The following is a 144,179-nucleotide window of genomic DNA, read 5'->3' on the forward strand; positions in this document are numbered from 1 at the left end:
TTCTTGTTAATTTCCCTCATTCAACGTTTGATAAAATACTCAAAGGAATACTCCAGTTCCTTGCGAGTCACCCTTACACCGCCAGTGCTTTACATCCGAATGTACACTAATGGAATCTACGACTAAAAATAATGGACATTTTCTTTTACCTGACTTCGATCCGACGTTTCGTTCTTGAGTTATGGCTGTTTTTACATTTTCCCGACAAATTTTCGGGTGATCAAGGCGCCAAAAGGAGTCATTTTTACACCCTGGTTGGCAGGGACGTAAATAAGGGCCCCACAGACCCCGCATTGCGGGGGCCCTCAAGCCATCAGGGGCCCCAAATCGTGAAGTGGAACGTAGAGAAGGGGCCCTGCTCCACGCTGTCTGCGGGGAGGCCACCAAGCCTTTAGTTACGCCACTGCTGGTGTATACTTTTCGTTTTATCTCGGTGTCAGAAATCACCTCCCCACCAAATTTGTTTAGTAACGTAAATAGCTAAACTGTGTAATCGTCTTTACTAGAGATATACTCTTTAGTTCTTGTAATATTTTTTCAAACAAAATCAAGCTAAATATATACCATTAAATTTATATATATATATATATATATATATATATATATATATATATATATATATAAATACAATAGGTACTGATTATTCGAATACTGCTCTAACACACACCGGAACAATCTAATTTGTAAATAAAGAGCTTAAATACTTGAATTATTTAAACTGCGCTTATATTCTGAAATTTTTTTGGCAATAAATGAGTAGCAACACGAAAAATTCCTATATTATCTTACCAAATAGACCTACATGTTAATTGCTTTACTGACTTTAAATATACAGAGCGTTCAAAAAGTCTCTGTACACCTGAATCGTGGCAAATCAAAGTCGCATTCAAAATCACTTGAAATAAAATTTTATGCGAAGGTTTGTAACACTGCTATATTATAGCCTTGCGTGAAGTTCCTTTCTTAGATTTCAGTCGGCAAAGTGACGTTGAACTGATTGTTGCATCTAGTTAGCGGTCTCTGAAATAATGGTTTTAACTTTGGAACAACGAATATTCCTGGTTGAACATGTGTTCCGTGAACAAGTTGAGTACAAACAGACAGTCAAAGATAAGTTTGCAGGTAGGTTTCCGAATACATCTGTTCCGAATCGTCACACTGTAAGGGCACTGATCGATAAATTTAGAGACATTGGAACTGTAATGGACTATGATCGAAGTGGTAGACCGTCAGTGCTCGATGAAGAAAAAATGCTACACATATCGGATGCAATGCAACGTAGCCCCCATAAACCACTTCGAAAACTTGCCCAGGAAGAAGCAATAAGTGTTGGTACGGCACAAAAGGCGGTTCGTAAGAAACTGCGTCTTATCCCGTATAAGGTGAGAGCGGTGCAGCAGTTACTTCCTCCCGACAGGGTAAAACGAGTGCAGTATTGTGAATGGTTTACACGGTTTGTTATGGACAAGTCTGACGATGTTTTGGATAATTTTTACTGATGAGGCCTGGTTCCATTTATCAGGTTACTTCAATGCCCAGAACTCACGTTTGTAGTGTGCAGAAAACCCACATGTCATACATGAAGTTCCTCTGCATGACCGGAAGGTAGGGGTGTGGATTGCAATAGCCAGAAGAAGAATAGTCGACCCATATTTTTCAGACAAACAATAGATTCAACTTGTTATTATGAAATTATTCACCAGTTCTTGGGAGAACTAACGTAAGACGAAATTCGTAATGCTTGGATACAACAAGATGGTGCTACAGCACATACAGCTCGCTAATCCATGAGATTACTGTAAGAGGTTTTTGGAGATCGAATAATTTAAAAGAGATTGTGGCCACCTCGGTCTCCTGGCTTGTCTCCTCCGAATTTTTACTTCTGAGGTTATGCAAAGAATTCTGTTTGTAGAGAGAACCCCCACACGCTACAAAAACTCGAAACAGCTATTCGAGATTTTGCTCATAGCAATCCACATGAACAACTTGTGAGAGTATTTGAAAACAAGAAGAAAGGTGTGCAAGTATGTTTGGAGGCTCATGGGGAATATTTCCAACATTTGCTGTGAAAATGTGTGTGTATATGCTACGCCCTGTACATAGTGCTTTTATGCCATAAAATATAATAAATTTTGAGTAAAATAATTTTTTCGTTGCTTTGAATATGTGACAATTCAGGTGTATAGAAACTTTTTGAACGCTCTGTGTATATATATTTTAAATAATTGTACTCTTTATCTGATTCTCTGCCAATAGCAACTGTATGAGTGTGTAATACAAAAATGGTATACAGTAGGACTAGAAAAATATTTACACTTTTCTGTTGCATTGCCAATAACAATTGTATGTAACGAAGAAAAATATATTTCGCAGGGTGCCTTTTATTAGGGCGCACTATACCTTTCACAGATTCTTTACCAACAGCCACTATATGAATTTAGTACACAGAACTGGTATACAAAAGAACAACTAAACCCACTTGTCTATAATGTGATGTTTCGCAGGACGCACTGTACCTTCACGGTTTCTTTACCAACAGTAAAAGTATGCATTTATTGTACAGAACTGTGCCATACAGAAGAATAAATAAAACCGTTTATCTTTGATGTAGTTTCGCAAGGGTACCTTACGTAAAGGGTGCACTGTATCTTTTATGGGTTCTTTACCAATAACAACTGTAAAAATTTATTATTTAAAAACTTGTATATTTATTTATAATGTGATGTTTCGGAGGGCGCACCGGGACATGTCCCGGTGGGCCAGCATAGGCCTATACACGAGGGTATTGTTTCTAATACTACTTCTTGTATAGGTAGTAAGGTGAGATAGGGCTCCTACGAAGATGATGAAATAGTTAAATATGTTATCTCTTCTTGTATAATAACATTCCGTAGTAATGATGATTATTTAGTTACATCGATAATGCCTTATTTCACAATAATATCAGGCCATGTCGAAGATGCATCCTTTTCAAATCTTGTAGCCATTGATAAAATTGGCTAACAAGACTCTCCTAAATTAATATTAGTTTTCTCATTATGATAAAAACTTTCATTCAATATTATTTTTTACCTAGTTTCTGCATGTCTAATAATATTAATGATGAAAAGCTTTCATAAAACATGTCTTTAAAAAAAATCATTCTGAAACGTGTTATGTAAGTTTCCAAAACTGTTATGCAATATGTAGTAGTATTCCCACGCAAAATTAATTTATCACGTGAACGATTTATGTATACTGTATCTTAAAATACATGTACTAATAAGTCTTAAATTGTTTCCTATATCAAAACCAATACATGTAAACGTATATTGATTATAACTTGTATTTCCGCTCCCCGCTAATCCGGTTTCTAGCGCGTGTGCCTTTGGTGTACGTGGTCCCGGGTTCGATTTCCAGCAAAAAAATCATAATCATAATTCATAAACTTCCATTAATCATCGTCTAGTTTAGTCTAAATGGCATAAACGTTGGTCGTATTTGTATAAGTCTCATCCTTTGACATTTTGTTTTCATTGAACTGTAATAATATTGTAGGATTCATATATCTTTATGCTACGGAGAACATTACATAATTTTTCAACCTTTAAAGTAACCCAAATTTTGAGTTCTGTGTTTGTAACTTCTATAATTACACACTTTCAGTAGTCAAGATAAACCTCGTTCAAGGGTATAATTTTGTACTTAAGAATGAGTATATACTCAGGAAATAAAACGCCTTAGAAATCATAAACATTGAGCTAGTTGCAAGCTGCCCAAACATTTGATTCTTACTACTAATACATTGCAAATGGTGTCCCAACAAGATAAAAATTTCAAAATTATCTAAACATTTAAACTTATTTCTTCTAAAAGTTAGAATCGAATAATTTACGATGAATGGTTTTATTTTGCAAAATTACTTATCCATTCTGTTATAAACTAGAATGAAATTCTTATGATAACATCAGTACTTTTTCTGTTTTGTTTCAGTCGGATACACCGAGAAGTACGAGATTTGTACATAGCTGCAGCACGTAGAAATCCTTCCAATACGATAGATCCCGATGTCCAGTGTGGATTGGGCGTGCTATTTAATTTGTCAAATGAATATGATAAGGCAGTTGATTGTTTTAGAGCTGCGTTGGAAGCAAGGCCTAACGTAAGTTTTGAATTCTAAATGCTGTTACAATCTTGTTCTAAGTGGTCATGGCGAGGAATCTTAAGCGAGAATATAAAAATTATTTTACTATTACGATAAGTTCTATAGTCTTCCTGTAACCTTCATAGTTCGTATAATTTGATGTTTAATACTCTAGTAAACGTGCATTTTTCTTTTTTTAAAAAAGTTACTCATTTCCTTTGTTTTGGAATGATAGTGTAATATCCTGTTAATACCAAAATATGTATTTCGTAAGTTACATCGAAAATCTGTAAATTCCACAATTTAAGAAGCACTCTGTTTAAATTACAAATTTGTTTGTTAGAAATCCATATGCGTGTATTCCCGTTTCTGTTTACATTGTTGATTAGTTGTTAATATTTCATAAATATCCAGGTCCTAATTACTTATATATACGTTCTATTTATATTGTTCATGATAACTTAGTAATAGTTGTATAAAAAGATTTACAATTAATTTAAACGTAAACAGATTAATATGTAGTTGAGCAAGCTCTCTATTGTATTAGAGTAACCGGTATATCTTTCATAAATCAAAGATGTATCAACTCCTCCCACTATGCGTCTCCCTAAGTGGCTAATAAGCGAGTCGCCATCAGATATAATGGGTAGCGGATTGACGGAACGAACCAAATCCAACACTGCTGTCTAGCGGTTTAATAGAGGGATCTACAAGAGCTAAGAAGAGTGGATCCTGACAGAAAATTCTTGGTCTTCCAGGTTGGGAATTGAGCATATGTCCAACAACTGTATCGCATTATTTACAGAAGTCTACGTTACTAATACCAGGGAAGATATAACTCGTAGGAGAAGAAATATGTAAAAAAAAAAAAAAAAAAAAAAAAAAAAAAAAAAAAAAAAAAAAAAAGTTTGTATTGCAGCAGTGTATGAGATATGGTGGCAAGGAAAAGCAAAACTGCAGAAACCGAAACATACATTATTTCATGGTGGATCAGAGGAAAATATTGGACTGTATGGATCTGAATTCTTCGTTACTAAAATATGACAGTACAATTTGAACCAAGAGACCCGAGTATATGCAAGACAAGATTAGAAGAGAAGTTTAGAAGTGTCAAATTATAGATATATCTGGATTTATAAAAATGTGTAGTATTATTTCGAAAATGTTTTATTGAAAAGAATGATAAGTGATTTAAAGTCTTACACACGTGACTAAATTTCTATGCAATCAAAAATCGATAATCATCCTGTACAGCGTGTGGTACAAAGTGTGCCAGCAAGAAACATCCGACATCTCGTACCAGCTGACTTTTGGGTCCTCTTACGCGAGGTAAACATGGTTAAACATACTTATTAACTGTATGTGATGTGGAAGGGACACCGTAGTATAGTGATTAGAGCGTTGAACTCACGTCCGCTTGGTCCCGGATTTGATTATCGGCCAGTGCTTCCAATTTTTGGGCGTCCGCTCATCATTCGTGAGGTAAACTGGAAAGTCATGTGAATAAATGATCTGACGGCCACTAGGTGTAGGAAGCTCCTTGATACGCGTTCCTGAAACAGAACGACGCAGCGCGCTGACAACGTGTTCCTCATCACGAGGTTGGATGTAATTCAACCGGTCGCTAACATATGGTGTTGGATCGGCTCAGGCCCGCTAATGCAACCTATGGACGCATAGAACATAAAAGTACGTTATACTATGCCTTATCACGCTTAACGAAACGTAATCGAAAGATTTCATGCAGATTTGGAAAGAATCTTGCGTGTGTTGTGTGGTGATTTTCATTCTTAATGACGAGAATATGTAGTGCAAGCGTTGTCAAATTATTGTTAAATGGTACCATTAGTGCTAGTTTAGGTGTTACAACAGATAAATTGCATTTAAAATTCTGACCAGAAGAATTTATCTTAACGCATTTTGCCATTTCACCCGGGGAGGAAGAAATCGATGAGAAAGATTGTAGTGATTAGAATGAATAGGAAGTTTATCACGGCAGATCTGTGAAAAAGAGACACCACACAAAAAAGGAATAAAATATTGAACACGTCATAAGAAGTGAGAATAGGGTTATTTCAGGGCGAAATCCTCCCTCCTTCCCCGTCTCTCACTCACTCTCTTTCTGTCTTCTTGTCAGTACATAGTAGTAGACGAGCGGACAAGCGCATTGGCAAGCTATGTGAAGTTTTCTGTGGTCCAAACGTATATGGAAGATGATCAGTAATAACGTTTTAGAAATAGTGAATCCACAAAACGGAAAACAACGTCATGAATTTCAGAACACCCCGGGTATGAACCTGTGGAGACCACTCCAGCAGCAAGGAAGAAGTGATTGGAACTTTTGGAAAAGCATGTAGATGAACACTAGTTTAGTAATATTACTAAAAAAGCAGGGAGCAAAGCAACCGAAACATTTCATTAAGGAAAGAAGAAAAGGAGGAGAATGATGACAAGCTGTGCAGTATCGACAGTAACGATCGAGAAGAGAACATTTATTCTAGATTCATCGACAACAGCAAAATTTGGTATCCACGCAATGAATACTTAAGAGAGATATTATTAAATGATGTTCTTCGAGAGTCGTAGACGGAACTGTTTTTCCAATCGATAGTTCGAAGATCCTTCCTTGATTTATGGTATGTGCAAGGCTGCTTATCCTAGAGTTTCCAAAACACACACACACATTATATATATACAGGGGTGTAGCCAGCAGGTTTTTGTAGGGGGGCCCGTCGTTTTTGAGGGGGGGCCAGCTACAATGTACAAAGCCAAAAAAAGTGTTGCTGCTAGTGTTTTTGAGGCCTGAAAGAAAGGAAAATTTTGGTTTTCTTCTGGAAAACTAAAAACACTATTTTAGCTTCTTCTTCTTCTTCTTCTTCTTCTTATTATTATTATTATTATTATTATTATTATTATTATTATTATTATTATTATTATTATTATTATTATCCATAAATTATATTCAAGATAGTTTTTATTATGCTTAATCAAAAACTACTGCCCGGGACCAAACGCTATACTTTTGTGCATAACTATAAAGGTAACCAAGAAAGTTCTGTCCCTTTTCGTGGAGGTCTGTGTTCAATTGGACCTCACACCGTGAGTTGAATGCGAGTGGAGATAAGGCGAACGTCAGTTGTTGCTGTGGTATTTAACATACTACCTGGTTGTGGCAATTCAGACACACCGTGAACTGCGTAAAGACAGAGGGAACATGGGACATCCACAGAGCGTCATAAGAGCATGTATTCTAAACGAGTTCAAATGGAGGTCAAACGCCGCTGTAGCGGGACAGAAGATATGCCAGGCCTTTGGTGAGAGTGTCGTGACGACGCGGACATTGCAGCGACGGTTTAACAAGTTTAAGGACGATGACGAAACACCCGAAAACACCACGTACCAGAAGACCAACACATGTACAAAGAGGAACTGGGACTACAATTCAGTGTGTGGAGAAACCATTCGGCAGCACATCCATCAACTTGTGAAGCACTACAAGTTGGGTCAATGGGTCTCACATATTTTGACTCCGGGCCAGAAGGCAACGCGGCAGTCGCCTGTGTTTATTTACTGTTTCGGAGCCATTTCTGTGATTTCGGAGTCGTTGACATGTGATAAAAAGTGTGTCCTATACGAAGCTCCACGGCGCCGTCATCATTGGTTAGCATCCCATGAACCGATTTCAAAACAGCCGAAACCAGCACTGTACCAGAATAAGGTCCTTCTGTGTGTTTGGTGCATCGTGCATCGGGAACTGCTACCAGCTGGTCAGAGTATCAATCCAACTGTGTAGTGTCAGCAGTTGAGCTGTGCTCAACAAAAAACTCAAAACTCTGGAGCCATCACTTCTGAATTGCAAATGGGTCCTTGTTTACGGGACAACGCTAAGTCCCACGTGGCTAAGATGACTCAGGACACCATTTTCCGCCTTGGATGGGAAACAATATTGCAACCACTATATTCCCCGGATATTGCACCGTCCGATTATCACCTGTTCCATTCTTTGAACAATCACCTTAGAGGACGCCAGTTCATATCCCTAGTAGAAGTCCAAAATGCACGTGATACCTTCTTCGTTTCACGGCCCACCAAGTTCTACCGCGATGGATTCCATGGCCTTCCAAAACGTTTTCAGAAGGTTGTCGATGCTGATGGGGACTATTTTTGATCTTCCAAGTTAAGAGACATATCAATGTTCGAAGGTGGTGGGTGAAAAAGCAACAAAACTTTTCTTAGTTACCTTTATATTTAAATTTAAGACCTTGTATACAGAACCTATCTACACAAGATTGATTTTCTTTGAAATTTCACTTAATTTCTTTACGGTTTCCTGACAAAAATATTTATTATTCGTGACTAAAAAAACATAATTATTTTATTACACTGAGTAGAAATAAGAGAGAGAGCGAATGAAATCCAAATTGAATAAAAACATTGTTTCTCACCAAATTTTCCATCCTCTATGTCTTTTAAAACACTTGTTAAAGCATATAAAAATATACTGTAGTTACAAATCAGTTTAATACCTTTGTTTTATGGCTGTATTTGTAGTACCTTGTTAAAACGTTTGTCTTCAAACTGTCAAATATAAATCGCAGTAAATTGTATAATATGCTGACACACACACACACAAAAAAAAAAGTATCCTATTTTTCGATCGGTATAAGGAAGAGATACTATACTATTTTTCGATCGGTATGGAAAAAAACAATATTTCTCCTTACTATTTTACCATAAATTATTAATTGTCAATAAACTTTGTTACCTTTAACTGAATGAAGCGAGATAATTTTACTATGATGTTTTAAAAGCTGGTCATTTGGGGGGGCCAGGAAACCATTTGGGGGGCACGGCCCCGATGGGCCCCCCTTGGTTACACCCCTCGGGTGCACCATTTATAATGTCCCACCTTTATAACAGATGAACCAAGAGAGAGAGAGAAGTGAAACTTTGCACAAAGAAAGTACAGGAAGGGGGACATCTATCCATATATTGGGTAACATCACCAGGTAAACAGTGTTGCGAACCCAATGTAAAGTTATGATTTTTTAAATGGAATGACCTAAATTTAATTTCATAATTCGAATCACAAATGAAAACAAAGACGAAAGAAATGACACTCGCAGATCAGTGTTGCATACTTTTTGAGAAATAACGTTAAACATGTGTCAAATTTAAACGCCTTTAACACACACAAGGAATGAAGTAGTAACTATTTGTGCACATTGAATTAAATACTGGGAAGAACTCTATAAAATGACTTCAAGTTTAGAAAGATCAGTTAAACAGTGTTGCCACAATAGAAGAGAGAAAAGTTGAATTTGGAAATAGTGCGATAACTTGGAAAAGGTCCCTAGTACAGTATGGTTTAAAATTCATAGAACAAATCAGTATGTCATAAGGAGCATTGTCAGGTTTATTTGAGATTAACAAATCAAGTACTTACCGAGACATTTGGTACTTTGTAAAAGTTGAGAATTTTGTGCTGTACAAGATGGTAACGCTATTTCAAAATTCCCTTATAGGACTGAGAATGAGAAATGACATAGTGGAACAATCGTACAAAGGGGGCGCTATAGTTGTGATGAATAAAGTATGGTATGAATAAAAACTTGGTGACCTGAAAGATGAGATATATGAGAATGTAGCGCAAAAAAGACAAGAAGAAGAGATAAAGAAAAAGATTATAAATGACTGCAAAAAGAAAGGATTCGCTGCTGCTGAGAGGGACGTTAAACTCAAAATCAACTCAACTCAACCGATTCACAAGAGAAACGATAATGGATTGAGCAAGTGACGGAGTAAGCGTCAACACATATAAAGGTTTAGTTTTCAACCAGAAGCGCTGCGCTCCTAGCGCCATTTGAAAGCCTGATTATACGTGAGAGAACAGCAGTTCTAATTCAAGACATATACTGTTTTTCCACTCATTCAGCACCATGGCTAGCTGTTTTAACGTGCGAGGGATTGCAAACTATCCTGTTCTTCATTGCAACTTGTAGGTCTATGTTTTTAGTATTACTTTTTGCAGTTATCTCCAAATGGCTGATTTTAGACTAGCACTGTTCTTCCACACACCGATTCAATTGGAATTTAACCTTCTTTGTTAATATCAAGGCTATATGAGATGTGAACTGTTGATTAAGAGAGGATCCCAAACGTTATTCAGGCTTCATGCTAGACAAGCATACACTGAGGCGTATCCTGAAAGCCTGCGCAGCTATATAGGCAAACATGTTAACAGTACAGCAGTATCTCTTACTACAAGGCGATAACGTTATAAAATACATGTGTTATATTTTATATAATGCATGTATCTGCATATATGCTGCAATAATCATGTATACTGTGTTTGCAATAATCGCTAGTTATTTTGAGTTTCGTGAGGTTCGTGTGATGGAGAGATATTACTTGTCCTCATCCTTTATTTTTAATATTGTGGAATCGTTCCACAATATTAATAACTTGTATTTAGTGCTATTTATAATAAAATATTTTTATGCTGAGTTGGCAACTGCTTCAGCTATGGCAACATTGTTTATGGTTTTCGATAGGGTATTTTGTTCTCATTATGTTGTGCAACTTTTGTTTTGATTGCTTTAAACGTTTTCAAAATATTTACTTTAAACGTACATAATTCCATGATATAATTCTTTGGATATTCAAATATTGAAGCCCCGTAGCTCCTGTCCTTCTGGTACATAGCACCTTAAATTTTGCTCATGTTCATTTTTCATGATGCTCTATCAGATGTTATGTGGCAATCAGATTTTAGCGACAACTTGTTGCACCCTGCCGTGTGAGCATAAACTTGTCACGTAAATGTGTTAACAATGCAGAGCAAATTGTTATAATATTAACGAAGTGATATATGCCAATCAAAACAGAAATTTCACGCCAACTATAAAGAACGTCTACCACAAATTGTATATTCGTAGTAGAATTCCCGGACGTGGTCGTGCTGAGATAGGGGTTAAAGTATGGTGTTATCTATTGCTTTTATTGTTATATAACAGTATTGACCAGAAAACATGTCACGTAAATGTGTTAACAAGCGGACAATTTTTGTTACGTTTGCGGCGAAGTAACATTTGCCAATCAAAGGCGAAATTTCACGCGTATCATAAAGAGAGCGTATCACTTGTACTTCGGCTGTAAAGTGGGAGATACGTATAAAAAGTGGGCACCACAATTAAGTTGTAATAATTGTTCTACAAACTTGTAGGATTGGTTGCATGGAAAAAGACCATGCATGTTTTTGTAGTTCCAATGATATCCGACAGATCATACTTCAAACTACTATTTTTGCATGGTTTCTCTGATGAAAGGTCTATCTAGAAAGAAACAGAGGACCATTACTTACCCCAATATCCCTTCAGCTATTCGTCCTGTGCCACTTTTCTGAAGAACTAAAAATTCCACAACCTCCCGTATGTTACTCCAGTGTTTCATCCAACCTAAAGCAAGAGGCAAAGAAAGTCCACCGAGGTATGTGAAATCCTGTTGCAGGTTATTCGTCATCCATCAATCCTGACTCCACAACCACCATATCATCATCTATTCGCCATATGATCACTCAACATGAATTAAATGACCTTGTAAGGGACCTGGGGTTGTTAAAAAGTGGCACACAACTACCAGCATCCAGACACAAGCAGTGGGGAACTCTTTCTGAAGAGGTTAAAGTTTCCATGTATCGGATACGTCAGAAGCCCCTGGAAGAGTATTTTTCAGTGGAAGGTGACATAGTGTGTTGTAAAATCGCAACTGATTTTATGAGTCAACTTAACATAGAACATAATCCCAATGAATGGCGGCTATACATAGACGCTTCAAAACTGTCTGAAAGCTGTCTTAGTGAACAATGGAAATGTGTTGCCATCAATCCCAATCAGTTATGCAGTGCACTGGAAGGAAACATATGCTAACGTGGAAAAACTACTGAAAGCCATAAATTGTAACGAATATAATTGGAATATTTGTGGCGACTTCAAAGTTCTTGCCATAGTTCTTGCCCTGCAGCTCGGCTACACAAAATATTGCTGTGATAAGCGTTCCCTCTAGGAAAACAAAAAATGGCCATTTCGTAAATCTTCGGAGTCAGAAACAAATAACGTTCAATACATTCCTTTGATACATTCGAGTAAAGTTTTATTTCCTCCTTTAAATATTAAAGTTGGTTTAATGAAAAACTTCGTTAAAAGTATGAACCAAACAGGTAATGCCTTCAAATATGTAAGGACGCCTTCACCATTACTGTTTTTTATTTTTGAATAAATGATTAGTCTAAAAGTGTATATAATTTTGTTACTGGTAAAGGTAAGTCTGGCCAGACATATAATTATTTAATTACATACATACGTATTATGTGTTATATATTTAAAATTTCATCTTGGTTATTGTTTACTTACTTGTATGTGTATGTCTACGTAAACTGTGTATTTCTTGCTTGGATTTCTTTCAGCTTTATTTAACGAACTGAACATTCAAGTTTCTTCTATATAGTATTTTCTTATAGTGATCGATGATATTTTCCAGAGGCTTGAGACGGTTGCTCGCATTCAAAAGACTTTTTTTCTTCGGATTTTTAAGCCAAAATAAAATTAAGTAAACTAAAAAGAGTAGGATCGTCGACCATATAAAAGGAAGCCTCTCGGAGCATAGGGTGCTGGATGACTATGGCTGTTAGAGCCGTTCTACGTTGCTGAAGGTCCTGTTTTTTTCCTATCTTGTAGGGAACGGCCTGAATAATGATCGATGACAGAGAATAAATGATTTCTCTGGAGCCTGAGTAACGGCGTTAGAATTTCTGATTTTATAAGGAAGTAACTAGGGACTGGCCTAAGTGATGACTAGAGCAAGGATGAGTGATTTCCTTGGGTCTGAGTGATGACCAAGTTTGATAACATTTAGCTAGTCAGGTGATAAGCTTGAATGATAGCTTATTGGGATAAGTGATTCCCATTATCTTCTAGTTAGAAGTGGAAGCCTGAGTGATGATCTTCTCTTTAGAGAAAGAGAACCAGTGTTCGGACTACGTGATGTCCATTGACAACAGGGTTTTTTTCACATTTGTAGACGGAAAGTTGTAGTCAGGTTTTCCTGATAGCGGTAGGCGTCAGACAAAACTGTGAGGGAGTGACGAATCGGTGGAGTCTGACTAAGTAAATTTGTAGGAGTCTGTTGGTCTGAGTGATGATCATCTGACTTAAGGGATAGGGCTCTGAAGTGAAAGAGTTGCGGATTTTTTTTTTTTTTTAAACCTTAAGGAATTTCGTCGAATCACTTCAATTTAATTATTTCCTGAATAAATATTTATTTCCCGTGACAAGACTAATTCTCATTTGAGAATAAGACAACCCATAATATTTTATGGTAATTTTAATTATTTGTTTGTAGTTTATTATGATTGGATACCCTTAGAGACCCGAAAGAGTCTGGAAGGAGTGAACCACAACAAATTTTGGGGCCTGCAGCCGGAATTTTTTCATAATTTCAAATAAGCGCATGAATAGATAGAAAATAGTAAAGTTTATGTTATTAAGATCAGGAAGGGTAAAGAAGGAAGTCATGGCAAATACAATAAGTCCAGAAGAGCTTAGAAACACTCTAGGTTTGGAGGAAAGTGAAGAAACGAATTTGTCAATTATACTAGAAGAAATTAGGAAATTGAAATTGAAAAATGCAAACAATGGTGAATGTAGAAGCGAAACACCTTGTAATCGCAGGAAGGCAGACGATATGATTGATATTAAATTATCAACACCAACTTTTTCGGGAGCTGAGAACGAATGTCCATTTGAGTTTCTAGATTCAATAGAAGATTTCGCGAAGCAGAAAAAGATCGCTGAGGATAAATTAGAGCTAGTACTTCCGAAAATATTACTTGAAGAAACAGGAAGTTGGTTCAAGTTCCGCAGACCATTCGAAAACTATGCTACATTCAAACATAGTTCCTTACAAGAGCATTTTAGTTTTGATTATAACTCAGAAATAGAGAGCATGGTTGCGGTTAAAATACAGAACACCGAAGAATCGTTGGCCAAATTTATAAGAGGTGTGACAACCCTGTTTTCGAGGCTCAGAAAACCTCCGACGGAAAAAGAACAGATTTCGAAAATTATAGGAAAATCACATCCGAAGTTTAGACAACTTTTGCATGGGAAAGAATTTGATTCTCTGAAGCAGCTCGAGCAAGAATCGTTAAAGATTCAGTCATATCTGTTAGGTGAATATAATTACGTGCAGCAATCGAGAACTGGAATTCCTAATTATTCCACTGTAGGAGCTATAAATACGAGAGAGAGAAATGAAACGACAGTTACAGCGGATATAACATTTTTTGCTTTAGATCCGGCTAAGTTCAATAGGGTTTCTAGCGAGAAAATACCACGAAAAAGTAATCAAAATGCAAAAAGGAAAAGGATCCAATGTTTCTCTTGCAAAAGAATCGATTATAAGAGCTATGAGTGCGCGAAAAAAAAAAAAAAAAAAACCGAGAGAGAATGCTTCAGCGTCAGTCCTAGATAACAACCATATTAATAAGAAAACAGTTGAGCCTTATTTGTGTGGATTCTTTTATAGAGAGAAGGAATTTATGTATTTAGACAGCGGCTCTTGTATAAGCTTATATAATACGAAAATGGTGAACAGATGGAGAAGAACGGGTGATTTCTATGAAAAGCGAAAACTTGAGATTTCTCTAGCAAGTGGTCATACGAAGAGTGCAGAAGAGTGTTGTTTAAAATCACGTAAAATTAGACATACGTTCTACGTTCTCCGTAACCCTAATATTCCTTTAATTTGTGGTGCGGACCTGATGCAGAAAATTGGTATATCATTACACCTTAAAGAAGGTGTATGGCAGTTCGAAAAAAAAAAAAATTACTTCTTTCGTTCATCCTAACGGGACAGAAAAAAATAACAACGCATGGTTGTACACAGAGGGTCAAAGTAGAAAGGCACAATAGCCCTAGGCTATGTGCTCAAGTAGACAACCTGAAAGGAGGGGTGAATTTTTTGGCTGGCGAAAATAGAGGAGAGAAACGAAGGACAGGAAAAAATTCTCGTAACAGTGTAGTCACAGTTACAAAAAAACGGGGACATTTCTCGTCTTCGACCAGGAAGGCAATGAAAAAGAGAAGGGCATTAAAAGAGCCTCTTGTAAAATGCAGTGGTTTGGGGATAGAGGATATAGTGTATTTAGATATAGGCAGTAGCTAAGAGACAGCCGAAGGGTACCATGAAGTTATTGAACACAATTACACCAAGTTTTTTTACGGACCTTAAAAAGAGGATGAAGGCAGCTCAAGATTGCGCAAATATAACGCAACAGAAGAGGCACAGGCTTCGAAGAAACTTTATGACAGGGGAAGAAAACAACACTATTTTAGAGTTTGGCAGAAGGTTTGGGTAACGGCGGTGCGATTGTCCTGTGTACCAAAGAACATTTCTGGCAGTTTATTACCAAAGTACCTTGGTCCCTATCTTCTGTTTAAACAGTTAGCAACGAATACATTTCTGGCGAGAAGTACATTTACAAAGATGAATGAAGAATGAGAGACATTGACCTAACAAGGAATGTGATTTTTTCTTTTTCTTTCTTTTTTCTTTTTATTTGTTTGTCAAGTGCTATGTAAGGACGACTGTTCGCCCTTACTGTGTGTTATTTTTTGAGTAAAGAATTAATGTAAAAGTGTATATAATTTTGTTACAGATAAAGGTAAGTTTGGCCAGACACATATATTTAATTACATATATACGTATTATGTGTTCTATATTTATAATTTCATCTTGGTTATTGCTTATTTATTTGTATGTGTATATCTGCTTCAACTTTGTGTTTCTTGCTTCAGCTTTATTTAACGAACTCAACATTCAAGTTTTTTCTTATAGTGATCGATGAGTTTCCAGAGGCTTGAGACGGTTGCTCGCATTCAAAAGACTTTCTTTTTCTTCAGATTTTTAAGCGAAAATAAAATTAAGTAAACTAAAAAGAGTAGGATCGTCGACCATATAAAAGGAAGCCTCTCGGACCATAGGGTGCTGGATGACTATGGCTGTTAGAGCCGTTCTACGTTGTTAAAGGTCATGCTTTTTTTTTTTTTTTTTTTTTGGTAACTTTCTTTTCTTGTAGGGAACGGTGTGAATGATGACTGATGACAGAGAATAGATGATTTCTCTGGAGCCATTTTATAAGGAAGTAATTACGGACTGGCCTAAGTCATGGCTAGAGCAAGGGATGAGTGATTTCCTTGGGTCTGAGTGATGATCAAGTTTGATAACATTTGGTTATCCTGGTGAAAAGCTTGAATGATAGCTTATTGGGATAAGTGATTCTCATTATCTTCTAGTTAGAAGTGGAAGCCTGGGTGATGGTCTTCTCTTTAGAGAAAGAGAACCAGTGTTAGGACTAAGTGATGTTCATTGGCTGCAGGGTCTCTTACATTTGTAGACGGAAAGTTGTAGTCAGGCTTTCCTGATAGCGGTAGGCGTCAGACAAAACTGTGAGGGACTGACGAATCGGTGGTCTGACTAAGTAAATTTGTTGGAGTCTGTTGGTCTGAGTGATGGTCATCTGACTTAAGGGATAGGGCTCTGAAGTGAAAGAGTTGCGGATTTTTTTTTTATTTTACCTTAAGGGGTTTCGTCAAATCACTTCAATTTAATTATTTCCTGAATAAATATTAATTTCCCGTGATAAAACTAATTCTCATTTGAGAATAAGACAACCCATAATATTTTATGGTAATTTTAATTACTTTTTTTTTTGGTGGTTTATTATGATTGGATATCCTTAGAGAGCCGAAAGAGTCTGGAAGGAGTGAACCATAACAAATATATTCTGCGTAAATTTGCACAAATTACTGAGACTAAAGTCAGGAAATCAGGGAGGAATATTTATTGGCCCTCAAATTCGCCAACTCCTCAATGATCCTGAATTTGATGCAACATTAAAAGATAAAAGAGATTATTGCATGGGATTCTTTCCGAAACGTGCTGACGAATTGTTTTTGGGAATTGAGCGGTCTCAGAATATAAGGATAGTGGAGCACCTAATATCTTCCTACCAAGCAATGGGGTGTAATATGTCACTAAAAATGTACATGTTACACTTCCATATAGATTTCTTCCTAGAAAATTCCGATGAGCATTGGGAACATTTTCACCAAACTATTTCTACGATGTAGAAACGATGGGGCCGATTAAATATTAACTTGCGGGATCGCAACGCATCTTTGCGATCAATTTCCGACAAACAACGTTAAATGTATTTTTTCGAAATTTGTGTAATGACGTCAGTCGTAAGATTTTGCGATCTTGAAACTAAATTTATCATATGGAGAATCTTGAAGCCGAATTTTAGAACAAGATTTCTCAATAAACAAATTACGAATAGAACAATTTCTGAATAATAATAATAATAATACAAAAGCAGATACTGGAATACATCGGAAACCATACACACTAATATCGCAAGCCTTTATTCTACCATGCTATAAATGTGTTATTCACTACTAATTCTTTATCAATTAAATGAAATAAAATGCATACTTACCTCAGAAACCTCTCATCACCATATATCTACAGCCTGTAGATATCTAATCCTTCCTATATAAAGCTTGTGCTATCAAAATTGTACAAAGTCACAAGCTTTCATTTGGTATTTGACTAACCAATGAAAGTATGTTAATTCCACGCAAAGTACAATCGCAAACACGTCGTAAACGAAGAGAAAAATTTTGCGAGGCACTGTGATTGCAAAGGTTCGGAAGAACGATATGTAATCGGTCTCGTTGTTTGTCGTAAATTGATAGCAAAAATGCGTTGCGATCATATAAGTCAATATTTAATCGGCCGCGATATCAGGGTCGCTGGAGCAAATCTGTGCTTGCTGATTATTGTTGGACAATCAGTAGAGATCAGAACCACAATACATGCGACAGGCACCGTTTGTAATATCAATATAAGTTAAATTTTACATCATATACACATACGCAGAGTACCATCTGTAAGCTTGGTTCATTCTGAAGTGAATGACATATAAAGCACGATACTCGGATGAACTATACTGAAGCAGTAGCTACTTAAGTGAAAGTCAACATAGACAATGCAAGAATCTAGAAGTGTTAATCTAGATAACACATATTTCCGTCGATTACACTTAACTCGAACCAATTCAGCATTTTTATTGTCATTTTCGTATTCAGCATCCTCATTTGTATAAGAAAATCTGCTTTTCATTTCCGAAACATGAAGAAAGTTAAAATTTGTTGTCCAGAGTTATCATTTTACCAATTATTCCATCATCATTTACTTGCCTTAATCGTTCGTCTCACTTAGCCTAACGGGCATAACCGTGGGACGTTAAAGTGAAATTTAATTTTTTCTTCTTCCTATTTCTTCAAAGGTCCATCGTTCTTGCCAGAGCTTTAACTTTTGCTCTTCTGTTGCTTCCTTACTGTTTGCTTGTATTATTATTATTTCATTCACTTTATCCAAGTCATTTTTCTTTAACCACTAGATCGCTGCCCGTTTTATGATACTTATTGATAATGGTGATGTTCCTATTCTCGTCAGTAGCTTGTCTAAAGCTCCAGTAAACCTTAGTAAAATGCCTATTTTTGTTCTGGCCACTGCTAGACCTAGTGTTATGTTTTGTCTAATCCTCTGTCCCCAGACATTGCTTGCGTATGCTTGCCAAATAATTTTGTGATAAATTTATATTCTTTTAGTGTTAATTGGGGTTTCCTCTGTTCTATAATTACGACTTTATGCATTATTATTATTATTATTATTATTATTATTATTATTATTATTATTATTATTATTATTATTATTATTATTATTAGCAGCCTTTTTTGCAAGTAATTGTGATAATGCGTAATAAAGATCCTTTTTCATTAAAGATTACTCCTAAATAGTTTTGTTTTAGTGCTCTTTTTACTGTTTATTTTCACTTTATAATAATACCTCTCTTCAAACTTCCGTGGAACAAAATGTTTTTAATTTTTTCACTAGGTATTTGTACATTATTGTTACTGCACTAGATACTATACATTTTCATAATGATATTTCCTTTTTCTTCTATTTCTTGTCTGCTATTTCCGTTGTTTGTGGTAGTCTATTTAATTCCTCTAGATATGGTTGTAACTGATGTCCAAACAGATTGGGCCAAGGACTGAGCGTTGAGGACATCCTTTCGATGTTTTATCTTAACATCTGTACATGGCAGTAATACAATTCTATTTTTACAGTATTTCGTAATTATAGACCTTTGAAAATATTTAAATCTCTTAGACTTTTAAATAATGATGGCCACCACAGGTTGTCGAACGAACCAGAAATATCCACAAACTAAGCTCCGATGTACTTAATGTTCTTTGAAATTTCCACATCAGTTATGTTCATGAATTTATTTAACGCATCCTCTGTAAATTTTATTTTTCTAAAGCCACATTGTTATTTAAGGTTGACAATTTAAGATCTCAGTTCGCTTAGCCTCTTAACTACGACCTACTCAAAAATCATACCTAGTGTATTTAGCAAGCAGATAGATTGGTAAAATTTTCGTTTTGTTGGATATTTTTTCCACCTCTTTCTGTATTAATTTTAATTTTCGTTTCTTCCATTTTGGGGGAAGTCTTTCTCAACTACACACCTGTTATACATGTTCGTGAGATATGGTTATCCAATAATCCTTTATTTTTGTACAGATTTCTGTTTTAATGTTGTCAGATCTTGGTATTTTTTTTTCTTTTTTCTTTTTTCTTAGTCCTCTTAATATATTCCTATTTAATCGCTTTTGACTGGATTCAATATATCTGTTCTAACTGGATTGTATTTGTCGTTGAGTTTTTCATTTTTCTTCTTGTTTTCTTCATTATCCGTTTCTATATCACCATCTGGTAAGTGTGTCAGATGGTGATTTAGATAAGAAGTTTATCGTTTTTATAATTGTAGTCGCCATAGCCGGATCGTTCCTTTGGAACGTTGTGATCGATCTTTGTTTCTTTGTCTTTCTACTAGATAATTTGATTGGCATGTCCCATATATTTAATCCTAGATGATTTCTACATAATTTTCCCAGCTACTTTGATTCTCTTTGCCTCTATGTATCTTTCGAACCTTATTGTTCGTAATGTTGGATCTAACGCTCTTCAGCAGCTTTTTCTGTAGGCTCTATATATTCTTTTTAGTCGGGCAAAATTTCCGTTCCAAGGGGATGCATTATGTCTGTTCTTACTCTTGTTTGTGTTTGTGTCATTGTTTCCAGTGCTTTTGTTCGCAATTGTGCCATTGTTTTCAGTGTTTATGTTCGCGATTGTGCCTAGTTAGCTCTTCAATGTCTACTTCTGGTGTGGTTTATGTTAGTAGTTTGTGAATACTTTCCATTGTATCTTCTCAGGATTGTAATTTATTTATTTATTTATTTTATTTTATTTATTATTTATTTATTTATTTATTTATTTATTTTTATTATTATTATTATTTTTTTTTTTTTGAAATTTTCCTTTATTTTTGGAAATTCATTCTTTATTTTAAGCAACATTACATTATGGTTACTAATTGTTTGATACTCTAATACTTTCCAATCATGTACAACTCTAACGAGATTTCCAACACTAGTGTAACATCTATGTTAGATTTTGCTCCAGCTCTGTTGCTAACGGTAGGGGGATTTCCTTCGATATTCAAAACGAAGGTTGTATTGATTAATACATTTTTCTAGTCCTTTCCCTTTTTTGTCTATTACTCCATAGCGAAAATTTGATATTTGAATCCAGTGTTATAAATAAGTTATCATGTTTAAAATGAGATCACAGATGTTTGCTACTTTGTTTAAATATAGTCTGATTTCATAACTAAATTAAAAGTAAAAGTTTACTAGTATAAATTTTATGAAATTATTTCTTACTTCCAGCATATTTGTCCACTCATCGGAGTGTTGCGTTATTTTTAGAATCGATAACTGTCAGTTGTTGATTATTACAGCTGCTTTTGGCGTCTGTCCGGTTATAGAAGTTGTTGTGAATACTGTGCTTGCAAGATTTCCGTTTTTTATATAGGGTTCTTATATACAACTACTGTACTCATATTACGTAAAAACTTATATAGTTCGTATGACTGTCATTTGCGGATTAACTGATAGCAGTTTGGCCATTTTATATATATATATACTAATCTCTCATGAATTTGGATACACTGTTTTTGTACATTGCTCTGTACTAAGTTGAATTCTGGGTTTCTTCTTTCGAAGAGGTCATCAGCAATTTCCAAAACCTTTTGGATTGGCTGACATCCTATGTCAATATAGCTGAATCCTGTCCACTTCTTCAGGTCTAGGATATATTTTATTCTCATTTTCACAGAGATGTCTAACCAGGTATCTAAGAGAAATTGTTAGGAATGCTGGTTTTTCTAATCTTGAGATTTGTAATTTTCTGTCAAAATTCAAATAGAAGTTCGGTGGATTTATATCTTCATAATTTTCATTCTTCTTCACTCTATTTGCTTGCATATATATTTTTTTTTTTTAACTTTTTAAATATCTTTTTGTTTTTCCTGTCTCACTTCTTTTGGAGATGAACTACTGTAATACTCAAATGTGCACTTTTCCTTGCTGCTTCATTTTTTCTTCTAAGTTTTCTTGTTAGTCTGTTCCACAGACAAGTTTTCTTTTTAGTTCCACAATTTTCTTTCGGTTCTATTTTTGTTTTAGTTTTGATATATTGTTGGTTTCTAGCCTTATTACTCTAAATTTCTGCATCGTCTCTTTGTTACGTTTTATTTGACATCGGATTTTTTTCTTCGTCTCATGTGATGTTTCGGGTTGTCATTTGGCTCATTTCCTTCGATGCGCTTAAATTTGTTGCCTTGGTGAGGTTTATTATCCATAATCAAATTTTTGATTTGATTATGGATAGTATTCTCTATCTCTGATTATTTTGTATGTTAAGCATTCACTCTCATTTTGGGGCTTCATTTTTTTTAAATTATGAATGGGATGCTTACGGGTTTCTCTTTGAGTCAAGAACATTCCTTTTTTCGATGTTCTGTATTACCACATTTCGCACATCTTTCTTCTTGGGAATAGTAGCGTGCAGTATGTCCATAGCTTCGGAATTTCATGCACTTCGGAACTCACACAAATTGTTTTATGCTATGTGACTCGTATTGGTAGTAGATTTTATTGTTCAATAATAAGTAATTTCCCAATGTTGGTGACATTTCCACTACTATGTGGGATTTCTGTATGTTCTTCGAATATACAAAGCTGTACTACCAGTTCTAAAACGGAATTTAAATTCTCGTTCCACTTTTCGTATAGGCCTTTTTCAAAATTTTGATCTTTAATAGTATCCAGTATATCCACGATTCTTATGGTCATAGGTAAGGATGGGCCGATTCCAGAATTTCTCGATTCTGATTCCGATTCTGAAATTTTACTCACGATTCTCGCTTCCGGGCTCGATACCGATTCTGGGTAAAACAAGTAATAAAAACACATTTGAATCCAAAAACATTTTATTAGCCTATTGCAAATGAATAAAAACTCTTTCAAAACAATGAAAAATTGAAACTGAAATGTTCAAAACCTGCAAATATGGAATTAGAATGAAAAGAAAAGTACCGGTATTATGTCTTGAAAAGTCTTAAAAACTAAAAGTTTGGATTGTATTTCAAATTTCTGTTAAGAAAAACAGTCATTTGAACCGTCTCTGGGTCCAATCTGTTTCTTTTTTTTTTGTCACAAATTTGCCCTGACATGGAAAACAGTCTTTCTGGAAACACTGTTGCTGGTGGAGCAGAGAGAGATTTTCTTGACAGTGTACTGAGTCGAGGAAATGCAATCCTCTCGATAATCTGTACATTTCTTAGTGTTTTCGTAACAAGCCATCATAAAAATACATGGTTTTGAGAATTTTCACTATTTTTTCGTCGGAATCGAACGAAATCGGTATCGAATTTGGTAGCGCAAAGAATCGACGATTTCTCGATACCGCCAGTATCGAAGAATCGGAATCGGCCCATCCCTGGTCATAAGAGGTTCTCTTGTTCCTGTATTCCTACCATCTGTCGTATTATATCTTTTCCCAATTCCTCAAACTCCTCTCAATAACACAATCAGATTTAGCTTTGCACTTTGAAGAGTCCAGCCAAGAGAGCTAGCAAGGAAATGCTTCAATTCAACATTGTAACTTCCATGTACTAATTAAAATGTGAAGTTGTACTACCATAATGCACAATCGACACCACAAATCCTGTTGTGCTCTTTCATTTTTTTCGTTTTCTGCACTCTATGTTCGACACTCTCAAGTTAAATTTTCTATTTTAGATGTTCATGTCCAAAAAGGTATCCAAAATAGCATCCAAACTTCATTTAGAGGCCATAAAATGTCGCAATTTCAGTATTTCCATCTTTTCATTCTTAAAATAGATATTATAAAAGACTACTAATTATAAGTAATAAACTGTGGTAAGTATAACTATTTAGTTTCGTGCTGAAAGTGTCACCTACTGACAAGTTCAAATATTTTCATTAAACAACCAGCAAAACTGCTTCCTTCCTCTCAAGGAAGGAGAAAGAAATTGAATAAAAGGCTTCGTTATTCTCACAAACCCTAGCAGTCAATATGGCACCTATTCCGAACACATGGAGTGTTGCTGGGTTTTTTAAACTTCTTTTTGCGACTCGTAGCATTGATACAAAGTGGTCGATTGCTTACTTTCCTTTGCGATAAACGGAACATACTTTAATAATTCGTTTATTCGCTAGCAGATGTTAGTATTTTCTTCTACTGAAAGGCAGAAAGAACATTTTAATTTGCACTTGAAGAGAGTGAAAATTCCCATAATAAGTTTTCTTTGTTTATTTGATGATCAATGGTAAATGCTGTAACATAATTATCATTGTTAAAGTCTACGCGCATATAAACTGCGCACGTTAGCTACTTGGCCTCAATAATATACAAAGGAGCACATTAACGTTTTCGATTAAAGAGTAAGCCATTGATGAATTGTTAACTGACCCATAATAGCAAATAAACTTATATCTGCGAAAAACTCTTAATTGCAGTAGTAAGTTTGTTGAAATAAAAGTAATGTTTTTCCTTGTTTATTCGTTTAAGGATTCCCGCCTATGGAACCGCCTTGGAGCTACTTTGGCGAATGGTAATAGATCAGAGGAAGCAGTTGATGCTTATCACCATGCATTGCAGTTGTCTCCAGGCTTTATAAGATCTCGCTATAATTTAGGCATAACATGTGTTAATTTGGGAGCGTACAGGTCAGTGTCACAATATCAACGGTGTTATGGTAAAATGTCGTATGCCTCATTTCTAGCTTTTTTCAGGAGAGCAAAAATACTACCTCTAACTTCCATTTACATCCGTGCAAGACACAAGTATAAAACATGGTTTACTTGCCTTAATAATAAACACAAGCTTACAATATTTTTCTTACCTATGGCCTGACCTATAGTGAGCTGAATAAGATAAAAATCCACATTTTCAATTTTTTGAGGGTTACGACCTTTTACCTTAACACCGTCGATATGTTTAGAATGGTAGAAGAATCCAATTTTGTTAGTAATATCATACATTTCGTTTAACTGATCCGTAATAATTACTTGTATATCAAATTTCTCTTACTTTTTCATACTTTAATAAGTCACATGCCGTAATCCATTTAATGTGAGGTAGTTCATATAGTACAAGCATATAGGGATTAAATACACTACATTTTAAAACTACTTAAATAAGTTAAATAGTGTTTCTTTAAATTTATTTATTTATTTCTTGAAGATTTCACACATACGAATATGCAAGACATGAATACAACATTGAAATCGTTCAAATCATCTTTATTTCATAACTGTCAACATGCAATTTCAAATAAATATAATGTAGCTGTCAAAATTTATTGAGAAATATTAACACTAAAGCTGTAAAATCGCAAATGGTAAACGTAGATAGTATCCGTAACCTACCCTAAAAGGAAGGAAAGTAATAGAAGAAGAAGGGGCAGAGGGCTAGCGATCTTTGGAACCAGTGTGAATGGTATTGATTACTTACCTCCATGTCCAGTCTATGGCAGTTTTTTTTTTAGAGTAGCTTTTCTTCCTCATCGTGGCATTGACGTACTTCATTCTACCTAATTAATAGATCAAGAGGACATTACATTGTACCAAGCATGGCAGAAGTCATGTCGTCAACATAGTCAACAGCCGTTCTCGAATTGCAGTTCTATTAGGAGAAAGGTAAAATACAAGAGATGGAGGCATATTCTCAGATCCTAAGAGTTTTTGCCCAAAAGGGTCCTTAGAGTATTACTGTTTGGCGAGGAAAATTTTGACGTCGAAACAAGTAGTTTCATTTCTATGACGTCATAATTTTTGATATACCAATACTTTCCAGTTTGTTGTTTTCTTAGTTGCGTGGGTCTTTGGTATAATAGAACCTTAAAATTTTGTATAAATATTTTCCTTGCATCCTAGGCTTCAAGTAAGACAGAAATTTTGGAAATTGCATATCCCAGGGGTGAGGAGGCTTCCATATTTTCTTTTGACATTCGCCAGATCTCCGAAACTATTAGACGTATAACCTCGAAAATTCGTATAAATGTTTCTCTTCCGTCCTAAGCTGTGGATAAGACAGGAGTTTGTAAAATACTTATTCCAAGGGAGCATGGAAATGGGAGGATTGAATAATTTTTTGGACATTCGCTAGATCTCCGAAACTATTAGGTGTAGAGCTTTGAAATTTTCTGTGAACGTTCTACTTGCACCCTAAGCTGCTGATAGGACAAGGTTTTGAGAATTGCTTATTACTGTATTGGGTTCTCTGCCATTGGGCAAAGTAAATCACTCGTCATCATCAGGAAACAGCAGCTAGAATCCCTCTTCACCTCACCTTCTTAATAATTGGCCGTGCATCAGTTTATCAAGAAAGCGCGGAGAGACTAATAAATCTAAGCGGGTCCTCGCTCCGTGATATCTTTGGGAATAAACCCAATACAATAATGCCAGGATAAGGACTTAACAACCGTAAGACAGCCTAGTGGTTAGTTAGAAGAGAACTGGTAACGCAGTTACCTATTATCTACACTTACAACACTGACCACTACCATGCATAGTTATTTCAGAACTTACTATTTACTGAGCATCATTCAAATCAAAAGTACTGTTTATTTCTACCTGATTATTGAATAAGAAAGATAGAATACCTGAATTTATGCACATGGTGTAAAAACAGGTTATTTTTACTGTAATCTTTTATAGTCTTTGATATGTTCCATTGTCTTTTCTATAGATAACGCACTCGTAAATAAACGGAGCACGATTAAAGGTTCATGATTGTAATGTTCACATTTCAGAGTATTTGTAACATATTAATATTATATAATATTTAGTGTTCAGTGCTTATAGTGTTTTGTGACAGTCACAAACTGTGCTACTCTACGATGATGCCTCATGTGTCCATTAAATAAAAAAAAAATCTTGGGATTATTTTTTTCCAGTGGGGGGATAAGGTTCCATCCCTGCACACACGGTAATCACATGTCTAGTACGAGAACATGGTTTTACACTCAAAAATAAACAATAGTGCCGTAGAAAGAACACGCCTCCAGAAAGTCACGAAAAAGGCCGATTGCCTCTATATGGACTCCCTACAAGAAGAGACCTATTAAAGGAGACCTCAAGAGGAGGGGAGCAATGTATCAATTGACAGTTGATCACTCACCTATCAACACCTTTCTCCTGGGGTTGCCAGGGGCTATGGATAAATCCTTTAAAACAATCTCCTGACGGTGCTATAAGCAAAGGAGATATCCATTAATCACATTTCTCCCAAGGCTGCTATGAGCAAGGAGACATCCATTAATCATTCACTCTTGAGGCTGGACTGAGTGAAGGAGTAATTCTCATTACCTGTCTAAGGGCATTTCGAGCCAAAAACAATTAAACCTTTTCCGAGTCCACGTTTGTGTGTCGAGGACTTGGTTAAATACTGAAAAACATTTAGAGAATTACAAAAACTTTGTAAAGACTGTTATAAAAAATTATTTTTGTAATAAAAAGTGAAGAGTTTAAATTTCGGGCTTTGTTATTTAGACTCTACCGAACAAAACATTGTAGTATATAAACACACAACATCGATGCCACAAAATAAACAAACTCGTCAGATAGGCTATAACAACCGCTATACATTAGCTGGTTTAACTCAAAGAACAAAGCGCTCTCAAATAATCGAATGAATTCATATTATTTCCAACGCTGAATGTAAAAAGTTGGTACATGTGACAATGTTCTCCCGATAATACGATAATAGTGATTTTACCCAAAACAACCTTCATCAAAATTTCAACACTTATTTGCAACAAAATTAGAATTTTGAAATCTAGGCTAATCTTTTTGAAAAGGAAAACATCAAAATTTCGCAGAGGAACACCTCACATACTACGAAAACAGAACTGTGTATCAAATCTTATTTTTTGTCAGCATTCTGCCTGATCCCTGAGCCCAATTTCTGAATGATAGCGAAAGTTCTGCGGAGCCTAACTGGTACGCATTTCACTTGTCGACTTATTTATTTACTTGATATATAGCCTCGCGGATCCAGGATATGATCAAGAGAAAGGCTAAACCACAGTTTGCCGCTTTATCCAGTGTACAGAAAGTATTATTGAAGCCCATTTTATCTAGTGTATACCTGAGCGTCAAGGGGCTGGGGGAGGGCTTTTCAACCGAGTGTCCACACCGGTAATCGAACGTGAGAATTTCAGTTGCCGAGAAGCGACTTGGAGATGTGCTCGAATATCAGTAATTTATGTGCGTTCCCGGCGTAATAATTCACCACTGATGTCATAAAAAGACAAAAGCTAGAGCAAATTGCATCTTTGACAATTTCAATTACATTTGCACATTCCAAGTTGAATTAATTGTATTTAGCAGATTATATGATAAAAGCTAGTAAGAATAGTCTTAATGGAAATAATTTTGTGAGTGTGCATGATGTTAAAATGGGTTGTGAGCCTGATGATTGAAATATTTGTAACCAGAGCAGAGTGAACATGATACCGAAATTATGTTAAAATTTGTGCATTAGAGGTCGAATGTTGATTGACGTTGCAATCACAATGTTAAGTTACTGAAATGTCGATTTGATATGAATTGTGAAATTCACTAGGCATAATGCGTAAATAATGAGATAAGCATGAGGTTAGTAGTGTTATCACGAGACGAGACTTATTAAAAGTGTCCCTCTGTAGAAATTTATTCTCTTTTCGATTCTCGAAGAATTATTTCTCATTTTCTCTCGATTAAATCTTTTCTTGTCTTGTCTCATTCTGTAAATTTATGTACAAACTTTATACTCTGATTTTTTTTTTTTTTTTCATAATTTCATCTACAAGTTACCAGGATCTTTCTGCATCACGAAAGATTCACGTTCACGAAGGATGCGATATAGTATTTAAACCATACGTATTACTGGTGTGTGTTGTGTAATGGTTGCATATCATTAAATGTTGATAGGTGCTTTTCATGATATTTATATAATCACCACGTTATCAATTTATAGTTTTATACTTTTGAATCATTTAACATTAAAACATTGATGTCTAGGACTTGGGTGAATTAGAGTTGCCTACGGAACTCATGAAATTTCTCTTTCGTCTCGATATTATGTTTCTCTCCTCGAATTTAAAAAGGTATTAATCGTCTCGAGACGAAAAATTTAGCCTCGTGGGCAATACTGATTATTAGGTAAGTGTGATGTCAGTTTATTGTGATTTGTAAATCAGGTGTTGAGTCTTAGTGAGCATTAATGTTGTGTGCATGATGTCAAGTATTTAATATCCATATGAACAGGTTATAGAGTTTAATTTATATGTGTATAGAGGGTGCTTTTTCGTAATAATTTGTAATATTAAGTATTCTGCCTGTTGGCAGGTCCTGTGACTAATTAGTTGATTTTTCTTTCTTGTTTTTGTTTCTTTTTTAGGTTCAGGCCTTGAAATGTTTCTTCCATGTTTCTCTATCTTGAGATTCTGCGTTGCACGCTCAATATTTTCTTCTATTTCTCAAATCATCGGTCAATTGTTCTTTTCTCTGCTCTTCGCTTTCCTTCCATCCTTTCCTTTATGATGGTATGATGAAGAAATTTCTTTGCAAGATGTGTCCAATTCCATTGGCCTACAGGATGCTGGGTGGCTAAAAGTGCCTCTCCTACCCTTTTAAAAACATTTTTGTTGGTACTCTCTTCGTCCATTGTATCTTCTCCGTTTTCCTTCAACACCATATTTTGAAGCACTCCAAATATATCTTCTCTGAACCATACAGTTCAATACTCCATGTATAGGACCCGACCAGCTTCTTTCTAAGTCAATATTAAGCCTGCTAGTTAATAGTGATCTTTTCTTTCTGAATGTCTCTTTGGCTCCAACACATCTTAACCTGGTCTCTTGGTGCAGTAAGCGTCTCGTCAAAATACTTCCCAGATATTTGAAATTACCGACTTCTCGAAGTTCTGTGTTCTCTACTCTGTGCCGTAAGGGCACATCTTCACGGCGTATCCTCACAACTTCCAATTTTGCGACGTTGTTTTCCATTCCATGTTGTTTCCCAGTATCAACTACAGTAAATTATTTTGTCCATTATCTCCTGTAGTCCTTCGGTTCTACCTATAATAACTGCCATCCGCATACCTGACCTTGTTAATAATGTGCCCACCAAATCTTGAAATCTCCAACTCCCTTAATGCTTCACTGTAAATGTTGAAAATTGACGTGATATACGTCTTTATCTCACTCTTCTTTCAATTTCCACACTATTGATTTATCCTTTGAGTGAATATCCAAATATTTCTTGTCTGCTTGCCCTGAGGCGGATTTATGTATAAGTAGCCACTATCTCCATAAATCACAGGTTACTGTTAATTGAACTTGAATGTCCCTTTTCAGTACCTAGACTATATGAAACTTAGATCTACACTGATTGACAATGGCTAGGAACGAAACACATTTCCATTCATAAGTTTTGAGATCACGGTTTCGTGGCTATGTAGTGGCTTAAATATATCAGTAGAGGGCACTAGTGAGCCATTGCATCCAAGAGGAGAGGCAAATGGGCTATGTGAGGTTCTTGCTCACTAACAAAAACCATACTGAGTCAGAAGGTTGCACTCAAAAGATACGGCCAAGCACAACAGCAGCTGTTACAAGTACAATACTGTAGTGGAAGCTAATTAGTCTGTTGAAAAATGGCGTAAAGCATGTTAGTGATTATGATCGTGGAAGAGCTTGTCGTTGTTTTGAGGCAGGTCGAAATGTTACAGAGGTTGCATGTGTGAGGGGAATAGCACAAAGCGTTATTTCCCAACTGAAGAAAGTTGGTGTGACCAGAGAGAGGTGTGTACGCTTGCATGGTGGAGGTCGTGGTAGAAGTAAAATTCGTGGCATAGAAAATGTTACAAAAAGTTTTAAGTCCAATTATTAACAAATTCTTGCTCCGTGTGCTTATGCATTCAGAAACACATTTCTCGATCGAAATTCTGCTCCTGGTATTCAATCCAACTCCTCCCCCTCTTCCTCTCCATGTCTAAAGCAGTCTGTGTGACGTAATATATTCTTTCCATTCAGACGGGAAAAACAGGAACAATGTTTACAAGCTTTAAAGCTCTAAAACCGTCTCTTTCATTTGTTTGTTCTGAAATACCTTTGTAGAGCCTGAATAAAAAAATGTCACAAAATTTTCCTATACCGTCGTGGACACCTTTAGTTGCATTATTTCCCTTCTTCAAAGACTACATATCACATCAAGCTAGAAAGATGCTCCTTGTGAAATCTATGGAAATTGTCAATCACGGCAGTATGTTTTGTGGTTTCCGAAGTCAGTAATGCAGGCGCAGAGCTCTAAAAACTACTGACAGAAATGAGTGTTGTTCAATGATTAATTTCATTTTGTTTCCCAGTAATTGCAAGTAAATGTTCCAGGGGCGTCATTTGGGTAGTACAAGAAGGTATAATTCCCCCTCCCTTGAGTGTGATAAACACATTGTTTGATCAAATGTATAGTAAAGCACTGATATAAAAAGTTAAACTCTTCGGCGAGAATCCCCCTCCCTCAAGCAAAATTAAAATGACGTTGCTATTAGCAACAAACATATAGTTAAGATAGCACATTACTAGAGCACTTATTTTTGGTTTCAGTACATTACTAGAGTACTTATGTTTAGTTTCAACACATTACTAGAGCACTTATATTTGGTTTCAAGAGTCGAAGGTTTGATTCCTAGCTATTTGCGTTCATAGTGGACGACATTGAGAGAGACAGAGAAAGGAGGATCACATCAGACAGTTGTCGAATTAAGGTGGAATTCTTGACAAATAGAACACACAACATTGCTGTTCTTATTATAAGTTAACTAGTACCTTGTACTTTACCAATGCATGAATCTTTCTTTTGTAACACAGCCACCAACGAGATCTGTTTCGTCATTAGTGCAAGTGGATTTTATTTTAGGGATGTCTTTTTCTTGAGTTTTAGTGCTCGTATTGACGCTGTTTTTCTTGTCACATTCAGATTCACCACTAATAATGCATGCTGCCATAGTATCATCTCCAGTAACAGCTACCTTACAAGTATTTGTACTTTCACTACTTGCACTTCGATTTTTCTCTGATGCTGGAGTGAAATATTTTTCATTTCTTCCTTGCTCTTCATAATCGCAACAGTGGAATAAAAATAAATATTTTCCTACACAGAACAGCACTCTTACAGCGATGTATTAAAAGTAGCTGTTACCTTTGTCCTTCATTTCACCTACAAATTAAGGAAGTATGTCACAACACACAAACGCACAATAATAATTCGGAAAAACATCGGAAGCACACAGTAGAATGGTACAACGTACACCAGTCTTCACTCGTTAGATGTTCACATTCGCTTCGGGCTGATCCGCAGTCAGTCGTCAACTAGTATTGCCAGATCCTATCAGTCTCATACACTAACTCACAAGCTATTAAAGTGAAGTGTGTGGTTATGAGTTAAAATTACTCAGATTTACGTTTAGCACATTGAATTAAAGAATTCGAATGATGTAAGAAATATAACTGAGGATAGGAGGGGAAAATAGCATCCTCGTGGGATCTTTTTCTGCCTTTCAGCCAGGGATAAAACCTTTCCAGAGGGGGATTTCCCCTCATCCCTGGCCGTAATACGCATCCTGGGGGATGGTATAATATATCTCGTTAATTGTCATTAGGCTAACTTTAACTTCATTGAAAGACAATCGTTGAACAGCCCCAAAGGAAATATGTGCCATATTCCTTCAAAGTCAAATTTTATTTATTTATTTTTCTGCGAAAATTATCGTGAAACAATTTTCATTTTAATATATAGAAATTTATCCTTATATTTTTGACAGACTTTAACCCCAAGTAGTGGCGTGATTGAGAAGCATCAAAGAAACCATGCATCATATTGCATCAAAACAAAATTCTTGTGTCAGTTGTCATAATTAGAAAAATTTGGTGAAAGTTGTCAAAGAATTTTTTATCATGTAATTTAAATAACGAAGCATCGAAATTTGGGGGATATTACCCACTTTTATCCACTTGTCTTTACAATGGCGATTGTAACTACAGCCGATGGGAATTATTGGAACACCAGAAAGAAATTGCATACAGTGTTTTATTAAAATCGAACTTTTCTACGCGTTTTATACCGGAAAATGATTTTGTATGTGTGCAACTTTGCAACATGGAGTGGATTTTACCCTTTTTTACCCTTATTACTGGGGACTGTAAGCTAAAAAATGGGATTATTATGAAATGTTGGAGGAAGACACCAAATTTCACTACAATTAGATAATGTTTACGGACTTAAACTGACACACATGAATGGTGTTTGAGTAAAAGATAGAAATTTGCTTAAATAAAATTATAGAATAGACTGATTTGCCCCTCTCCTATATGATCTACTTAAAATCATTTCTGTTATCCGGATATACTATATTCTTGATATTATCTGTTATTAGTCATCCGGATATATCCATTATCCGTCATCGGATATATCTCTTCTTTGTATATTATCCGTTATCCGGATATATCCATCCCTAATTCATAACTACTGACTACAATCTCATTGAGATTGATCTTGGCTGAATGTATGTAAACAATTTAACATAACCACATACCTTTAAAACTTTCTTCTTTTTACTTTTTAAAAGGAAAGTAAAAAATTGTTTCACAGAAAAAAAAATAATTCAAGCGTTTTCGAGCTTAGCGTCTCAGTATTTAGCTTTATGATTATTTTGGAAAGTGTTAATGTTAGTGTGCTGATCGAATTGTTCTGTTACAAATATATCGTAGTGTAATTGGGTCGAAGTTGGATTTCAGTTGTATTGTTTATTCCTCAGCCCGTTCATGTCTGTAGAAACAACTTGGCACCGTTCATCTCCAGGAAATTCAACTAGCTACTGGTGCGTGTACTAGCCTTTATGTAGAAGCAAACGAACCATCATTAGCATATGGTCGCGAGGGATTTCCCCTAAACTATTACAGCCCTTCTGCGTTGTATATATGACCATCTATGCACCTTTCTTTTGTATGGTGACCAGATTTACGACTGTTATGCAGCACGTTTGTGGTATATTTCGTTCGCTATCCTCATGTACAGTTGTTCTCCGATGCCAACACACACCGTGGGTGGTGGAATATGTCACCAAACATACTATGGGGGCTTATTTATGGCTGGTCGAAGAAAAGTCGGTGAGGATGACAGTTTTGTTGTTGCCAGATTTTCGTTTTCGCGTTCTTTCTAAAGGTCTTAAAAACACACACACTAAATTAAAACAAAATAGCTGTGAATTTTGTATATGAGTGAACGGTTGCAAAACGACTAATATATACAACAGTGATTGATTAGCGAGGAATAATTATAAACGTAATTTAAGTATTAAGTTTGTTCTACAGATTGTCTAAGCAGGTTTTAAATGGGTATATAAATTTACTACTGAATCTGTAATGATTTTAAGAAACAAGCAGGTGGAACTGTGCAGACCAGGAAGTGAACTTTCATAATCATGACAAAAGCACAATAACATGAATTCACACAAATGTTAATTTCTAACTTATATTTTAGCCAAATGCTACAGGAACCTTTTTTAAATTTTATATATTTTCATTAGATTTTAGAGTTATTGCTAGCGTTGCTTTACTTTTACATCTTTTCTACACGGCTAATTAAGCGTGATTTGTTTTTAGGGTGTACAGTATTAGAATAGTGTTGTCCACGAGGTGAGAAGTATCTTTACAAAATTCGAGACAAAGTGAGAAACATGGCAGTTCTCGTCTCATTTTTGAGACTAGAAATTTCACGAGTCTCGTGGGCAACAGTAGTTTGTCCTAGTCTGCCAGAAATGTATGACAGTACTTTCCGGATAGACCTTGTACAATTACGTTCAAAAATATTTTAATCACTGTGTCTCTCTTAATAGTTTGACCCTAATTTAAAAGTTCATAATAATACAGGGTGTCTATCGGTCACGAAAGTCATGAAAAAGTCAAGAAAATGGTCATAAAAGTCAAGAAAAACTCACGAAATTTAGCTTTTGGGTCACGAATTTTTTTATCTGTGGAAATATAAGTGTAGATAAGAAAATTTTGTTCTAAAAAACGTCAAAATTCAATACCAAAAATGCTTCTGGTCGGTTTTAGATGCTACCAAATCGCAAACAAACCACGCTTCTATCGCATGGATGAAAATTCGGCCCAATTCCCACCCAAATTCGCTCTTGAGAATATTACTAATGGTTTGGGAAAGAAAAGGTCACGAAATTCCGTTTTCGAATTTTAGTAGACACCCTGTATTAGTTTTTGAAGACAAACAAGAAAAATCATGTTAAATTTCTAAGACCTATAGAAGACATAGAGCTCTTTACGGCAGTGATAGTTAATTTTTATAGTTTTGCGTTTATGTATTTTATTAGTTCTATTTATTTATTTATTTATGTGACCGAACATCTGCTGAACAATTCGATATATCTTTAAAAGGAGGAGTCTTTGTTTTTGATGATGTTTTCGTCTGCGTAACATTTCGGAAATACTCAAGATAGTTTGACCTTTTTTATTGTATTTTATAGATAATGTGACGTATCAAACAAGGCCTACTGTTCTAAATAGCATAGTATGTCAGATGAGCTTGAAATTCACGTTACGAATTCACTCAAGCATGTCTACACTACTAAATAACAAAAAGAAAAGAAAATACTAGGTAGTAAATGTGTGTGTGTAGGGAATGTCATAAAATGTTTCTGCAAAGGAAATTAATTAAATATTTTGAAAGCCTCTTAAAATGTAACTTGATATCACTTACGATTCTATTTTAAAACTTGATTTTGCATTGCAGAGAAGCGGCAGAACATCTTTTAACAGCTTTAAATCAACAAGCTGCAGGACGTGGTTTCCAGGGCAAAGCATCATGGAGTGCAATGTCCGACAGCATTTGGTCTACGTTGCGGTTAGTGATGTCTTTACTAGAACGCCAGGATTTATATGAAGCTGTTGATAGAAGGTAGTGTACTAAATATATTTTTTATGCTTCTTAAATCTCTGCTTTCTAAACAAAAGGCTTCCACTATAACTAACTCTACGACCTATGGAACCCGGAGGTTCAATGCCGCGTTCACAAAAGCTCTCCACTGACTTCTATCCTTAGCCAATTGGATCCAGTTTCTACTTTGTATTCATATCTCTGCGAAATCCATCTTAATATTGTCCTCCCATCTGCGCCTAGGTCTTCCTAATGGTCGTTTTCCAAATAGTCTTCCAGTCAAGACTGAAAGCGTTTCTACTTTCTTCCATTCTAGGTACATGACCTGCCCACCTAAGCCTCTTAGACTTCATGATCCTAACAATGTTGGGTAAACCGTATAAATTATGTAGTTCCTCGTTATGAATTTTCCGCCATTCCCCATTCCCGTTCTTCTTGGGTCCGAATATTCGTCTCAGGATCTTGTTCTCAAATACTTTCAGTCTATATTCTTCCCTCAGAGTAAGAGACCATGTTTCGCAACCATACAGAATAACAGGCATGATTATCGTTTTATATATTTTAAGCTTCAAATTCCTCGACAGAATTCGCGACGACAAGAGATTTTGAACCGAATAGTAACACGAATACCCTGCTTTTAGTCGACATTTAATTTCTTCGTGAATATGATTTTCCTCTGTTAATACTGATCCTAGATATTTGAAAGTATCCACTTTATCAAAAGTATTATTTAATATTTTAATGCATCCATAATTTGCCGTATTACGGTCCCGACGAACTTCCATGTATTTAGTTTTCCCTGCATTTACTTCTAAACTCATGTCCCTGCAAGCGTTTAATAAGATATCTGCATTTCTTTCTATTGTTCTATCATCCGCTATTAAATTTACATTATCAGCATATGCCGTAACCTGGTGAATACTGTTCAACTGTAGACGCTGATTGCTTTCTTTGATTTTCCTTATAGCGTATTCCAGAACAAAGTTGAATAATAATGGCGACAACGCATCTTCTTGTTTCAGGCCATTTTCCTCGTGAAAGCTCGTGGACAAAAATTTTCCTACCCGGACTTTACTTTGGGACATTTAAACATATCTTAATTAATCTAATTAGCTTTCTCGGTATTCCAAGTTCTGTAAGAACGTTGTATAATGTTTCTCTCCTAACCGAGTCGTAAGCCTTCCTAAAATCAATAAATAGTTGATGTACCGTGGTACTGTATTCCCGCTTCTTTTCGAGTATTTGTGGAATGGTAAATATTTGGTCGATAGTTGATCGATTTCGTCTAAATCCGCACTGATAATCTCCAATAATTTCATCTGTGTATGGGCTCAATCTTTCTAATAGAATACTTGAAAGGATTTTATAGGGTGTTGACAGAAGAGCAATGCCTCGGTAAGTATTACAGTCGATAACTATTACTGTCAGTTTGTCGCCTTTCTTATGAATTGGAACAATGATTGATTCTTTCCACTCTTGTGGCAATTCTTCCTTGTTCCAGATAAGGAGGATGAGTTTGTGTATCTTGTTCCACAATTTTTTTGCCTCCAGCTAAAATTAACCCAGTCGGAATTTCGTCTACCCGCGGAGATTTATATTTCTTTAATTTCTTTATAGCGGTTTCTACTTCTATTCGGTTTAGTTCTGGAATATACGGCTCTACAGTGTGTATCTCCTTTTCTCAACGCACATTAGTTTTTGGCTGCGTGTTCAGCAAATCATCAAAGGAATCTTTCGATCTATTTAAGATGCTATCCGTATCAGTGAGAACTGTTCCGTCAGCTTTCCTTAATATATAAGCACGAGGTTGATAGCCTTTCTTAAATTCGTTGATCCCCTTATACATGTCCTGAATATTTTTATTTTTACTATTATCTTTCAAGCTCCTTAATTTTAGCTTTCAAAAAATCGCGTTTCTTTGTTCTAAAAGTTTTGAGTTTCCCGCCTGATATCTACGAAATTTTGTGTAGTTATTTCATTCGGATTATGTATTAATTTTTGCCTGTTTTCTCTTCTCTCCTAGTTTAATGCATTCCTGGTCAAACCATGGTTTGTTCCTACGTATTTCCGCGTGTCCCAATTTTTCTTTTCCTGAAATTTTACTGTTGTCTCTAATTTCAATCCAAGTATCCTCAACACTAGTGCACTCCGAATCTTCTAAAGCAAAGAATCTATGCGAAACATCAATCTGGTATTACTCTCTTTCCTGGCTCTCTTCTAATTTCTTTAAATTAAATCTCTCCGTTTTCGGACATTGAATATTTCCTTTATTCAACGACAATTTCTCTCTTATTATCGCTGCTACCAGATAGTGATCAGTGTCACAATCAGCCCCTCTAAACAATCGGACATCAATTATGCTAGATTGCCTTCTTCTATCTGCTAAAACGTAATCAATTTGATTATGTGTTTTTCCGTCTGGTGAGGTCTAAGTGTATTTATGAACGTCGCGATGTAGGAATTTTGTACTCTTCACGATTAAGTTTTTGGATGTTGCAAAGTTCACGAGTCTAACACCGTTGTCATTACTTTCCTTGTGAAGACTTTCGTTCCCTATAGTTGGTTTGAAAATATCCTCTCGTCCTACCTTCGCTTTGAAATCTCCTAATAGAATTTTCATATGGTATTGCGGGAGTTGGTCAAATATCCGTTCCACTTCTTCGTAAAAACTGTCTTTTATATCGTCATCCTTATCTTTTGTTGGGGCATGTACATTTAAAACAATAATATCACACCACCGACCCTTAAGAGTAATAAAGGAAAGTCTGTCAGTAACAAATTCAACCCTCTTAATTGCTCGTAATATTCGTTTGTGAACGAAAAATTCTGTTCCTAATTGAGGCGTTCTCCGGAAAAAGGGCCTATAGGCAAAATGATGGTTTGGAGAAAAACGGAAGTGAAAGTTTGTATTACTTCTCCCGAATAGATTTTTGAAGTAAAACATGAATTGTAAAAGGTACTGATATACTTAGCACTCGCAGAAATTATGTAGCAAATATGTTTTCGGATACCTGTATTATTTCAACAGATAAAAAGATAACTATTAAATAATACTACTTCCCAATAAACCCTTTTTCCAAAGAACACAAAGTTCCGTCCATAAAAGTCAAAGTAAACTGAAAAAGGGTAATACAAGGCAAAATATGATGTGTTCAAATGTATTATGAGTGGAAGGAAAATATATCTGTTCGGGCCAATAGTTCCTTAAGGGCGTATAGTGAAAATGATAGGTTTGAGAAAAACGCAATGAGATGTTGTGCCAGTTGTATTTAATAGAATTTTGGAGCAAGACAAAACTTCAACATCTTTTCATATAGTGAACATTGTAACAGAATACAATGTTTTGTAATAGTGCACAAAGTGCCCTGTTTCCATAAAACACAAAATAAATATTGAAAAACATTAATACTGCGCAATATGCGATGTGGACAAAACTAAAAGAATATAACGAAAGATAAAGCGCTGGCTACAAAACACATTTACGTGGAGTTTGCCTGAATTCCCTGCATAATACATTCAAACCAGTCCCTATCTGTTGGTAACAGGAAAACGAGAAGATCTACATCTGTTTTGAAAATCTTTCTATCTATAGCTGTACCTCTTTGCGACTATATAGTTTTCCATTTTGACATTTTCGTTTCTTTACCTCACGTTTGATTCTTTCTGGAATTCAGTTCACATCTATTCATTTCTTCACCACTATCCACTACCAGTAGCATAGAACTCCTATAGCAGCACAGATACACTTCCAGCAATGCTTCCAACACGCTCATGGTCCAAATATTACTGCAGTAGTGGTGATACAGGCATAACTTCGCATAGTGTTGCCAAATCAAAACGAACTTTTCAGCACTTGTTGAGCAGACAATAATTGTTCATTTAAGCCGGAGAATGCCTCAATTGGTGATTTTTATTTCCTTCTCACCTAACTTCCTGAACTCCTACTAGGTCCATCCTGTATTTCTCTTGCTCACTCGTTACGGATTTTAACACGCCTGCCGTATAAAGACTTCTAATATTCCATGTTCCAAATCTCATGTCCATTTTCTTTTGCTAAGGTCGTGCCAAGTTATCAGTCCTTGTCCGAGGCTTTTGTGAATGTTTCTGAACAAGTTTATTATTATTATTATTATTATTATTATTATTATTATTATTATTATTATTATAATACAAAATGAGGTTGTTAGCCTTACCCAAGCCCCCAAGCTGGAGGACCACTCCTAGTCGTCTGTCCGCGACTGCTTATTCAGTATATTCGCAGCTAACCTTTATATCTAGAGGCTTTCTCCTCCGCAACCTGAGGACGCGCCGTGCCGTGGTGACAGGAACCCACGTTACACGGAGGCTTCCACTGTAGAGAAATAATTATTTTATTTTATGCCATAAAGAAATAATTTATTTTTTATTACTACCACGTATTCGTAAATTGGAATTGTATTGGTGCTTAAAATTTTTCATGTTGATTAGCTAAATAGTGAAGCAATTATGTAATTACTTAATTTTACCTGAAACTTTCCCTTTGTTTTCCTGTTACTTCACTTGTTAGATGTCAATTTATCGAAACAACAGAAAATTAATATAATTTGTCATACTTTGCAATGAAGACATTTTCTTTAACACATAAACTAATCGGAAGAAACAGATATTCAAAGCTGGAACCTAGGCTGATAATTCAACAACTTGATAATATTGTTTCCATTTGAGCATATCCAGGACGTGGAAGAGAATAAAATGAATTAAAGGTTTAATTACGAGGAAGAGAATACTCCTAATTTTTACGTCTTAAAAGCTAGAACCAAAACTTTTTTATTTTTGGTTATAATTTTTTAACCCATAACCAGAAATGTACAATGCAACAAAGAAGAAAATAAAGACCAAATGAACTTAGGTAACTGCAAGGTCATCCCAAGCCCCTTCTAGTGAGTCATGACTCGCTTCCAATATCGAAGCAAACAAATACCAAGATTAAATAATATGCTGTTATCAATGCTAAATTATAGATATTAAACAAGTTTTTACTACTACAGATAACTTCGGTAGATTTCGTTGTGAGTCAGGTTACAAGAAGTGCATAGCAAAATCTTTCCGGCGAGTGGTGATTCAACTTCATCTTCGAAGATCATCGATTTTAAAATGAGGCAATTATATGCTGCGCAAAGCAAATGGAGAGTACAACATATTTTTACTACTAGAAATCTCTTCGATAAATTTTGTTGCTAGTCAGCCCACAGGATGCCCATCTCATTCTTAATGAGATATGACTCACCTCTATCTTCAAAGCACATCGATTACAAAATGAGACAATTATGTGCTACGAAAAGGAATGGAGAGTCTAACGTATTTTTTTTTTTACTAGAAATCACCTTGATAAATTTTGCTGTGAGTCAGCTCACATAAAGACCATCTGAAATACTTTTTAACGAGACATGACTCACCTCTATCTTCGAAGCGCATCGATTCCAAAATGAGGCAGTTATGTGCTACGTAAAGCAAATAGATAGTCCAACATTTTTATTACTAGAAATCTCTTCGATAAATTTTTATGTGAGTCAGCTCACATAAGGGCCATCTCACAGCCTTTTGAATAAGACATGACTCACCTCTATCTTCGACGCGCATCGATTGTAAAATGAGGAAATTATCTGCTACTTAAAGCAAATGAAGAATTCAACGTTATTTTATTACTAGAAATTTCTTCGATTAATATTCTTGTGAATCAGCCGAAAGGAAAACAATCACTGACCCTTTTTAATAAGACATGACTCGCTTCTATCTTCGAGGTGCATCGATTCCAAAATGAGTCAATTATGCGGTTAATTAAAGCAAATGATGAATTCAACATTATTTTATTAGTAGAAATCTCCTCGATAAATTTTGTTGGGAGTCAGCCGAGAAAAAGACAATCTCAAATCCTTTTTAATGAGGCATGACTCACTTCTATCTTCGAATCGCATCGATTCCAAAATGAGGCACTTACGTGCTACGTAAAGTAAATGGAGAGTCGACCATTTTTTATTACTAGAAATCTCTTCCATAAATTTTGTTGTGAGTCAGCTCACATAACGGCAAGCCTTTTAAATGAAACATTACTTACCTCTAACTTCGAAGCGAATCGATTCCAAAATGAGGCAATTATGTGCTACGTAAAGCAAATGGGAAACTCAACGTTATTGTATTACCAGAAACATCTTCGATAAATTTTGTTGTGAGTCAGCTCACATAAAAACCACCTAAAACCCTTTTTAATGAGGCATGACTCATCTCCATCTTCGAAGTTCATCGATTCCGGAATGAGGCATTTCTGTGCTACGTAAAGCAAATGAAGAATTCAAAGTTATTTAAATACTACAAATCTTCTCGATAAATTTTATTCTGAGTCAGCCCAAACGAAGACCATCACTAAACCCTTTTTAATGAGACTTGACTCACTTCTATGTTCGAAGCGCATCGATCCCAAAATAAGACAATTATGTTCTATAAAGCAAATGGGGAGTGCTTCATATTTTTATTACTAGTAATTTCTTTGATAAATTTTGTCGAGGATGAGCCCACTGTAAGATCATCCAAAACCATTTCTAATGAGACATGACTCACTTCTCTCTTCGAAGCGCATCGATTTCAAAATCAGGCAATTATGTGCTGCATAAAGCAAACGGAGAGTCAAACTTTTTTTATTACCAGAAATCTCTTCAATAAATTTTGTTGTGAATCAGCTCACATAAGGACCATCTCAGCGCATTTTCAATGAGACATGACTCACCTCTATCTTCGAAGCGCATCGATTCCAAAATAAGGCAATTATGTGATACGTAATGCGAAAGAATAATTCAAAGTTATTTTATTAGTAGATATCTCCTCGATAAATTTTGTTGTGAGTCAGCCCAAAGCAAAACCATCTCCCACCCTTTTTAATGAGACATGACTCACCTCTATCTTCGAAGCGCATCGATTCGGAAATGATGCACTTATGTTATACGTAAAACAAACGGAGAGACCAACATATTTTTATTGCTAGAAATCTCTTCGATAAATTTTGTTGTGAGTCAGCCCACTGGAAGACCATCTCAACAAGTTCTTAATGAGTAATGTTCACCTCTACCTTCAAAGCGCATCGATTCCAAAATGAGGCAAATATGTGCTATGTAAAGCAAATAAAGAATTCAACGTTATTGTATTAACAGAAACATCTTCGATAAATTTTGTTGTGAGTCAGCTCGCATAAACACCACCTACAGCACTTTTTAATGAGGCATGTCTCATCTCCATCTTCGAAATTCATCGATTCCGAAATAAGGCAATTATGTGCTACGTAAAGCAAATAAAGAATTCAAGAGTTATTTTAATACTACAAATGTGCTCGATAAATTTTGTTGTGAGTCAGCCCAAAGGAAGACAATCACTAATCCTTTTTGCATGAAACATGAGTCGCTTCTATCTTCGAAGCGCATCGATTTCAAAATGTGATAATTAATTGCTGTGTAAAGCAAATGGAGATTGCTAATATTTTTATTACTAGAAATTTCTTCGATAAATTTTGTTGTGAGTCAGCCCACTGTAAGACCATCCCAAGCCCTTTTTAATGAGACATGACTTACTTCTATGTTCGAAGCGCCTCGATTCCAAAATGAGGCAATTATGTGCTACGTAAAAAAAGATGGAGAGTCCAATATATTTTTGTTACTAGAAATCTTTACGATAAGTTTTCTTCTGAGTCAACTCACATAAAAACCATCTAAAACACTTTTAAATGAGACATGACTCACCTCTATCTTCAAAGCGCATCGATTACTTCGATAAATTTTGTTGTGAGTCAGCCCACAGAAAGACCATCACTAATGTTTTTTAATGAGACATGACTCACCTCTATCTTCGAAGCGCATGGATTTGGAAGTGAGGCAATTATGTGCTATGTAAAGCAAATGGTGAGTCCAACATACTTTTATTACTTGAAATCTCTTCAATAGAAATTGTTGAGAGTCAACCCACAATAAGACCATCTCACACCCTTTTTAATGAGATATGACTAACCTCTATCTTCGAAGAGGATGGATTCCAAAATGATGCAATTATGTGCTACGTAAACAAATGGAATGTCCAACATATTTTTATTACTAGAAAACTTTTCGATAAATTTTGGTTATTGTATCTCATACAAAGACCATCTCACACCCTTTTTAACGAGACATGGCTCATCTCTTTCTTCGAAACGCATCGTTTCCAAGTGGATGGTTTATTTGCAAGCCTGTAACTGCGTACTGCAATACAAATAATGGGATTTTACCTTATGATAACGGTCTATCCAACTTATTTCCACTATCCCACGCCTTTCCTTGCTTCTTTTTCACACAAACTTGCCTAAAATTCAAATTCGGAATTTTGGAGGGGTCCTACTGACGAACGAGCACTCACGAAAAAAGACCAAATAAAAGTTTTGTTTCTTTTAACCCCGACTGTTCGAAAATCGTGGTCATTATTATTTATATACTTCGAATGTCTTTACTTGCGTACCTAGTAAATTATTTATCCTAGTTGTTATTCTCACAGTAATGAAGAAACATAACTTACATATTACGGGACACAAAAATTTACTTAATATCATATATATATATAATATGTGTGTGTGAAAAGAGTGACTGTTATCATATATACAATATAGTATAGCTCAGTTATTAGCCTTGTATAATTCCTGAGTCCTTTCTATTTAATTTATATTCTTGTTCTCGATATAGGAATTTTCCCCATCAGTTGCAATGATTTCTACACTTGGAAAATGAAAAGTAATATTTCTACGTTGTATGTTTATAATTTTAAAAATGTTAGCTAGAGAATAATATTTGTACCCACATTCTTCACTTCATACTGACTCAGACATGTTCGCTTACTGTTCAGTGTGTTCCTTAGAGATACACTGAAAGTGCGTCGTTTCAGTTTTGTTTGTGTGTGTCTATTACCAATTGGTAGAGCCATAAAAGTATTTGAGATGATCTTTACGTGATCTGACAACAAAATTTACCTAACATATTACTAGTAATAAAATATGTTGGACTCTTCATTGGCTTAACGTAGCACATAATTGCCTCATTTTCGAATCGATGCGCTTCGAAGATAGAGAGGTGAGTAATATCTCATTAGAAACGGTTTGTGACGGTCTTCCTGTGGGCTGACTCACAACAAAATTTATCGAAGAGATTTCTAGTAATAAAAATATATTTGACTCACCATTTGCTTTAAATAGCACATTATTGTCTCCTTTTGAAATCGATGCGCATCGAAAATAGAAATAGATCATGTCTAATTAAAAAGGGTTAGTGATTTGACGTTATGTGGGCCGATACACAACAAAATTTATGGAAAAGATTTCAAGTAATAAAATAACGTTGAATTCTCCATTTGTTTCACGTAGCGCATAATTGCTTCATTTTGGAATCGATTCATTTCGAAGATAGAGGTGATTCATGTCTCATTAAAAAGGGTGTGAGCTGGTCTTTACGCGAACTGACTGACAACAAAATATATCGAAGAGATTTCTAGTAATAAAAATATGTTCGACTCTCCATTTGCTTTACGTAGCACATAATTGCCTCATTTTGGAATTGATGCGCTTCGAAGATAGAAGTCAGTCATGTCTCATTAAAAATGGTTATTGATGTTCTTCCTTTGGGCTGACTCACAACAAAATTTATCGAAGAGATTTCTAGTAATAAAAATATATTGGACTCTCCATTTCTTTATGTAGCACATAGTTATCTCATTTTCCAATCGATGCGCGTCGAAGATAGAGGTGAGTCATGTCTCACTAAAAATGGTTATTGATGTTCTTCGTTTGCGCTGACTCAGTAAAAAATAAAGTTGAATTCTCCATTTGCTTTAAGTAGCACATACCATACTAATTTTCGAAAAAATGAAATGAAATGTTCGAGTTTTACGTCCATCGGTTATGCTGGTTAGGCTAAAGGAGACGGTGAAGATGAAAAACGAATGAAAGGGTGGAATGAAGAAAGTGGGAGGAAACAGGAGAATCCCGAGAAAACCCACTAGCACGATGTTTGTTCATCACAAAGTCCACACGGCGTGAGGTGGAATCGAACCAGGGACCCGAAGCTACCACTGAGCCACTGCTGCCCCAAGCCTCATTTTCGAACCGATGCACTTCGAAGATAGATGTGAGTCATGTCTCATTAAAAAAAAAATTGGAATGGTCTTTATTTGAGCTGCCTCGCAACAATTTTTATCGATGAGATTTCTAGTAATATAAATATATTGGACACTCTATTTGTTTTAGGTAGCACATAATTGCTTCGTTTTGGAATCGATGCTCTTCGAAGATAGAGGTGAGTCATGTCTCATTAAAATGGTTTTGAGATGGTTTTTATGTGGGCTGATTCACCACTAAATTTATCGAAAAGTTTCTATTAATAATAGTATGTTGGACTCTTCATTGGCTTAACGTAGCACATAATTGCTTCATTTTGGAATCGACGCGCTTGGAAGATGAAGGTGAATCATGACACTGCGGGATGGTTTTGCTATGTACTTGTTGTGACCTGACTCACAACGAAATCTACCGAAGTTATTTGTGTCGGCAATACGCATGTCCTTATTTCATTTAACATTAACCGTAAATTAATCATTCGTTTTTATTAAAAAGAAAAGTACTGAACAAAATTATTGAAGGAATTCAACAAACTCCAAATGCTTCGATGAATGACAAAATTGTTTATTTTTATGAACGTTCAGTGATACTTCCTGTAGCGCTAAAGACTTTATAAAAATCGATTTTCGGAGTGTGGGATTATTTTAAGGAATGCTCGAGGGAATTAAGGAATACACGAGGGAAGGAATTTAGACCTGCACGAGGGAATTTCTACTTAACTTCGTTAGCATCACTGTTGTAATTTGAAAAAGAAACCTTTCCTACCTTACAGATATCTCAGCAAGCCCTCCTCAGTAAAAACAATGGATTGCAAAACAATGCTTAGGGATTGTTCTCCTTCCCTAATCTTGTGAGGAGTGTTAAAAATCTCCAGTGATTCAAAATGTTGTGAATAAAGAATGAAACATTAAAATATTGCAAATAAGATAACTCAGGACATTTCGCAGAACATTTTAAAAAAGGACATTTCTCGATTTTCTAGGAGTCTTTGCTACACGCAGGACAGCTCTTTGAAAAGCAGTACTGTACTGCGAAAATCAGTACGTCTGGTCACCCTATCATTAGCACTTTAATATTCCTCGAAGAGGAATTATTAGAGATGCAAGGGCTCGAAAAAAAAAAAACGGCTTTTTTTGGGGGAAAAATCGGTTATTTCTGCTTCGCTTTTTTGCTTGGGAAATTTTGGGCTTTTTTGAAAATTTTGCTTTAAACTGATAAAACAGACTTTATTTCGCTTCTCTACCAAAAAAAAAAAAAAAAAAAAAAACTCATTTAATTAGTGATTGATGCAGGTAATAATATGAAACCTCGAAAATAAGCTATGAATTTCAAAAAGATTTTTTAAAATTGTAAACATATTTACATTATGAATTCCAAAGGATTAACCAATATATGTAATAATATTTTAACCTCTTATATAAAATAAGTACTTTAAAAAATGATACACAAATAACTAGCAAAATTGTATGTAGTACTTTTACTTTAAAATATCACACACCCTCTTTTTGAAGCAAAATAAAGAAAAACATGAGAGAAATCTGCACATCAAGAGCTTCGTTTCGGGTGGTTCTGTACATTCTTGAAATTTTTCAGTTAAGTTTTAACTTTCATTTACATTGTATGAATATTTCGAACAAATTTTTCACTAATTGATCACATATGTAATAATCTGTAACCACCTATCAGGTGCTTCGAATCTACAAAATCGATAAAGCTCCAAATTCTGTAATGCACTAACTGTTCCTTAAGCTTGTTCAGAATCGGGAAAGTGTCGAATTTTCTGTTTATGGATGGTATACGTAATAGACGGTTCATCTGAGGGTATGGTTTCCTAGGCTGTAGAATGTATAACCACCATCACGGTTTACCCAGTGCTGAAGGTTTCTGAATTTTTAACAAGAAAATTCAACATATCGTTACGAAACTTTTTTTTAATAAAAAAGAAAAACTATGGAATTCATTTAAAAAGAGTGGAAGAATCAATCACTGTTCCAATTCACAAGAAAGATAACAAAATTGATTGTAAAAATTATCGAGGCATTTCTCTTAACATTCTATTAATGATTGACCCCATACGCAGATGAAATTATTGGAGATTATCAGTGTGGATTTAGTCGAAATTGACCAGATATTTACCATTCGACAAATACTCGAAAAGAAATGGGAATATATTACCCAGTACATCAACTGTTTATTGATTTTAGAAAGTCATTCAACTCGGTTATGAGGGAAACATTGTACAACATTCTTACAGAATTTGGAATACCGAAAAAGTTAGATTTATTAAGTGTTTAAATGAATCACAGAGTAAAGTCCGAGTAGAAAAATGCAAGCTTCCAGGTCGGGATTGGTCTGAAACAAGGATATGCGTTATCGCAGTTATTATTCAGCTTTGTTCCGGAGTACGCTATAAGAAAAATCAAAGATAGGAACCAGGGCCTAGAGTTGAATGGTAGTCACATGCTGATGATGTAAATCTGATAGAAGAACAATCGAAAGAAATGCAGAGGCCTTATTAAACGCTTGCAGGGACATGAGTAAATGCAGTGAAATCTAAATACAAGGAAGTTCACAAGGACCGTAATACGGCAAATTATGAATGCGTTAAAATATCAATTAATACTTTCGACAAAGTGGATACTTTCAAATATCTTGAATCAATATTACCACACCAAAATCATACCCACAAAGAAATTAAATGTCGACTGAAATCAGGAAATTCTTGTTATTATTCAGTTCAAAATATTTTGTCGTCGCGAATTTTGTCAAGGAATTTAAAGCTTAAAATATATAAAATGATAATCATGCCTGTTATGATTTATGGTTGTGAAACATTGTCACTTACGCTGAGGGAAGAACGCAGACTGAAATTATTTGAGAATAAAATTCTGAGACGAATATTTGGACCCAAGAGAAATGGGAATGGGGAATGGCGGAAACTTCATGAGGAACTACAAAATTAATACGGTTTACCAAACATCGTTAGAGTCATCAAGTTTAGGAGGCTCAGGTGGGCAGGTCATGTAGCCAGAATGGAAGAAAGTAGGAACGCTTTCAAAGTTTTAACTGGAAATCCCATCGGAAAACGTCCATTAGGAAAACCTAGGCCCAGATGAGGGGACAATGGATCTAGCAGAAATAGGAATGCAGAGTAGAAACTGGATTGAATTGGATAAGGACAGAAGTCAATGGAGAGCTTTTGTGGCCATAGAGGAAGAGAGAGTTAAGCACAACTGCACAACAAACATGAGTGAGTGGTTAGCTTTCGCGCTTCTATCCTGAAGTCCGGGATTTAACCCCGCATTCGACCATTTTGACAAAAGATTTTCTTAATTCCATCTGTGAATGTAGAGAGAATGTAGAGATAGTGCGTGTACTGTGAGTCCTGTCCGACTTCCTTTGTAATCGTTTTTAAATCTTTGTTATTTCTAATTACCAGCAGTGATGGATTTGCGAAGAGCGTTAGGGTGAGGATGTCTTTCGGATTGAAGCCTCTACCCAGAAATTACGGAATTTCTAAAACAAACTAAATATTAGTTTTGCCTTTACTCATAAACTTCAAGCTGTCCTCAAATAAAAATATTAGGAATTTATAGAAAAAATAAGCATTAATAAGAAAAGCCCCTCCCAAAATACTTTTCTAAATCCGCCACTGATTATCAGTATAAAATGGTCTTCAATGTTGTATCTGGAAGATTATTGCTGAATATACAAACGAAACGAAATATTTGTTATGCCTGTGCCCATAAACTTGCTCCTCTTAAATAAAAGTTAGGATTTAAAAAAAAAAAAAAAAAAATTCAGAAAAACCCCTCCCAAATTTTTTTCTAAATCCGATATTGATTATTTCGATCAAATGGTATTCAAGGTTGTGTCCGGAAGATTATTGTTAAATCATTCCACAGCTACAGTAACGGAAATGTGGAAGTACGCTCTGACAGATATATTGAAAAACGTACGCTCTGATGAATATATTGAAAAACATAAGTTTAATTATGTGCTAGAAGCTAGAGTACTAAGCTCTAAGAAATGAAACACAGATGACTAAAAAGAAATTATCTAGAGAAGAAAAAATGTCGATAATTCAGAAGTTAAAATAAAGTTAAATAGCTTCTAAAATTGCCCTCAAATACTACGTACTTTATGTTTACTTTAATTTATAAACAATGTGCTCCATCCATCATGATGGTGAATTCCACATCGACATATGGCATTTAGGTCATGGAATCTTATTTAACTTTAGAGTATACTATAAGTAAGCTTTTTAAACAGAAGAATCATGAAAATGAAAAAAGCCAAAATTTCCAAAATTCTCGTTTTTTTCCCCAAAAAAGCCGGCTTTTTATGTGCAAAAAACCATCGATTCAAAAAAGCCGGCTTTTTTGCATCTCTAGGAATTATTATGTAAGAAATAAACAAGTTTCGTTTCACAGTTCTGAAAATGCAATAAACTATCCAGATTTAATATTGAAACAGATCTGTAACTTCCGGCTGCAGTAGAGATATAATATGAGTAATGAAACTTTTATTTCTAACGATGAATTCATTCTAAAAAGTTATGTATTGCTATGTTTTTACAATTATTTCCATCTAAGAATCAATACTGAAACAGCAAGAATAAATCTGAGATGAAATCTGCTTTCGGACATTGAATCCAGATGTAAAATCGTTTCTCGCCTTCTTACTCAATGAGGATCAACATTAAAACCGTATTATTAGATTTCTATTAATTCTAGTTGCAATACAAAGGAGTACAGAAGATTGATCCGATTTTGTATGTGTCCGATTTTGATGTCTCACTTACCGTAGGGATGCGTCTTGTCAATAGCCCTGCACCGTAACTTTCATTGTAGGAGACTCCGTTGAAGTACAGGAACAAGAATCTTGAGCCATTCTTGCCATGCTTTCCAGTGGCCACGGTCAGTAGTGACAAGATGCAAGTGCCCTTTCCATTAGGCCAAACCCACAAAATTCCATGGGACTAGCATCAGGTGACTTCACTTGTGACCTGAAAGGAAATAGCCTGGATGCCAGTGTCTGCGCCATCTGTTGCAGAAATCTCTGTGTAGAATGGGATGTGTGATGAGGATTTACCCATATGCTGGTATTGTATTTCCGTATAAACGGGGACGGTTTTCTGTGTAAACTGGTGTAATGATATGTTGCTGATAAAATGTGGACTTGATTTTGAAGTATTTAGGCACCTACCGAATAGTTCGTCTAGCAGTATCACGCGACAACCAAAAATCCCTTCGATAAACTTGCTTTGCACTAATGGATGAAGACAGGACGGGTTTTTGCGTCTCGTGCGGTATACGTTACAGCTCGAATTTTGCCACAATATGATAGATAAATCCATGCTTCATTGAGTCTGGCAACAAACCTCCACTTTTCCCTGGATAAATGCCGTTCATGAAGGCGCCTACAGTGGGTCTTTCTCTCCCTCAAATGGGCCGCAGTAGGGACATGTCCTGGACTTTTAAACACGATCTGGAGCTTTAATTTGCCACGTAGGTTACAGTTCACAGTTTACTCTGCCACGTGTGCAATTGTCTTTCCCTCACACGTTGTGTAGGAGTGTTTTCCTACAGCGCCATTTGGCGCAACTTCTGTGCTATAGGTGGAGTCACCGCAGTACATGGTCGCTTTCTATTCCCTTTAGTGGGTTAAAAAATTTGCTGGTACGTCGTGGTGTTTATGTCTATTCATTGTTTTCTTCATAGTCATTGACTCCAATTCACATCCATTTTTCCTACTCTGTTTTTTTAATCTGTTTCACAAAAAACATGGCGTGCAAAAGTGCTGCGACGCAGCCTTCCGGAAACCAGTTCACTTTCGGAGCCGTGATGCGTATATGCGAACTTGGTACGATACTGATACCTTTGGCTTTCTCGTGTTTCAATCATTCGGATTGGTCATTTCTATGAACAGAGGTGAAGATTGAAAATCGGACACACAATACACGAATCAACCTTCTGTAAAATCGAAGAAGAAAACTATTCTTGCATACTGAGTCAAACCAAAAATATGCTTCTCGCTATATATATTTCACTTTTCGCTATGGTGATCAATGTTGTAACCGAAAATCATATATATATATCCACCACTTCCGGCCTCAATAGGGGGATAAGGATGGGCATAAAACATTTCTTTTACCATTATTGATTATATTTTGCCGGTTTTGCTCTATGATGATCAATACTGAAGCCGAAAGTTGTAGTAAATCTCAACTACGTGTGGTCTTTGTTAAGAGATACGGAAGAAGATAGTCTTTTCTCAAGACACTAAGTCGATGTGAAGAATGTGTTGGTACCTAGTATTATTTTATTTTTTCGTTAAATATTGGAACCGGAAATGTTTGATTTCTACCACTTCCGAGTAGATTGTTATCGAAGAAAATTGAACCTATTCTCTAGACGCTGAATCTATTCTAGAAAACTGCTTCTCGATATTTATCATTTCTATTTTGTGGAAATTAATATTGAAACCAGAAGTAGTAAATTTCTACCATTTGAGTTCGTAAATGGTAGTGTAGTAGTAGTTTGTACGAACACACAAACCAGTAGTGTGTTCGTAAAATCCTGAATCAGTTCCGTAAAACCGCTTGTCGCTATATATTAAAGTTTTGTTGTATGTTGATCGTCATGAAACTAGAAGTACTAGTAAATTTACAACTTCTGGCGTAAGTATAATGTTAATGGTGAAGATGCTATGTTTTTCTTCAGACGCTGAATCGATTTCAAAAAACCGCTTCTGTTCATTAACGTTGAAACAGCAAATGGTTGATTTGTATCACTTCCGGAGCTCTCTCATGGCTAAGCAGTTAACGTACGCGTCTTTGGCGTGGGAGATGCAGGTTGGATTCTCGACGGGATAATTCGAATCCCATGTTAAGCTGTAGATCCTGGTCTCATAGCTTCGCCACTGAAAGGGACGCTACAATTAAATCATTTCAATTCTATCACTTCCGGTTTGAATTGGGGTTAACCGAGGAGACAATCTAAGCTTGGGAAGCGGATTCCAGAAAACCGCTCCTCGATATCTCTTACTCTTTTTGTTCTATATGTATACTAAATTTCTACCACTTGCGGTTTTAGTATAATTGCTACTGGTCGTGATTGTGTATTTTTTTGAGACGTTGAATCGATTCTAAGATACAGCTTGTTGCAATCTATTATCATTTTTATTTTATTGTGATCAATGTTGAAACCGAAATCGCGAGTAAATTCTTACACGCTTGGCTTTTATAAAGTAATACGGGTGGGGTAGTATCTTTCCCTGATGCGCCGAATGGATTTAATAAAAATGAGAAGGAAACGCTTGTCCCTATGTATTTTAGGTTTTGTTCTATGGTGATCACTGTTCGGTTTCTACTGGACTAGGTGCTCCTAATGAAGTGCCGTGATAACCTGAAGCCGGTCCTTCCGCTACTTTTGGGCTATGGGTAGACAACCAAGATATTCGGTTAAGTCCAGGCTATTGTAAATTTCTCCAGTGTGATCTATTTGCCGTTCAAATCGGATACGGTTTATTCCTACCACTTCCGGATTGGATACAGGGTTAACAGAGAAAATTAAATCTGTTCTTGAGATGTTAATCGATTTTTTAAAAAAAGTCTTCAAAATAATGATGTCTCAATCAATTAAATAACAACGATATCTTTTACCTCTTTTCCTCTATGTAAAATAATATTGAGACCGGCAGCACAAGTTAATTTCAACCACTCCATTCTTAATAATGTGTTTCGCATGGAGATTGTAGGTTAACTCGAGAAGTTGAACCGATTTCAAAGAACTGTATGCTGCTATCTGTTGCCGTTTTTGTTGCAAGACAATCAACCTTGAAACCAGAAACGATTCATTTCTACCACTTCCGGTTTGAATAGAGGGTTAACGAAGGATATGGAACTGTTTCTTCGGACTGAATCGGTTCCAGGAAATCGTCCCTCGATATCTCACTGTTTTGGTTTATGGAGATCACTATTGAAGCCGAAGGTACTAGCTAGTACTTCTGTGTTAATAGAATGTTATCGGTAGAGGTGATTGTGTTTTCTTGACACATTAAATCAGTTCTGAAAAACTACTTGTCCCTATTATTACCGTGTTTCTTGCATAGCGATCAAAGTTAAAACCGAAAGTGCTGGTAAATTTTACCAGTTTCGGTTTGATAGTAATATGAGTGGACTTGATATCTTTTTTTGAAACGGTGAATCGATCGCAAAAAACCGGTTGCCACTATCTACTACCGTTTATGTTCTATGCTGATCAATGTTTTGAAACCGAAAACCGGTTGAATAGAGAGTGAATGGAGAAGAAGCTGAGATCTGGCCTTTGGAAGTCAAAGCGATATATATATATATATATATATATATATATAATATAACCAACCTTCTCGATATCTTACCGTTTTTGCTCTTTCACTTCTGATTTTAGAGTGTGTGATGGGTGGAGATAGTGTTTTCTTGAGACGCTGAAACAATATTTTTTTAAAAAATGGCTTACATCCATTACCATTTTATCCTATGGCAATCAATATTGACCCTGGAAACAGTTGGTTTCTACTACTTCAGGTTTGAATAAAGGGTTAACGAAAGAGTTATAACTTACACTTGGGACGCTGAATTGATTGCAAAAAACCGCTTCTCGATAACTCTTATCATTTTTGCTCCCCCAAACGACGGTCGGATAGATGTAGCTGTTCTATAATACTGTCGACACTTGCACATAGCATAGTTTCTAAGTTGAATAAACGTTTACCAAATTATATCTATACTAGCAGGAATGACCGCTCTAGAAGTAAATATAATAAATGTGAATTCGAAATTTTGATATTGTAGAAAAAGTTCTTCTTTACAAGCGGCGCTGAAGCATGTATCTTATTTTCATACCAAGTATCGAAAAGTAGTTGTGGTACCCTTTCTTTCACCATTCTGGTACGGCACAGATCATCCCACAATAAGGTTGTTTATCGTGCCACGTTGCAACCAGCTTGTAAACCCAATACATCCAGAGACGAATTAATTAGTCCTCGGCACTTAAAATGAAATTTATTTAGCATTTACTAGCGATATTAACAAAGAAAAGGTAATGCGGCGAAATTTACCCTGTCTGAACCTCGCCTTTCCACCTGCTAGGCGAGTGAACGTCACATAAAGAATCAGCTAGGAAATGCCTTGAGATACGTTTGGTCAACAGTATTGCATCGAACTTCCGACTGCCGATACGTTGCCAACGCAGGACAGACCAACAAGGGAAAAAGATGAACACAAAATTGTGTAAAGCATATCAGGAATGGGTGCGCAATATGTTTAGTATGAGGAAAATGAAATCAAATACCCCTGTGGAATGTTAGCCCTGCTGCATATAGGACACAAACAATTGTCGGCTCATCACATGAGTTACAGTGAATACACATACACCGGTATGATTATAATAGGATAAAATATCTACACACATATAAATATTTATCCATATTAACATCTAAGCTTCGTAATAGCCTTCATGTTCTAGATATGAATCATGCGCCAATTGAACGATGCTATTTATAAACAGGAGTAAGAAGGTAATCCACTTGCGAAATCCTCACGGATTCTGGACTATTGAGACCAATATGACATATTCATGTTCTCTCCTCTCGTACAATCACTACTATTATGACACGCTGGCAGTGCCATAAGATATATATATATATAAAACAGCAAATTCTGAACAGTTAATTATAAAAGAAAAACTTCTTCTAATGATTTTCCAGGAGGTAATGTACCTAAAATGGAAGCCACATTTCCTCGCTGTACTGCTATGCTGATACGTTGTATCAGAAAAGTAGAAGCCCGCTTGTCACCAGTAAGGTGTGCTATACGTTGGCCTACTTCTTTGATGAAATTGAGCCCTTCGAGACCCCAAATGCCGCTCGATTCAATGGCTACGGGCACGAACATGTATCTATTGAGCAGATCTTTATATTTTCTTCTTTTCTCGCATTCTCTGCGGGCTGCAATAGCTCCTTCTCGAGATGAAGAAAGAGTCAAATTAGATGACGCGAAAGCGTCAGAGCATGTGAAATCCCAGAGAAGAATCCTTCCCCTCTTCCATGGTACCAGCGTCATGCCATCTGGTCTTTTGCCATCAGATCTGTTACACCCCACAGGTTCACGGACAGAAGGAACTTCCGCCGATGTGAGTGCTCTCCAGATAATGTCATTCACGTTCGAATGCCTCACATGTCTTCCGGAGCTACTTATACAAGACAGACCATGTAGACCATTCTGCTTGACTGATGCACCACATTTAGAGCAGTTGTGTGATTCACAGATGTCTACTCCTAGGCGAAGTGCAACTGCAATACGAAAACTTTCGTTTGGAAGGTGCAGTCCTAGGGTGTGTGAAGGTAATGCCTGTAGCCAAGCACCTGAAATTGCTGATGAGGAGGCGAGAAGTCTAGCCTTATCCTCTTGACTGTCTGCTTCTTGTAATAACACTGATTGATGTAATTTGATGATTGGCTTGTCCCAAATTGATTGCGAACTTCTGCCCGTTATTTCAGGAGGGCTTAAACCAACTAGGTTAGACCAGTCAGATATGCAGTCTTGGACATCAGATTCTATGTGAGGCTCATTCACTTGGTTGAGGAGTATCTCAATGGTATGCCGGGAGCCATAGAACGACGCTAAAAATGAAGGATACGCCAAATCGACAGCCCGACGAATACCAAGACCTCCAGAATCAACTGGAAGGGAGGCCTGTATCCATGCGTTGCTATTTAGGTTACAGTTGAGTAACGATTCCAGTCCACATTTCAGAACGGTGTCAAACTTCTCTAGTAAATCGACTTCACGCCAAGAAGTAGAACAGCGTAAAAAATAGATTATTCTTGGTATGGAGAACGACGCACGAAGGAGATAAAAAGCTGAATGTGCGGAGACTAGGGCCAGACGTGATAAGAAAAAGTCTAACTTTTTAGTTTTCTCGACTAACAAACTACGTGTTGCCTCAGGTGAAAGGGCTGCATCAAGTAGAAAGGCTGACGAGGTTGTGATAAGTTGTATTCCCGGTGCTGAATTTTTAAATTGTGAATATAATACTTCTATTTGATCTTGCGAAATTCCTAAAAACCCTACTTCACACTTCATAAAATTTAAGTGTAGTCCGATGTCTGCTGCCATAGTTCGAATATTGTGTAGTTCACTTATAACTGTGTCAGGATCTCCTGCTATAGTGCCATCATCTAAGTACCAGATATTTAATTCAGTGTTAATCCTAGACACTATGGACTGAATTGTCATGGCGAACAAAGCGGGACCTAGAGGATCGCCTTGTTGTACTCCACGTTGCGAGAGTATAATCTTATCACCTAGAAATAGGTTACTTGGTTGCGCATAACATTGATATACATAGTGATAAATCGATGGAAAATTAGTTTTAACTGTGAGTAGCATAGCGTCTCGGTTCAGTTCATTAAAAGCGTTACGAAAGTCTAATTTCAGAAAAGCCTTTTGTTGTGAATGGGGAGTAGAAAAGTAAATGCGAGCTGCATGTGCTGCGGCTTCGGCTCCATTGGGAACGCATACTCCCAATTGGTGAGGGTAAAGGAAACTTACGACGGATTCTTTAATTCTGGAACATATAACTTTTGCTGATATTCTTCTCCAAATGTTCCCCACTGCAATTGGCCGAATTCCACCGCTCTTCTTATTAAGCGCAATAAGTGATGCTCCAAAAAAGATTGGTCTTATTTCCTGAGGTATATTACCTGAAAGGATTATATATAAAATACATTTTAAACAGCCCTCGTGTGACTGGGTATAATTAGAAGTTACCAGTGGTATAATTAAATCATTTCTAAAAGAAACTTCTTTCTTATCTACTCTCTTCATAGCAATATAGGTAAAGCTCTTCGCGACTTCTCCAAATGGCCCAAGATGAACAGTGCTTGAGAGAGAATTCTCCTATGAAATTAATATTTTAGAATTATGACAAACGTATGGAAGATAGCAATTAATCGTATTCCAAATTATCGGTATTTCTAAAATAGTGCAAATTGAGTAAATGTGATTTTTCTTTCTTAATGATACAATATCTCACTCTTTCCTCCTCCCATTGTGTCTTGTGCTGTTGACGGGAGACAAACAATTCAGAAGTTGAAGAGAACAAAGGAAGTAAAATGTTGGCGTCTGAAGGAACAAGATGTAGTTGATTTTCTATGCGCCTTCAAATGGCGCTTTTCTTTATACAGTCAGTTCAGTTTCCATCAAGTAATATTAGTGCAATGAAATACTCTTCGCTTGAAATATTTAGTATATGATTTGTTTGCAATGCAAAGCTATACCAACCAAAATATTTAAGTGGTAATCAAAGAAGACTAATTATAGTGCAGTGCACCCCATTGTCTCAACATGGTATGTAATAAAAAATATCTTCATTTATCGTTTCTAGAATCCAATTCAATGCATAAGTATCTCACTTGGAAAGCAACAAAAGATTAAAGCAACCCAAGAATGGCGTTATTCGGAATGTTGTTCATAGTTAACGTCTATGAAAGTCCTAGAAGTTGAATGAGAAACCGCAACGCGAGCTGGTGAATTAAGGGACTATACGTAAAAATATAGAAAAATAATAAGTATGTTAACGTGTAATTGAAGTATACATGTAAAATCATCAAGGTATCTTTTATACGTTAATGTTGTTGTGTGTGTCTATATGATTTGGTAAATTTTATACTATGATTTAATGATAACACATTTTTCCATATTTCCAGTAAATGTTTATTAATATTCATACTCAAACTTCTCTTCCTGACAAACGGTGGAATTCTATCAAATTTAATTTAAAATATTTTTTGGATCTACTTTAAAAATATAACGTTATTTTAGTTTAACGTCCAACAACTATGCACTGATTCTAAACGGGATTGCGATGTGATGGATGATAATGGTAGTGTAAAGAAAGTGGGAGGAAATAACAGAAGTTCCGGAAGGCCCATGCTCACTCTGATTGTCCACTATAAAGTCCAGTTTTCGGGATCTAGTATCAAACGAGGAACCTCACACGCTTAAGATAGAAGTAACAAGCAAATCACACACATACACACACACACACACATATATATATATATATATATATATATATATATATATATATAAATTAGGGATGGCCAATTCCGGAATTTTTACTTTCCGGAATCCGGAAAGTAAAATCGGAAAATTCCGGAATTCGGAAAAATTATTTTTTCTTTTTGTAATCCTAAGAATTTTGTTCAAATGCAAACGAACAAATTTCCTTTTTGTAATCCTAAGAATGTATGATGCAAGTTAAGCTGAAACTTACATCCTAAAGTATACACTACTCAATCTTCCCATGGTTAATGAGATGTAGTCCAAAAGTACGACGTACTCCTAATATTTAATTTTTGTTTTACTGTGATATTGTCCAGAGGTAAGACACATATCACACTGAGATAAACAACTTGACATAATGAAGATGTTATCATACGTAGTTTTTCAGAAAATCGTGAGAAACGAATTTTTATGAAGTTAAAATATGCGTCGCTTGTTGCCAGTGTGATGCAATTAATAACTTTTATTCTGGAATAGTCTTCTTCTTCTTCATATTATTATTATTATTATTATTATTATTATTATTAATCGTTTATGTGCTGTAAAAGAAAAATATGAACCGTTAAGTAGTAGATTTTATCTGTTGTTTTTTTATATCTTCTAACAGTAATAACATATTGCTTGCAAGTACGCAATGATTATCAAGGACAGTGGCATATTAATGTAAGGACTACTCTGCAGACTAGCAATAAACAATAACAGATAAACAATAGTTGCAAAACAGAAAAAAAGTAACTAATTTGGGCACGTCAGGGAACATCCACATTGCGCATTATGTATGAGAATATAGGGACGCATTGAGACTCGAGCAAAGAGCGTGGTGTTATTATTACTCAAAGGGCCGTATGATGGAGTCATTAACGTTAATGTTAATGGCACTAATGAACACTTACTTGCTCTAACGGTTAACCTCATTTTTGAAATGATTCTTAGAAGTGGGCGTGTTGGCATGCAGTTAGAAGACTTATATCTATTATTTAAAAAGCACACGTAATCTGTGGAGTACTAACGATTTGCGTCACTATCGAACACTAATGTAGCACTAGCGACGTTTAAAGTCTAAATAGGGGTCTGACATAAGTGGCTTGTCAACTTCACGGACATTATATTTTCCTTGAATGAGAGAATTTTGCGCCCGGGAAATTTGCGCCCTACCACAAAAATAGGGAAAAATGCGCTCGCAGTATATTTGCACTGGGATGTTTGCGCCCTACCTCAAAAAGAGGGGGAAATGTGCCGGCTATATATTTGCACTGGGATGTTAGCGCCCTACAATTCAACTTATTTTTGTATTGTGTAAAGTAACTTTCACTCACACTTGAACTAGGCTTGCCTCTCATCGTCTCAGTGAGTTACTCCATCCGTTATAATATTCCGAACAAATGAAAAGAATACAATTTTAGTTCACTAAAGGGCAATCCATACAAATACAATTTTTCATTATACTACAAAATTTACAATAAAAGTATAAATGACTGATATATAATTATTTATTAATATAATCAAAGAGTATAATTTAATCTACAAAAGGCTGTTTGGCTCTACCCAAATATCTCTGTTCACAATCCTTGCGAGTTGTGTCGCTTTTCAGGACACAAAATATAGAAAAGAACATGTAAAGTAAATGTAAAATCAGGTCAGTAATATTATCAAGAAAACTATGTTTACTTGCTGGAATTACACTTCAAACACACAATTGCGTTCAGTCGTTCTTTCAGAAAAAAATGTTCCGGGGGGCACACTTAGTATTCCGGAGGGGGTCACCGCTGGTACTATTCTATTTATTATTATATTATAGACGTATTATTTTGGTCTCCTCCGAGAGGACACTCTGAGAGCTCTGGGGAGGCCAGTGTTCCCCAAAATCATCTCTGGAAGAAGCAGTGATTGCGTTGATCCGTTGTGTCCTTTTGGCTTATATTGAAGGTTATTCTCCCCTTATATAGTCACAATGAAAATAAATCACAAATGGCATGGCTGTGGGGGGAAGATTGTTTATGCTGTAATGTCAGCCCCTCCGAGCAAATGCGTAAGCTCGAATAGGTTCTGTTATTTCGCAGGGCTCAAACTTCTCGGTGGAGGTACACCGCAGGCGCAATTTCCCAGGCGCAAAATTCTCGACAGCGTTCGAATGACCTCGGAAGACTATATCTTTTTCAATACTTTTTTATATTCTTTTACTCGAGATTTTTTCATAGCTTCTTATTAAAATACTTACTAACATATCCTTATTTTATTGTCCTAACCAATCAATATGGGTATGTTGTGAGTAAAATATTTAGATTGATCAAGCCCCTGGTGTGTAACCACAGTATTTCATATCATCCCCCCATTAGAAATCTTGACTAAACGAACCAATATATGTTGCCAATAAAATAGTTTAGAATGATTGAGCCCCTGGTAAATAACCACAGTATTTCGTGACAGACCCCCCTTCCTATTACCATATTCTAGCTACGTGCCTGACTCAGCTAATTCTCTACATTCTTTACCAAGCACACATTTTCTAAGCGGAAAATGCTCTCTAAATACCTAAGCTCATTATTTTCAGCAGATGCACAAATTGGGTAACATTCTATCTACATGAATGTTATATATGTCGATTACTGGAAACCGCTTCTCGCTATCTATTACCATATTTACTATATAATGATTAACGTTAAAACCGGAAATGGTTGATTTGTACCACTTCCGGTTTGAATATTACATTCATCAGGGAACTCGATTCTTAACTATTGACTCTGTACATCATGGCCAAAATTGATGGTAATCCATCAGATAGTTCTTGAGACTGTTTGTTTCACTGACGGACAGAATGAATATATGGCTATAGAGTTTTGATAAACTAAATTCGTTAATGAGTGATGATGGAACAAATATAAGAAAGGGAACCAAGAGTACCACCGGGAAAATTTTCGAACACAAAATTAGCCATCGAAAACCCACATGTCCTGGGTTAGAATACCATAGATGAAAACTCTACCACTGAGTTATCAATCACCCGCTTATTAGTTTTATTAATTATTATATTAATATAAATTAATGAATGCCTGCTTATGTTAATTATTGAACAATGACATTGTATACTTCGTGAAGTCAAAAATTATAAATTTGTATTTACTGTACATAGGTATGTTGACAATAAGCGAATGTTATTAGAATATTTGTTGAGATTTCTTTTCCTTCACTGCCTTTCGTCTGGTTAAAAAGTAGTTTGCAGTGCTTTGGAGCAGCTCCAGGTGGGAACGCGATAATGTTTGAGACATACCGGCGACTTTTTTGTGTGTGAAAATAAGACCTTCCTCATAAAGCAGTAAATAACTGCAGTAGCAATTGTCTACGTAAGTAATAAAGACATATCCAACTACAAGAAACTATTCTAAGGCCATCGTAACTTAAGCTCTGACAGATCTAACATCGTGTATGTTGACGACAGTGTTGCGAACTGTCATAGCAAGAAGAATCAAAACGACCACTTGACACAACGATGAAGGAAACGAATTACTTTATTGCTGATTGAATCAGATTATAAGTTGAAATATTTACAAACTAGATATTTAAAAAATAATCGTACTTCACTTTACTCCTCAACATTCTAGCACAACCTAGTTCCACTAGGCCTAACGGATGACATCCAGAAGTCCTAAACGGCAGAAGTCCTAAAAATATAGGCACTAGTCCTAAATTTTAGGACTTCTGCAGTTTAGGACTTCTGCTGCGATATGATTTTTAGGACTTCTGGCGTTTAGGACTTCTGCCTTTTAGGACTTGTGCCATTTAGGACTTCTGCCTTTTTCATTCACTTGCTTTAGTTCTGAAATTCGCCACCACCACACGAAATTGGGACGATGCAGCAACTAGTTGGCAATAATGTTACGAACGTAGCTAATTCCAACAGTAACAGCTATATTTGTACTACTAAAATTATTATTATCACTATATTCTGCACTTATACACGAGTTACATAATACAATCTATTTCATTCTAAGAATTAATTACATAATTAGTTAAGAAATTAGTTTCTTTCGAATGGAGATACGAGAATCCCAAGACAAATTCCTAAAACAAAAACAAATAAATAAATAAAAAATTTAAAAAATGTTTAAAAAGCATATTTTACCAGACTTCTGAAACCAAGCAAACATTTAAAATTGCAATATATACTATGCGGAGCGTATTTTATTAAGAGTAGGACAAAAATCCACCAAAGTTTACTTAATTAGGACAAAAGCTCACTAGACATTTCACGAGTGAACATTAAATACCAACTATATACATAAAGAACGCAGTAAATTTAAAATTGAACAAAGAACATTTATTATGCAATACAGTGGGTGACATTCATAAGTCCTAAACGGCACAAGTCCTAAAAATATAGGCACTAGACCTAAATTTTAGGTCCTGTGCCATTTTTGCAGAAATTACTACATAGTCATTTAGGGGTGTGGCCTGCAAATTTTTCTAGGGGAGCAGGCTTTTTATATATTAAAAGCAAATCAAAAGTTTATTTCCAGATTACGAAAGTTTCAATAAGACAATAAATTTATACATATTACACCTGTACATAAATACATAATATTATTATATTTCCAGTTAGTTCCTTTTTGAAACCTGAACCTTGACAGAGCGTAAGTTTAAAACCACAGCTTGCGGGAAATGTATGAATAAGTTAGTTATAAGAAATCGGAAACTGTTCATGGAAGTCCGTTTGTTTGACTGTATTTATTTTCTGTACTCTTATGTAAAAGAGTAAAGATGAGTGATTTTTTGGGCATACTACTACAAGTAGAGTCGTTCAATTTTAATTATAAAATATAATTTTCTTATGAAAGCAGGGCATAAAAAAGAATTTTTGGAAATAAGTATCGTAAAAAAGGGTGGGGCAAGATTTTTTTAAAGGGTAGTGTATCTCGCAAGTTTCTGAAGCTAGTAAAATGAAACTTGGCATATAAACTTTCCTGTTTAAAAAACTGAAAATTGAACACATAAAAAGGAAAGAGCAAAGGGAGCACTTTTTTAATGTTCGAATTCCCCATTACTTACTCAGAAAATATGTAAATAAATTAAGGAAGGATTGTTTAAGTTAGATGCGTGAAACTCGGTATTTGAACTTTTAACTAAAAGTAATAAAATACTATATGTTTCAGCGTCTTGAAAATTACACATATACACACATACACCGCATAAGTGCGTAAATTTGAGCAGCGACAAATATATTAAAGAATTTAACATGTGAAACTTCCGTTCGTTATTCTTAAAGACTAGCGTTCTTAAAGACAGAATACTCGTTCTTCACACGGGAAAAATAGTTTCATTTTCGGTATACGGAGCATCAAAACTGTCACCAGTGAACTTAGGGACCCCAAAACTATGAGTTTGACACTAGTATCAGTCATTTTCGCTTACTATTACATGTCATCCTCTCCCTTTAGGAGTAATAATGGGGGCTGAATTTGGATTTAAACAGCATCGGAAGTGTCACTGTTCATCTCAGCCACCCAGAAAAGTATGGATTCGACACTGATATCGACCATTTTTATATATCCACATCTTCTTCCCCCACAAGTTGTGGTGCTGAATTTGGATTTAAATGTAATCGGAAGTGTCACTGTTCATCTCAGGACCCCAAAAACCATGAATTCAACACTAGTATCGGTCATTTTGGATCATTATATATATAATATAATATATATATATATATATATATATATATATATATATATATATATATATATATATATATATATATAAATGTCCGCCTCCAAGTTGCGGGGATGCATTTGGATTTAAACTGCATCGGAAGTGTTACTGTTGATTTCAGCGACTCTAAAAACTATGAATTCGACACTATTATCGGTTGTTTTCGATCATTTTTATATATCTCTCCGCCTCCAAGTTGCGGAGATGAATTTGGATTTAAACTGCATCAGAAATGTCACTGCTCATCTCAGCGACCCCGAAAACTATTGATTTGACACTAATATCGGCCATTTCCAGCCATTTTTATATCTCTCTTCCTACCCAACTTGCGGGCCTGAATTTGGATGTAAACGGCATCGGAAATGTTACTGTTCATCAAAGCAACTCCAAAAACGATGTATTCGACTATAATATCGGTCATATACATACATACATACATACATACATACATACATATATATATATATATATATATATATATATATATATATATATATATATATCCCCTCTCCTCTGTCCCCAGGTCACGGCGCTGAATTTGGGTTTAAACGGCATTAGAAGCGTCACTGCTCATCTCAGCAACCCCAAAAAAATCACTAATACCAGTCACTTTCGATCATTTTTTATATATCACCCCCTTCCCCCTCCCTAAAGTTTCGGCGTTGAATTTGGATTTAAACTGCATCGGAAATGTTACTGTTCATCTCAGTGGCCCTGAAAACTATGGATTCGCACTGATATATATTATTTTGCATCATTTTAATATACCTCCGCCTCCCTCAATTTGCGGGGATAAATTTAATTTTTTTAAACGGCATCGAAAGTGTCACTGTTCACATTAGCGACCTCAAAAACTATGGATCCACACTAATATCGATTATTTTTCATCATTTGTATATACCTCCCTCAATTTGAGGGAGTAAATTTGAATTTAAACGGCATCGAAAGTGTAACTGTTCACCTCAGCGACCGCAAAAACTATGGATTCGGCACTTATAGCGGTTATTTTCGATCATTTTATACATTTTCCTCTCCTTCCCCCAAGTTGCAGTGCTGAATTAGAATTTAAGCTTGATAAGAAATATCAGTGTTCATCTCAGCAACCCCGAAAACTATGGGTTCGACACTAAGATCGATAATTTTTAGTATATATCCGCACTTCCTTCCTCCAAGTTGCACCTTCAAAGTGAAATGATAAAACTATTTCAGGCCCGAACCTCATCTATGTTGAAAGTTTTTGTCGAGATCAGTCTAGTGGTTTAAGTGTTGTTAAGTTACAAATATAGTACTTTCATTTATATATATATATAGTTACATTCTTTTATTTCTAGTCTAGTTATTTACATTCTAGTATATTTTCATTTATATATATATTTATAAAAAACTCAGCTATTGCTTCTGGACTATTTCAATGGTTCGTTCTTTAATACATTATTATTAATAATGATAACGAGTAAGAGTAGTTAATTACGAGTATGACAAATATTTGCTACAGAAGGACTTCTGTACAAGAAATATGTATGTAAAAATAATTTACTTCAAAACAACACAACGAAAACAAAATTTATGACGTACATAACTAATACACAATATTATGTTACTAATATGAGGTCAATGGTGTGGAAATAGAGAAAAACAGACATTATGAAAGATCTGGGAATCACATTTGGTAGGAAGTTAAAATTTTGTCAACATAGAAATATATCATGGAAAGACCAAGAAAGGACAATAGGCTTCATTTATTTATTTATTTATTTATTTATTTATTTATTATTTCAGAACGATAGAATGTATTTATACAAATAACTTGTAAGAACTAAGGTTCTGTAATTTGTAACAGTATATCTAAAACTTTGACTAGCAGATTGACAGTATTCTTCTTACGGACGCGATGGTAGCGCCACAAGAGATTTTTAGGACTTCTGCAGTTCAGGACTTCTGCCGTTTAGGACTTGTGCCGCGAAATGATTTTTAGGACTTCTGCCGTTTAGGACTTCTGTAGCGTCCTCGGCCTAACGTTATTACCACAATAATGATTTTTTTTTCCACTTATTGACATAACTCTGTCCTTTTGACAAGTTTGCAAGGTAAATAGAAGTGGGGTTACATGGAACAACAACTGGTTCACCTCCCTGTCGCCGCAGGGAGTAGGTTTTCGTGGAATTGAAAGCGAAGAGGGTAGCGAGTCTGTATGGCTCTTCTAAAGTTCAAGGGCAATGAACCGTGATTTGGAATGTCAGGCTGAAATTAGTAGAATTGCTAATGGAATTTGTAGGAAATTTGTTGACATCGAAAAAAATGTACATAGTATATATATTACAGAGACCGTTATAATGAGCTTTTCATAAGGACTGATTTACACTGCTCCACAAAACTTAAGCAACTCGAGAGAACGTGGTATAAGCGACGTGTGGGGCCCATTCAGCACTGGTTAGTGGCATGCACATACACAGAGACGCGTCAGAGACACACAGGCAAGGCGAGCACACGTTCTATCGCATAAGCAGCACCGTTGCAAGCGCGGTGAACAAATTATGCCGTGAGGCGCACACCACAGCCCAGTAGTGTCCGAGGCTCCAAGCATTGTGTTAGTGGTTCTTGTGTGGGGTACACACCTTGCAATGACTGATAGACGATATTTGAGTGACTTTGACCGCAGGCGAATAATTGGGCGGTTGGAATTGGGTCGATCACAAGTGGAAGTGGCGCAGGAATTCAACGTGAACAAAAGCGTTGTGTCAAGGTTGTGGAATCGCTTCCAAAATGGAGATGAAGTCAGTAGACGTCATGGAGGAGGCCGTCCGAAGAAGACGTCGGCCGTCGATGACGAATTTCTCACAATTTCTGCCAAACGTAACCGTCAAGAGTCACGCTCTCAACTGACCAATGAGTTGTTTCAGGCTACAGAACAACGCGTGAGTCTGAAACTGTTCGTCGTCGGCTCAACAGAGCAGGACTGTATGCAGGAAGGCCTGTGCTATGTGCGCCATTGAAAGTGGAGCTCAAACGTGCGCGTTACACATGGTGTCAGGAACATTTGCATAGGGGAACGCCAGTGGGCGCGTGTCATGTTCTCCGATGAGTCGAGATTCAGTTTGTCGTCTGATTCTGGTCGGACTTTAGTGTGGAGGGAGCCAGAAACACGCTATCATCCAAACTTCATTGCTGAACGGCCGTCTATGGCGGTGGTTCCATTATGGTGTGGGGTGGAATTATGCTGAATGGGAAAATGGACCTCCATATTGTGCAGCATGGCACTTTGACAGCACAACGGTACCGGAATGAAATTCTGAATACACATGTGCGCAATTTCCGTGGAGCGTTTGGCCCAGACTTCCTGTTCATGGATGACAATGCCCGCCCACACCGTGCACATCTTGTTTCCGACTATCTGGAGAGCGAAGACATTACGCGTATTGCATAACCTGCATATTCGCTGGACTTGAATCCCATCGAGCATGTGTGGGATGCTCTTGGACGGCGAATAGCAGCACAGTCCACCACCACGCACTCTCCCTGACCTGGGAACAGCTCTCCTCGAGGTGTGGCAACATCTGCCGCAAGATTTGATCAACACTCTGATTTGCAGCATGGAGGCCAGATGTCGTGCCTGTATAGCTGTTCGTGGTGGTCACACGCCATATTGACTGCCTATGCCCTCGCACAATCCAGCTTCACCTGTTGAGGTATTGTTGTGCTGAACTTTTTGGTCACTCTGTACATTCTAACTGTATTGTTCGTCTTCACTTGTGTTGCATTGTGCATCTGGACCGTCGGTTTGTTCATTATACTTGGTGCAGTGATAGTGTCGTTTTATATTCTGCCACTTTCTTCGAGTTGCTTAAGTTTTGTGGAGAAGTGTAGAAACTGAGTAGTTGGAAAGTAACGAACATGATCCAGCTCTGTTTGTCTTTTCGTAGAAGACATTTTTTTCATCAATATGTGAAGGGGAGGATAGGTTTAGGCCCACAGAAATACATTTGGAAACACTAGGTTGTTTCCATGGTAACAGAACAGTGTTGTCGCATTTATACCTACTCATTACTGTGAAAGTTTTTGTGTTGTCAGATTGTTTTGATTTTTTGTGCTATCATCTCAGTGCATTGGTGTGAATATTGTGGTGTAATTGTGGTATTTTCATTCATCAGTGGAACATTCACATAGACCTAAAATATAAATTTAGTATGTGTATGTGTGTGTGTGTTTGTGTTTATGTTTATGAACACAGTGCCTCAAATGCGGAAAGTGCACGGGAATCTGTGTTTAATCTTAGGGAATATTTGCAAAAAGAACGTAACGACGGTCCTTTATTGCCATTGAATAAAGTGATTGAAAGAGTAGATTCAGCTTTATACATTAGCCCTACAACTGTGAAAAGAATCACAAAAGAGAAGTGCCCGAAAGACCTCACTGAACCTACGGAAACTTTATCCACCCTAGGAAAAAAAGCGTAGGATTTCTACAGTAAACGAAATTAAATTGTCTACAATTGAAAGCCATTCTCTAACGTAATTAGTTTTCATTAAAAAAAAAATAAATAAAAAAAAAAAGATATAACATTATGGGTCTTACGCAGAGTCGTTCTGACGCGTGTTTAGTGTCATACTAAAGAGTTGAGTTGATTTTGAATTTAACGTCTTTTACAGCACCGAGGCTATATGAGACGTGGACCTACTGATTAACGTGGAATCACATAAACTCCCGTCGGGAATCGAACCAGGGTCTCCCATGTCAAAGGCGTACGCTAACCGCTTAGCCACGAAGAAGCTCGCTGCCATACTAAAGAGTTCGACTAACATATGTTTCCATGCAGTAGTCAGGCATTTAGTGTGACGCTAATCGTACTTCAAAACGATTCTGCATAAGGCCCTATGTGTTTAGAAGTAACGGTTGTCTTAACGCAAACTAATTTGTTTGTTTCGTTTGACTAATACTTTCGTCAGGCATAATGTTAAATAATATTTTTGTTGTAATACATAGGTGATTCTTTTCCCACAAAATGTGCTCCTTGTTATGTTGTATTGTTACGGAAGATAAACGTGGCAACCGCGCTTGATCGCACGTGAGAGTTGTCAGAGCTCTTCTTAGCGCGGCCTTACTCTAATACAGTATATATATTCATTATTGTGTTTTTCTTTAAACAGCTACTAGCTAGGGATGGCCAATTCCAGAATTTTTACTTTCCGGAATCCGGAAAGTAAAATCGGAAAAATTCCGGATTTTTTCTGAATTCCGGAATTTTTCCAAAAAACGGAATTTTTCCAAAATCCGGATTTTTTTCTGAATTCCGGAATTTTTCCGAATTCTGGAATTTTTCCGAATTCCGGAATTTATCTGATTTCCGGAAATTTTCCGATTTCGGAAAACAAAATTTCCGGATTCCGGAAAATTTTGGCCATCCCTAACATAAATATATATATATAAAGGTGCATTCCTATCGTGTTTATATATTCATGTTAAATACGAGTTACAAAGTTACTTGCTGAAGAAATTTTACAGAAAATTCAAGGAAACTTGACCAGTCCTAAAGAAATTTGTAACTATCTGGGGCCATTAATTTTTATTTTTTTATTTTTATTTATTTATTTATTTTCTTTTTGTTTAGTCTTTGGAAGGCAGTCTCCGTTTTTGTGAAAAGAAGTGTACTAATCTGTCGCCAGGTGGAAACCTGTGTTTACAAAACCACAAATAACATTGGGACACAAATGTCCCACCGCCATCTGCAACAAGCCCCTCACTACACGTTTAGAAGCATGTTGCATTCTCCGACAAAAGTCGATTTGCCAGTTCTTGGACTGCGATCGGTACTGGGTGTGAAAGTGATCGACAAACTGCGATTCACCAAAATTTCACCATTTATCGATGATCACTCCAATACTACAAACCACAGAGGTGGACCACAGATGGAGTGATACTGTTGTTTGAAACAGATCAGCTTTAAATGCAGTACATAGCTGCTCCTACAACCCAGTGGATTAACCCATCTGGAGGCCCGGGGCTAGAAAAAATATGTAGACCTGCGACTTCACCTAACACATTTCTGTGAAAGTATAGTAGGAAAGTTAAGGGATGTGTTTCATATTTTTGGTCATATTTTATTTACAACGATGGTTATATCTTTATGATTCTTTTTAGATATTCAGTTGAGATTTTGATCCGAGTGAAGGCCCCTGTCAACCTGGAGGCTCGGGGCTATAACCCCCTAAGTCCCCCTTAATCCGGCCCTGCTGCTTCATATCTTAAAACAAATTAACTACCAGCCAAAAGAGGTAAAATGGGCTTCTGACTCTACCGTGACGTGGCAACTACAGTACACGGATTGTGTAGAAAATATTTGGCATGTCTCACAACTTAAATTACACAAATGGTCACATAGACCCATAAGTTACTTGAGACTACTGTAGCATATGGTACTATCCGTCGTAGGATGTCATGTCACGTGCTTCCAAACACCAGAAATGGTTTCTTTTGTGCATTGGTACAAACTAATGACCATAGGTTAATTTTCGGGGGTCAATTTACTTATGTCAGGGTAGTGTAGTTAACGTAAGAGAGATATAATCAACTTCTCGTGTATTAGAAATAATATTGATCTATGTGATATGGTTATGTATGAATACCATCTTCTGTATATATGCTGCAGCAAGAATTAATGATACTAATCCTTTTCCATTTTCCTTTCTTTCAGAGATCTAGGGAAACTGGATCAAGAATTTGGCGTAGAATAACTAAACAGAACATAAATTTTGGTACAAGTCTTTTCTGGTTACTGATTGCATAAGAAGTCTTGCCAGGATTTCGACAGAATAGCATATATTGACCAGTAAACCGTTGTCACATCACGAAAACCCGTTTTATTACAAATATAATGGCGTCACTATGTACGACCATTTTTTTTATTGGTACATTGTTAATTATTTTTAAAAAATATTTTCTGGTATTTTACTATTGTAAGTACTGAAGATTTTCCTTCTGTCAAAAGAAAACAATGCACCTGTCCTTCTATGTACGGAGGTGTACTTCGTATAATTTTTCTTAATTTTGTGATATACACGGGAATGTAGAATTTGCTTTTGTTGATTTAAATGATTGCTGCATATTACCATCATATGATAAATTTGTTTTAATAAATTTTTTCTTCATGTGATTTAATGGCAGTAGGTAACGTACTGGTTAATACGCAGGCTAGATAGCTCATCATCTAGCCACGAGTCCTTTACATATAATGTAGCTTTCGGTATAAGCCAAGCCTTATTGGCATACGCGAGGTAAGATGAGGGGAAAATCAAAGAGAAAAAAAGCCCTCCGATAAAGGAAGCGGGAAAGAAAGAAAATGCAATTAAAATAGTTTTGAAACAATTGACTGAAGACAACACAACTAGTCAAATTTGCTTCAAAAATACCGAGCTGTTTCTAACTCAAATGGCAAGAATTGATTTGCCTTGCAGCTGCGTCATTGGTTAGAATTCTCAGCGTCTTGAAACTTGGCATCCAAGAAATATATTTTTATTGTGCACCTTCAAACCAGAGAATCCATTGACAGAGAGTCAATGTGTTCAATATGCTGGAATCTCAGTGATATTCGTAACCTGCCAAGCTTAAATTCAAAATTTCCTAAATAAGTTTTTTTTTTTTCCCTCAAGAATATGATTTAGAAAGAGGAACGTTTAATATACGTAGAGGTAAATAAAAACTTGAAGATACTTGCACTTTTCTAGTAGAAATATTGTTAAATATCGGATTTACTAAGTCAATGAGCAATGATTGCTTGTTACTTCGAATGGAGCCAATTACTTGGAGAAAGAAACCACGAAATAAGGCTATGATACGAATAATTATGTTGCTGCCAATTTTCTTTTCCCAGCAACATGAATTAAAAGAATTCAACCTTTTGTTTGTAGTGCTGATAACATTTACACAGGCAATGAAAATAGAGTTTTTCTATATTATATCATAACAATTTATGAAATTGCTAAAATTCAGGTGGTATTAATTTACTAGGCTCCATTTCAGCTATTAGTTATTTTATATTAAACGAGTAAATCAGACGGTTGTGTAATTGTATATGGTTGACAGAAAAGAAAATGGTAAGTAGATTATGTCTTTGTATTTGTGCTACTGTTGCTCAAATACTACGAACAGGAGAAAATATGTGTATTAAAGGTTTGAATAGAAGGTCGGGTGCAATTATTCACTCCATTAATTATTAGCAACTGAAGCTGGTACTTGGCTAAAGTTAATGTAACGGTTTGTAATACGAAATGAAGAATATGCGCAAATGAAATAAAAAGATATGATTCTATGAAGAAATGAGGATCAATTAATTAGTCGAATTTATATATAAATATCATCATCATTTCTAGCATAAAGCTTAAAATTGAAACTGGACTAAACGGTTATTTTCCACATTTTGTATTTTTATTTAATATTGTTGATGAATATATTAACAAAATAATATTCTTGACATTAATTATCCTGTTCTGAAGATGTATCCTTAAATCCTTTGTTTCTGTGTAAATGATTCAACTTCTGAGAAGCTCTAGAAATATTTGTTACTACTTTTTATCCATAACTAGGTATGTGGCACATTTTGTTATTTTCATTAAATGATGAGGAAATACAGTTAGGTATATTTAGGAAATTCTATTTTTTTAATAAATTGTTGTTTTAGGATACCATGATTTAAAATTCAGTATATTTAATCCATAGTGTAGCATAAAGTTACTTATTTGAAATAAATTTAATGAAATATTTGTTTTCAGAGATAAGGAAACGTATGATTGGTTAATTTTTGTACTTTGAAAATACGTCTTCTGATTGTGTAAATGTGAAATCATTTTTAAAAATACGAATTTATTTTAACAATATGACTCCTTTCATAATAAGTTCTCATTGCTATTCCATACATTTATCCTCATTCTGTATATGTTAATTTGTTTGTAATGACACTGCTATAGGCTATCTTTAAATGCATTTAAAGAATGATAGCCGTTACTTTATTAATATACATATTGATTCTATTACGTTAAAAACATTGCTGTTATGAAAAGAGGAAGGAAGTAAAATGTATTATTGCAATACATCTTTCTGAATGCATGCAGACGTTTTATTTGAGAAAATTACTCTTACATGTCTTATACAAACCTTTTTTTTAAAAAATGTATTGTATAGTTATTCACACCTTAAAATAATATTTTGTTGTGAAGTTCGTTATGATTGTAAACTTCTTGGAAACATACTAGTGGTAAAAATATAGCAAACAATTGATTTTTCTCAGATACGGGAAAAGGGTGGTTGTCGTTACAGAAATCTTTTGGATGAATGGGGAAGGCTTCCAAAATTCACGGCATTAATGTATTGATATATTGATTTCAGTATTTTAAGGCTTTCTCTTTCTCGGCCTATAGTATTGCTTAATTAATTGTTTCATCGTAATTGTTGGGCTCAGAAAGTGTTTACCAATTACGTCCGTTCTTCTCTCTTCCCTTTTCTCCTCGAGTGCTCCACAACGCTTCAGAAAACACCTGGACGGAAAGATGTGTGTGTCTATCCTAACTGACAGAAAAGGGATTATTCTTGCAATCAAAGCCACTGTGGTCTTCCATGTGAGTTTACGAACACTAAACAATCGATTGTTGGAACTTGGTTTATGTTCCCACTTTGTCGTCTCACGATTACTTTTGATATCTGCCGACCACGACAATGTCTTCGGTGGTGTAGGAGAGAGTGAAGTAAGCAAATAAGGGCGATGATATTTAATGATGAGAGTCGTTTCTGGTTTGGACACACTGACAGCTGTGTTTATGTCCGTAGACGTGCAGGTCAGAATGGAAATTCATCTTGTAGTTGCACTCGTTGTAAACAACCCACATGATATTCTGCTATGAAGCTATAAGCTACAGATCTTGCTCACCCCCTGATCATCATATATTGGAGCAGTTCATCGTATATTCTCGATGCTACCAATAGCCATTTCCAAATAGTCATCCGTTTTCATCTGGATACTTCATTAGACACTATCTTCCACCCTATCGCTAAGACAGCCCAGTGTGCTTCACTCATTAAGCACTTTCTACTTTGGCATAATAGGCCGGATTTAAGCATCCTGTCGAGCACATATTGAACGTGGTACAGCGACTGACCGCCATTCGAGATGCGAAAACGACCATCATCGAACTACGCTAAGACTGCAGTAAGTGTCTGATATCCTCCGAGATAGACATGAATCATCCGTACAACGTTACCCGCTAGAGCACCCATTAATGGAACAAGGTTCCCACTCGTCCTGGAAACATCCTGGAAATGTCCTTGAAAATGCATTCCTGTCCTTGAAATTCGAATGCCAAATTTTTCATAATTAGAATGAAGATTTTAATTGATTGCTATTTTTGTTTGCTATTCCTGTTTTTGCACTGAATAAAATTTCTCATGATCCTGCATGTGTGGATGGTTGGTGAGCTTTCTTTCATCCACTAGTCTGTCAACCCATTCTTGGATGCTGTCTTCACTAGCACTATCCTCCAGAAACTGTGCTTTGTACCAGTATCAATCCTTCATAATCAGTCTATTTTCACAACAGTACTTACTCTTCAGTAAAATTTCATGTGAATGCTATTTGTGACAAGATCATATCTGGGTGAAACAATTCTGTGGCATGTGAATCAATCGACTGGGACCTGAGATCAGTGTTAACATCCCTGTGGCGACTGTTTAAAGACTCTCCGGCAAAACGTGAGCATTTTTTGTTACTGGCGGCGAAAAGTTTCCATTGAAGTTTTGGGGGATGCGGCACAGGATCGACACTTCACAGGATCGACACGGCATACTACCGACAATTCAGCTCAGAAACCTGTTTCGGTCCTGTGCCGTTTCGGTCCTATGCCGTGTCGATCCTATGCCGTTTCGGTCCTGTACCGTTTTGCTCTTACGCCGCTGCTCTGAAATAATTTTACTTTTATTCATGTGCCTAAAAAAATAATATTTTTATTATCTGTTTAATCTTTGCTGTTACAAATTATAAACTCCTCTTGATCCTATGCCTGTGCAAGTTATATGCATAGAATACGTACGATCGAAACGGCATAGAGCCGACACGGCATAGGACCGAAACGGCACAGGATCGACACGGCGCAGGACCGAAACGGCATACGATCGAAACGACGCACGATCATCGCCACTGCGTAGGATCTATAAAACCAAAGATTTATTTCTGAAGAAAGCAATCAGAGCCCTGTCAATTGATTTTAAAATATAAGAATTATAAGACATTTACTATATGAATATTAATAATTGTGAGTGACAAAATAAAGATAGTGCTAAGTAGACAAAATGTAATTTCTTGTGTACTTGATCAAAAGCATTTCTATATGTATGGAATACTTATATTTATTATTATTATTATTATTATTGTTGTTGTTGATGATGATGATGATGATGATGATGATGATGATGATGATGATGATGATGATGATGATGATGATGATGATGATGATGATGATGATGATGATGATGATGATGATGATGATGATGATGATGATGATGATGATGATGATGATGATGATGATGATGATGATGATGATGATGATGATGATGATGATGATGATGATGATGATGATGATGATGATGATGATGATGATGATGATGATGATGATGATGATGATGATGATGATGATGATGATGATGATGATGATGATGATGATGATGATGATGATGATGATGATGATGATGATCATCATCATCATCATCATCTCAGTTTTAACCGGTTTCACTTTAATTATCTGACGGCCGTCTCTGACAACTGCAGGTTCAAGGGTTCTCCAAAGAATTTCCTGACCATTTGACAGGTGTCTAGTTTTTTTTAAGATTTGTTAGGAGATGTTTTGCGATTACCTCTTCAAGTTGTGTCACAACACTTTTAAGGACAGTTGCTGTAATGTCCCTATTGATATAATGATTGGTATTAACTAATTGCATTATTATTATATTTACAGTTTGCCACTGATAGGATATGTTCCCTATGAATTCTGGATGTTACAAGCGTATACTTGCGTTGCTATTTCCTGAATATATAGAAAAATTCCTACAATATGTTTAATACATCATTATAGAGCATGTTACTGCCTCCTGTATAAGCAATTTGGTCAACGTCTATGATGTTTTTTTTCCTCCTTGTAACAGCAAACACACCTAAGACTAAACCGTTTTAATTGCTGCACTTTGCAAGAAATTTATCTATCATTACTCACTCCTCGTTCCATCTACGTACTCTAACGCTGGTAGTTCCTGGGCCAACAATGAAAATAATTTAACTTCTAGTCAGTTGACGCCCATGTATACAGGGTGGCCCATTTTAATATTTCCACAGAAATATCTCGAAAACGGTTGAATATAAATGAACCGAACAAAAACTCAAATAGGAAATGGCCACACCGAATGCTGTTGTTGCGGTTTCCTCCAGGGCCGCTATGGGAGCCCAGGGCCCAACTTCAAAATTTTAAACGGAAGTATGGGTCAAATGATACCTCGTTCGATAGGTCTTAAAACACTTAACAACATTGTGGCAAAAGATTTGTCATATGAGTCACCGTATTCGAAATTGCACCAAGACACAATGCCTGTATCAGATAAAACGTGCAATACCACTAATATGAAAATGGTTGGGGATAAATGAACAGAACAGAACAAGAGAATGATACAATAGAGAAAAAGATGATTAGAGTAAAAGTATTATAATGCAGAGTGAGGTGCAATTAGATGGAGCAGCACGTCACTCTGCGCAAAGAGTGGTGGAGTATTCGAATATGCGTTATAATGAAAAACGAAATGGAAGAAATGGACCAATACTATGACCCGCACAATCCCCAGATTTATCCTCACCAGATCTTTATTTCTGAAGATATTTGAAGAATGTTGTATGTAAACGCGAACCAAATACTAGGGAAGATATGATGGAGCGGATTCCAATGGCTTTACTCAAATCCTAGGTAACGTTTTATTACAAACTGTCATGCATTTTCGCCGAAGGATTAATTTATGTATACAGGAAAATGGAGATATTGAATAAACTGTGAGATAGAGTCCCCATTTTGTTGGTACGTGAGAGGCGAGGATACTCACAACATGAAGAAAAAAAACCCGGACGTAAGGGGTGAGGGGGCTCAGAAATAAAAAGCCCTGGCCATGACATGCAAGAAGACACAGAAGGAAAGGAATCGAACCAATATCACGCAGTCGACGGTTGAACAAAACCAACGTTTGTACACATTGTTCTAAGAACTGCATTGTTCAAACATTTTGTTTCGCATTTCAGTTGATTCATTTTTGCATGAAATCATTGCCTGCAATAAAAATGGAAGATACCATTTAACACGAAATGTACCTCCTTTTTCTCATTACAGAGACATCTATCTCTTATAAAAACACATTTCAGATACTTTTGTTGAGTAGATCCAATTTGGAAAACCCAAGGTCCTCATTTGAAATTTCACCGTTCCTTCCCGCTTCACCACGTACGGAGGGAGGTTGGAACGATAATTTTCTAAGAATTAGATTTCCTCCTTTACATTATGGCACTTTTACTCTAATCATCTTTTCATCTGTTACATCATTCTTAAGCCGTGGAATGATAAATACCCTCTGTGATTTCCTATTCGAATTTTTGTTCTGTTCATTTCTCATTAACCGTTTTCATTCAATGGGCACTGGACGTTTTATCTGATACAGATACCATGTCTTTTTGGTCATTTTGAAAACGGTGACCCATATGAATAATGTTTTGCCAAGTGCTCTTCAGGCCCGTGCTGGGTCACTAACGAAGGCGCTGGACAATTCTACCAAAAGGGCGCACATACAAACGTGAATATATATGGAGACTATATAGCAAGGCTATGTGATAATATGAAAAAAAAAATGTATCAACACTATCACGTAACAGTTTCAACACAGTAATTGTGTCTACATCAGACTTCCACTCTATATATATAAATATAATGTGTGTGTATATATCTTAATTAATATACTAAACGTCGGAAGGTGATTCCTGACCTGGAGATAAACGAAAAGTAATGACCAACCTGGGTGTAGAAATGCCTTCGAGCTATAACCATCCGAAAATTTTCGAGAAAATGCAACAGCAACCATACTCGAGAATAAAATGTCGGGTGTAAATCGTGCAAAAGGGAATGTCCATTATTTTTAGTCATAGATTCCATTAGTGTACAATCGGATGTAGTGCAGTGGCAATGAAAGGGTAACTTCCAAAGAAACTGGAGCATTCCTTGGAGTATTTTATCAAACGTTGAATGAGGAAATGAACAACAATCAAGTACAAGATTTAACATTCTAAAATAATAGTGCATCGTTCAAGTTAGAACACTCAGAATTCGAAAGAAAGAGAGATACATATGTGTGATTCATCTATTTTGTTTCAGTACAGAATAAAGTCTCGGAAGAAGAACTTAAATGAAACGAAGTTCTTAACGTATCACACGTATATCTTCTAGGCTAATGGTAACGGATGATAAATGAACGGCTTCCTGTCCAAGAGTGTGTGAAAAAGTAAAAAATAACTTTGATCCAGATTAGGTTTAAAACGACTGTGCATAAGAGAGTTCGGCGGCATGTAAAGAAATATAACATCGAAAAATGCAAGGATCATATGTAATGAACGAGTGTACAAGGAATTCTCCACATGACCCAGGGATTCCAAATACATATACATATTAGGGATTGCCAAAAATTTTCGGATCCGGATATCCCGGATCCAGTGAGATCCGAATCCGGATCTCGGATCTGGATCCGGATCTCGGGTCTGGTTCCGAAATTCGAATCTCAGATCTTGATTCGTATCCAAACCTACATCTGAAATTGTGATGATAAAATTGAATATCTAAAATTCGTTAAAACTTTTTTCGGATTCACTGATATAGTAGGTTGCTGTGCTTTTAAATGTTTCCATAACACGTTTGTGCTACCTTTGTTCTTTATTTTATTTTAACCTTGTAATATTTACATGTTGCACTTTCTGTCGAAGTCTCTTTAGTAAAATGTTTCCAAGTTTGATTTCTTCCCATTTCAGAGTATAGTGAACTGTCTGAAAACATGTAAATGGTAACAAATTCTTCTGTTTAGCTCCTCTTCGAAACTTAATGTTAGCTTTACATTGAAAATATTTATTTTATTCTTAGAAAATAAACTTTCTCCTTTTCTCATATACAAATGAAATATCTTTTTTATAAGGCCCTCCTAATCGCAGGAATACTAGACAAAACAAACTCTTTATTAATAGTACTTTCTGACTCACTAGAGTCCAACCATCAACAAATGTAATAATGAATATCTTTCACTTCGAAGGTATATACAACAAAAAATATAGACTGGTTGGCGTGGAACAACAGTAGATCTTTAAACATACAAACGAGAATTTCAGGAGAGCGATATGGTTGTGTTCGTTGTATGACTTTATTACCTAACTTATGGCTTGCCCTTCTGAGGTCGGGAGTTTGTTGAAGGAGTAAATATAAAAGAGATTTCTGTTATTTTTTCTTCACCCTCCAGGTTTCTTTTATCATATATTGCAGGACGTAACCAAAACATATCCATGCATCGTATCATTGAAGCGTTTTGTGTTTTGTATATTAAAGTGTTCAAAAATATTTAACATATTCGCATTTGTTCATGTGATCTCAGGTTCAATTCTTGGTGGGAACATACATGAGAAAATTGAAAGCTGAAACAATATGAAAATAGTATTTAAAAGTCAGGAAATTGATATTAAAACTTTAGCTATCTATTGGGACTGTAAGGCTGTAGTTAAATTAACCCACACGTTTCGTGAAGATATATTACGTCGTTATTGTTTATTTACTATAAGCTACCAGATAAATCCTCAGAGACCACTTTACACTGTAGTAATCAACAGATGAAAACATTGGAAAAGGAATGGAAGGAAGGTCTCCAGAGCCTTAGATCAAGGTACTGAACTAGCATTTGCCCAGTGTAACTGAGGAACAACACTGGAAAATCCTGTCAGGATGGCTGGTCTCCGAATTCGAACCCGGTATTATCCAATTGCGAAGCAAGTATCCTAACAAGTAAGTTAGCCTGAGCTCGCTCCGTATTATTATTATTATTATTATTTTTAAAATTAATGCAAATTAAACCATACTTTCTTTATTGCTGATGTTATAGTTAATAAGCCTATCTGAGACATCAGTCCCTCATCGAGAAAGAATACTAGAACTGGAATTCAGGAAGCGGGGATGAAGAGATTAATGAGGATGAGGAAACTATGTACGATGCAAAAACTGAGTAATTATGACTTCGTCACAGATATATTCACTTACATACGTCAATTAATATTTCTCTGATACAGTGCACTCACTATGCCGTGGCAGGAAAATGGCCCGCTTTTGTAAACGAACACACTAAGCACGTGCGTATAGGCGCAATGTCCGTACAAAGAAACATACGTAGGCAAAACAAGAAAAAAGAATTTGGTAAGCGAGGGGAAAATGATAAACCGCCCTTCAACTTGAAAAAAAAAAAAAAAATAAAATTAAAAATAACTAAACTTAGAGCTACGAAAGACGCGAGGCGAATTTTATTGATAAGATTGTTTTTCCTTAGTGATTAGTTGTAATATGAACATGAATTAAAAAGAAAACAAGTAGCTAGCTCTGAGTTTCGCAAACTAGTTGAAAAAAAAATATTAAATAAAATTTAATAATAAAGAAGGCATTATGATAATTAAAACAAATTAAATTCTTGGCACGACAGTCCTTTGGTTCCTACCAGCGGGCTTACGTTGGGGATGTGTAGTCAACGCATCGACACCCGAAGTCCCTAATGCCGGCTTTCTAGACTGGAGTCCGCTACCTCTTACTTAAGATAACTCCCCAATTGTCCTCATGATGCCGGGTCAACATCGAAATTGTTGAGTGCCTCTCCGAAAATTGAACTCATGACCACGGGCACCGAAGGCACGCTCTCCGTCTTCTACAGACGAAAAGCTATAGTTACCCACATTATCTAATACAGAAATAAGTTCTGATTCTCTAATAGCTGCTGATGGTGATAGTCAAGGTTCACCGAAACATGATCCCAAACCCAAACTGAGATATTGATGTCACTGGAACGCCTGAAAAGTCATTGTGGGTAAGTGAATTGCCCACTTGTCAGAATGAAGGGCGATGGTGATGTGAAGTGCGGGGCTGTCAGAGGTACTACGTATGATAATTGGATTTATAATATTCTATGTTGCCATAAACCCTCTTCAAGAGCATAACTGTTAATCTTAGCTTTGTAAATGTTACATAAGGAGTTTTATTGCTATCATTAGGTTGCATTAGGAATTATCGGATTTACTTTAACGCTTAACTTTTACATCTCTTCTGATTTACGAATATTTAAATCGCGATTATCCCCTTAAGGTCAATTGGTGATATTGTAAATAATTTCGAACCAACTTTATATATGGTTAGTATTGTTATATGGGAATAATTGAGACCAGAAGCAGTCTACAGACTAAGTCCTAAAGAATCTTGGCCGACGTCCTGATAAACCACGTCTTTCAGCAAGGTGAATTGTGGCAATCCGATACCCACATGAGGGAATATTCGGTTCAGTGTGAAAGCTTCCACAAGAACCAGCACTCTAATCAGTGAAATGTGCTTTGCTAATTTTTATTCAATGTGAAAGTACCTAACTTTATTGCTAAAAAAGAAAAGGCATTTATTTCAAACAAGTCGCCATTACAGTTTTCGTATTTGAACACAACACTTATGAAAAGTCATGTTAAAGCGCGACTTGCCCCTAAAAAAGAATATTTATCTGTATTTAGTTTCTCGTGTTCCCCAAAATACATGCGGAATTAGTGCAAGTGTTTTCCGCTCGCATTACCTAGGTACAAACGGCTACGATCTTGGTACTAACACTTGTTTCGATTTCCAGATCTCAAATATTTATCTTTCAGCCTGATTCTATGTATGAATCCGAAATTTCAAATCTAGATAAGGGGCACCAAATTCATAGTTTATTCTTGCTGCTCATATTGTAATTTACTAAATAATTATAAAATCTAATTGTAAGGTATACATTTGATATTTTGAGCAGACTGAGCAAGATAAATATATGTAAAAACTAGTTAATACTTGTCCTAGTTGTTTATGTTTTCTTAACTGTTAATAAAATAAGTGTATTGAGGAATTTTAAATATTCGAGTTTTGTATTCCGGTTTCAAATATAAATATGTGTGTATTTCATCTCGGTCCTGCAACCGGGTGGGTCTAGGTTCGACAGTCGAACTCTCATCCGGATCAAATCAGATTATTTTTTAGTAAGGCAGGCATTTGATCTTTAGTGTAGAATGCGGGAGACAAATAGACTTGTCAATATTCGTCTTAATTTTCTGTTTTCTTCTTCACTGTCAGGAGTTCGTTAAATTACTTTCGGCGAATTTTTGATATTCAAGTTTATCACAATTTGGGTGGGATGTGGGATTGGATAAGAATCAAGATCTGAGATCCGGAATTCGGATCCAGGTCCGAATTTCGAACCCAGATCCGAGATTCGAGATCCGGATCTATATCCGAGATGCGAGATCCGGATCCAGATCCGAAGTCCGAGATCCGGACCCAGATTCGAGATCCGGATCCGGTCATCCCTAATACATATGGGGCAAAAGTAAGCTGCATTAAACGGTTTCCTCCTCGTAATATGTAATTCCGTGGAATATGGTACTTCTGTGCACAGAACAACAAATTTGGACGAAACAAGGGGTGTTGTACACGTTGCATAACGATACAAAGAAGTGCGCTGGAACAGTATACTTGATTTATCCGTTAGGTGAATCTTCTCCCAGGAATACTTTCGATGGTGTTTTTCCCTTCCTTCGAGTTGGCAAACCTCAACTTTTCCCTGAGCTATGAAAAACTTGGATCAAGGTGGATCAAGGAGGATCATTTGCTATTGTGAATATACCAAAATAGTATCCTAGTATAGACCACTTACATTTTGATTTTGTCATTGCTGGAGAAATTTTCTAAAAGAAAGCTCGTTGAAATTACATTTAAAAAAGGGATAGTCTTTTTTCGACGTTCTAATGTACCTTGGAGCTGGATGGAATACCTACACGGAGGAATACCTACGGAACTATCGTCCCTTGTGTGCCAATTGCGAGTGGTTCGCAGAAGGCTGTCTTGCAGTTTTATTGTGGAATGGCATCAATTAGCGTGGCTGAGTTGTAATAGGCATCTACGCAACTTGTGAGTGATATACATAGTCAGATGCTCTATTGTTACACGTGGAATTGCTGTATAACAGGATGGAAAGTGTTGCGTTCAACGGTAGAGGGTTGTGTCCAGATATTCACGGTCGTGTAAAAGTGTAGACGTTGGTGTTTAAGTAAAATTGATTGTGTTAAACTGTACATGCTTGCGAAATGGCAGAGTACCCTGTCCACGAGCTGGCAGATATGCACCTCATTTATGGAGAAGCAAGAGGCAATAGCCCAGAGGCGAGGCGTTTATATCGTGACCGTCGCCGTCAAAAGAGAGTAACTTTCCTTGTATTTTTCCACGCCTCCATATTCGACTTCGAGAGAAGGGTCTCTTCAATTTCTCCTACGTGAAATAGGAGGAAATCGCACCATATGGACAGCTGAACTAGAAGACAGCGTACGGCGAATGATCAGAGACCGTCTTGAAACTATCATGTGTATGGCGCAAAAATCCACATGCAACTCTAGTAAACGATCAACAGCAGAAGTTTGGTGTGGTATGGTGGATAATTTTGTGGTAGGATCTTATTTATTACTGGCCTGCCTGTGTGGGAGTATGTATCTTTTATTTTTACGTAATTTTCTCCCAAAATTGATAGATGTGCCCTTGAACATAAGACAGCAGATGTGATTTCAGTATGACCGTGCACCTGCACATTTTGACAGGAATATGCAGACTTACCTAAATGAAACATTCCCAGATCGTTTGATTGGGAGAGAAAAACCTGTGTTATGACAACCTCGTTCATCCTACCTCACGCCGCTTGATTTTTTTCTCACGTATGAAACGCCTTTTGTGTGCAACTCCGGCCACGACAGTCAAAGAACTTGTAGCTCGATTTAATATAGCTGCGGGAATCATCTACGGAATTTCAGATGTGCTTGACCACACGCAGAAAAATTTGCTTCGCCGATGTCATTTTTGCAATGCGGTCAACGGTCCACAATATCAGACTGTAAACTGTTATTCTTTACAACTGTCTCGTGTACACATACTGCATTGCACAAATACTGTACAAGGTACCTCTGAGTATTTCACAGTTATCCTACCTTGTACGAAACAGAATAAATCGATAGTTTGAAATTATATTTCTTTCTTTCCTTGTGCAACACGCGCAACAGCTTGAGTATCGTCGAATTTCATTCCTTCTGTACTCGTAGTTATTATCTTCCACGGATTTACGCATTATGGGGAGGAAATCTTTTAATGCAGCTTACTTTCGCTCAAATTATATTCACATAATTTGTGGGAATCACTGTTGTTATGTGAAGAATCCCTTATACTCTAGTTCATCATACATGATCTTTTGCCCCTGACTGCCTTATGCACAGTCTTTATAAGCCTACTCTGGATCAAAGTTAGTTTTTCCAGTTTTACACACTCTTAAGTTGAACAGGAAGCCGTTCATTGATCATCCGTTACCATTAGCCTAGAAGTTATAATTGTGATACGCTAAAGACTTCGTTTCATTTAAATTCTTCTTCCGAGTCCAGGAATCACCTCCAGACGTTCACTACATTAATTAAGTTACACCCTAATGATAAAAAAGAATACCGATATTAGTGTCGATAACAGTTTTTGGGGTCACTGAGAAGAACAATAACACTTCCGATGCAGTTTAAATCCATACTCACCTTCCATTGCCCTTTATGCTCAAAATGAAACGTATTCTCCCCGTGCGAAGAACGGGTATTCTGTTAATAATTTATTATTAAACATCACACCATAAAATCCAAACTGTATCACGTAATGTACACATTATACTGTTACTTGCTTAATGTATAAATGGAGGATGAATGACTATTATTGGATCAAAAGATCCAATATATTTCAGGCAATGAATTTTTTGTAGGATTTATATCTGGAGAACAACATATAGTGTATCCAAACCTAAACTATGACTTAACTCAGTATGATGTGCTTAGTGCCTGAAAAATACAAAAACCCGATTTAGGTGCCATTCAAAAATTCTGTTGTCCTTGATCCAAAAAATCTAATATATTTAATTCAATAATAATAAAAAAAAATCTTGTACGTCTTATATCTGAAGAACTACATATAGTGTAGCCAAACCAAAACTATCACTTAACTCAGCATGATGTGCTTATACCGAAAGAAATACGAAACCTTGATTTAGGAGCCGTCCAAACGTTTGTAGCCCCTGATCCAAAAAATCCAATATATTTCATTCAATCAATAATTTTCTTGTATGCCTTATATATGGAGAACTACATATAGTGTAATCAAACCCAAGATATCACTTAACTCAGTGTGATATGCTTATTGCGTAAAAAAAAAATATGAAAACTCGATTTAGGGACCGTCCAAAAATTTTGTGGCCCGTTATAAAAAAAAAAAAATCCAAACTATTTCATTAAATCGAAATTTTTCTTATACTCCTTATACCTGGAGAACTACATATCTGGAGAAAACTCGATTTAGAGACCGTTCGAATATTTTGTGGTCCCTGATCCAAAAATTAACATTAGCCAAGATCGTAATATTTTGAACCATTTTTTTAGATCATTCCTAAAATTCTTGTTTTTATCCAATCTTTCTTTTAAACAGTATTACTCTCTTTGTTCTTAATTTGTAATTTATAAAGCAATTATAAAGCATTGCTTATTATCCAATTTGTATTCGGTGTAATGCTTCAATTTTCTGTTTCAAATAAGATAATGAAATATGATTTAATATCGAATCGGAATTCGTGTCAGGTATTATTATTACTTTTATTGGTGTTTTCCTTTCTTTCAATTGTTAAAACAAGAAACTTAATTCCACTGTCATAATATGTGCTCTTTTCCAATAGCATAATAAGTGCTCATATAGTTTTAAACTTTGAAATTAAGAATTGAAGCAGTACAAGTTGGATAACGAATGATTTATAATTGATGTTTATTGGCGTACTGAAGCAAAGGGATTTCGGACTTTGAAACCCCCCTTGAGCAAGGTATTATGCAAAAGTAAGCACGTTTACCATATTAGCACGTTTATATATATAAACACTTGATATTATATAAACTTATGTTCCTAAAGGCCCTGAACCCCCTAAACATTTGCGTAGAGTACTGATTGTGTTTCTCTTATTATTTTAACCGTTTTATGCTTTGAACGAAATTTGAAGTGCAGGGACCCTGTGAAGGTGACCACCTTTAATATCAAAATTTCTTTAATGCTTCTCAGTTTTTCTTCAAAACAATCAATAACGAACGAAAAATAAATGATTGAGTTTGATTTTGAATCGAAATTTGAAATACCAGTGAAAAGTTGGCCTACCCAACCTTATTTTGTAAATGACTCTTAATAATTTTCAAAACAAACTATTTTCTCTTCAAACCAATCAATAAGAAAGGAAAACACGTTATTAGCTTGAGTATTGAATCGATATTTAAAAGCAGGAAAAACAGTATGAAGTTGACCTCCAAATGTATCCTGCAAATATATATATATATATTACTGGTTGTTTTGAAACAAGTGATTTTTTCTTCAAAATAAGCAACCTGCCCCGAAACAAATCACCTTCATCAACATTATTTCTTAAATATATTCTTATGTTTTTCGAGTCAAATTACTTTTCTTCCAAACAAGCAACAACAAATCAAACGATTGATTGTGGTCTTGAATCGAAATTTGTAAATAAAGGAATCAGATTGAATTTTGTCACATTCTAAATTTATTTTGTAAATCTCTCTTTCTATTTTTTCGAAACAAGCGATTTGCTCTTAAAAACAACCAATAAGAAACGCTTAGCTTCGGTTTTGATTCGAGATTTAAAAGTTGAGCCAATATGAAATTGCATCACCCATTTTTCTTGAAAAGACTCTTTATGATTTTCGAAACGGACTATTCTTTCTCAAAATAATTAATAGCATACGAACGATTGATTTTGGTTTTCAATCAAAATTTTAAGTGGAGGAACAAGTGTAAATTTGGCCATATACCAACTTTATTTTGTAAACATCTCTTTATGTTTTAAGAAACATACAATTTTTACGATTTTTTTCTTCAAAAATGTCAATAACAAACGAAAAACAAACGATTGGCTTCCGATTTCAAGTCGAAATTTGAAAAAAGGCAACTTCGCATAGGTGCATTGCTTCGCTTAAAAAATTCCAAATTTCCAGACGCAAATTCTAAGCCTGCAGTTTTAAAATTGCAGTTACACGTACATACTTCAACTTAGTATACATAAAAAATTACAACATTGTAAAAAAAAAATCAGACAAATAATTTATTCGGTATTGAAAACCTCGAATCAACTATTGGAGTTATTTAGCGTCATTTTTTTAATATCACAAAATTAAAGGTGTGGGACATGGATATATTACGAACAGTATTTTTATGCAATTTGTATATATACAATTTGTTTAGAATTATTTATCCTTACAATTTTTTTATATCCCCAAATTCAAGTTGAGGGATATGCGATATTGATATATTCAGAAAGTGTTGACCTCCCTACAGCGCTGTTTCGGTCCTATGCCGTTTCGGTCCTGTGCCGTGTCGATCCTACGCCGTTTCGGCCCTGTGCCGTTTCGGTCCTATGTCGTGTCGATCCTACGCCGTTTCGTTCCTATGCCGTTTCGATCGTATGACGGTTCTCTCCTATATATCCTTAAGAAAATAATTGTTACTTAATATTGCGTAATTATAAAATAATGTATTTTTTATTATTTCGATCGTATGAAAGTTCTGCTGCCGATCCTATGCCGTTTCGGTTCTGTGCCGTGTCGATCCTATGCCGTTTTGGTCGTATGCCGTGTCGATCCTACGCCGTGTCGGCCCTACGCAGTGTCGGTCCTGTGCATGTAACCCTAGTTTTGTGCTCACAGGTGGTTGGAAGACGTAGTGGTACCTGAAAGAGCTTTAGAAATGTGGCCATCAGTGGAAACTTGCATTAAAAGCATGTCTGGCAAGAGTTCTGAACCAAAGTCAAATGCACCCATTGTTTGGAAAGTTGCTTGTGCTGATAGTCAAATGCAGTGTAAGTTCCATATTCGTGTTTGTAACTAGCCTCTTAAGACCACTCCTCCAGCGGTACCAAAGTGATGAAATTCTGGTTCCATTCCTAGCTAAAGATTTGTATGAAGTTAAAATGAAAGTGGCACGTGTAATGATTCAGAAATCTGTCCGTGGGACATTGTCTTCTGCTGCTAAACTATCATAATTCACCCCATCAAAGAGCAACATGGTGAGTGCATCAAATGTAAACTTGAGATTTGCAACTTCACAAAGTCTCCGTAGTGCATGCGAAGAGAGGAACGTTACTGAAAGGGATGAACTCCAGTTTACAGTTAAATGCCAGACATTCCTGTGCAAATTGCTGTTGTATGTCATAGAGAAGACTCCACTGAAATATAGGCTTCTGAGAGACCTTACATGTCTAGATCCAGATAGTGTGTCATCCATAAGTTTCGTGGTGTCTTTCAGTCACTGTTGGAGAAGAAATTAGCTGAACCCAAAGAATGCGATCAGCTGCTTCTTTTGTATGGAAAATTTACTGAGCAGTTTAAAGATGCACTTGCTGGGTATAAGTTGGACCGTGAGGAGCTGGATTGTTTTTACACACAACTGTTGTGTGGTTCGGAAGAATTTAAAGATTTGTTGTTAATCATAAAGAAGCTTCTGGTTTTGTCTCATGGACAGGCTGCTGTCGAACAAGGCTACAGCATAAATAAAAAATCTGCTTGTTGAAAATATGAAGGAGAAAAATCATTGGTCGGTTTCAGATTGGTGTATGATAACATTTATATTTTCCTCCCATAAAGATCTTACTTCAATCAACAGCTCGAAAAAAACGTTGCATCATGCTTGCCATGCAAAACAGCGCTATATGGCAGAACTGAAGAAAATGAGGATTATTGAAAGAGAAAGTCAGGTGCAGGGCAAGAGCAAAGAGATAAGTGAAATGTACAGAAACTGCAGAGAAAGAAAAGGAAATTGATGGAAACAAGTGAAGATTCGGAGACTGAAGCAAAGCAGCTTGCACATGAAACAGAGCTGAAGTCTTACTTTACTTTATTGACAAAGTCAAATGCTATCCGTAGAGCAGCTTCGCTAAAGAAAAAGAGATTATGTCTATAAATGAGGAAATCACACAACTTCATACTCAGTTGGAAAACTTGTAATATAATTCCTTTTTTTCCCCTAATTATATCTGTCACACTACGCAGTGAAGATGCCATGTACAAGAAATAGGTTCTTGTTGTTTATAAATTTGTTCGGTGCACAATTAAAATGTCATGTAGAAAGAATGAAAATACATGTACTGGATGTGGGTGGATCTGGTGGCTATAAGGGGAGTTGGGAGATGAAAAAAAGAAAAAAAGAACATTACGTATTTAATTATTGTGTATTTAATACGCTTTGTGTATTTAATTATTGTGTATTAACACTGTATTTGAATTAATATTCACTGCATAAGCTACTGTACTTTTCAGTGTAACTGTTGTGAGTTTTGAACCTGCAGTTGCAATCCTCTTATACTTTCCTGTGTCGAAGTCCTGGAAAATTGGTGATTTGTCCTGGAGATCTCCTGGATTTTTTTTTTGGGGGGGGGGGAGAGAGTGGGAACCCTGTGGAAGTAAGGTATTTTGTTGAATATCCCGCAATAATGTGTACTGGATATCTATATAGACATTTTTTTGTCTTGGGCAGATGTCCGTTTTATACAGAGTTGAAAATAAACAATTACAATAAAACATATATATAAATAGTTTTATAATTCATATTTGGTGTAGAATACCGAAAAGTAATCTCCCATATTCTACACATATTTATATGTAAATTATCCTGTATTTTAGGTTTCACGGCACCAACATTTAATAATCTCACAATACTGAAACATTTAATAACACGATGAAAATACTTTATACAAATTGATACATTGGAAATGGAATTCCTCGTAATCGCCTTATACATGTAATGAATCATTGCTTACAAATTGTATTGAATTGAAAATTACGTATTGAACTAACGAAAAAATTGCTATAGCAAGCTATTCCCATCTGGCTGCCCAATTGCTGTAAACCATGTACATGATCAATGCAGGACCAAAAATGAGATCTTTTGTCGTACTTTCGCCATATACCGCGTTTTCAGTACGTCTGGGTTGAAAAAGAAATTATATTCTGTATTTGTAACAACAATAATAAATAAAATATCAACCAACTACCGTCCTCAGAGGATAATAATTGGTACATTAATTTTTGTTCTTACCTCTAAATGTACTTATTAATTTTTGCGCTGAGTAAAATATACTACATATACTCTCATTACTGATTCCTAATTTTTGACTTGAACTTGAAACTTGCATTTAACTGTTGCGATGTCCAACCAGAGCGCTGATAAGAGGAAAACTGAAATGTTCTCCATTATGATGAAACCAATGGTTATATAGATACTCCTATCTTGTTCCTATGCTGCCTAATGTACTTACTGAATATAATACAAGATTTGAATAACATGTAATTTCTACAGACTTTCCACTAATGCAAACAGCACAATTCAGCGAAAAACGAAAATGCAAATGTGCACGCCCATTGATTTTTCAAATACAAAATAAAGCACTTCGTAAAATTACTACAAATCACTTTGACGCACGAACTTACAATGAAACAAAACAAAGCTTTTCGGCCCAACAAGTGCTTCGACTTAGCAATTGATGGGTGTAGCATTGTCCTTTACATAACTCCACTTTTGAAAATTATTTTATAAAACATACTTAAATACTGCAGCTAGGCACTTTTCGATAAATTTGACTAATAGTCAAACACTACTTAACATACTTCATTTAGTGAGGCAACTTCTACATTTGCCAAGCATAGTGCAATATCCCGTCCATAGATCGCTATTTTGCACTGGGCTCGCGCTCTCCTGTCTCAACTGAGCTCGCGTTCACTTATCTCAGCTGGGCTCGCGATGACTTTTCTCGACTGGGCTTGCACTCCCTCTTGCTTGCGCTCACTTGTCTCATCTGGGCTCGCGCTCGCTTCTTTCAACTAGAGCTCCTTCGTGGCTAAGCGGTTAGTGTACGCGCTTTTGGCGTGGGAGACAAGGGTTCGATTCCCGACGGGAGCTCATGTGGTTTGGATTCCACGTTAATCAGTAGGTCCCGTCTCATGTAGCATCGCTGCTGAAAATGTCGTTAAACTTAAAATCAACTCAACTCAACTTCTTTCAACTGGACTCGCGCTCACTTCTCTCAACTGGGTTCTTACTCACTCGGGCTCGGGCTTACCCGCGCTTGGACTCAGTTCCCTCAATTGGGCTCAGTATCATTTACGCCCGGGTTCACTTACATCAACTGGTTCGTGTCCTCAGTTGGGTTCGCACTGACTTAATTCATTGGGGTTCGGGCTCAATTATTGAGCTCGAGCCCGGTTGAGCGCGAGTGCCGAGCTCGCAAGCGTTGGGCTCGCGAGTTTCGATAGCTATGAAATGGGCTTATTAATGGCGTACTCCATCCTGCAATTTCCACCCCTGGTACAATTGTTAATCATCATCATCATAGGTATTCTGCCTTTATTGGCAGGTCACTTGCCGCACCTGAGAAGCTTCCATGCTCCACGGTCCTCCGCTAACTTCTTCGTCTTCGAGTATGATCTTTCTGTTTTTATATCATCCATTAATTTTAGTTTCCTTCGCCCCTTCCCTCTCTTTCCCGCCACCATACCCTCTAGGACGTCCCTCATGATACAATCTCTTCTTAGGCAATGTCCCAACCAGTTTCTCTTCCTCTTCCTAACAATATCTAAAAGTGTTCTTTTCTCACCCACCATTTCTAACACTCTCTCATTCGTTTTCCGCTCGACCCAACTAATTCTTTCCATTCTTCTCCACACCCACATTTCAAAGGCTTCCAGTCGATTTTCATCACCTTTACGTAATGTCCACGTTTCCGCCCCATACAGTACAACACTCCACACGAAGCATTTTATGAGTCTTTTTCTGAACTCTTTCTTCAAGGTCCCACAAAACAGACTTTTCTTCCTCCTAAAGGCTTCTTTCGCCATTCCTGCCTTGCTTTTATTACACGTTCGCACTTCATGTTATTACTAAGAATACTGCCCAGATATCGAAAACTATTCACTTGTTCTATTTTCTCCCCTCCTACTTTTATATTTGACAATTGTTAAAATTAATCGGAATTTTCTAACTTTTCCTATTTTGCGACAGCCCAAACTATTATCTGAATCGATTTTTCTTAGAATAATGTTAGTCACTATTGTATCGATTTTCATTCTTTCTGCTTTCAGAAGTACGTGGATAGAGCTGTCATTTAGTTAAAAATAATGTTTTTTCTTAACTCTAAATAGAAATACCTCACATGTTAACAATGAAATTTTGTTAAAACAGTTGCTTTAACAAAATGAATTTAACCAGTCCCACAAGACATAGGTTGTTTGTGAAGCTAATTGATTATTTGATTATCGTTCAGCGTTCCCTTTCATCAGTGAAGCTATATAAAACATGGACTTATAGTTTTAACGTGGAATCCGAACCACTGTCGTTCAATGCTCTCCCAATGGGAATCGATCACCAAAGGCGCGCGTGCTAGCCACTAGATTAGTGGGGAAGGCTTGTAATACTGTTTTCAATGATTTTCATTAGATATGAATTATAGGTGATTTATTGTCATTTGGTCAGCGTAACGAAGGAGATGTCCAAATCACAGTATGATATACTGATTGTGAATGTGATAGTTCAAGTATTGAACGATTGTGTGGTAAAAGAAGAAATATAAATTTGGAAAAATGAAATGTAAAAAAATCGGCTAGAAATAAACTGTAGCATATATAAACAGAGAAAGAGCCACTTCAGTAAAATGAGCAGGATTTTTTTGTGGATATGCAGTTTAATCATATTATTATAAAGAATATTATTATTTAATCATATTATTATTATTATTATTATATTATTATTATTATTATTATTATTTAATCACATCATATTATTATAAAGGTTTTACTACTAAGATAGTGAAATAGACCCCTGATCCAAGTTGGGTCGTTATTAACCCAAAAGGTTACGCTTGACCTAAAACAACTTCAAAAAATCTTTTGACCCCTACCCTCTCCCCTTACTGAATTATCGTATCATATATGCTCAAAATTGAATACTTTTTAAAAATTTTGGTGGGGTGTGTCACAAATCTCGGTATCGCGGTCAGAATGTTTCCTGTCTTTATTAGTAACAATTCTTAAAAAGGAAACTAAATGTGACCTCGAGTAATTTAACCACACCAGATCGGACAAATCCTGTAACAAAGATTATTGAAGCAATCAAGAAAATTACAACTAGGTATCATTCATACCAGCACACAGTCTTTAAATCTAAACTGAGTGAAGTGGGTGATAGGAATTACAAATTTTATTTAAAGAATATTAAAGGTTTAATTAAAATATTTAATTAAATTCAGATTCACTTAAAAACGAACTTCAACAAGAATAACTAAGTTCAAAATATCTTCCAATAAATCGTTCTATTTTTAATAAAAACTTTTAACCTTCCATTTTATTTAAATTTTTATTCGAAACCTAGACAAGATATCTAAGGAAAGGAAACTAAAACGGTATTAAATGCATTTAACAGCACTTAATTAAGTATTTAATTAGCTAACTAATGAGGTTTTCCTTAACAGCACTGTAAGATTATTAAGCTGTTTCCATACCAGGGAATAATCATTTATAATTTACTTTAGTCCTTTGGTGAAATCGGTAAATTAAATTTAAAATCTAAACCGTGTTGAAGGACGTGTTGATAGTTATTGAAGGATAAAGTAATTTAGTGAAGAAAAATTTAATTACCTTTAACCCTAATTAAGATTGGGTTTAATTAATCTGGATTTCCTTTCTTATAGGTTTAACAGTTTCTAATGTGAATATCATATGAACTAATTAAGAATATAATAACCTTTCATTATCAAATTTGTTTAATAACGAACAAAAACAAGCTAAGAAAATCCTCTTATTAGTTACTACGAGTGTATGCAATTTAAAGGTGGAATGTTAACACTTGGTTTTACTTTTTATTTTTCCCCCCTTTTACAGTTGCCCAGTTAAATTCCTCACTCGACCGTTAATGGCACAAAGAAAGCAAGAGAAGCACTAGACACGCTGACGCATTACGCGTATTCCGTCTCTCACATAACCACATTAGTAAAGTTAACTTACGAGGTGTGACACAAAAAAAAAAAAAAAACGAGACTAAGTGCATAACTTGAAAAAGGATTGGAGTTGGCAACAACTATTTTGGTGACGTAATGCCACACCCCTCCTCTATCCATGCTGGCAGTTTCGACTCAGCCGGTGGTGACAGTTGGGAGTATTGCATCAGTGAGTGAACACGTGCAACTGCATTCTGCCGGAAAGATGTCTAGTGTAAAAACTGAACAGCGAATCAACATCAAGTTTCTTGTGAAACTTAAGAAATCAGCCACAAAAACATTTCAAATGTTAACTGAGGCTTTTGGAGATGAAACTTTGTCTCGAGCACGTGTGTTTGAATGGCATAAACGGTTTTCGGAGGGAAGGGACAATGTTGAAGATGATGAACGTTCTGGGCGCCCAAGGTCAACGATTACAGACCAAAACATTGCCAAAGTTCGTGAGGTGATCCGGGGTGACCGAAGATTAAGTGTTCATTCAGTGGCGGAGTTGGTTAACTTGAATAGGGAAGCTGTTCGACGCTCAGGACAATGCACCCGCTCACAAGGCCCTATCTGTCAAGCAGTTTCTGAGCATCAAAAATATTACTGTAATGGAGCATCCACCTTATTCACCAAATTTGGCTCCCTGCGACTTTTTTTTTTATTTCCCAAAATTAAATCTTGCATAAAGGGAACCCATTTTACCACAGTTAAAGATGTTCAGGAGAAAACGGAGAATCTCCTGAAGGGCCTTCCAGAAACCTCGTTCCAGGAATGTTACAAGCAATGGCAGCACCGAATGCAGAAGTGCGTGAATGCTGAAGGGGACTACTTTGAAGGTGATAACATCACAGAGAACTAATTCTGTAAGTACACTGACTTAGTGGAACAGTCTCGTTTTTTTTGTCACACCTCGTATTTCTCAGGTTTTAAAAGGTTTTAATACGGAATTCTTTTGGAAAAAAGTAGACCTTTTTAATTTCATATTCACTATCAAGATACGTCTTCTTTGACACCAACTTCACGGCACTTGGCACAAGGAAAACACAAGTAACCTTGACACTTTTTAAACTGATTCAACGTTAATGTAATTAGACCCATCAGTTAAATTAAGCCTTTTAAAACTGCGTAATTTAGCACTAAATTTAGAAACACAATTATAATAAGGCACTCTTTCACAATATAATACGAAGCACTTCTACATCAAACACTTCGACCACGTTTTTTCACTTTTTCTAAAACGAACAACTTTCGGCCCGAAGTAATGTAAGTCAATTACTAGAGTCCAATCTGTGTTGGCTCAATAAACTACGAAACCGTTATGAGGCGCATCGGATCAGAATGGCATATATAAGGGTAAGGCTCTCGCTACTGCGCAGAGCCTATCTCATTAGATACGTCATTCGGGAAGACTGCGTTAAACTGAAGTGGTTGCGAATGTTAAAAAAAGAAAAAAAGTTTGATTCTCTGCCGTATTACAAGTGTTACTACGATAAGATATAGACATATATATATCATTTCAAAGCTTTTTTAACGAACTTTACAATGAACCTAGTCTCAAATCAAAATAACAAGGTACAACAAAATATTTCAAAAACAATTTTTTAACCTTTCTTAGTTTTTAAAAAGAAAAGAAGTGTACTTTTCAAAACTGTAACGATTTTGCAATCGTTAGAAACACCACTTCCTTGTTGAATATAATTTTTTAAGGCAGAACAATTTTATATACAATATACAATTTTCATTTCAGTTGTCCATTACTGTTGTATTTTATATTAATCTTTTAACAAAATTTCTCAAAAGTCCTTTTAAATTTTTATTACTTCATATATTTTCTATTTTGATTTTGGAATTCTTGTCTCTCTTCTGTAGATTTCCCATTCCAGAGTTGGAAGCAACATCCCACTCGGATACAGACCAATTCTCCCAAATCTGGGTTTCAGAACAGCCAGCCTAATATAAGATTTCCAAAAGTGACAGCTCTGGTTCAATTCGAGACCATAAACCATTTTACAGGAGGCGTTAACCATCTTCAGATATCTCCATAGACAATAGAACATCGATACAAGGAAATACAAAAGTCAATCCGGGCAGTGAAGGCAAACTAAAAATATAAACAGAAACGTGAATTCAAAACAATTACAAGATGTTAATCCTGTAAAGCAACACAGTTTAATTTCAGAATGAAAACAAGATCTCTAGTTTTTTTACTTTCACATGTAATTCATTCAGATGTAACACATTTCATCTACCAATTACACTTCAAATCATCTAAACCTAAACTAATGCATGATTTACAAATGAAATGCTTATGAACATGAAACGACTATAATCACATCTTAGTTCTACATAACATCATAAAATCCTACATTAAACAAATTCTAAAACTAAGTTAAATCTAAATATCCTTAACCTAATCTTATATAACTAATTGATGTTTAAGTTTCCAAGTTCTACTCTACATGTGTAGGATTCTCATTTTCATTTGTTCACTTGATGTTTGCTCCATTTCTTCTTACCAAGTACCTCTTAAGATCACTTACATGAGCCCTCTTAGTATTATTCTTATTTTTTACATCTAATAATACGAATTATAAGTTAAGAATTTCACAATTTTCAATGAACCAATCCAATCATACGTTAAACTTTTGGTTACTTTATCTTTGAGATGATTTTTCGTGATTTTTAACTAGTACAAGATTATCTACTACCAAATTTACATCTTCTTTTACTTTGAAAGAGTTTACGACATTTCTCCCAAGATTTTACCATATTATCCATTTCATTTTTCCAAAGATCTTGAATATTCGGACCTTTTAGATCAGCATCTTTAATTTTCCAGTTAATCTCTAAAGGTCTATTTAACTCTACCAAAAAATAGCTCTGAAGGTACAGCTCCTAGTTCTTCGTGCTCACAAAATTGATAGCTTCTGGAGTTCACGAAGAAACCTTACTCCATTTGTTTTGTTTTTCAGCGAAATAAGATTTAAAAGAGTATTTTAGAGTTTTTATGAACTTTTCTGCAATGTTTGCCTCAAGATGGTACGGGCTCAGTTTTATGTTTAATACCTAAACTATACAGATAAATATTCAGATGTAAATACTGAGGCGTTATCGCTAGATATTGATTCTACAAAACCATAACGGGAGAACATCATACAATCTGTCAAAAAATTATCTTTGAAGATAGTCTCCTTAGTTTTTCAAGCATACAATATCTTGAACAATTATCGACTGCTAGAAGAAGAGGTATACCCATCAGAAGAAGGCTAAAGCCCTACGTATCAATAATGCAGTTTGAATTGATCCTTTGATTCACATTAGACCTTAGTCTGTCACATTTCTTAGTATATAAGGCCTTAGCGTTTTGACATTCTAGACAAGTCCTAACCAAGTCATTTACATACTCTATTAAACCATCGAATGTAAATCGCTTCATGATCTTACGTAGGGTTTTATATGATATATACCTGAATAACCACCAGTAAGGTATTCTAAATGATAATATTTGACTAGACTTCTAAGATCTTTTGGAACAACGAATTTCCACTCACTCTTCTGTGCTCTAGTCTTTTTAAACAAAACCCATGTTTAATCTGATACTCATTACTGTTCTCTCCACCTTCTGTCTTAACGATGAACTTTAATTCAGAATCTACGTTGTAATTCAATGGTTCACTTAGAAAAGGTAATTTCCAAAGATTTGTTTGAACTAAATGTGTTTTATCGGGATTTATTTGGACGTTAACACTATAGTAAAAATTAAACACATCGTACTGCGTAGATAGGAAATCTGCTACTTTATTCTCATTAGTTTTCAGATGGTGGATCTTAAATGAGAACTGGGAAAGTTGTTCTATAATTGAACCGTACTTTTTAATAGTCTTTTAAAGTTCTTAATTATCCAGCTTAAGGCCTTGTTATCAGTTTTAACTAGACTTAATTCGATCTCGTAGATTGGTGTATGCCGGTCGGCCTCACTTTTTCCGAAAAGAATCCGACATCATATAAGTCCCTACTATTGTTTCTTTGTGATATTACGCCTCCAACCCACACGAGGACACATTGACATATACTACGAACCTCTTTGAAAGGCCAGGTGTTTTCAGAATAAGTTATTCCGAGAAAATTCTTTTTATTTTTAAAAGCCTTATTTTGGGCTTCCCCCACTCAAACTTCTTAATAGATCTTAATTCAGATATGGGACCAATAATTTCTTGGAATCCTAATATAAGCCTTGAGTAAAAATTAACTACCCCACATAATCGCTGAACGGCATTTCTTGTCTTTGGTGGAGGGAGATTAAGAATAGACTCAACTCGTTTGGGAACCATGGTGATAACCCCATCGACTATAAAACCTAAATATTTACTCCTCTTTTTAAAAAAACTCAGGAGATATGGTCAGACCAAATTCTCTAAACCTATTTAACACGATCCTAACCGCCTGTTTATGTGACTATCGTTATTTGCGACTAAAATGTCATCGAAGTATACGTGGATGCCATAGGGTTCAAGGTCACCGAGTACATCTTTTATACATTTAAGTAAAATACTACCAACCTTAATTCCAGCTAGGAGCTTGTTATACTGGAAAGTACCAATCGGAATGACTATAGTTGTTAGATCTCGATTCGCTTCATCAAGCTCAAGCTGAAAATAGGCTTTCTTCAAATCTTACAATGATTATAAGAGCATCCAGATAAGTTACTTAAACAATCCTCCATTTCAGGTGTCGGAAAAACATAATCTGACAACATACTATTTAATTTTACAAAATTAGCAACTAATCGGTATGAACCGTCTCGGTTTTTCACAATGAAACATGTGCTGCCAGTTTGAATGATCAGTTTGAACACGTCTTGTTCTACTAATTCTTTTATAACATTCTAAAAAATCTGTCTTTTTTCCCTTGGTATGGAAAAAGGTTTTTCACGGAAATATTTTTGTTCTTGAAGGTGCAATTTACATTTAAAACCTTTGAGTCAGCTCCCCTCACTCACATCAGGATAATCCTGTTTAAGAGATCGAACAAATGACTATATCTGGATCAATCCAATAATCACTTTCTTCCGAAGGATTACCGGTAGAAGATTCGTTCTCAGGTTCATGAAGTTCTTTTGTATCTAAGTCACTTTTAGTTTCTCCAAGTGATGATTTCTCACAAACCATGTCATTTCAAGGCTCCAGTCCAAGTTCTTAAATCTTTTGCCAAATTCTTCAAAGGATTCACTCCACTCGTTAAAATTTTTAGTTTCAGCAGAATCTACCAGTTCTTACATTCCATTCTTATCGAGGTATACTTCACCAGTTGCTAGGACGATTATAGATATTTGGTTATTTCTAGTAGGATCACGAAGTCCATTAACACGTTCAAGTTGATCGACAAGACCATAATAAACTGATGTTGGAATAGTTAGCTAATGTATCTTCATGTTCCAGGTAGTTCAAACTGGGATCTGGTTCACACTGAATTCCGACCTTTCTAGAATCAGACGCTACTGAATAAACTGAAGTAATAACATTGTTTCGACGACAGAAACTATGTAGATAAATACAGGCTTCAGATCCTAATCCTTCAAACAGCTCGAACCATGAATGCCATCTACTTCAGAGAATTTTTTAAATCTCCATCGATCTCAGAGGAACGTACCTTTGGTTTCGAAAATAAAGTTTATTTCCAAGTATATCAAGCATGGCACCAGTTGTTCGCAAAAACGAAGTACCCAAGATAGTATCACAGAATAATGAAGTTATCACCACAAAGTCCACTTCAAATCTAAATCCAGCTAAGTTCAAGTCCACAGTGACTTCTCTGGCTTCTGTCACATTTGAACACATCATAGAATTCATTTTTTATCGACGCAATTGATCGTTGCATCTTAATCAGGTGACGAATTTGATTAATTAGAGTCGACGATGCTAAATTTACAGAACTTTCGCTGTCAATACAAAGAGGAAGTTTCTTATCACTAATGGACCAAATCACAAAGGTTGCAGAACAATTATCTTCACTAGAAGGCACCCTGTACGTAGAAGCATTTACGTTCTGTCGTTTATGGATTTTTCAGGACTTCTTGTGTTGAGACTGAGTTGGTTATACTTACCTGAGTACAACTTCACATTATTATCAGGTACAAATGGCTTACCCTCTTCAGAATCTTTTTCTTAACGACGTTTATCGAAAATGACATTGTGCACACATATTGTAGACGTGATATGAGGGAATACTGTTTCGAATTTTTCTTTAAAAAACAAAAAGAGTTGGGCGGGACACACCTTCTAAACCGTTGAATACGAAATATCGAAAGTGCAATTCGGAAGGACCTTGGTCCTAATACAGTTTTGGGGGCCAAGGCCTCCTCGGAAATAAAGTAAATTTTACCGTAATAGCACAGGAAGGATTGAACCGAAGCAAATGAAATTGTCTGTAGGTATTGCACATGTTAAATAAGTACTCTCGTGTTTCCCAAGTGTCCGCATCCGATTTGCTTCAAATTTGGCACAACAACAGTAAGTAGGAAATAAATCGACACGTCTTTCTGTTTATGCGGAAAAACATTCTAAGGGTCAAAGGCGCCTCCAGAAATACTATAAAATACGCTATACTATTTGTGCTTACTGTTTGTGTACCAAATTTGAAGAAATCGGATAAGAACACATGTTGAACACGAAAGGCCTTATTTTACATATATAATATCTACACAATTTCATTCGCTTCGGTCCTTTTTCTGCCACCCAACTCTTCGGTTCACCCAACTGTTTTATTATTATTATTATTATTATTATTATTATTATTATTATTATTATTATTATTATTACTTTCAGGGAAATTAAAATCACGTATTCCCTCATCTTACAAAAACATCTGTACACAATTTCATTCACATTGGTCCACCCTTGCCTTTCCGGCGTCAACTGAAACTGTTGAGTGGGTGCTTTTGCCCATAAAACCGTTTCTCCGCAGAAAATAAAAAACGTATTTGTTTATTTTTGCGTTTTGTCCCTATACAAAGTTTGGTTGCAATTCTTCGTGTTATTTAGGCACTTCTGCAAACTTATCAGCCCTTTTGATATTTCGTGATCAAAGGATTGAAGGGGTCCGTGCCTGACCCAACTGTTTTTTCCAGGAAAATGTGAAGCACGTGTTACCTCAATTTACGTCTACAATATATGTGCACAATTTCATTCACTTCGGTCCATTTCTTGCCTTTCGGACGTCAACTTTCAAAATTTTGGGTGGAAGGTTTTGCCCCCTAAAACCCTTTCTCCGCAAAAATTAAAAACACGTATTCGTTATGGTAATATCTACCTGCTAAATTTTATCAAAATTGGAGTGTTACACTTGGGAAGTATTACATGTTAGACATGTAGAATTTAAACCAGGCCGCCGTAGCTCAATGTAGAGCGTTCACTTCTGGTGCATTCCATCTCAGCTCGTGCCAAGTGAAGTTTGTGGTTAGCAAACACTGTGTGTGGGTTTTCTCGGGGTTCCCCAGTTTTCATTCCACCCTTTTATTTATTTCTCATCATCACCGTCTCTTTTAGCCTAGTTGACATATTCGTGGGGCGAAAAACTCGAAGATTTCATTTCATTGTAGAGTTCAACGTTCCTTTCAGCAGTGAGGCTATATTAGACAGAACCTACTGATTAACGTGGAATCCAAGCCACATGAGCTCCCGCCGGGAATGAAAACCAACTGAGTAACAACGTAACAAGTAGTGACTATGTTCATGAATACTTGTATCATATAGAAATTTCTTCAAGTCTGATACTAAAATATTATTATTATTATTATTATTATTATTAGTAGTAGTAGTAGTAGTAGTAGAGGTATTTTACATATTACTTGGGATACAAACTATAGTTGCAGTATTGTAGAAGTAATATTGCCTAACTAATAATGCTTATGAGAATTGTTAAATTTCTACGGATGGATCTAGTCTTTCCACTCTGGGAAAGCAGTAATTGCGTAAATTCTTCTTCCACTCTACAAATAAAGCACTGATTAGCATACAGGACTAAAAAAGGATTAAATTTTAAACATGAAAGTAAAACTTTACATGTTTTTTCCTGTAAAACAGATGATTGTTAGCTTTAGTGGGTGAACGTTAAAAAAAGTAAGGGAACGAATTAATTTCTTTATACGACAAATAGCTGTTATTTCTAAAGAGAGCAGAAACAACAATTAAGCATAAATCGAAACCTCTGCGGAGCTAATACTCACAGAACAGTGTGTTAACATTTTGATTTTGTCTTATGCCTAGATGCAGTTACAAGGTCAGTACAGTATTTTCTGTTAACGTGTAAAAATTGCCTAAAGGAAAGTGGAACAGAATACCAACAGTTGAGCAGTGCTCACTTTAAGTCAACTTATATCGAAATAAGGAGTGGATTCTGGCTGTTAGCAAATAAAAAATACTTTTATAAGCTTTTGGAGCAACCAACTGCACATTCTGATAGAAGTAGACGCTACTGCTAGATATAGAAGAGATTTAAATGCTTCAGCAATGTAAAAATATGCTTCGTAGCAATTGAATCCCGACTATGAACATTTATGACCTCAGCGAGATTCGGACACGGAGTCCATGACTTCGTTAGTAGTCCATGACTTCACCGTCTGAGCAGCGACTATTTCCTTGCTTTTGTTGGTATATCAATGCATTTCAGGCACAACTTTGGAACATGAACACTGAAGTGAAATAATTAGAATGATGAGATTGACAGTTTGAACTGTCCACTATTGCAACCCTAGTTGGGCATTACAATACGCAAAGTCTATTTTATGTACAACCATTGTTATACATTTCATTTTCATAAACTTCCTCATATGATAACTTTTACCGATTTCGTAATTAAATTCAATGTATAGATAATTGTTTAGTTGAGTTGAATTTGAGTTTAGCGTCCTTTTCAGCAGCGAGACTATATGAGACGGGACCTACTGATTAACGGAATCCGAACCACATGAGCTCCCGCCGGAATCGAACCAGTGCCTCCCACACCAAAGGTATAGAAAATTATGTTACATAGCAGCTAATATCGACTTTGTGGTGGACAAACACTGTGCTCGTGGGTTTTCTCAGGGTTCTCCCGTTTCCTCACATTCTTCATTCCATTTCACTCACCTCATCATTACCGTCTCCTTGAGATTGTTAGGTAGTCAAAAAATAGAATTGTGCCTATGAAAATTTATGATGTGTTAGGCATAACAAGCACTACTTAATTAACTACATAAATTTATCTAAAATATAATGTTGAAGCAGTATATATTATATATAAATCATTACATATACTTGTCACAATATATTTCTCGTATTGTAAAAGTTTAAACCATATACAAATAAACGAATACGTAGAAATTATACAAAAGCTCATTCTAGCCCAAGATATAACCACAGTGTGCTGTTTTAACTTCTTTCAATCTTAACAATCATAGACATGGCCCTTATTTATGAAACATTTCTGATCAACCAGCTACATATATTTTTCATCCTAACAGAGACTAACCGGCATAACTGTGGGACGTAAAACTAAAGATTTAATTTCATGTTTCTAGCTATAAAGTATAAAATAAACATTTGATGTAAATAAATGAGAAACCTAAGATATTACAGATTACTTAAATTGCGATTTAATTCAATTTTAAGCATTATACATCTAAATGAGTGTTCAAGTTGCTTTATAAAGATTGAGATTATGAATTATACTAATTTTTTCATCGAAATGATATTAAATCTTTAAGTTAGACGTCCAATAGATATGTCAGCTAAGTAAAGGAGACGATGATGATCAGGAATGAATGAAAGTTGTGGAACGAAGAAAGTGGGAGGAAACAGGGAGACCCTGATAAAACCCACGCACATACGGTGTTTCTCCGCCACAAATCTCACTTTGTGCAAGCTGGGATCGAACCAAGGACCTCATGCACCAGAGGTGAACACTCTACCAAAAAAGCCATCGCATCCCTACGAAAAATACAACCATATTTATTCTGCTCTCTCTATTTTTCTCTCTCTCTCCCTCTCTCTCTCGACGTCTACTGCTATTTGGAAACCTAACACTTTGTACCAGGTTGGCAACATTGTCAACCCGTAAGCTCAAATATTGATTAGTTTCATTCTCTATGTTAGTATAAAAGTATTTGCACAGGCATAATTCCACTTGATTGTATTATTCCTCTAATATTGAACGTTCCATTTAATTTCCCATAATGAGCCAATGTAGGCTCGACATGTTCCATATTCCTGTGTTTTGGCAATCAATTTGACTATAAACAAGCTACTGTTTTAAGCGAACAGAAAATACTCTTTATTTAGGCAAGCCAGAGTAAGTAGCGCTTTAAGTGAATGGTTACCGTTGTGATTTGCCAATTTCCTGGCTCGGGTTCGATTCTCGCTCACTCCCTTTAGTCTTTTTAAAATGTTTTATTTACAAGGCTGAGCTCCAGTTGGATGCTGCTAAACGAAGATAATCTCCTGTGGAGAAATTCAGTGATGATGTAATCCTGAAATTAAAGGAAGAAAAATGAATGGAGAAAACGAATTAGAGTTAATTCTGTTAATGGTTCTATATTTGATACTATCCGTTAATTTCGCGCATTTTTAAATTGTTGATGATTGACACTATATTCTCCCCTTTTCTCCTTGTGTCTCAGTGTGTAAATTTTCACAAATATTGTACAAATCAGGAACCTTCAGTTATATTTGCAACCTAAGGGGAAATACGCTTCGTACGGATAAGTTCTCCAACTCGTTTGAGAGTTATCGAATTTTGCATTTTTAGTATTTACAAATAAATTACTGCGTACCAATATTTAACATTTTCAAGTCATTTAACGAATAATGAAATCGGACAAGTTCTTTCGAAGTAGTATTACGTATCAATCAGTGGAGTCGGAACCAAGGAGCTCAGGCTCTGTTAGATCCCCAAAATTTTCATTGGAGGCTGGACTCTTCCCCGAATGATAAATCCATATTTTAATTGATTTGCAGGTAGGACTATTGTTAATAGCTTCAAAACTCAGCGCAAGGCTTTGTTTACTTAAAAAAAAATATCGTACTACATATACCGCATAATCTATCCGTATATTATTTGATACGCATATATGTATAGTCCAGTGGCGTGCCGTGACTTTTCTCACAGGGGACTAGGTTCGAAGAGAATGTGTGCTGTAGAGTGGAGGTCCTGAGTAATATTGTTGACACCAAACAACACAATTTATATGTTTCTGTAAACGCTTTTTCTACCAAGCCTCTTTCTTTCAAGAAATGGATAATTTCAGTCACAGTTTTATTTGAAAAATCTGTCTGTAAACCTATATTAATTCACTCCGCAAATTGTTAAAATAAAATTTAAAAAACTCTCGTAAATTGATTTAAGGGTCAAAAACAAGCAATCAGGAAATCGAGATTTCAAGCACTGAAAATTCTTTAAATCTAACAGCTCAAGAAATTGTAACTCATTGAGATCTTGAAATCACAGTATCAATAATGTCATTGAAGAGACGCACATTTTTAATTTCTGAATCTGTTGAGTCATCTACTTTACGTCTTTTATTAGAAGGTTCCCGTTGTCATCCAATTCTACTTTTCTATAAGTCTTCAAAATCGATTCTTGCATTTCTAAGTTGAGATACCATCTTTTGTGCTTTTTGGATGCAATATTTCACATCCAAGGTTTTACTTTAAAGAATGTTGAATAGTACTGTATATCCGTGCGCGAAAAAAAGATGACTGAAAACATTTAGCAGAAATGCAAAATCGAAATCCTTCAATGATAACTCTCATTTTTCTTTTTTTCTTTTTTGTAGTCATGAAAGCTTCGGTGTCACAATTATCTGAATCTTCTACAATGTTCTAAGAACACCGTAAGAGTTCTATTTGATTTTCATTTACTGCATTCACAATTTTGGAATTGTAATTCCATCTTATAGTGGCAACCGTTGGAAATCGCTTAGTTACTTCTGATTCAGCAAGCGCGTTATAGAGTTTCGATGAATATGAAAAGAAATTTGGAATGCCACTTATTCTAAAAAATATTTTACATTCCTTGATGTGATTAACAGACTGTGGAACAACGAGATTGAGTCTGTGATGATAGCAGTGTATGGTGAGTGCACTCAAACACTTTTTCACAAAAGATTGTAAACCGTTCAAATGTCCAGAAATGTGACAGCTCCATACATAGCCTAGTGCTACAAGCTTTTGCTTACAATTAAAATTAGAGAGAATTTGGAAAGCATGCTCACTTAGAGCAGTCGCAGTGCAATCACTAGTAACATCTGCAAAACAAATAAATCTTTCATGAATTGCCGTCTTTCACGTACCGATTGAATGTTGAGATCTTTGCAATGTCCGTAGTTTTGTCCAACATTATTGCTGTAAGAAGTGTATTGTTTATTTCTGACTTAATTTTATCCAGAATTACTCACCAACACATTTAATAATATAATTCTGAATTCTGTTTGATTTTCCTTTAAACACTCCCATGCTGTGAAGATGACAAGTCAACATGGGCGCCCGAACGAGAGGGCAGGGTGGGTCCCGGACCTTCCTCTGGCTCACGAAAATGTATACGTAATATAGCAAACCACGTATATTAAATACCAGAAATACCAGACGCAACATAGCAACCATGGAGATGGGCCCCTCCCTAGAAAATTTTCTTCAGGCGCCCTGCAAGTCCATTTAGTGTCGTACTTGAAAGTAACTGAATTACTTCAATAGTTTCCCTAATTGACAGAATCTTCCTGTTCGTTATGTCCTCTAAATGATAGCTCTTGAAATCAATCGGTTGATTAGTTCTCGGTTTGAATCAACTTCTGCATTGCTCGCTCAATTAAAAATCAATTCTGGTTCTACCGAAAGTTTTCAATTTAATTATTGTGGACAGGTGTGAATAACATTTTTCTTGGCGCAACTTCAGTTTGTGAAAATTGTTCATGTCACAAAAGCCATCATTATTCCACACGTCCTTTTCTATGTGGAACAGAATACAAGGCCAGCAATACAGTTTGTTTCTTGTTTTACATGCAGTTAACTATTTTGAAGAAGCAAAATAATCCGTTTTGATATTATGTATATAATCCTTCATTTTTGTCTAAATGGAAATGCTTGGAATTGTTCTACCACTGGTTATTATTTGTTGCATTTCTTGAAAATTAAGGAATCCAATGGTCCAGAATACAAGACTGAAACGGAAGATCCCCACCCCTACCGTCCCCTATACCAATTGAAGTAATATCACTGCTTGCGCCATCGCTTTGCTGCAAGGGACTAGGGTTCTCAGACGAGTCCCCTTCCATACTTTATTCTTCGAGTCATTTGCAAAATATATTGATAATCTAAAAAGTTCACACTTCACTAGATTTCTTAAAGTGTCAAGATTAATACTGTAAATTTAATTGCTTTAAAACTATTGACTGTCAAAAGCAAACGAGCATTAAATTCGCTTACGACAGAACGCCCGTGCTTAGAGCTTAGACAACATAATATGAGGACTAGCTGACTGGACCCTGTTCCCTCCCCCGAGAAAAGCCGATTAAAACCCGAGCGTTTCCGATCTCCACTTTGCTGTCGCATCCAGCATACGGGCGCTGACTATAGTTGTGTCAGAACAATTGAAATAGTGTTATTTTACGAAAATAGAGAAATACAAACAATGTTTTCTTTTTCTTTGGTATATATTTATCATAAAATACTTTAATTAAAATGCCAGGGGACTAGCCTAGTCCCCTAGTCCCCTTGACGGCACGCCGCTGGTATAGTCATTTGAAGTAAGTTAACTTGTTTACGATCTCTCATTTGAGTTAATTATAAGATTATTTAAGTCCCCTGACTTTTATCTACTCATCGCCGCCTCTGGTGTCCGTATATTTTTTCAAGTATTGTGCTGTTTACTGTGAGTACAAGTATCCAAAGACTACCTTTTGTCATTTCGTTTGCCAGCGTTTCTCCTCACCCCCGCACAAAAACACACTTTACGATTTGTTCTTTTAAAAGTTGGGGGCAACTTCATGCTGCTCTTCTAGCTACTCTCCCAGGCGTAATTAATCTTGGAGCAGGCGTTAGTTGGGTTGTCTATATCGCGCACTTTGTACATCAAGAATTTCTGTGACCCATTGTACATACATCTGAGATATTGTTACTAGCACTTTTGGTATTTCGTGATCAAATATTTGGATTGGTCCGTGCCCCTCCCAACCGCTTTTTTTTTTTTTTTAGGAAAATACAACACCCGTATTCCCTCATTTTACGTCTACAATATCTGTGCACAATTTTATTCACTTCGGTTCACTTGTTTTTGCCTTTCGTACTTCAACTTTCAAAATTTCAGGTGGGGCTTTTGCCCCGTAAAACCGTTTTTTCCCGGAAAATAAAAAACCCGTATTCGTTTATTTTTTGCGTTTTGTCCATACGTAAAGTTTCGTTGCAATTCTTGCTGTCCGTTACACACGTCACACACATACTGTTACTAGCACTTTTGATATTTCGTTATCAAATGTTTGGAGGAGTCCGTGCCCCACCCAACCCTTTTTTAAAGAAAATACGAAACTCGTATTCCCTCATTTTACGTTTCCAATATATGTGCTCTATTTCATTCACTTCGGTTCAGTTGTTCTTGCCTTTCGGGTGTGAACTTTCTAAATTTGGGTGGGGCTTTTATATTAAAGCTTTACATTATGTAACTCTTTTCTTATTTATGCGATTCTTTTTTAGGGGGAGGAGAGAAATGCTTTCTTTTGATATCTGTTGCCATTCATCTTGTTTGAACTGCTTACGTAAGATCATTTTGTAACTTTTGATCTCATCCACGATAATAAAATTGTCATTCTTAACAATTTGTTTTATTCTCTTATTTGCAGTTTGCCACACTGATATATTTGTTATAATATTGAGGTTTGGTCCAACGCCTTTCGAATTCGCAACCAACCCAACCGCCGAGCTTTTCGGGTTGCCTGCAATTGCAGGAAAAAAGAATAGCAGGTGGTAATGCACTTTTGGAGTCGTGTATACAATAAAATACGCATTAAGAAAAGAACTGTTTTCATCGAAGAAGTGAGACATTACATTCAGCTTATCAGATAGTTACTGAGAAAATAGTATTCAGGTTCCAATGCGTAATTTTTGTAATGTTTCCTTTACTATAAACATAAAGGAATCCGAGGATTTCAACAAGATACTAAAGTACATATTTCCACTAAATTGCATTGTATAACTTTCTCGTTCATTCTTTGTGCGAAAAAATAGTTTTCTACATGATACAGTAATTAAAATCAACAATTGTATGTAAATATTACATTCATGTGTGTGCAATATACACGTGTAGTACTGTCTACTGTTTAAATTACTATTGTAATGTCTATGCGCGCCGACTACGGGTGCTCCAGGTCTCCGACACCCACAGAAATAATCTTGGGGTCCACCGCACCCACAAGATTTTTAGTTTGGACCCGGGTTTGAACCTGTTTCTCTTGCGTTTAAATCAGCCGTCTTACCGATTGAGCTAGAGCAGCCCCAACTTATTCTTATAGTACCGGTATATTTTACTTTGTTACAGCACAGTCGTTTATGACAGTGTTCATATAAGATTTTGACTGAAAATAAATCAGTCAAATACCGAGACTTTCCTGAAAACATATAGGCTAACACGTCCCGCCATTGATATGCACCCACATAAATTTTGGAAAGTCGGTGCTGTTGGTAATGTCCAATCTTATTTATGTTCTAATTAAAGCGAACACGTTCTTCATTAACTAAACAACTATATTCAAATTTATTATTACAACAGATCATTTTAACAGTTTCCTTTCTACAAGATCCCGTTTTACATCCTATTCCCTATGAGAATTCCAAGTTTAATATTTCTTTGGTACTCGTAATGTAGTATAAATTCCATGTAGTTTCCATAATTTCAAGAAAAATAATCTGTGACAACAGGAATCTCTTTATTAGAATTGTTCAAGACTTTGTGTGCAAAAGTTTAATCAATAACAGTTACTTCACATTAATTAATTACTCCACATTAATTAACTGTAAAGACACTTACCTTGTTTTAAGCACAGTCTTAGCATTTTCATCCTCGTATCCAACTTTGAAGCCTAAAGTTCACAAATAAATAACACTATTGTAAAAGATAGATTAACGTTGCGTTCCAAAACCCGTAGACACCATTTTACATACTTAACAAACAGAATTAAAGATATTAAAATTAGCAAAGGAATGTAGTTAATTTTTATCGTATCGTAAAACAATGTAGAAGAAAAAATAATAAAATGATTCTTTATATATGAACCAAGGAAAAAAGATTACATTTTCATACGAAAAATTTAGAAACATAATGAAATTAATCTTCCAAAACTGAACTAATAGAGAAAAACAAACAAAACTATTACTGTTTTCTACAAGTCCTGACGATGCACTATCGATTGCACTAGATTTTGTCGTTAGTGCTTTCTGGTGAACTAACGTGGAGTTAGCCCTCCTATTTTTTTTTTCTTTTTGCTCCTAGCATCCAAACTATTGAAGCATTAACGTTCGGATTTGGTGCTCTAAGAAGTATTAACGATTGCACTAGAAGAGATCATTAGTGCTTTTGAATTTGGCGGAAGTTTAACTCAACGAAAAATTCCCAGTGTTTTTCTTACGTGTGTCTCGTCACATACAATTTGCCATATCTACACTAATAATGAAGCACTAACGAAACTATTAGGTTTTCTAGAAGCACCAACAATGTACTATCAATTGCACTAGGTTTCATCGTTAGTGCTTTTTGGGGGGCTAACTTGACCATCATTTCAAAGTTTCTTGCTTCTAGCGTTCAAACTATTACAGCACTAATGTTAAGAGTTACTGCTCTAGGAAGCACTAACGATTGTATTAAAGATATCATTAGCGCTTTTGAATTTGTCGGGAATTTGACCTAATGAAAAACTCCCCATGTATTTATGGGAGTTTCGTAACCAGAGGTGAGCACTGTGACCTAACCTCACTTAACCTCACGCTCGAAGTCATTTCGACCTCACGCTCACAAACTCATTTCGACCTCACGCTCACATCACCAGTCTGACCTTACGCTGGCTCAATCTCACGCTCACATCACCAGTCTGACCTCACGCTCGGGAGACCCGGATTCGATTCCCGGCGGGAGCTCATGTTCGGATTCCACGTTAATCAGTAGGTCCACGTCTTATATAGCCTCGCTGCTGAAAGGGACGCTAAACTAAAATCAACTCAACCTCACGCTCACATAACCAGCCTCACAACACGCTCACCACACCAATCTGACCACACGCTCACTCAAGCTTACACTCACATCACCACCCTGATCTCACGCTCACTCAAGCTTACACTCACATCACCACCCTGATCTCACGCTCACTCAACCTGACGCTCACTTCGAACTCGTCAGCGCCGACCTCATGAGTTTGGACACCTTTGTTCGTGATATATAAGTGGACACATCTACACTAATCGTAAAGCACTAACGAAACTATTAGTGTTTTCTGTAACCACTAACGATTGCATTAGGTTTAATCGTTAGTGCTTTCTGGGGGGGGGTTAACGTGAAGTTGGCCCCCAAAGTTTTTTGCTTCTAGCGTCCAAAATATTGAAGCACTAATGTTGGGGGTTGGTGCTCTAAGAAGCACTAACGATTGCACTAGAAAAGATCTTTAGCGCTTTTGAATTTAGCGGGAATTTGACCAAATTAAAAATTCCCCATGTATTCCTTACGGGAGTTTCGTGACATGTAAGTGGCCATAGCCACACTAATTGTGAAGCATTAACAAAACTATTCCTGTTTTCTGGAAGCAATAACGATGCACTAACGATTGCACTAGGTGTAGTCGTTAGTGGTTTCTGGGGGGGGCTAACGTGAAGTTGGGCCCACCCCACAGTTTTTTGCTTCTAGTGTCTAAACTATTGAAGCACTAATGTTGGGAATTGGTGTTCTAAGAAGCACTAACGATTGCACTAGAGGAGATCATTAGCACTTTTGAATTTGGCGGGACTTTGAGCCAATTAAAAATTCCCGTTGTATTCCTTATGGGAGTTTCGTGACATATAACTGGCCATAGCCACACTAATTGTAAAGCACTAATAAAAATATTATTGTTTTCTGGAAGCACTAACGATTGCACTAGGTTTAATCGTTAGTGCTTTCTGGGGGGCTAACGTAAAGTTGGGCTTACCCCACAGTTTTTTGCTTCTAGCGTCCAAACTATTGAAGCACTAATCCTCGGGGTTGGTGTTCTAAGAAGCATTAACGAAGCACGAACAATTGCACTAGAAGAGATCATTAGTGCTTTTGAATTTGTCGGGAATTTGAGCCAATTAAAAATTCCCCATGTATTCCTGATGGGAGTTTCGTGACATGTAATTGGCCATAGCCACACTAATTGTGAAGCACTAAGGAAACTATTCGTGTTTTCTGGAAGCACTAACAATTGCACAAGGTTTAATCGTTAGTGCTTTCTGGGGGGGGGGGCTAACGTGAAGTTGTCTCTCCCCCAAAGTTTTTTGCTTTTAGCGTCCAAACTATTGAAGCACTAATGTTGGGAGTTGGTGTTCTAAGAAGCACTAACGATTGCACTAGAAGAGATCGTTAATGCTCCAATGGGGGGGGGGCAACTTCTCGGACGTTTTTAATACACTCGAGTGCATCACCAGCGTGAGGTGGCTGCATCCTAGCATGCTTCGAAGAGCGAAAACAATATATTCATTTGGTTAGGTTAGGTTGGGACTATTCTTTGGCTTGAACGACGCGTTGAAAGCACATTGAAACTCTGTGTACAAGCTTATAAATTTATAAGGATCAAGAAATGGACCATCTGAAGTGGAAGAAAATGTTAGTGATGAATCTGATGATGATGAGGTGGAATCTTCGGACTCTTGATATTGTGAATGTAGGAGAAACTTTAGAACGTAGTACTTCATTCGCATTGCCAGCTCATTAGCGTTTTGTTGTGCTCATAGTGTTATCTCTGTTGTATCTGTTGATAGCAAAGATGCTTCCAAGGAAGTAGGTCGAGGGAACTACAACAGACATCAGCACTCTGTCTTCTCAAAGCGTAATGCTGTAATGCTCTTTGGAACTTGCTGTCGAAATACCCGTAATCATGCGAAGTTTTTAAAGATTGTTGGTGTGTCTTCCACAGTACGTTGTCGCACAAGGTGGAGTTTATATTTTGATAGTTTAATGAAGCTTGAATACATAAAAACTAAGGTAAATGATGCATGCCTTGCACTGGGAATTCCCACTTTTAAAGATAATGAGTTATAATTTTTGACGAATACTGAAATTGTATGGAGCCGATCACACAAGGAGATAGACTTCAATCATCTCACTCGTTCGTTTATGACGAACTCATCCCAGAACTTATTCGTATGAAGAAAGTTCTGGAAAAACAGGAATTCCGCTCATTAAAGTACTGTAATCCGCTGATGAAGGCATTGTTAAAGGACATGAACAAAAGATTCCAACCTTAAAGTCATCAGTAAACGATCCTATCCTTGCTTCTGTCACTCATCCAATTTCTAAACTTAGATGGGTTCCCAAGGAAAATAGATCATCTGTGAAAGATGCATTTATGGTATGCATGAACACTCAACTGACAAGATTGTACCATCAAATGAGAAAGCAGATGATCTTAATAATGAATCTATTTTCGCGACGACCTACCTAAGAGGATACTATCTTTCGCCGACGATCTTGTCGTAGGGTCATTTAATTTTTTTTTTTTACAAAACTTTCAGACTTCGAATTATTTCAGCGCCTTCGTAAACATAATTTTCGAATCTCCAAAGACAACCTACTTTACAAAGAATTAGATGTCTTAAGATTTCGTGTTTCCGGCGAATACATCAGTCTTTCGCCAAAAATTACAAATAAAATTTGGAACTTGGAATGGCCTACTAGTAAGAGTATTTTCAAAAGCCTAATTGGTTTATGCTCATATCCCAGAGCCCATATAAAGGATCACCAAGATAGAGCTATTTCGGCTACTTCAAATGAAAATTTCTAAATTCAAATGTGATCTTCACGACTAACACTTCGAGTAACTAAAAGCGGATATTTTAGCTGCCCCCTTTCTCCACCATTTCGATGACAGATTGGAAGTAAGAGCGTATTCAGGCACAAGCAATATATAGGTGTGAGGACTTTGGGCATGCTATGACCCCCAATCTCAGATTGAAAAAAGTCATCCCTTATTGTAGCAGAAGGCTAACCAAGTGTGAAAGACAAGCCTCTATTTGGTAGAGGGAATCACTTCCTCCTGTCTATATGCTACGAAAATTCCGTCATTTTCTATTAAAACGAAAGTTCAAATCATAGGCGAAGCTAGGAATTGTCTGCTGGAGGGGCAGTGGGGGGCAGACCTTTTGGTCGGTGTCGGAGGTCTTGGTAGGTGGCCATTTTATATGTGGCATTTTTATCTTTTTTTCAAAAAGTTGGGGGGCAATGCCCCAAAGCCCCACATAACAGCCCATTACTCATATCTTTAAATTCGCAACTGATCAAAGTTGTAAAATATGCACGCTACAAACTGTTTCTCGCAGACTATCAATTTGAAGTTTATTACTTGAAGGGATCTCAATATCCAGCCAATATTATTAGCCGTTTGGAACAACGGAAAAACACAAAAAGAAGAGGAAAGAGAGAACAATATGAAGAAAGTGCAGATTTCCATGTCTTTCGATCATTGGCATTGGAAGATTGTTCTTAAAATTGAACACAATTTCTCGCTAATGATCTGGCACAAGAACAACGAAGAGAAGAAAATTAAACTGACATTATTCCCGTCTTAGAAGGAAAGGAACTAGTGAAAACATCAACACTTCGCTCAGCTCGCATCTTTCGATTAAAAGACACTTTACTATATAGGACACCGAAACATCCCGAATTGGGCACACTTCATACATTTTGTTCTCAAATCTCTTGCCAATTAGTGGTTTGAACTAATACAAAAACAACCCATGGCACCACATTTTGACTTCACAAAAGCATACCTCACCATGTTAAGACATTCTCAGTATGAAATCATTTTTGGCACACAAAGTCAAAATTCGTCTGGATTTTCAGAAGCTTTAAAAAGTCCGGAAAAAATTCAAACTAAGTTACTAAATCACTGAGTTAAAGTCGTTTCTCACTTTTGACAATTTAACATCGTTGGGCCATTCCCAGTTGATACGGCGAACCTAAACATATTTTAACACCCGTACAACTAGCGACAAAATATTTCTATCATGAAGGTTGTAAATTCAATCATGCCCGAAAATGTTGAAAAATTCCTAGAGGAATTAATGATCTTAAGTTTCAGAACCTTTCAGAATCTTGACCAACATCCCATCTACAAATCGTGACGTCTTTAGAAATTAGCCGAGAAATATAATTTCACGTAACCTCCTCGGACCCCTTGTCGCCAATAGGCGACATGTGAATTATATATGATGTGTACGCTGAGTCCTCATGTTACCTATAGGCGACATGCACTCAGCGGACAAATGACAAAGATATAAGAAAGAATAACTGAAAATTGGCTAACAGGGTATACAACCGAAGGTAACTATAATATTAGAACATAACATTTCTACCCCCTAAATTGCTGGGACCGAGTAGGGTAAAAATATTCACCGGCCTTCAACCACTCTAATATTGGTCTAGTAGAATTGACGAACAAAAACATCAAAATTCTTTGAAATTTTTCGTGCATGAAAATCCAACAGAATGGCAACGATGGCTACTACATATGTGATAACGTTGGCAATAAATACATATGTGCAAACCGGAACTAAGCAATCAACTTGCTTTTTACTTTTTGGGTACGAACCCAGAATCACAGATGGGCACTCTCACTCATTTCTACCCTCAAGAGGGTCGCCCTCACCCTCATTTTGGTAGATGAGAGTGAGGGCGAGGGAGTTAATTGAGAGTTAGGGTGATGGAATCGACTGAGGGTGAGGGAATCGATTGAGGGTGGCTGAGGGTAAGGGTGAGGGAATCGACTGAGGGTGAAGGAATCGATTGAGAATGAGGGTGGCTGAGGTTGTGGGTGAGGGTGTCGACTGAGGGTGAGGGAATCGACTGAGGGTGAGAGTGGTTGAGGGAGATTGTGAGGGAGTCGATTGAGGGTGAGGGTAAGGAAATTGATTGAGGGGAGGGTGAGTGAGGGTTAGCAAAAATGCCCATCACCAGAATGAATTCCTGGAGGATGTTTGTTTGAAAGTTATTTGTTTGGAAAATGGTTGGAATAGCACTTACCTGCGAACTTTAAATAGAGTAGCAACCTAGTTGGCACAGAGTGACGTAATTAGGTCATAAAACATCAGCTGGTCCAGTGTACGAATTGACGAGGAAGGTGAAAGGCATATTCCCTGTGACAAAAATTTAGTTCCCTCCCTAAAGAACATTTTTATATTTCCCCTCTCTAGGATTTTTTCGAGTGGTCATATAGCTAGAAAAGATAACGTATTTTATGTAATCAAACAAAAACATAACATTTATATCTGACTTAAAACAGGTTATAAACATTTTTGCAGTCGTTAGAATCACACACTTTGTTTCTTGAAATAGTTACTTACTCATGCGGAAAACACATTCTTTTTGTCAGAAGCAAACTATAGAGGCTCGAGAGGGGTGGAAAGATCATGAAAATTCTGTAATTCTTGGAAAATCATTCCTTCTAAGACGTGTCAATGTAGTGTTGCCACGAGACGAGACATTTCTCGTGTCCCGTCTCGTCTCGTTTCGTTTACGAGACGAGACGGAACCCTTTTAGACGAGACACGAGACGAGACAGACTACTTGTCCCGTCTCGAAAATGAGACGAGACGGGACGTATCGTGAAATGTCTCGTCTCGTGTCTCGAAAATGAAAACGCTGGCGGGAATGGCCAAGATTGAAATTGCCAGTGCTCATATAGATTGCAAAAGGAAAATCCTGGCCAGAGAAAGTGTCCTCTGTCTATTGAATGAATCAATCGTGATACATGAGCTTCCAGGAATATCATCCTTAATGTCTTGTCCCCAATTGCCCTTGCTGTAAACTGAGGAATTCTCATTTTTTTTTCATTTCTGGCTGGAATGATGACAAACAAAATCAAAGACAGGGAAGATTTTTACAAGGTCAAGAAACCGAACTACCACCCCATCTATTCAATTTGAAAACTGGATAAGGTCTACACTCATTACAGGCTGTAGTTGAAAGTTCTGGTTGAGATGGCGGATTCTCTGGTGGCGGTATTCTTTTTGCTATATGAACCGAAATTAACCGAAAACGGCAATTGAAGTATGTCATCTTGGAACTAAAATTTGTCTTCTCTCTCGTTCTCTCTCTCTCTCTCTCTCTCTCACACACACACACACATACACATAAAAATACACTTTTACCATTTTACCAATCGCTCGCTTATTATACAGCAGTCATGTTGTAAAATTCACCTCTTCGTTTGGAAGGCGGGCGCAGGACAAAAAAAGCAGATATTATCGACGAACCCTTCAAATTGTTTGCTTTCAGCAAATTTATGATACTAACAATAATACTTTAAATGAAGAGGTTTTACAGGGGGACCTTCGTTTTGTTACGCAGAAATGTTTGATCTGACCAGTGTGCGAAATTGCCCTCTGCTTCCAAGGTTCGTCGACCCTACTGTTTCTTTCCTCTTTTAAGGTCGCGTCATAACTACCCTTCTTTGAAAACCGAAGATGCAGTAAAATTGTGACGTCACGGCGGGAGCAGAAACAGCTTTCGCCCAAGGTCCTTGTCATTCACCCTTGTTTGTTTCTTTGATTTTTGCAGGAAAGTGAGTGATTCTTATTTGGTCTAGGAATTAATTCGTGCGGTTTTTAATAAAAATTGAAGCTTTATTTCAAAAACAAAGTAAATGAATACGTTAACAAAAATATTGTCCATCGCTAGCCACTACTTTCTCCCATCTTTCAGGCAATTTACGGATTCCGTGTCGAAAGAATTCCTCATCTTTTGACGCAATCTAATCAAAGATCCATTTTTCGATATTTTCTGAAGAAGTGAACCGCTGTCCAATCAAATCGTTATTCATGCAATCGATCAAGTAGTAGTCAGACGGAGCAGTGTCTGGTGAATATAGCGGGTGGAATAACAGTTTCCATCCGACATTTTCCAAGTAGGTTTTGACCGGTTTTGCGACATGTGGTCGAGCGTTATCATCTTGATAAATAAGTTTATTATGCCTGTTATTCCATTCTGGTCGTTTTCAGGCCAGAGCTTGCTTCAAACGCATTAATTGTTGTCGATAGCGGTGTCCATTAATAGTTTCACCAAGTTTCAGAAGTTCATAGTACACCACACGTTTCAAATACCACCATATATACAGCATAACCTTTGCACAATGAATATCTCGTTTCGGTTGTGAAGGACCTGGTTCACCTTGCTTCACCCAGGCCTTTTTTTCGTTTAGGATTCTCGTAATGAATCCACTTCTCATCACCAGTTACAATGCGATGCAAAAATCCCTTCCTTTTCTGTCTTTGAAGCAGCAATTCGCAAACGGTTTTTCTTCTTTCAACGTCTTTCTTTTCAATTCATGTGAAACCCAATAAGACATCTTTTGAATCATTCCTATGGCTTTGAGACGTTTGGAAACTGTTGTTTGCTCAACTCCAAATGCTTCTGCAAGTTCGTCCTGCGTTTGACACGAATCCTGATCAAGCAATGCTCTCAATTCTTCATCTTCAAATTCTTTTGGCTGTCCAAATTGCTTTTGGTCTTCCAAGCTGAAATCACCACCTTTAAACCGTGCAAACCACTTCTGACACGTTAGCTCAGCTAGAGCATGGTCACCAAACACTTCCACTAAAATATGATGACTTGCGGTAGCACTTTTCTTCATGTTAAAGCAATGAAGAATAACTCGCCGCAAAAACACTTTATCAGGCACAAAATGCGCCATTTTCAGTTGAAGAAAAAATGTTGTTGTTTCCGCTTCAAGCAACTGACATATACTAAACAAGATGCTCAATGACAGTAGTTTTCAACGCATGTTTGGATCAACGAAACTATGGGACAATAAGCTAGTTACGCCATCTTTTGTAAAACCGCACGAATTAATTCCTAGACCAAATACTTTCCTGTATTAAGAAAACATTAATTACTGTAGTGGTCGTGTTAGCCTATAAGCATGTCGAATTCTACACAAAGTACTTGTCGCAAGGGTTCCAAAGTTATTTATCATGTATTTCCCTCGGTTCCTTTGCGGAAAGTTTGGCAAAAGAAATGCTGTCGGAAAGACATCTTTAAAGTTGAAAACGCCAGCGTCTATTCCGATCATTTTATTCCCGAAGCTTATGGACATAATTTAAAATGTGAGCTTCTAAATATTCTACCCAAGAAAAAGTTTAAACAAGACGTGCCTTCACTAAACTTACCTTTACTATACGGAACCGTGTTGATGTAAATACTGAAAGAATTAAATGTACGGAAGTTAGGTGTTTAAAGAAAAAACAAATCAGACATTGGGGTGCAGCCAGATGAAATAACTATTGTGACTGAAATAAAAAATAAATCTTTATGTTATTTTTCGTTTGTTTTGTGGAGAGTGAGGGGCATAAACCAAAGGAAGAGCTCTCCTTTTTGCGTAAAGAGAACGAAACACTGAAGTCTAACAGTATGTACAAAGCCAAAATAATATGTTTACAAACGAAGTTAAAAGAATTGGAAAGCAAATATAATAAAGAATTAATTTCAAAGGCCAGTTCTAAAATATAATATTGTGATCGTTTCAATAAAGTGGTTAATAACCGGTGGTGGATATATTACGAAAAAGTTTTATACAGGACCAAGTAAATATGCTAATGAATGGCAAGAAAAAATTAAGATTGATTGATTAAGATATCATTCGTGCATTAACACAACACGCCTCATTGATAAATTATACAATCATCTGTGGTTATAAGTTCGAATCCCCGTACCCAATGTTTCGACATTTCGACGTTGTATGCAAAAATTACCGTTTTTTTCCGGTATTCCTACCACAGTTTTGAAAATTTTGACTTAGCAAGGACGCTACTTAAAGAGTGTGGAAAAATTTTCAGTGCTTATATTTGATGAATTGAATGTTAATAGGCGTGTATGCTATGACCAAAACGTTTATTTATTTTTAGGACCACACAGAAATGTACAGGTGCCAATGATTCGCGGCTTAATATATGTGTGGAAACAGCCAGTGTATTATGATTTCGATAAGACTATGAAAAATAAAAATTACTCTTCGAAATCATATCGAAAGTTGAAGTCTCAGGATTCAAGATAGTTGCGATTCTTTCGAAGTTCAATGGTGGCAATATGAGGCTATGTGGTGGTCTCGTTTCACCTTCTTCCAGGTGGATGGAAGCAATAAAATAGTATGAAGTTATATTTCGAATATTTCACAAAAAACTGTGAACCGAAGAAAAGAAAAAGAATGTGATTAGCTGACCGTTTTATGCCCTAAGAAAGACACTTCGATCTTGAAACTATTCGACAAGGCTAAGACATACTTCAGAATTCGGTTTTTGAGTAGAAAAACACAGGAACTGCGCAGGTGGAATGTTCTTTAAGACAGTGGATGCAAAGCTGTTCTTCAAGTGATACTCAATGCTATAGTGAGTACATATTGTATCTGTATGTAGTCTTTACTTTTATTGCATTTAAAAATTTGTTTTCCTTTGCAAATCGCTAAGGCGGAACATAGGCTTACCACACGATATTTGTCCCAGGCTTACCACACGATATTTGTCCCTGCTGCACCACGGTGTCGTTACACTACAGCTGGAGAAAGTGGCTACGCAGAAACAGCGAGTTATGAAGGGACCTGCAAAAGCGCGGAACAGTAGGGTCGACGGACCTTGCTCTGCTTCCATGTTGAGAGGATGGGAATACTTCCCTTTCCTAGTGAATAATATTCATTAGGACCTAAAATATCTTCAGAAATGGTTTCTTACAGAGTAAAGAACATTTGGTATAATATTCATGGAACTCCATAGAAAGCAGAAAATATCATGAGAATGATCAAAATTCGAACATTGAAGAACATAATTAACAGAAAAGAAATAGGATACCCAAACCATAATTTTAAACCTGCTATAAAATGTATATCCTATATTTTTACTAATTCCTTACTCCCATGAAAGTATCCTGGGGAGGATATTCTCTCCAATTTTTTCAGACTGGAATCCTTTTATCCCGTACGATTTCGCCCCTGACACAATACGAAAAAACAAATGCTGTTAAAATCCATACACATGACCCTTCCGGGACTCAACCCGGAGCCGATGGTCTATCGCCGCAGACCGCTCAGCTTGGTATGAAGATGTACGTTGTATGATTGCGAATAGATCACGACAATATAAGAAACTTTAATCCAAAATGGCCACCCAAAAATCAACTTTTTTTTAGACCACTAGCTAATCTAGGTGTACTGTCATGAGTTTGTTACAAACGGGGCAACCACCATATAGTGGCACACACCCCACGGTTATGGGAACAGATTTGTACCATGGAGGTGAAGACTGGCCCCAAGCATTCTTTGGTCCGATGTGTTGTTCAGCTCCCATTACTATGGCACTTTAAGTAGAGCTTACTGTGCAGTAACATATAAAATTTCAATCAAATACTTTCCATTACTCAATAAAATTATTTGGTTCCGAGCTTTTTTTTTAAAAAAAATAATTGCAACAAATCTAAACATGCTAAAATGGAAAGTAGTTTTAGGATTGGTATGGAAACCTAAAGGCTGGAATATATGAAATCAAAGTGTGCATACATATCTATCTCTCTATTTATCTATATATCTTTCCATCTCTCTCTCTCTCTCTCTCTCTCTATATATATATATATATATATATACAGACACTATAAAGCAAGTGGGCTGATAATATACGATAGTGTCGTGGATGGTGACACCTTTACATCGAACTTTGCTTGTCGTGTAAACATTATTTGACATTAGTGTCTTCATCTTCGACGTACCTATGAGCAATTTACTGTATATTTGTGTATTGAAACTGGTGAAACAAATTTCAATGTTTCAGAATGTAAAAAAAAAAAAAAAAAAAAGCCAAGGTCGAGAAGCCTCAGACAACTAACAGCAGAGATATATTATCTTGTAAACTATTTGTCCTTGCCTTGTGAGCTTATTTGAATTTATTTTTAAGACCTTTAGGCAACTTTGGCCCACCCGGGAATGGATGATGATGGGAAAATTAGTGGAAAGAAGAAAGTGGTAGGATACTTGACAACTTCGTGAAAACACACACATTCGAAAAATGAAATGAAATGAAATTAAATCTTTGAGTTTTAGGCCCCACGGTTATGCCGGTTAGGCTAAAGGAGACGGTGATGATGAGTAATGAATGAAATGGTGGAATGAAGAAAGTGGGAGGAAACGGGAGAACCCTGAGAAAACCCACGCACACGGTGTTTGTCCACCACAAAGTTCACTTGGCAGGGGCTGAGATCGAACCCGAGACCCCAAGCACCAGAGATGAACGCTCTACCACTGAGCCACCGCGGCCACCACACATATTCGATGTTTGTCCACCACAAAGCTCACATGGCACTAACCGAGATCGAACCGACTAGCACATACACCAGAGGTGAAGCCTTCACGGTGTAGTTACCGTGACATTTCTTGTCTTTGTGTTCTGGTTAATACTTGTAACTTAGTTGTATCTTGATTAGCATGGTGCAGCCTGCTACATTTAACTTTCGTTCCCATGGTATGCTGCTATATTTTTTACGAGACAAGACGAGACAAACGAGACGAGACGAGACGGGACAGAACCTCTCGAGACGAGACACGAGACGGGACGAGCACATTTTTTCGAGACGAGACACGAGACGAGACATGCTTTGCACGAGACGAGACGAGACAGCCTGAAGTCTCGTCTCGTGGCAACACTATGTCAATGTCACAAGTTCTCATAACATTCGTTGTACTGGATGATCTATAATTTAATAATAGTTTGACGTATTAGCTTCTATAGCAGTATATATATATATATATATATATATATATATATATATATATATATATATATATATATATATATATATATATATATATATATATATATATAGGGTCTCCTTTAGCCTAACCGGCATAACCGTTGGAATTAAACTTAAAGGCATATAGTATGGCCCATTAATCTTTCCACGGAAATATCTCGAAAATAGTTGAACATATATGAACTAAACAAAAACTCAAATAGGAAATACCATGGGGAAATTGAATGTGAATGTCGCGGTGCCCCCAGGGCCGCTCTTCAAGGGGGCTCGGAGCCCAACTTTAAAATTTTAAATGGAAACGCGGGACGAGTGACACCTCGTTCGATAGATCTTTAAAAACTAAAAAGCGATGTAGCAAAAGTTTTTTCATATCGGTCACTGTATTTAAAATGGCCGCCAAGATATGTTACCTGTATCAGATAAACGTCGAGTACCACTAATATGAAAACGGTTGAACATAAATAAACCAAACAAAAAATCAGATAGTAAAGCTATGGATCAAATCGAATGATGTTGTCGCGGTGCTCCCCAGGGCCGCCTTTCATGGGGTCCCAGGCCCAACTTAAAAATTTTAAACGAAAATATGGATTAAGTGATAGATCTTCATACACTAAACAGCGTTGTGGCAAAAGATTGTTCAATGGGTCACCGTTTTCAAAATGGCCGCCAAGACATGGTGCCTTTATCAGATAATACGTCCAGTACCACTAATATGAAAATGTTTGGAGATAAATGAACAATCTTTTGTCACAGGAAATCACAGAAATATAGGAATATAGGAAATCACAGAGGGTATTTATCATTCCACGCCTCGAGAATAATCCAACGGAGAAAAAGATTCGTTTTAGTTTAGTTAGAAAGCGTTTAGTTTTTAAAGATCTATCGAACGAAGTGTCACTCGCCCCATGTTTCCATTTAAAATTTTAAAGTTAGACCCCGGGCTCCCTTGAAGAGCGGTGCTGGAGGGCACCGCGACATCACCGTTCGATTTGCCCTATGGTATTTCCTATTTGAGTTTTTGTTCAGTTCATTTATGTTCAACCGTTTTCGAGGTATTTCTGTGGAAAGATTAAAATGGGGCCACCCTATATATGTGTGAAAAGGTAGGGGTTAGGTAGGTAGCGGCATGACGTCACGCCGTCCCCCTGCCTATCTCTGCCAATTTTTTACTAACTGGAGGGTAGTCTTACATATTTTTTGGAGGTGGGGGACGGTGTCCCACCGCAGTTTTAGCACTGAACTTAAAGTATTTTAAATGTACAGTACACATCATGTTTTGCCACTCCCGTATAAAAATAAAATTAACGGTTAGTTCAACTTTAATACCAATTTAAACTACTGTTACTTATTTTCTAACCCTCCTCATCGCTACTCTAGTGGTTAGTGTGTGCAGCAGTGGTGCACAGGGTCTCAGGTTCAGCTTTCGGTGAGCGAACACAAGGACTTAATTTTACCATTATTCATTTGCCTTATTCGCCCGTTTCCTTTAGCCTAAAGCTCATAGTTGTTTAACGTTAAACTAACAAATTTCATTTCGTATTTAAGAAGCTTAGCTTACCAACACTTCTTTATATATTTACTTTGTGTGTTTATTCGTTTGAAAGACAAATAATTCAAGAACTACTTGAGGAATTACCACCAAATTTGGTCAGAACATAGATTGTCAAAAGTTTGGATTCAAGTTCGTGGATGCAGAGTTGGAACGGAAAATGCAGAAAAGGGTTTGCGTACGTGTCTTTGGCGCAGGAGACCCAGGATCGATTTGAGGTTGGGAGCTCATGTGCTTCAGATTCTATTTTAACGTGTAGGCTCATGTTTCATATTGCAGAAAGTTATAAAATTAACGAAAAGTAGTAAGATCATTAATTTAGGAAGAGATTGGTATTCCGACGTACGCGATATTATATATGAACACAGACAGAAGATTCTATAAATGGATTATGTTAAAGATGATAATGGAAACTTCTAAAATTGGTAAGCGACCAGTCATGGTAGTGTCCTTTTTCCTGTCGTAGCCTTTCCCTATGTTAGTGTTCCACAAATGTAGTGACACTTTTGTAAATTAACTTGAACTTTTTTCTCGAAAGTTGGTTGAAAATAGACTAACGTTATATTAAGATCTAGTGATCCTTATATGTATTTCGTGTAGGGATGGGCACGAGCGAGTTTTCTTTGAAACTCGACTCGACTCGTAACCAGTGTTGAATTCAGACTTTTTCACCCGGGGGAATGTGAACTCCTCGGGGGGAGGGTTGTTTTTCTATATTTTTGCAAGAAAGCAGCATATTTAACAATTCCATTCACATGCACATCTCAACTAATATTGAGACTAATTGCTTTTAAATATTCAATGTAACATTATAATTTTAAAAAAACAATCGTTTAATTTTATCTAAAACAAATAAAGACTGGCAAAAATATTTTAAACTAAGCTTTAACTGCTATTTACAGTAGCTATTTTAGTTATTTTTTTCCTATATTCAGTAGTTACTGTTTGTTACTAATGTAGAAGTTTTTAAAAAGATTTAAATTAACTCAAATATTTTTTGGCCTAAAACAAACATACATAGGAATATCTTAATAAAAAGTAGTCATCCCTGCTCACTTTTTCTTTCTCACACTTCTGATTCTAAATCAAGTATATTAGCCTTGGTTTCTTTACCGAGTACACATCAGTAGTTTAGTTTATGAAATCTTCAGTAGGATTAGTGGCGTGGCGTGGAAAATCAGCGCTTGGGGCGAGAGTATACAACGTCACCCCCGTACATATTAGTGAGCTCGACAGACCAGCTGCGAAAGGTGAGAAAATTTTAAAAAGTAAATCCTGCTTTTCCTTGATTTTGAGCAGTTTTTATTACTTTTCCTTTCATTTTATATATGTGCACATGCCCACATGTGCACATGTGTTTCATTCCTCTCTTTTTTCTTTCATTCTTTCTTTTCTTTTTCTCTCCCGATTCGTGCGTCCCTTACTTCGGTGCCCGGGCCCGTCGCTCCGCTTGCCCCTCCTTCGTCACCTTCGATAGCGATCTCACTTATATACTGCTATTATATTGATAAATTCTATATAAATCTCTAACCCAGGAGGGATAACTGTTCCTCCCTGATCCCTCTAAATGACGCCTTCTGAATCTCACCCTTTAACTGGCTTATTTTTAGTTAAAGAAAGGTGTGTTTACTTTAACAATCGTAAAACACATTTAGTCTGTTACTTCCGATGCCAGAAATGGGATTTAGGCGCTCTATTTCAAATAATGCAAGAACTGTACATGTTCAAGAACTGAAGTCTGCTGACATCAGAGATGATATGGAATGATCGAAGGATCTTCCCTATCTTTCCATTCCTATCTCAATCTGTGCTAGTGCTATCTACTAATATAATATAATATAGGACGAGAGTATAGTACTCGTTTTCGTGTTCCTGCACTTCGATTATTATCTAAGAAGGAACCCTTGCGACATCTTAATATTCAGACTCCTGAAGTACGCAGAATTACCTCTGACCTGAAGTATCTACATAAAATAGTTAATGGAAACTTAAGATCGGAAATATTACTTCAGGAACTATCCTTACGTGTCCCTTCCCGCATCACCCGGAATACCCACCTTTTCCATCTTGCCCGTCCTAGATTGGCTATTATACAGAGGTCTCTTTTTTATAGAATACCAAACTGTTATAATCAAGTAACAACTGATGTGGACATATTTTCGAGCTACCCAGTGTTTGAAATAGCAAACGAGTTTTGACGGAATAGTTTTACTTTTACACTCTTTTTTCTATGTTGTTGTTATTGTTGTCTTGTTTTTTTCTTTCTTTTGTTAGCATGTCCCTGTGTAAAATGGCAAAGTTATGCTGTATCTGGGAATTTGTTCAATAAATAAATAAATAAAAATAAATAAAAATACAAACCTTTCTTCAACAGTTGACAATTTCATGTTCTGCCAAACTCGGTCATAGCGTTAAGAAATACAGGTTTTGTTGACTCTTTTGGTATTCTATCTTAGATGTTACATGTTTAATATTTATATAGAATGGGTCTGCGTCATTTATATGTACAGCGGGGGACACTTCTAAATGGTACAGCCATATGGAGATTTACGGCTAAGGTGTACCATTTAGAAGTGTCCCCCGCTGTACATTGAGAGATCGGATTTCGTCTGCATGTGCACGGAAAGAAAAACAAATAATTGGGTGAAGTAATTTATACATTTTGTGACTGAAATTTTGGGAGCTTCTCCGGGGGGCATGAATTTTCTTCGGGGGGAGATTCCCCCCGGGATACCCCCTGAATTCATCCCTGCTCGTAGCAGGCATCTTTTAGCTCGACTCGAGACCTCGGCTCGAAAAATTTCCTCAAACTCGACTCGAATTCGGTTCGACTTTCGAGTCGAGTCGAGCCAAATCCTGTGTGTAGTTTCAAGTGCTCTTTCAATTTTTCTACATAGACAATATAATTATCAGTGTTACTACTTCTACTACAAATTATTATTATTATTATTATGAGAATACCGTGTATAAACATGAAAGATAGGTGGTTTGTATCTGAATACTATAAATTAATTGACTGCCGATCTCTGTAGCAGTGCTTCTTTCAGAAAAAAATGTTCCGGGGGCCACACAGTATTCGGAGGGACACATATTATTTTCACACGGTACTATTCTATTTATTATTATATTACAGACGTATTATTTCGGTCTCCTCCAGGGGAGGGGGCACGCTCAGAGCTCCAAGAAGGGGTGCTTCTCCACAAAACGAAGGAACACTGCTCTGTAGTTGTGAAGTCTAAGAAGCACGGGCGTCGTTCATGAGGTTCTGGGTTTGAGTTCCGGAGGAGCAAGTATTTGGGCTCGAGCCAATATTTGTTAAAAGTTATAGGGAGCTGGACAAATATGTTCAAAACTACTTGGCCCTGGTTTAGGGTTGTCAACAGCTTGGCTCATTGCTCATTCACTATCGAGCCGAACCGGATGCGCACGAGTCGAGAGATGTCTCAAATCACGACTCGATTCGATTCGAATTCGAGACGAGATTCGAGTCGAGACACATTTTGTAAAATTCGAGTCAAGTCGAGACTGTTTATGAAACTCTCGACTCGACTCGAAAATCTTTGCGTATTTTAAAAAATTATTTCGAAGAAACTAATCACTCAGAAACAGCTATTTGCCTTGAAACTAAAACCAGCATTTATTATTTTGATAAGGTACAGAATGCGTAAACTTATCGCCAGCAAGCGTTAATTTTCACATCATGTTAGTTAATTAAAACTAATAGGGCTAAGTATATGTTGTGATATTTGATAGTGCTTTAAATATAATAGCAATACTTAAGTATCTATTCAGATATCTAGTTTGTATAAAACTGTTGCGGTATAGTGAACTTCATGTGAGCAACTGACAGTCTATAGTAATTAAACATAGTTCTAATTATCGTCTCTTTGCATGAACGCAATAGGCCTATACAATAACTTTTGGACTATTCACTTCCCCAACTAATGTGTTGAGCATATCATGTGTAATGAAAAATGTATGATGTAACATTTGTTGTACAGTCAGCGACTCTAATAAGTGGAGGTTGGATACATAAGAGATGATAGCTTTTTTCAGTAGCAGAATAGTTTCACTGTATGTCTGATAGTTGGACAACCAACATAACAGCAAATACATGCCCGAAAACATAACATGCCAGGATATTCCTCCATTTGAAGGAAAAAGTATTACTATCTGAGAGCATCACTTAGAGAAACAACCACGAGATAAATCTGCAGAAATTCCAAACACTTTAAGATCAAAGAGATAGGAATTAAAGCAAAGGAAACGAAAAGAATAATACGCATCATGTAGAGACCGAAAAAGTGTGGAAAGCTAAACAAAATGAGAAAAGAAGGAAAGAGGGAAAGGAAAGAGCAAAAGACATGGGAATAAATTAAATTTTAACACTTAAGGATAAACAATCTTCGTCTTTCCCCCTACCCCCTGTATTGTCTTGTTTTTTCTCCCTTCATAGGATAAATCTCTTTCAGTATCAAACGCGAACATCATTTATATTGTTTAATTCCTTGAAAAAAATGCAACTCAGTCTAGGCTGAGACTCGAACACAGAATCATGAGAACGACAGTCACACACGGTACCCACTTATCTACATAGGCTCTATCAAGTGTGTTTATAATTCAACCATTACACGCGCTGTCATCAAACGTGTTAAACGAGCCATTGACGGTGAGTTACTCCAGTTACATTTGAAGTTAGAATTTCATTTACGGCCTTTAGCCATCACGGCAACAGGCCCCATGTTTTCATTAAAAGCATTTGTTCTGTAGATTAACATCAAGAATAAATTAATCTATTATGAATTAATCTCTTGGGTGCACCAACACACACACATACATCGTATATACGTATATAGAGATATAATCGGATTGATTAAGGATTAAATGAGTTATTTCGTAAATTTACGAAACGGGTCTTGAAGGACAGTAATGACATCTTCTAGCGTTGTTACGTAACACACGTAATATAAATAAAGCTTCAAAGCCAAAAGTTACAAGTTCTGCCGTGGCTAAGTCGGTAGAACGTCTGTTTCTTGAGTGGAGCAACGCGGGTTCAAATCTCGGCTGGTTCATTTTGATTTTTCTTTTTCTCAAAATACATTCCTATATGTTTGTATTTGTCAATAATAATTGCTTTATTGCATTTTTTGTAGATTAACTTAAATTAGTGGAGGTTAAGTAAAGTCAGGAAGGTTAAGATAAATATATGACTGCTTTATACGTGTGTGCAGTCCAGAGATGGAGTGAGTCAGTGGGTCAATTGCGTCAAGATTTGTAAGTGGGTCATGGGTCAACAGGATGTGACTCACTGCGACATACAACCCACCGTGACTCACTCTGACCCAACTACCCATTCTGATCCACGCTGACCCACTGATCCACTCTGACTTACGAACCCATTCTGCTCAGTGCATTGTAGACAGTTTCTTCTGAGCACTGGTGAATTTGTCTACCTTTTACTTTCAAGGCCTCCCTTTTTCTTCTTTTTCCATTTGTCTCTATTGAAGAAAGAATTTCAGGCACTCTTGCAGAACTTCAGGCAATTGACCATATTTGGAATTGTAATAATAGCAATAGGACTTACTTCTTGAATTTTCAAACACATCCTGTGAGTTTTTAGAGGAACTAACTACTGGAGAAAAAAATGTGAATTACCTATAATGTACGAATAATTATATAAAACATTGAATATAACTATGTGTGTGTGATCGTCATGATCAAATTGCAAAGTCAACTGAAATGACATTTGGTATATACATAGTTAGGCCCTGATCTCAATATCATTTTTAAAACTCTTTTATTGGGAGGGAGCATTTTCTATATATAGGGTTGATTTCTAAAAATAATCGAAAACGATCAATATTAGTTCAGAAACAAATTGAAAAGCAATTATTGAGAAATAAAAACTACAGTTTTATACATTTTACATCTACTGCTTTTTATTATAATAACTGCTGAAACTTGTGTTTATGTATGGAGCGTTACAGCATAAGGATATCACGTCATAAAGTTGTGAGGAAAATTTACATAAAATTTGTACTGTAAGCTTAATTACGTGGGAATTTTAAATTTGTACGGGATTTTTAATTATATGGCCAATTTTAGACTTCTCTTTACTTTGGTCTACTTTACCTTGATTTGAGACTTTCAAATTTCATCCTATTTTCCACTGAAAATGTCTGTAAGTCAACAAAGAAATAATTGTATATGATAATTAAAGTTAAATTCATCGCAATTTGGCCCATGACAAACACTTTATCATTGTATATCGTAAGGATCACATCCACCGGTATTGTAACAGAGCGGTGCTTGAGCGTTGAACCGTAGAAATTCAAACTCCGAATAGTGATAATTTCACAGCCTTGTCTTATTACAATTGTAAACTTTATTTAGTTTTGAAGAGAGCGTCGATCATGGGTCAGAGTTGATGACGATGGGTTTCGGCGGGTCGGAGTTGGTCACAATGGTTCAGAGTGGGTCATAGTGGGTGGTGGGTCGCAGTGGGTCACATGCAGTTGACCTACTTGACCCACTCCAACTCTGATTAACGCTTCGACATCTGGAGTAAATAAGTTCTGCCAGGGGATCCTTTTACTTTCAAAATATATTTTTATATGCTTATATTTATTATTATTAATTACTTTCTTGCATTTTTCCTACATTATCTTAGATTAATGACCGTGGTTTAGGATAGATTATATAAAGTGAAATACGGTTATGTATGTTTACGCTTTCGTTTCTTTCTTTCAAAATACACTCCTATCTATTCACGTAGTCCAAAAGTAGGCAACACCTCTTCATTGATCAAGTATAACATTCTAGTTTATGAGTTTATTTGCTTCGGCTCTTCCGAGCTTAAGATGTAAGTAAAACACATTAAGAACAAATAATAAAGAAACTAAGTCTATCTGATGGATAACAATAAGAAATTATATAAAATGCAATGAACTGATCAGTACGGCACTGTAAACTTATTTTTGGGCCACCCTGTATATTACTAATAATTTATTTCTTGCATTTATTAATAACTAGCTGAAATACACAGTTTTCGCATGGGTCAGATAAAATATCTATGCAAACAAACTGAACAACGAAACGAAAAGATATCGGTCATTTTCTAATACTTTTACATATCCCGGTAAACGTTCCCTGTGACCCCCTGGTTCGAAATTTAAAAGAACGCAGGCGATTGGCCTATATTTGAAAGTCAACGCCTCTGGAAGAATCACAATTCATCTCAGCGACCGTGAAAACTAAGGATTTGACACTAATATTGGTCATTTTGGAATATTTTTTTATATATTTCGGTACCCCACCCCCTGGGTGACACCGACCCGCATACAATGGTAGCCTATTTTCAAAGTCATCGCTAATGGAAGTGTCACCATTGTTCTCAGCGACGGCGCTAACTATAAATTCAACACAAAAACCGGTCATTTTCTAATGTTTTTACATGTCTCGGTAAACGCTCCCTTCCCCTGAGAAACTGGTTCGAATTGAAAAAACGCTTCATCCTGGTCTGGAGCCTGGATAAAGGTAACCGTGACCAAAGTTTAGTAACATTCGGTCAACTCGTCTGATTCCCAGGCCGCACACAGACAGACACACAAACAAACTCGTATTTCATACACACAACAGATAACACAACCCAGAGCATTTTTTTCTTTTTTACATAGCACAGCGTTCTTTGTCATAGAACGTTGCTATGTTGCATCCACCCAGTCAAACCTTCTAGTAGGTGCATGAGGCAATTAGTCTTTTATACGTAAACACGTGCGTTTGCCTCTTCTGTCGAAGTAATGGGTCGCGTGTACTCCTAGTACAGCTACTTTGTTGATGTATTGACCTTGAAGAACCAACAAATGGATTTTCATTAAGCCACGAGTCGCTTTTGCCCGTGAAGTTCATATACAGTAGAAATGACGTATTCATTATTAACCCGATGTAAAATACTAAGATTATATTGGTTTTACCTGAACACCCACAAATTTGATGTAGCAAGAGGCCTTCCCACAACTGCTTCCAATCCGGCATAAATTTCACGGTTAACTTTTTGAATTATACACAAGAGTATCATTGATATGTTAGTGTTAATAATATTTATGGAACTAGACAAGTTTTTAACTTCCAAACTGTGCCGTGCATAAAAGTCGGAAGTCTCATAGAGTGGTTTCATCCGTGTGTGTGACAGATACCAGAGCAAAGATAGAAGTGATATCGGGAAGTGATTTTCTGCCATTGATTCTGCATCCAAAGAATAGGTCCATCTCATCCGTTAACTCCATATTCTAGCCAGAAGTGGTCCAAATTAGCTATTTTTCGTGTCTCGTCTCGTCTCGTAAACGAGACGAGACAGAACTCTTTGGGACAAGACGAGGCAGACTAATTGTCTCGTCTCGTTTTCGAGACAAGACACGAGACGAGACACGACGTCTATTGAAATGTCTCGTCTCGTCTCCTGTCTCGAAATTGCAAACACAGTTTTTCAATTTAAAGCACACACACAGCAAAGTAACGTTTTCGATGTTACTCGGATGACACATTAGGATGTTAGAACATTGAAACCGTTACGTTTGCTCTGCGTTTTTTTAAAAATAAAGTTATGTGTGATAGCCTTGTTAGCTGTTTTTTTATTAAATTATTTCTTCATGTTTAATTTTTCGGTTGTTTCTAGTAATAACTCCTTAATTTCCTACAGTAATTTGAGTCCGGCATTTATAATTGAATTTAAGTTTTGGTTCCATTGCATTTTATTGTCAATATTAAAGTTGCCTTGCAACACATTTAATTTTGACTGAGGAAATGAAATTTCTTCACGTATTTGTGAATTCGAACCCCTGCCCTGGATGACTTTTGTATGTGTCCTTAACCTTACTTTTTACAACGTATGTCCTGCACAGTAAAAAAATAACTGTGTGGATTCAACACCATGGGCGGAGCTATGGGGAGATGGAGGGTATTGTCCCCCCCAACTTTTAGACAAAAAATGAGTTATTCATATTAATTCCACACTCGTCTAGGAAGTATTCCACAGGTCGAGACCGACCAAAAGGTCTGTCCCCCCAGCAGGCAATCCTAACTCCGCCCATGTTCAACACAATGCGGTGACCCAATGTGACTACCAATTTTTGTGTTAAATCAACACAACACACGGTGTTGATTTCGGTAGGGGGAGAAAAAAAGGTTAGCTGCAGGGAGATTTGAACATGGATTAGCCAGTTAGAAGTCGAGCGTCTTACCTAATTGGCTAACTCATCAGACAGAAAAAAAAACACTTAAAACAGTATAGAGATAAAAAAATGTTGCTGAACACTAAACACAAAGTTACTCTCACGACATATACCATGATTTAATTACTTTTTCAATCGTCAACTAAGAAGCACATTTCCCTATTCCTTTCAGTACCCTTTCTGTAGTTTTATTTTTTTAAGCCACTACATGACCTGGCGACGCGACGACCAAAACATTTTCTTTCATCACGCTTTTGTTATTATCTCTGGATCCAATCATAGCATCGCTATTACTAGCGTCAAGTCATAATACGGTCGTAATTGGAATACCCATCAAGTTCCATTTTTTTTACACTTTCACTGCCAAAAACATTCTTATATGGCTATTATCATATCTAATATAAGTGTGTTAGGACTTGGAAACGATTAGTGAAAGTTAGGAAAATCACGCGGCCATTTTAAACCTGTCTTAAGACCGCCTTTACTATTATAATTGTCGTGTGCTATTACTAACTCCAGTATCGCAGTAGACATGCCTATCTGACTTGACTCGCGGTTTTAGAGTAAGGTAGGTTGTACGGAATACTATTTAAAAAAATTAGTGAGTCGGTATTGAAATCTTGAACACGTTCAGGAAGGCCTGTTTCAATTCAGTTTGGCATTTTACTTCGTAGGAGCTTTTATTTTCAGTTGTTTGCCACCCTCTAAACGTGCCGCCTTACTCGCTCCTAACAACAATCAGTATCGTCTGGGGTCAGTGCAGTCACATCGAACTTTACTTGTCGTGTTAACATTACCTGACATTAATGTCTTCGTTTTCGACGTATCTATGAGCAATATATATTCGTGTATTCGTGCCGGTAAAACAAATTTTAATGTTTCAGAATGTTAAAAAAAGTTCAGGGTCGAGGAGTCTCAAACCAGCGGCGCAAATCTGTCTTCAACATTGGTGAGGGAGGCAGGGGGACGAGTAAGACCGTTCCCTTATTTATTCCACATACCGTATTATCCGACATATCATTGCAGGTAAAAAGTAGGATCAATCGGCAAGAAGAACTGCAGGTTGTGGTCTGAGTCTGTTTTTGATGCTCTGGACTCTATCGCCTAGCACGCCCGTCTACACCATGACTCATACGTCTATCATTTAGTGCAGGCACGTATTCAAGTTTTCTTTTCGAATGGGGCAAAACACGAATCCTCCTAAGCACGTAATTCTAATGTTTCAAAATTATCGATATTATTATTATTATTATTATTATTATTATTATTATTATTATTATTATTATTATTATTATTATTATTATTATTATTAATGAAACAGTTCTGTATTTTTCTTAAACTTTTTCTTACTTTTCATTTATAAACCGATTTACTTTAAACAAACTGCATTGTAGCACAAACAAAATCAAAAAATATTTTTGAGACACATGTAAGGAAAACTGTCTGCTACGTATATCACATAAAAGTAGCAAATGGCAATAAGTGTATCGTCCTAATACATTAACGTCATAAACAGAACGGAATCGAAATTGTAATCCCATTTTAAAATTTTCTTTAATTTCACCTGGTATCAATGGCATTACGGTATGTTCTTGGAATTATAACAACATATTGCCCACTGTTTGGACACTGCCTCAAAGTAATCTGATATAAAAGAACCCAGTGTGCAAATTAGATAATTCATATTGGGTGGATAAAATTAGGCAACAGGACGTAGAGTTTGAAGGTAAAATAATTCAAAATAAGACAATAATGTCTCACCCCCCACCACATATATAGGTGGACAAACACCGTGTGCGTGGGTTTTCTCGGAATTCTCCCGTTTCCTCCCACTTTCTTCATTCCACCATTTCATTCATTACTCATCATCACCGTCTCCTTTAGCCTAACCGGCATAATCGTGGGACGTAAAACTCAAATATTTCATTTCATTTCATTTACACAAATATATGACATCGGTAATAAATAAGGAATTTATTAATTCAATAAATCTACCGACAATAACTATGTATACGCATATTTTTTGACATGCACACACCACACCTATCCTTTCTGATGTGTACTTACTTTTGTGCTCGTAGCTCTCTAAGGTATTTTACTTAATAATCCGGAAGAGTGATAGCCATGGTCACAAACATATGTTAAATTTTCCGCTCATATTGAAATCTTCCACTTTGCGTTATTACACACAGTCTTGCGAAAGAAAACCTACAGACTGAGGCATAAGTCGGTTAACACCCCCGTAGCACACGAACGGCATGTCGTTCACTTTGATTCATGGTATATGTTGTTCAGTTGGGTAATGGACCATATTCCACGACATGTTGCCATGGTGGCCATCTTAAATTCAACTTTGGATTTTTAAATGTGAAGAGGGCATGTATGATATCATTTGACAATAGCTCGATCTCAGGCAGCTATGTGCTGTCTTTCTTGAGGAAAACACACTGCACGGTGCCTCTACCAATGCACATGGACTAGCAACAGCATGTCAGGGTCAACGGTTTCACAACATTACAGAATTCGTTGCATCAGATGGCGGATATTACAGATGGGTTCTTGATAAAAACAGGTTCTTCTGATGCCCCCAGACGAAGAAGTCGAACGGCGGAAGATGTGGGGCTTGTGGTGGCTACTCTATCGGTCGCCATCGTCCTTCCCAATGTTCCGAAAATTGTCTATCGAACCATTGGCGTGAACATAATGCATAATGAGGTGGAGCCCCGTCTTGTTGGAAAAAGAATGGGATATCACCGTCCTCATTCAAAAGAGCAAGGAACACATCATCCTCGAGCAGATCACGATATTTCTCACCAGTAAGGGTGCCGTAGATGAAGTACGTTCCAATAATGCGCGTCCCTCAGATTAGACACCACACTATCACGTTTTCCCAACCCACCCCTTTGCTGTCTTGGCGCCAGCCTGGGTTTGTGTCACTCCAGTATTTGTGATTTTTGTTTATTGACCTCTCCGTGGACGAAAAATAATGCCTTATTACTGAAAAAAAAACACGCTGTGGGAACATGGGGTGCTCCTCACATCTTTTTGTGGCCCATTCATGAAACTGCACTCTCCTGTCTGGATGATCCTCTGTTAATCGCTGCTGGAGTTGCAGCTTGTATTTGTGCCACTTATTCACATACAACACCCGTACCACTGATAACTGACTCATTCCTGTTATGGATGCCACAAGACGAAAACTGCGTTTTGGGCTTTTCACAACAGCAGCCAACACTTCTGTCGCCTTGTCGTCGGCAGTAGTGGTCCGTGGGCGTCCAGATCAATCGTTGTCCTGCACCGAGCCCGTCTCATGGAACTTCTTCAACAACTTTGAACACTCAACGTGTGAGATGTTCTCTCTCTTTGGGTGGGATGCATTAAACTCAGCCGTAATCACCCTGATAGGTCGTCCACCATTCTTCTCCACGATCTCGATTCGTTCTGGGATTCTTAGCAACACCTTACATCACCTGGAACAGAGAAAACATGCTGTAGTGAAACTTTTTCGCCCTTTGTGATGCAATAATTTATTAACCAATAGCGGTAGATGAAAATGGACTGCACCACTATTTCCCTGAGATTGAGCTCAAGTCAAATGATACCGCACATACTCCTTCACATTAAAAAAACCAAAGTTGGATCCAGGATGTCCACCATGGCAACCGTCTCGTGCAATATGGTCCATTACCCACCCGCACAACATATACCATGAACCGAGTGTGAATGCCAAGCAATTCGTGTGCACAGTAGTGTTAACCGACTTATGCCTCACCCTGTATTTTAGTGTTATGTAAACCACTAAAATTATTAGTTAAAGCGGACTTACTTTTTTTAAAAAATTTACGTATTAGCCTATCATACGAGAAATGGATTGTTGCTGGTTCCAATTTCTGACATCAAAGTCATCGAAGGTCAAATATGTAAAAACTCTAAATTCAAATTTCGAGCTTGCGCTTCTACTCCACGCTAATGTTGCACTCTTCACGATTTTTAAAAAAGTATCGATTCCGTGAGGGAGCTCAGGAAGTCAACACTTACAATTACTTTACTGTTAGGTTACAGCTGAGTTGATTCACTATGTGCTACGTTATCAAACAAAGTATAAACATTACATTGAAGTTCTCCAGACAGCATTATTGGCGTGGACAGCAAACTGTACAGCGAAAATAAAGATGGAAAACTGAAGGGTTAATTTTAAAAAGCCCGCTCCACTTGAAGTGTTTATACAGACACGGACAATGACGCGGAGAATAAGTCGTATTAGGAAATCCTGAAACGAATCTTCAATTATGCGCTTACCTTCACAAACGTGTCTGCTCACTACGGACGCATTCCCAGCACGTATGTTAACATTAGCTAAGAGGGAATGTTACCGGTTTTTAGTACAGTTTCCAAAGTTCATTTCTGTAAATTGTAAAAGGCAGTGATGTCTAGGCAATAATAGTTTGCTTAAGTTCTATTACGTCTGCTTGTTGTATTTATTGAATATTATGAATATTATAGAAACTTGCAAACTAAAATGAAATATAACAAAAAGTAAAACATGATTATAATCGATACAAATGTACAGGATGGATATGACACGTCCGACTTTCGCAAAGTATGGGGGAAGAAGCTATTTGTTTAGTACTTCTTGGCCAACCGCTAAAACCATTTATAATCCATATGAGATTTTATTATTCTCAATTAGTACATTCAGATTCACGAAACGACGAACTGAAAGATACGAGGATACCGTTGCAAGTAACAACTTAGTCATAATAATATAGTTCAACTAACCAACGGTGAAGATAGTAGGGAAATTAGAAATGACCAAAACTGAATGGTTTACATCGCTCATTTCGAAATACGATTAAACTTACAAGAAATGACAAAAATCAGTGAAATTTGGCGTTGTACTAAGCATGGTTTGGGGGGGGGGGAAGCAAGCATCCCTGGTGGGGATACTTCAGTAGATTACTTTGGGGGGGGAAGCAAAATGTGATTGAGAGGGAAAATCCCCCTCATCCCCCCGGTAATTCGCACCCTGAAAGAACCTCAAAAGGGAAAAAGGTTTATTAACAAGTGCTTGAGTTTTGAAAGGGGACAGCTTCCAGGACCTCACGCTCGATACGTCCCTGATTCAATGCATTATATGTATTTCTTACAAAACATGATTATTAGATGCGTAATATGTAAAATTATATCATAGTTTAACTTTTAATAGGTCTTTCCTTAACACATCCATAAATTCCGGCGTTCTGCCTGCCTGTTTTATGTCGGATAAGCGTTACTCTACTGTATTTCCAAAGATAGCATATACACAGGGGCTAGAAGTCTGCACACGGACCGTAATTTTTAGTTCGGACACGGCCAGGCCCCTTCAACCTATCAGCATTAGCGGATTAAGGGCGGAGCCAATGGAGCCCAGTCTCCGGGACCCCAAGCTCAGGGGACCCCTTAAAATCCCTCTGTTTAATACTAAAATATAGCAAGCAACTTGTTATATTATAGGCTTCACACCTATGCTAAATTTCTTTCGGCTCGTTACGGTATCGCTAGATTTAAGTCTTTCCATCAGCAGTATTTAACTATTAATAATGAATATAATTATTTAACTGTTAATAATGAATGTAACTAAACTAATTATTGTAAACTTGGAGCACATTAAAATATTATAGCATAGTTCTCGGTGGTTCGATAAGCCTATATGGCAGTGGAAGGCAACAAAGAAAATTTATGCACTGGAGCTATTCGTAACATAGGGCCCTCTTAAAATAGTCGGCTCCAGGCTCCCAAAAGCCTTAATCCGCCCCTGTCTATAAGCAATATTTCACGAAAAGCTGGTATTTTTTAACAAATGTGTTCGTCATCAAGTTTTCCTAAAGTAGTCCCTTTCTACTTTAAATAATTTCAGAGGCCGCGGTGTTTCAGTGGTAGAGAGTTCACCTCTGGGGCATGGAGTCTTTGGTTCGATCCCTCCTCGCGCCAAGTGAACCTTGTGCTGGACAAACACTGTGTGCGTGGGTTTTCTCGGGGTTCTCCCGTTTTCTCCCACTTTCTTAATTCGACCATTTCATTCATTTCTCATCATCACTGTTTCTTTTAACCTAGCCGGCATCAACGTCGGACGTAAAACTTAAAGATTTCATTTCAAATAATTTCAATCAAAAAACAGATGCAGGACGTATGTAATTTCGAATAAAACAAACTACTATATAAAATTCAGAGTATATTATTTTTCAAATGAAATTCTCGCGAATCTTATTCCTAAGTCGAAGGGTACAAAGTATAAATTCACTCTCTTATTATTATAGATCCGTTTCAATTGAAACAGTTGAAATAGTTGGGAAAAATTAAATAACCATACCTTATATTCCAGTGTGCGGTAATCGGTATAACGCAGCACACTGGTGTGTCCAGTAAAGTGAACAGTGTGACGCAAACTTGTTCCTATTATTTACAAGAATATTTGTCGAGTTTCTGTTATTATTATTATTATTATTATTATTATTATTATTATTATTATTATTATTATTATTATTATTATTATTATTATCAACTATTCTTCCATGGATTAGCTGTCTGTATACAGTTAAGCAACTACAAGTATCACATTGAGAGAATGAGTGTAATTATTCACTTTAATAGTAACAGAAAAGTCTATTTGCTTGTATATTCTACCGGGAATAACTGCATCCGTCTAGAAAGTTAGGACTAACAACAAAGGGAGCCGATGTTCTGACCACACACCGCCCCAAAGTCGTGAATGTCACAAGTTCTCTTCTATTCCTTGGCACAATAAGGGCTGTTGCCTTCAGGGAGAGATGGAAACAACTTAATTCCATTGCAGTTATATGCTTTAACTAGCAGCGTTCACCCCGCTTCGCTGGGGTCACCCCGGAACGCAATAAACTTTGTTACTTAGATAATTTTTACTTTTTCGCTTTCAAGTGATATGATAAAAACCATAGAAGATTGGAGTAAATGTTAACATTATATCGCCTGTCATTTATGTTAACCCGCCGAGTGACACGGTCATGTGGGTTGCATATAAATACGGTTAGATTTAGCTATGATGAGCTAACAAAGGATTTGTACGTTATGGACACTTGAATGGTCAATTATCTCAAGACACTGGTAATTGAAAATTAAAGTGATATGATAAAAACCATCTAGGGTCCAAATCTTAATAACCCCCCAAAAATGAAAGAAATTGGTTCAGCCGTATTAGCGTGATGAGCTAACAAAGGATTTGTACGTTCTCTTTTATATATATAGATAAATGTTAACTTATGTTTATAAATTATGTAAGTGATCGTTTCGTTTTCTGTTTATTATTATTATTATTATTATTATTATTTCATATTATTATACATTTCTTAACACGTTGATTGCTGTGTGTATGGTATTCCATACACGCGGCTCTCCCATTCAGCGCCGCGTGATGATTTTCCATACACAAACAATATAGATATTCCAAGTTTGTTGTGTTCGTTCTATAGGTCTGTATGTAATTAGATATATATGGCGTAGAAATCAAAATTTAATGTCCACGCCACGTATATGCAAAACCACACACAAAGAAATTTATGAAGAAAGACATTGAGTTTGAGTTTAACATCTCGTTCAGCAGTGAAGCTATATGAGACGTCGACCTACTGATTAACGTGGACTCTAGGGTGCAGCGTTTTACCACTTTTTTCTCGGAATGAAATGTAATACCTGGCAAAAGTGGCCAATCCACATGGACATTTCAGGTATAGATTTTTTTTCAAATCAGATAATATCTTCTGTGAGAACTATTGCATCAAAGTTTCAAAATTTACCTGAAAATTACAAAAAATACCGAAGTTGTTCATTAATTTTAGTTATGTTAAAGTAAACGTATTTTTGGTTAAATACATGTCAGTTGCTATGAAAACTGACATTCAAGTATAAAAATGCCAGTTATATGCCCTTGGGGGGAATAGGGGTGCTTCCTCTGGGGCCAGAAGAGGGGGCAAATTCAGTACAGTTAAGCGGTTGTGCAGCTCCTCGCTAGTAGTTGGAGACGAACTTTTAAACCCGAAAGGAAGAATGTTAACGGTACTTTACGTAATAATTATGTTCTAACATGGTCCTTTAATGGATGTTGTCAGAGGGGTGTGATGTATGTTATTATGGGTTGATGACATGCTTACGTGTGTTTGGAAAGTTGTTATGTTTCTTTTTTTAGTTGTGCTGACATGGAAAGGTCATGTGCTCTTTTTCGAGTCTGTATGCGTGTCTGTAGAGACTTTATACTGGATATTTTTAAAAATAATAATGGAAATTTGAATTAAATCTGTTGATACGTCATTTTGTATCACGTACTTTCGTAGTAGTGATTAAATTAATAATCCGTAGTAGTGATTAAATTAATATTGAATATATTACACGAGCAATATGTGAGAGAATAAAAAGATATTTTCCTCCGGGACCCTTAGCACCAGAGGTGAACGCTGTATTGTACTGGGATCGAATCCGGGACCCTTAGCACCAGAGGTGAACGCTGTATTGTACTGAAAATGAACCCGGGACCCTTAGCACCAGAGGTGAACACTGTATTGTACAGGGATTGAACCGGGACCCTTAACACCATAGGTGAACACTGTATTGTATTGAGAATGAGCCTGGGACCCTTAGCATCGGCGGTGTATACTGTATTGTACTGAGAATAAACCCCGGACCCTTAGCATCGGAGGTGAACACTGTATTGTACGGGAATTGAACCCAGGATCCTTAACACCAGAGGTGAACGCTGTATTATACTGAAAATGAACCCGGGACCCCAAGCACCAGAGATGAACGCTGTATTGTATTGAGAATGAGCGTGGGACCCTTAGCACCAGAGGTGAACGCTGTATTGTAGTGGGATTGAACCCGGGACCCCCCAAACACCAGAGGTGAACGTTGTATTGTACTGAGAATTATTGCAATTCTCACATGTAAATTGGCGAGAAAAAAAAAACATGGGAAATACGAAGTGTGTGTGTATGATTGAATGGTTTATTTATTTATTTTGTTAATATTCATCGTTTTATTGATTTGTTTATTTTTTATAGTTAACTCCGTGTTTACAGTCAAGTTTGAAATACGGAGTGACTGATTTGTTCTTCCGTCTTTGAGAGAAGGCGAGCTTAGAATGAACACAATTTTATTTTTGTAAATGCCATTACTTCCGGGTCACTGCCTTATACGCGTGTCCCTTTTGCTTCCGTTAGAACATTGAGTGGTGACACAGATATAGAATGTCAATGTACTTTCTACTTTTATTTCCGCTTGTACTGAAATAATCTTA

General features: G+C 36.4%; 1 protein-coding gene across 1 annotated transcript; it reads left to right on the plus strand.

Moving 5' to 3' along the window:
- Nucleotides 1-3,972: 3,972 nt before the first annotated feature.
- Nucleotides 3,973-73,741, plus strand: LOC145671220 (peroxisomal targeting signal 1 receptor-like; the record flags this gene model as incomplete). The annotated part of the gene is given in 4 exon segments (XM_081740102.1): nucleotides 3,973-4,141; nucleotides 24,256-24,413; nucleotides 35,538-35,702; nucleotides 71,334-73,741. Coding segments are annotated over 4 exon segments (532 nt in total), but the record flags the coding sequence as incomplete, so codon positions are not given.
- Nucleotides 73,742-144,179: the final 70,438 nt, after the last annotated feature.

This window comes from Thermobia domestica, chromosome 15, assembly GCF_964235325.1.
Source record: "Thermobia domestica chromosome 15, izTheDome1.hap1.1, whole genome shotgun sequence".
Taxonomy (NCBI): Eukaryota; Metazoa; Arthropoda; class Insecta; order Zygentoma; family Lepismatidae; genus Thermobia; species Thermobia domestica.